Source organism: Dasypus novemcinctus, chromosome 18 (genome assembly GCF_030445035.2).
Source record: "Dasypus novemcinctus isolate mDasNov1 chromosome 18, mDasNov1.1.hap2, whole genome shotgun sequence".
In the NCBI taxonomy this organism is placed as follows: Eukaryota; Metazoa; Chordata; class Mammalia; order Cingulata; family Dasypodidae; genus Dasypus; species Dasypus novemcinctus.
Window position 1 is genome coordinate 40,762,317 of NC_080690.1, and position 121,896 is coordinate 40,884,212.

Consider the following 121,896-nt stretch of genomic DNA (forward strand, 5'->3'; position numbering starts at 1 on the left):
AAACCCCGGGCCTCCTTGACCCGTGTGGAGCTGGCCCATGATCAGTGCTGATGCACGGCAAAGAGTGCCCTGCCATGCAGGGGTGTCCCCCGTGTATGGGAGCCCAACGCGCAAGGAGTGTGCCCCGGAAGGATAGCCGCCAGCACGAAAGAAAGTGCAGCCTGCCCAGGAATGGCGCCGCCCACGCTTCCCATGCCGCTGACGACAACAGAAGCGGACAAAGAAACAAGACGCAGCAAATAGACACAGAGAACAGACAACCGAGGGAGGGAAAGGAATTAAATAAATAAATGAATCTTAAAAAAAAAAAAAAGGGGGATAAACAAAGTATGGCCAATACCTGTTACTTAAAAAAATCTGAAAGCTATTGACCATACATTTGTATTTGATTAAAATTCCTTCTTGTTCATTTCCTTGTGTTGATTCAATTATTCAAGAACTATTTATTGCATGACGTGTTGGCTGTATTTATCAGGGATAGATAAAAAAGACAGTCAAGATTCTTGCCCTTAAAGGCCAAGGGATACAGCGGCAATAATCACGTAAATGTGTAATTACTTTCAGAAAAAGAACATTCTCTGAAGAAAGTAACAAGGTCATGGGATACATTAGGATGACAGAGAACAGGTAACAAGGAGCAAGTGTACCTATTGTGATTCTGTGGGAGGAGAAATTTGATCTGAGAACCCAAAGATGGATAAGAAACCAGGATGCAGGGAAGTGGATTGGGCCCAATGGATAGGGCATCCACCTACCACATGGGAGTTCCAAGGTTCAAACCCAGGGCCTCCTGACCAGTGTGATGAGCTGGCCAACGCACCAGTGCTGTTGCACATAAGGAGTGTCGTGCCATGCAGGGGTGTCCACGCGTAGGGGAGCTCCACGTGTAAGGAGTGCACCCTGCAAGGAGAGCCGCCTAGAGTGGAAAAAGTGCAGCCTGCCCAGGAATGGCGCCGCACACATGGAGAGCTGACGCAGCAAGATGAGGCAACAACAACAATAACAAAAAAATGAGACACAGATTCCGGGTGCCACTGACAAGAATATAAGTGGACACAGAAGAACACACAGCAAATGAAAAGAGAGAGCACACGGGGCGGCAGGGGGTGGGGGGGGCAGGGAAGGGCAATGAAAAATAAACCTTTAAAAAAGGAAAGTATTTGGAGAAAAAAAAGAAACCAGGATGCAAAGACGAGGGCCAAGAAGAGTTCCAGGCAGCACTGGAATTTTGTTCGCTTTCTGTTTTGTGTATTTTATTCATCCTTCAACCTTCTTCCTCCCTGTTGCCAGAAGAATTCATTGATTTCCTTGTAACTCCCACCCCCATAACTTTACTTTGTAGGTTCTTTAGCACTTTTCAGTTTCATGCAGGGAGCCTTCCTCTGGACTAAATCCTTTATATGTATTATCTCATTTAACCCTCAAAGCAACAGTTTTAAAACTGAGTCAAAACACGTGAGAGGGGCATCAAATCCATTTAACAGTCATGACCATTTTTTTTTTTAATGAACTAAAATAGGGAGTTGATGTGGCTCAAGCAGGTGAGTGCCTGCCTCCCACACAAGAGGTGCTGGGGTCCATTCCCAGTGCTTCCTAAAAAAGACAAACACAGAGATGTATTCACCAAGTGCAATGAATGTCTCATGATGATGGAGGAGGTGGTTGTTATGGGGGGTGGAGTGGGGTAAGGGGGGTGGGGGGTATATGGGGACCTCATATTTTTTTAATGTAACATTCAAAATAAATAAATAAAAAGACAAACAATGAGCAGACATCAACTAAACAAACAAACAAACCCCCAAGCAGACAACAAGCAAAAACAACGAGCAGACAGCATGCAAACTATGAGCAGGGAGCAGGTGTGGTTCAAGCAGTGGAGCACCCACCTCCCAGATGGGATGTCCTGGATTTAGTTCCTGAGACCTCCTAAAGAAAAAATCAGACAAGGAGACAAGCAAAAAAACAAAACAAAAAAGCAATGAGCTAAACAACATGCAAATAACAAGTAAAAGCAATGAACAAACAGCCTTGGGGGGTGGAAATGAACTAAAATAGAACAGAGATACTAATATCACTGGAAATAAGGATAAGTATTGTTTCATGAACTTTCAGTTGTATGTGTGTGTATATGTTTTTATAATGTAAAATTATTTACCCAACTGAGGATTCCAGTTTTTAAAAAAAAGTTTGAAAGTTTAAAAGCTACCAAGGTTTGTATTAATAGGCCCATTTTACACATTTTAAAAAAATGAAGTGAGTTTGCCCAGATTTCGCAATTATTGTTATAGCCTTGATTTAAGCCCTAAGCCAACATACCTTTTTTGGCCTTCCCACTCAATGTTTCATTTCCCCATGTCCAAGTCTTATTTGTCACATTTCCCTTCGATACCCAGCAGAGCTTAAAGAACGTCAGCTGAACATCTGTTAAATGATAGGCTTTCCTGGGTTAGATCCCGGGGAGATGAGGAGTAAGACAGACTAATAAATAGGACATTACAAAGTATAGTAAGTGGGAGCTTTGTAAACTTGCCTGCAAAGGGGGGGCAGGTTCTGTTAACTCCAAAGCTTTTGTTTGCCTAAGTGGAGTGTGTTAGTTTCTAGCACGACCTTGGGATGACAGAGGGAAGATTAAGGACTTTCTCCCAGAGTCCTTCCTCTCCAACTTTCAACTTCAACTCAAATAAATATTGAATAAATACTGAACATGCCATTGAAAGGGTCCAAAATTATTAGCTTGTTGTTGGCACCCACATCTATAGATCACTGGGTATTGACAGGATATCAAAAGGAGGAAGGCCGTAGAGAAAAGTAGGACTTCAGAGGCAGATTAAAGTATCTGGAAACTGAAGTGATAGGGACACCAAAAGGGGGTACAGATTGGTAGAAACATTATTTGATTGAATTTGGCAAGAAGAAGATGGTCAACAAGCCATTAAGGATCACATGTTCCAGCATTGAGCTATGAACTGAAGATGCAAAGATCTATAAGACTTATTCCTGCCCTCTGGAAGCTAAGGGCTTAGTGCAAAAACAAGAGGACAAAACATGGAAGACCTTACAATGTCAGTAATAAGATGAAGATCAGCTTCTAGGAGGATACTCAATAAAAAAAGTTTGTTATTTTTTACTAAGGACCTGGCACTGTGCCCTTTACAATTCAAGATCATTCAATCTCCTTTAAACCTCACAGCAACTCTATGAGCCAAGGTGTTATCAGACCCATTGCAGAGATGAGTTTATTGACCATCCTTGAACTTATCCTTGATTCCTCTTTTTTCTCTCTCTCACACATACTCTCTTTTTTCACATAGCAATCAGGTCAGTTAGCAAATCCTGTTGCCTCCACCCTTAACATATATTAACATTTTGATCACTTTCCACAACCTCCACTCCTACCACTCTGGTCCAAACCACCATCTAGCCTGGTAATTAATGGTTAGCAGTAATGGCTGCTAATTGGTCTCCTGCTTCCACTCGTGTCCCCAACAATATATATATATTTTTTAAAGTACTGGCCAGGAATTGAACCCAGGACCTTGTATGTGGGAAGCTGGCACTCAACCACTGAGCCATATCAACTTCCCTAAGTTGATTTATTTGTCTGCTTGCTTATTGTTTTGTTTTTCAGGAGGCACCAGGAACCAAATCTGGGACCTTCCACATGAGAGGCGAGTACCCATTGGCCTGAGCCACATCTTCTCCCTGCAGGCTGTTGTGTCTGCTGGGTTGTGGCATCTGCTCATTGCAGCAGGGGCAGCATCTAGCTCTTTTGCAGCAGGGACGGTGTCCAGATTGTTGCAGGGTGGGTGGTGTCTGGTCATCATTTTTAGGAGGCACCGTGACCTGCCATGTGATAGGCAGGTGCCCAACTGATCGAGCCACATCTGTTTCCTAGTAATTTCTTTAGCTGTTAAAAAGAACTTTATTGTAAAATTGTAAAATAAAATAGAAAACAGATTGAAAGAAATTATAAATTTTAAAAGAGAGTGTAAGGTTAGGTTAAATTTAATAAATCAATTATAAGAAATAATATAGCAACAAACATTTATAAATGTAAATAGTAATTCTAATATAATAGAAATTAATTGTAATTCTAATCTTTATATTACAGCTCTAACTATTGAACATAATAATCTCTAAAAATGGAATAAATTATTGACTTAGTTATTTAATTTCCATTTAGGCCATAATTCTTTCTGGATAATCAAATTCTTATTTGGGAATTCTTCACATCTTATTGGAAATATTACAGCAGACAACAATATGCCAATGCATAATTTTATGAGGCAGAAAAGCTCAAAATGTTTTTCAACAGTAGCCATGCTGAATCATTATCGATTCACATGGATTATTTTAATTAATGAGTATGCATGAGAAAGGGTTAAAGAAAAATGAAGTATCCAAAAATATATCTCTTCTCTAGTCCTCCTCAAATAAAAGCACGTGTTTATTTTGTGTGAAGAAACTTACGGAATACTGATCACAGGACAAATATCAGAAATAAAGAGAAGATTCCAAAAGCAGCAAGACAAAAGCAAAGCATCACATACAAGGGAAACTTGATAAGATTAAGAGCAGATCTCTCATCAGAAACCATGGGGGAGAGGAGGAAGTGGTATGATGAAAGAAAAAAACTGCCAGCCAAGAATTCTATATCCAGCAGAACTGTCCTTCAAAACTGAGGGTGAGTTCAAAGTCTTCACAGACAAACAAAAACTGATACACTATGGTATCAAAAGACCAGATTTACAAGAGATACTAAAATGGATGCTACAGCCTGAAAGGGAAAAACAAGGGTGAGAGATTTGGAGAAGAGTTTAGAAATCAAGAGTATTAGGAAGACAAATAGTAGAACAGTATGACAACAGAGATCTGAGGGATAAAATGGATGCAATAAGTAATGCTTTTACAGTTATAACACTGAATATTCATGGATTGAACTTTCCAATCAAAAGACATAGACTGATAGAATGGTTCAAAAAACATGAGCCGTCTATATCTGTATGTTGTCTACAAGAGAACTACCTCAGACATAAGGACACAACTAGGTTAAAAGTGAGAGTTTGGAAAAAGGTACTCTATGCAAACTGTAACCAAAAAAGAGTTGGAATAGACCCCAATATTATAGTATATGAACAACAATTACTCAGGGCAACTTCCAATAGTTTGTTTGTTTTTAATTTATTTTATTTCTCTCCCCTTCCCCCCATTGTCTATTCTCTGTGTTTATTCACTGTGTGTTCTTCTGTGTCCACTTGCATCATCAGTGGCACTGGGACTCTATGTCTCTTTTTTATTGCATCATCTTGCTAAATCAGCTCTCCGCACATGTGGTGCCACTCCTGGAAAGGCTGTGCTTTTTTCTTGTGGCCATGTGAGGGTGGTGATAAGCAAGGCCCAGAATGGGACATATGGTGTCTGAGCTTGTAGGAACTCAGGGACACATTCTTTTCAGCTATATGAACTCATTGGGCAAGAGGTTATATTCTAACAAAAACATTATAGTAAGTGAAAGAAGCCAGACACAAAGGCCACATATTACATGATTCCATTTGTATGAAATGTCCAGAATAGTCAAATCCATACAGGCAGAAAGTAGATTAGTGGTTACCAAGGTCTGGGGGGAAAGGGAAATGTAAAATAACTGATAATGGGTATGGAGTTTCTTTTTGGGGTGATGAAAATGTTGAATTAGCCAATTATGTCATTGCATAATTTCATGAATATACTAAACAACACTAAATTGTACACTTTATTTTTATTTTTGTTAACTACTATATATATTTTAAGATTTATTTTTATTTTTTTCTCTCCCCTACCCCTCTGCCCCAGTTGTCTGCTCTCTGTGTCCATTAGCTGTGTGTTCTTCTGTGTCCACTTCTATTCTTGTCAGTGGCATGGGAACTCTGTGCCTCTTTTTTGTTGTGTCATCCTCCATGTGTGCAGTGCCACTCCTGGGCTGGCTGAACTTTCTTTCGTTCTGAGTGGCTCTCCTTGCAGGGCGTACTCCTTGTGCGTGGGGCTCCCTTATGTGGGGGACACCCCTGTGTGGCATGGCCCTCCTTAGGTGCATCAGCACTGTGCATGGGCCAGCTCACCACAGGTCAAGGAGGTCCTGGGTTTGAACCGTGGACCTCTCATGTGGTAGGCAGACATTCTGTTGAGCCAAGTCCACTTTCCAAATTGTACACTTTAAAAGAGTAGGATTTAAGGTATGTAAATTATCTCTATACAAAAGTGAGAAAATAAGATATCAATAGACGCAGAAAAAAGCTTTTGACAAAATCTGACAGGACTAGTCCCTGGTTCCACAACCTGAATAAGAGCCACAACTTGCAGAAGTTGCAAGTTTATTATTAACCTGCCCCATTGTGGAAGTGCGACCAGCCGTTTACTCAGAAGGAGCCACATCCCATAACATGGAGCAGCCCCCCCATCCAGAGCCTCGGTGTCCAGATACAGCTCATTTCCTCACAAGAATAGACAAAGCCACGCAACCCCACCAACCCCTCCTGTACCCCTAGAATTCACTACCCCTAGCCCACCACCCCCTAGCCATCCCTGTAGGCCCTCGGCTCTTACCCACTCCCACTGACTAAGCATATTTCCACCTACAGATGTACTGTATAAATTCATGACTGCCTCTGCCAGGGCAGACTGTAGTTTCTATCTTCAGACCCCTTCCTGTTGGATTTTCTTAATAAATCCAGCCTTATTATGGCTGGTCTCTATGTCCCAATTGTCTCACTCTGATATCTAACAAAATCCAACACCCTTTCATAATAAAAACCCTTAACAAAATAGAAATAGAAGGGAACTTCCTCAATCTGATAAAGATCATATATGAAAAACCCACAGATAACATCACACTAATGATGAAAGATAGACTATTTCCTCATATAAGATCAAGAACGAGACAGGATGCCTGCTCTTGCCACTTCATTTCAATGTTGGACTGGAGGTTGTAGCCAGGGCAATAATTCAAGAAAATGAAATGAAAGATATCACAATTGGAAAGGAAGAAGTAAAAGTATTTTTATTTGCAGATGACATGACTTTGTATATAGAAAATCCTAAAGAATCCTCTAATAAACAAAGAAAATTAATAAAAAAGTTCAGCAATGTTGCAGAGTATAAAATCAATAGCCTAAAAGCAATTGAATTTCTATATACTAGCAGTGAACAATCTAAAAATGGAATTAAGAAAACAATTCCACTTTCAGTAGTATCAAAAATAATATTGGGGAAGGGACAAAGGGTTTGATATTGGATATGTGGGAGTAGCATATATTGTATATGTGAATTACTGTGATCTAAAACTTATGTGAAGACAAACCTAATGATTAGAAAGAAAAAAAAAAAAAGGAGGTAGACACTGAGGAAGAAATGGAAGAAATTACCTTGCCACTGTACATACAGGGCAACACCTATATCAGTGATGAAAGGCGAAATGTCAAAAACAAATCTTTTTCATTTTTTCATTTTTTCATTTTTTTGATACCCCAATCTATTTTTCCTCTATTTAATTTTTCTAAATTAGTATGTATTCTATATCTAATCTTTAAACCCATCACTATATTCCATTTTACTGTTAATGGAACCTGGCAATATATTGGGCTTCCTTTTGAAGAAGTTTTGGACTACAGAGAAGTTCAACTAAGGCAGGGGAGGAGCACTTGTGTGGGGTGTCATTGGTGGGGGGCACACAGTTGGGAGGGACTTCTCCAGGGCATGTATACAGGGTACATAGAAAGGTTTGGGTATTTTCATAGTGGTTTCAGCTGGAAACAACAGATGAGAGAGTGCTGAATTCCTGACCAGGGGAGCTCTATCACATTCCCCAATGGAACAGCAACAATTCCCCAAGTGCAATGGCAAAGACCAACAAAGATGGATGGTCCAATGATGAGCCCTTGTTACTAATGGCTTTGATTATGAGCCTGTGTGCCTGAAATATGAACTAGGCCTAGAGCTGCTGGGTACCTAAGAGTTACCTCCAGACACCCTCCATGTTGCTCAAATGTGGCCACTGTCTAAGCCAAACTCAGCATGTAGATGCATTGCCTTCCCCCCAACATGGGACATAACTCCCGGGGATGAGCCTCCCTGGTGCCAAGGAATTACTACCAAGCACCAGCTGATGATGTAACTAGAAAAAGACCTTGAATAAAGAGATCAGTTCAGACCAGCAGAATATCTCAGCTTACATGTAATATCAGGTGTTAAGAACTGCTTTTTGACTTTGGATAAAAGGGGGATATGGAAAGGACAGGTGAGTCTATATGGCTATGAGTCTCCAAAAAAGAGTCAGGAGGTCATCAGAGGGGTGATGCTTATGCACGCCTCAGCAGGGCACCAGAGACAGCCAAGGTAGATGGAAACCCAGGTGCTGGTTCTCCTGAGGGCTGTAGAGACCCACAGGGTCATGACAGATGGCTCTGCAGTTCAGGGCCATGTCAGTTGGCCCTACTTTGGAGTTTGTGTTCCTGAGTGTGATGGAGTTGGATTAAGATATGACCTTTCTACACATGCCTCTTCTGTTACTTTTACCAGACCTGTGGTTGGCGTTTGTGTTGGTGTGTACTCTGGAGACCTGAATCTCTGAACTGTCCATGTGACAGTCAGGTCCTGGATCTCAGCAGACTTGCAGCTCCTATCCTCTGGTTTCTTGGACTTACCCTGGCCAGCTGACAGGGAGGTGAAGAGGGTCAACCACCACACCAGGGAGTCAAGAGTGCCTACAGCTTCGAGCAGGAGAATTGCAACCATCATCCATGTGGAACCTAAGCCCCCTCTTGATGTGGAGGGTGACTGGACATAACCATCCTAGGGTCCACAGGATGGAGGAATAGAGTATGGATTAGAGTGGACTTATTGGTGTTCTGCAGGGGAACTATTGTAAGTAGTAAGGGAAGAAATTGTAGTTGTGATGTGGAGAGAGTGGCCACAGTGGCTGCTGATGGTAGGGAGATGGAAGAAGAGATATGGTGTGGGGGCATTTTCAGGATTTGGAGTTGACCTAGGAGGTGCTGCAGGGATAGATGCTGGATGTTGTGTGTCCTGTCATGGCACACTGGGTGGACTGGGGGAGAGTGTGGACTACAATGCGGACCACTGTCCATGTGGGGCAGCAGTGCTCCAGAATGTATTCGCTGGGTGCAGTGGATGTGCTGCAATGATGGGAGAGGTTGTTGATGTGGGAGGGGTGGGAAAGGTGGGGAGAGGGGTATATGGGGACCTCATATTTATTGAATGTAACATTTAAAAGAAAATAAAGAATTTTTAAAAAAAGAATAAAATACTTGAAAGTAAATTTAAGAAAAGGGCAAAATAAGTATTCTGAAAACTACAAAACATTGTTGAAAGAAAGAAATGAAGACCTAAATAAACATCCCACATTTATGTATTAGAAGAATTAATATTATTAAGATGGCAATGTTCCCCAAACTGAACTATAGAGTCCACACAATCTCTATCAAAATCCCTGCATTTTTTTTTTTTTTTTGTAGAAATTGATAAGCTGATCCTAAAATTCATGTAGAAATGCAGGAGATCATGAATAGGCACCACTGGAGAGAAAGAAATACAAAGTTGGAGGACTCAGGCTTCCTGATTTCACAATTTACAAGAATACTTACAAAGTTGCAATAATCAGGGCAGTGTGGTACTGGCTAAGATAGATGATGGAACAGAATAGAGTCCAGAAATAAACCCTCACATTTAGTCAACTGATTACTGACAAACGTTTCAAATCAATTCAATGGGGAAAGGAGTTTCTTCAACAAATGGTGATAGAAAAACTGGATATACACATGTAAAAGAATGAAGTTGGACCCCTTCCTTACACCATACACAGAAATTAATAAATGGGGAAGCAGATGTTGCTTAAGCAGTTGGGTGCCTGCCTTCCACATGGGAGGTTCCAGGTTAAGTTCCCGGTGTCTCCTAAAGAAGACAAGCAAGATAGTGAGCTGATGTGATGGACTGGTATGGCGAGTTGACGCAATGAGATGATGCAACGAGGAGACACAATGAGGAACACAATGAAAGATATAAGCAGGGAGCAGAGGTGGCTTAGGCTACTGGGTGCCTCTCTTCCACATGGGAAGTCCCAGGTTGGGTTCCCTGTGCCTACTAAAAAAAAGATGACCACACAACGAACAGACACAGAGAGCAGACAGCAAGTGCAAACATAAGGGGGCAGGGTGGGAGAAAAACAATTTTTAAAATTACCTTTAAAAAATTAATAAATGGATCAAAGACCTACATGTAAAAACAAAACTTTAAAGATTTAAAAAATGAACATAGTATTAATTATTTGTGACCATGGGTTAGGGAAAGTCTTCTTGGATACAACATCAAAAGTACAAGCAACAAAAGAAAAACTAGAAAAATTGGATTTCACCAAAATTTATTTTTGTGCTTCAAAGGATATCATCAGTAAAGTGGAGGGAAGTGGACTTTGCCCAGTGGTTAGGGCATCCGTCTACCACATGGGAGGTCCGCGGTTCAAATCCCAGGCCTCCTTGACCCATGTGCAGCTGGCCCATGCTCAGTGCTGATGCATGCAAGGAGTGCCTTACCACGCAGGGGTGTCCCCTGCGTAGGGGAGCCCCACATGCAAGGAGTGCGCCCCTGCAAGGAGAGTTGCCCTGCGCGAGAAAAGCATAGCCTGCCCAGGAGTGGTGCTACACACATGGAGAGCTGTCGCAGCAAGATGACACAACAAAAAGAGACACAGATTTCTGGTGCCGCTGACAAGAATGTAAGTGGACACAGAAGAACACACAGCAAATGGACACAAAGAGCAGAAAATGAGTGGTGGAGGGGAGAGCAATAAATAAAAAATAAATCTAAAAAAAAAAGAACCCTTATACATGGCTGGTAGAAGTGTAAATCAGTGCAGACACTCTAGAAAACAATTTACTAGTTTCTTAAAAAATTTATTTATTTATTTATTTATTTCTCTCCCCTCCCCTCCCACCCCGGTTGTCTGTTCTCTGTGTCCATCCGGTGAGTCCTGTTTCTTTGTCCGCTTCTGTTGTTGTCAGCAGCATGGGAATCTGCGTCTCTTTTTGTTGCGTCATCTTGTTGTGTCAGCTCTCCGTGTGGGTGGTGCCACTCCTGGCCAGGCCGCACTTTCTTTTGCACTGGGTGGCTCTCCTTACGGGGTGCACTCCTTGTGCGTGGAGCTCCCCAATGCAGGGACACCCCTGCATGGCACAGCACTCTCTGTGGGCATCAGCACTGCGCATGGGCCAGCTCCACACGGGTCAAGGAGGCCTGGGGTTTGAACCACGGACCACCATGTGGTAGACAGAAGCCCTAACCACTGGGCCAAGTCCGTTTCCCTAGTTTTTTTTTTTAAGATTTATTTTGTTTATTTCTTCCACCCACTCATTGTTTGCCCCAGCTGTGTCTGTTTGTCTTCCTTGTTTCCTTAGGAGGAAATGGGAATCTAACCCGGGATCTCTGATATGGGAGAGAGGTACTTAATCTCTTGAGCCTCCTCTGCTCAGCTTTTTTGTGTCTCTCATTATGTCTTCCTCGTGTCTCTTGTTGCTTCATCTTCTCGCATCAGCTTGCTGCGCCTGTCTGTCACACACCTCACTGTCTTCTTTAGGAGGCACTGGGAACTTAAAGAGACACCTCCATATGGTAGGTGGGAACTCAATTGTTTGAGCCACATTCGTTTCCCTTAGTAGTTTCTTTAAAAGTTAAATGTAAATTCACCATATGACCCAGCAATTTTACTCCTGACTATTCAAGAAATAAGAAAATATATGTCCATACAAAGACTTGTATGTGAATGTTCATAGCAGCATTATGTATGTAAACCAAAAAGTGGACTTAGCCCAAATGTCTATTGAATGATGAATGGATAAAAAAAAGGTGGTATATTCCTAAATGGAATATTATTCGGCCATTAAAAGGAATGAAATACTGATACATGCTACAACAAACATGTTGTGATTACAACATTATGCCATCCATAAAAGGTCAGATATTGTACAATTCCATTTATATGTAATGTCCAGAATAGGCAAATCCATGGTGACAGAAAATAGATTATTGATTGTCAGGTCCTGAGAGAGGTTGGAGGGAAATAGGAAGTGACTGCTAATGGATAAAGAATTTCTATTTGGTGTGATGAAAAATGTTCTAAAATTTAAAATTTTGATGATGGTTGTACAACTTGGTGAATATATTAAAAATCACTGAACTGTATGCCTTCAATGGATAAATTGTAGGATATGTAAATCATAGCTTGATGTTTTAGTTTCCTAGCTAAAACAAATACCACATAATGGCTTAAGAACACGAATTTATTGGCTCATAGTTTCAGAGGTTAGAAGACTTGCTTACAGACACAAAAGGACAAATACCATATGATTGGGTTGCTATGAACCAAATATATTGTGTAACATATTGTATGATTAAAAAAAATTTGTAGTAAAAAAAAAAAAAAAAAAGAAGGCTTGCTTCCTCCTGGGGTTGGTATCTTCTCACTGGCTATCAATCATTGGGGTTCCTTGGCTTTTTTTTTTTAAGAATTTAATTGTGTGGCACCATTTTTTCTTTTTTTTTTTGGATTTATTTATTTCTTCCCTGACCCCTGCATTGTTTGAGCTTGCCGTCTGCTCTCTGTGTCCATTTGCTGTGTGTTCTTCTATGTCTGCTTGTCTTCTCTTCTTGTCTTTCTCTTTAGGTACCACTGGGAACCAATCCTGGAACCTTCCAGAGCTGGAGAGGGGTACTCAATCTCCTGTGCCACTTCAGCTCCCTAGTCTGCTGTGTCTCTTATTGTCTCTCCTCTGTGTCTCTTTTTGTTGCATCATCTTGCTGCTCCAGTTCTCCACATGGGCCAGCACTCCTGTGCAGGCCAGCAGGACATGTAGGCCAGCTCCCCATGCGGGCCAGCTTGCCTTCACCAGGAGGCCCTGGGAATTGAACCCTGGACCTCCCATATGGTAGATAGGAGCCCAGTTCTTGAGCAACCGTTTCCCATCCTTAGCTTTTTCATCACGTGGCCATGCTGTAGCCATGCCTTCTCCTTTTCTTCCACGTTCCATTGACTTCCTGCATCTGGCTGCTCCCAGTAGCTTCTCTCTCTGTGGCCTTCTCTATAAGGGCTCCAGTAATAGAATTAAGCCCTATCCTGATTCACCTGGGCCACACCTTAACTCAAGTAACCTCATCAAATGGTCCTATTTACAATGGCTTCACCACTGCAGGAATGGATTAAGATTAAGCACCGTTTTTCTGGAATGTATAACTCTAAGCCACCACATTTATTAAAGGTGTTTTTAAAATTTGAGAATAAGTTCTCTCCTTAAAGTCAGAAATGTTACATTGCGCTTCTCCTTTCTGGACTACTATTCTGTGGTGAGCCACCCGCTGTGAGGTCTGTTTACAGCCTCCAACAACATGGTGGATCTCATAACTACTACAGCCCTGCCCCACCACTTCCTCCTTCTTCTTGTTTCTTTGTTCTCCCCTTCCTGCCACAACTCTGGTGACCACAGCAATATGCATGCGCAAGATGCAAAACTGCAGACCCGGCATGAACTTTCAGCCAATCCCCTCCTTGGACGTCTGCCACCCGCAAAACCAGCCTATCGCCCATGGACACGTTCCCTTCCCTCGGTATAAATTCCCGTGTTCTACCACCAATAAACGAGGCTTGATCAGAGTCCTGTCTTGCCTTCATTCTTCTGGTTTCCTGCCTCCATCCCCCCTTCCCCCCGCTTCTTCCCACAGGCCCCTGGAATCCATCCCCGCCAGTTTCGGACAAGTGGCGCCCGACGTAGGTGGGGCCGGGGAGGAAGTTTTCCCAACCAGCCAACACAATGGAAAGCCTGGCCAGGTGATCTACGCGTACACAGGAAGACCTGAGCTATCAGCTTGGGCAAGGGAGACCTTCACAAGACTGCCTATCTTCTGAAGGCTCGGTGGGTGAGTGATAGGATCTATCATGGGGCATGATCTAATGATCTAATGATCGTTCCCTTTTCCTACGCAGCCTGCAGGCCGCCCTCAAGACGAGAGGAGTGAAGGTTACTGTTAAAGAACTCTCTAAATTCTTTGCCTTCCTCCAAGAAATTTGTCCCTGGTTCCCCGAAGAAGGTACTATTGATGGAGGATGGTGGTGCTGTGTAGGGAACGCCTTACAAGACTTTTACAAAACCTTTGGCCCTAAAACAGTCCCCGTTACTGCTTTGAATTATTGGTCTGTAATTAATGAGCTCCTAGCCGCGCGCCATTCCTGTCCCCAAGCGGCTGAAGTAGTAAAACAGGGCGAAAAGGCTCTTAGTCCTCTTAGTCCGCCGCTTTCTCTTTCCCCTCCTATACAAGGCAATGAAGCCCTCTGCCCTCAGCCCTCACCTCCTTTTCCTCAGGCTACAAGACCTTCTACCTGCTCCAGTTCAGTCTCCATCACTATACATAGTGATGGTGGAAGTTCCCCTTCTGACAATGACGAAAATAGCTCAAACTTAGTCCAAAATCTAAGAATACACCCTCAAAAAGTACTCCCCCTGCTTCCCAAGCTCGGGCTCCTTTAGGCAATCAAATAACTCATTATCCCCCGCTAGACACTGGCTACTAACGGAATAACAGTCATTCCCCCAAGCGATTTCAAATGTGAGGAGCAATAAACCCTTCCAAAAGTTCAGGCTAGCTGTCCCCTCCCCCTACTTTGAACAATGTTTAACCATAACTAAACTAATAACAATGTTTCCAAGTACCAGCTTGCATATTACAGGCAACATGGATTCCAGAAGAAATCTTAAGAATATTTAAAATGGCATATAATGGAGAGCTTAAAAGCAACTATACCAAGAAAGTAAGAATTATGAGTTAATTGTAAACTGTATGTTTCTGTTACTGTGTTGTGATTGTTCTGTGTTTGTCTGTTCGTTCAATGTCAGTGTATATTTTGATACCTCCGGATGGTGATATAAATTAATAAAAAATTTTTTAAAAAGAGCTCTATTCAAATGGCCAAAAATTAAATAAGTGCTTATATTAATACTTAAGTTTAAATGTTAATAAGAGCTCTACAATGATAAAAATTGTAAGTCTTGATTAACAAAATTACTATAAGTCTTTTTATAAAAAGTTGTTCTTGCCTAGATTGAAATGAATAGCTTATTTTTCTTCACAGGATAAAATGAAGGATGTAAAACTTAAACGAATATTAAAGATTAAAAGTTTGTGGAAATGCTGACTGAAATTTAATAAGTTTTTACAAAAAGGTGTATTTTGTCCTAAAGTAGGATGGCTAATTTTCATAAACTCTTGAAACTTAATTTGCATGTGGCAAGTTGTAGAAGGTATTGTGATAACTTTAAGTAAGGGAATGTGTTCTGTGAAGATGAAATTTGTCTTAAAATGATATAATTATAGTCTATATGGTTATAAATAATTATAAGAAATTTTATAAAGCATTGTTTAAATTCAAGTGTTTAAACAAACCTGAATTAATAATAATAATAATAATAATAAGTAATTTTATAACAAAAAAGCTTGGCTGGAGCCAGCCTCCCTTCACAACTTGCTTCTAGAAAACTGTTTCTGATATTGCATGCTACTAAGTATTTAAAGAAAAGTTCATTATTTTAATAAGCTTGTTTAGTGTTCATGGTATTATGTTATAAAAAGTTTGCTTGATAACTTCATATGTAGGCTATATGGAATGTGTTTTTATTATTAAGGAAACAGGAGGTGATTTTGACCTAAGATAAAATGATTGGTTATTAAGAAAGAGTAAAATATGGAACAAAACCTGAGTAAATACTGAAAGTGCAGAAGGTTCGTGAAAAAGAAATTTTTATAGTTAAAGTTAAATAAAATTTAATGGGTCTATCTATACAATTTTAAAGGCTTTAGTATCAAGTACTATGCTAATGCAAAGTTAAAAATTTTGTTCTTTCTCAAGGCCTCTCAAATCAATCTGTTTTAGTACAAGTTTTTATCCTCAATAATCAGTATACAAAGAAAGTCTGTCTTATCAAAATAGCTTCTTGTGCTTATCGTTTCCTTGGTGTTCCAAGAAGGAAAGTTTTATCTCTTTTAAAGGAACATAATGTTGAAAACTGCTTTCTCAAAACCAAATCCTGAACAGTGGCCTTTTATTCCAAACTAATTATAAGAGATTTGTTCTTTTACCTTAAAGGAAAAATTAAGTAAAATAATTAAGTTCATTTAATATGTTATAAGTTAAATAAAAGGTGTTTTACAGTGTTATAAAATTAACAAGTTTTTTCTTCCCTTAAACCCTCTATTAATTAAAGTCATATGAATAAAAGGTTTCTATAAATGCTTAAAAGTATATAAAGTTACCAATATTTCAGCATAATATTAAAGAGAAGTACAGTGTGGTTATTCGTGGTTTTAATTATTATAAAAGAGTATGTGTCACAGAAACAACCTCTTATCATAGATTAAAGTAACAACATAGTATGCAGCAATCCCAAACAATGCTAGTTTGTTGCAAAAAGTTAAAGTCCAGCTGTATTGCTATCACTTTGTTTTAAAACTTGCTAAGACTTTCTTTAGTGTCTTCTTACACAAATCAAGCCAGCTGCATTCCTCTATCTATAAAAAACCTAACAATGAACTTTTGCAGTGCTTTTCAGGACTATGTGCATAGCCCAACCAACTTGTACAGTATTTACTGATAGTAATAGTAATAAAAAAGCAGCAAACGTTACTTTTTGAAAAGAATAGGCTTGGCAGACTCCATTCATATCTGCTCAGCGTACTGAACTTGCTGCCATCATTAAGGTGTTAACAATATTTAAGGAATCTTTGAATGTTGTCTCTAATTCTGAATATGTATGCCTTACTGTTAAGCATATTGAAACAGCTCATATCTTTGCTACTAATAAGTTATCTCAACTTTTCACTGACTTGCAACATCTCATCAGGTTAAAACAGCATCCTATTTACATTACTCACATAAGCTCTCATACCTCTTTGCCTAGTCCTGTGACAGCAAATAATGCTCAAGCTGATTTATTAGTAGGGTGTTTACAATGTGCTCGTGATTACCATGCTCTAACTCACATTAATGCTAAAGGCCTGCGAAATAAATATCAAAAGTTAATAAAACTACAGGCACAAAAAATTATTCACGCTTGTCCTACTTATGAACCACTAACAGTGGTGCCTTTTCAGGCTGAAACTAATCCCAGAGGCCTGGCTCCTAATCAGTTATAGCAGATGGATGTTACTCACATACCATCCTTTAGTAAACTACAATATGTTCATGTTTATATTGACACTTATTCTCATTTTATGTACACTGCTGCTCAAAGTAAGGAACAGTTGCACCATGTTTGTTCACATCTTTTGCTGTAATGGGATGCCCTCTAAAAATTAGTAATACACCTTCTTACATTAGTAAATCCTTTGAATCTTTCGTTTTAAAATATGGTATTCAATATGTTGCTAATATTCCTTATAATCCTATAGGTCAAGCCATAGTTGAATGCAGCCATCATACCCTAAAAACTATGCTTTTAAAACAAAAAGGGGGAGATAATGGTATTATGACACCAAAAGATTAATTAGCAAAAGCTTTATTTACTTTACATTTTCTTAATGTTTATAATTCATTAACACCTGTGGAAAGTCACTTTGAAAAATGTCAAACATCTACAGTGAACGCAGAAAATGAAGATCAACCAATATTGTAGAAGGATATTTTAAGCAATGAATGGGGAAAAAGGCAGAATTAAAGTAAGGGGGTGAGGCTATGCTCTTATCATTTCAGAAAATGGAGAACAAATTTAGTTATCTGCGAAAAGGGTTAAACCCAGAATGAAGAGATGGAGTCTTCTACAACTTCTGATGATGGTGATCGTAAGTAATAAAGAAGCTGCCAGTAATTACACTTATTAGGCCTATATACCTAACCCCCCATTACTTAGAGTGTTAACCTGGAAAAATCCATTCTTTCATATATATTTGAATAAAACCCATATATTCCCTAAACCAAGTGATAATCAATTGCCAATTAAACCCTATAAAGAAAGACAAAGAATCGATAATCTCATATTACCATTCAATTATCAACCCTTATGCATTAGGAACCATCCTTCCTGTATGTGGGTTAAAAATCAGGCCATAATTATCTCCAAAGATAGTAATACTCAGTTTATTGTGACTTTGTTTCCCTCTTACAATTTAATCATAACCAAGAATCGTACTTATGATTGTTGGAAAATTAACTATAAACCAAAAATGCTCTATTCTATAAAAATGAGGCATTGCATCCTAGTAGCCATTACCCCGCAACTAACATACTATGGAGAAGGCAAACTAAAAATTTTACTATCCCCATCCATGTCAAAGAGAGCCGCCTTCCTCCCTATATTGGTAAAAAATTAGCCTCACAAGTTCAGTCGCTGCAGCTGCCACAGCAGGTGGTGCTCTTGGTCATGGCCTCATCAGCCTGCAATACTTTGAACAACGACAAATTAGCCTAGAATCCACTGCGCAGTCTCTTGACTCTCTGCAGGGGCAACTAACATCCCTCGCCCAAGTAGCCTTACAAAACCGTAGGGCCTTGGGAAACGGACTTGGCCCAGTGGTTAGGGCGTCCGTCTATCACATGGGAGGTCCGCGGTTCAAGCCCTCGGGCCTCCTTGACCCGTGTGGAGCTGGCCCATGCGCAGTGCTGATGCGCCTGTGCTACACAGGGGTGTCCCCCGCGTAGGGGAGCCCCAAGGAGTGCAACCCGTAAGCAGAGCCGCCCAGCCCGAAGGAGGGAGCAGCCTGCCCAGGAATGGCGCCGCCCACACTTCCCGAGCTGCTGACGAACAAAGAAACAAGATGCAGCAAAAAGACACAGAAAACAGACAACTGGGGGAGGGGAGGGGAGGGGAGGGGAGGGGAGGGGAGGGGAGGGGAGGGGAGGGGAGGGGAGGGGAATTAAATAAATAAATCTTTAAAAAAAAAAACCGTAGGGCCTTAAATATACTCACAGCTAAAAAGGGGGAACCTGCCTTTTTCTCCAGGAAGAATGCTGCTACTATATAAATGAATCTGGTATTATTGAGCAAAATGTTAAAAAATTGTGAGAATTGCAGGAAGGAATATTGCCCTCCCAATCAAACTCCTCCTCATCTGCCCGGCTCACCTGCCCCCTCGTAACGTGGCTAGGTCCCCTCCTCAGCCCTCTAATAGCTCTTCTTTTAATCTGTGCATTTGCACCTTGCCTCCTTAAATTCCTCCAAGAAAGGATGAAGCAAATTTCTGCCCACGTGATGTTTCTTGCCGCTGTTCGTCAATACCAGCCTGTCCTGACCGAAGAACAACCAACCAACATTTGAAAATGCAAATCTCTTATGTTGCCTTTGCCAACTTGTACTCTAATAGCGTTTCCTTCCCTGTTTTCCCTGCCCATGGTCACAACTGCCCCTATCGCAGCTAACCCTTCTCTGTTTAATTAATATCGCTGAACAGCTTCAGCAAGGAAAACAGCTTCTGTGAGGAGTTTAGTGGCTCATACGAGCAGCGGGTGCCCTGGCCAAACAAGACCAGGGTGGGTGTGACCTCACCCACTAATGTCAGTACATCATGCATGTCATACGCGGCGTAGAGCTCCCCGCTATGGCTTACTTGTCGCTGAGGCGCTGGTCTGGTTAGCCAATGACGGGCAACTGGGTTGACTCATCAGTCAACTTAAGACAGGGACGTGGCCTTTCGCTGCCACGATTCCCAATGACGGGTAAGACAGGCACAGCCCCCCTCAGTACGGGAGCACCTTGCAGCCGCACGTCACCACTGAGCATAAGCCCTGCCCTAACGTGAGCCATCGCCAGCTGTTCTTTTCTTCAGTTCATAACATATTAAACAGAGAAGGGGGACCTGTGGGGAGCCACCCGCTGTGAGGTCTATTTACAGCCTCCAACAACATGGCGGATCTCATAACTACTACAGCCCTGCCCCGCCTCTTCCTCCTCCTCCTTCTTCTTTGTTCTCCCCTTCCCACTACAACTCTGGTGACCACAGCGATACATATGCGCAAGATGCGAAACTCTGCAGACCCGGCACGAACTTTCAGCCAATCCCCTCCTTGGACATCTGCCACCCACAAAACCAGCCTATCACCCATGGACACATTCCCTTCCCTCAGAATAAATTCCCATGTTCTCCCCCCAATAAACGAGGCTTGATCAGAGTCCTGTCTTGCCTCCATTCTTCTCGCCTCCTGCCTCCATTCCCCCTTCCCCCCGCTTCTTCCCACAGGCTCCTGGAATCCGCCCCGGCTGGTTTCGGACACTATTCTTTTTCTCCTTTCCCCTAGAATAACATTTTAATGCAACAGATTTTTTTTTTCTTTTTCATTGCAATAGATTTTTAAGCTTGAAAAATTTTTAAATTGATTTCCCTATATTTCTCTGCAATAAAACTATGTATTTAAATTGACATTCAAAACTTTAAAAATTTCTTTTGTGGCCAAGGGGCTGTGTGAAACAAATGTACTCTGTTACATTATTAAGTATTATTTTTGAACAACTGAGCAAGACAATGTAAACATTTACAGCTACTGGTAAATAATAACAAAATAGAGTAAAATTTACTGGAAATATATCTCTTATTGAGATAGGTACAGATTTTAAAAAATTAGTTCATGAACATTACTCAGTACTAGAATGATAGTGTCCTGCAGCAATTCTATTCTTATGTTTATTATTTAACATCCAAGCTCTGAAAACCTTGTTCACATAAAGAAGTAGGTGGGAATTGAAGCAAATTGTGTGAAAGCAATGATACTTAGTTTGTTTTTCTTAAAGACTGATTGATTGATTGATTTTTCTTCCCTCGCCCCACCCCGCCCCGGTTATCTGTTCTCTGTGTAGACATCCGCTTCTGTTGTTGTCAGTGGCACAGGAATCTGTTTTTCTTTTTGTTGTGTCAGCTCTCCGTGTGGGCAGCGCCATTTTAGGCAGGCTGCACTTTCTTTGGCGCTGGGCGGCTCTCCTTATGGGGCGCACTCCTTGAGCTTGGGGCTCCCCTACGTGGAGGGACACCCCTGCGTGGCAGGGCACTCCTTGTGTGCATCAGCACTGCGCATGGGCCAGCTCCACATGGGTTAAGGAGGCCCGGGGTTTGAACCGCGGACCTCCCATGTGGTAGATGGACGCCCTAACCACTGGGCCAAGTCCACTTCCTGATACTTAGTTTTTAAAGGTCCTTTTGAGTCATCTGTCAATAGTCACATAACATATCATCAAAAAATATTTGCATCATTCTCTCAACCAACAGGCAACTTGATTGCACCTCTTTTGGTATTTTGGAAACCTAATGTCTTTCAAAGGGATTTCTTAGTTGGTTATTGGACCCTCTCACCTACTCTGTTTCTGGAAAATATACCAAAAAGACTTTACCAAGACTTATCAAATCAGAATTAATTTTACCTTCTTTTCCTTCATTTAGAGGCAACTTGCTTTACCCAATACCCTAAGAAACATTTTAATATAAGGAAAATTTTAATATTATTAACCTAAGTTTATCTTTGAAGGTATGTTTGAAAAATAAATAATGTTTTAATCTTATCACACGACTTAAATATATTTTCATCCAAAGCTTCCTTGAAGGAGCTGATTTAGCTCATTTAATTTATGGACGTTCTTCGTCATTTACTGTCTGGGGCAAAACCATTCCTTATTGCCAAATCGATTAGTGAAATCAGACTTAATTCCTGTTGGAAACTTTAATTCATTTTTCAATGCAAATTTTTGTGAAAATGAACCTGGGCCAAAATACCTTGTATCCAAAGCAGTGTCTTACTCTTAGAAATCTGTACAAGGCAAGAAAGTTAAGAGCATAGGATAGGATGGATTTGATGAACTTAGTTAAGGAGGCTCCTTGCTCTTATTTCAAACAAGGCCCCAATGCAGCCTGGCAGTGCTTCACTGTCATTCAGGATGGTGAGAGGTAGGCCTTTCTTTTGTAAAGGGGGGTTAAGGGTGATTGTGACAGTGAGGAGGGGAAGGAGAACTGAGTCCCAGAGCTAGGGAATTGGGAGTCCTTGTCTCAGGAGCCTCCCATTCCTTGCTTATTCAGATGGGGGGAGGGACAGGTGGTGGTGGTCAGGAGAGACATCTCAGAGGCCTGGGGCTTAAAGTTGGTTCCCCCAAATCTACTTTTTACTCATTTTCACCATTTTCATAAATGGCCCTAATATCTGCCCACTGATTCCTCTACCACTCCCACACATCCCTCATCCAATCCATGAAGTCCCCGCTGTTAGAGGGTCTCTCTTACGAGGTGGGCAATATACGATTAACAGTCTGTGACACAAAGACAGACAACCCCAACAGGAACTGACAGACTAGGCCCCATCCCTATCCCCCAGCCTGAAAAAGAGCCACGACTTGCAGAAGATGCAAGTTTATTATTAACTTGCCCCATTGTGGAAGTGCGACCAGCCATTTACTCAGGAGCCACATCTCATAACATGGAGCAGCCCCCCATCCAGAGCCTCGGTGTCCAGATACAGCTCATTTCCTCACAAGAATAGACAAAGAAGCCACACGACCCCACTAACCCCTCCCGCACCCCTAGAGTTCACTGCCCCTAGCCCACCGCTCCCTAGCCATCCCTGTGGGCCCTTGGACTACAGATGTACTGTACAGATTCACGACTGCCTCTGCCGGGGGTGGGCTCAAGTTTCTCTCTTCCGACCCCTTCCTGTTGCAGCTTCTCAACAAACCCTTGCCTGCCATCGCTGGTCTCTGCGTCCCAATGGTCTCACTCTGACATCTAACGTAAACTGTGTGATTGATTGAGAAGACTATAGCCTCTTGGGATAAATGCAACCAACCACTTCCTCACGAGAACAAAGGAACCACATGGTCATAGAGCAAGGTGAGATGAGGATCTCCACTCCCCTCCTGGCCAAGACTCTGCCAGCCCCTCTTACATTCCAAGAATATACTACTCCCTAGCCCACTACCCCTAACCATACTTGGGAAAGGATTCGCTTCTACGTTCCCCCATTGGTCCCTGGGTCTTATCTGAATCCTGATCCCCCTCTTGCTGATTAACATTTCCCCGCCTTTTGAAGCACGGTGTCAATTCATAACTACCCCTTCTGGGGGCGGGCTGACGTCTATTCTTCAGACCCCCTCCGCTGGGAGAACTCCTTAATAAGCGTCCCACTTGCAATCATCAGTCTCTGTATCCTGGTGAGTGCCATTTTTACTAACCCGCCTCACTCCCCAAATGCATCCAGATCTGCTTCCTTCTCACCTCCACCACTGCCACCCAGGTCCTGGCCTGGATGATTACGGGAGCTTCTTAACTCATCTTCCTGCTTTGCCTCCTGTCCCCATACAATTGCTCCTCCATCTGGTATAGTCAGAAGGATTCTACCCTCCCCCCCCCCGTTTCTGTAAAAACTCATTGTGTTCTTTTTTAACTATATTAAATCTGAATACTGTCTGAACTGGGTCAGACAACTTGTCCTGACAACCCCTCTCAGCCCCTGGCAAGCAGGAAGGGCTGGCGACCCTTCCCCAGCCTAGGTAGTCTGTGACCCTGTTACAGTTAGATCCTGGTTCAATGGGGCTTGGCGCACAGCTGTCTGACCGATTTGGGCTGGCCCTTAAATAGCCTGGGGGCCGGGTACTAGCGAGGTTAGTGGATAAGTGCTGTCTTTTCCCCTGCTGGGAGGAGGTCGTGCCGGAATGTTTGACAGGATGCTTGACAATTTGGTGGTCGGCTTTGAGGGCAGTAAACCTGGTTCTTTCAGGGATGGAGGATGGGGGTTTTGGGCCATTTGTTATCAGGGCAGAGGAGACTTGTCGGGTACCGGCTGCGGGTCGCAGATGAGTTATTTGGCCAAATGGGGCTAACGGTTAACTCTGCAAGGACTCCTGTTCCCATCCGCTCCCTGGGCTCCAGGCCATGGGCCCTTTGCTGTTCCTTGAATGAGTCCTGCCTGTCTAGGGACCTTAGAAATTGCTGCTCCCTCTACTTGAAGTCTCTTGCCTATTTCCTCAGCTCCACTTCTCCTCCTCAAATACACCTTCCTGGCTCCCTCCAGCTAAGGTAGTCCTTTCACCACCACCCACACCTTCCATTTCCTCACTGTGGGATTTGAATCTCTCTGCGTCTCACTTTTCTTTCCCATAAAACGGGCACAGGTGCTATCCTGAAAGAGTGGTAGTAGGGACACAAGGGTGGTAGTGGATAGTGGTGACTCCTGGCCGAGCCCTGGGCTCGCTGCTGGGCACGTCATCACTGTTTCATATGAGCGGTGATCATTATGTTGTAGAATTTGAGAGAGGTTCTATTATTTGCGTATAGAGAGGCCAGGACTCAGGAATGATTTTGAGAAGGAAAAATGGTGTTTTGACGGCTGGCCGGACCCGGGAGCTTTCTGTTTCAATCCCAAGCCCCGAACAAGATTTTTGAATCCCTTTTCTACAGAGAGGAAACGTTAAATGGTCCCTTTGTTTCAGTTCTCAGTAGGCTTGAATTAGCATATATCTTTCACATCTTAGGTAAGCTTTTAGCATAGACTTCATACATTCTAGATAAGCTTTTAGCATATTTTGTTTGCATTTCCCCTAAATACTTAACGTTTATAGGCCTTGCATTGTTGAAGTATTTCCTGGGACTGGAGTCGTTGCCATTGTCACCAAGGGCAGGACTGCAGCCTCTTACCGTCTCACACCCACTAGTCAGACAGCTTAGGTTATCTCTGAAGAGACAAAGGGCCTCCCACCCATAGCCCACATCATTTCCCCCCTTTGCCAAAGTTTAACTTGCTAAGCTTTGGCATTAATTATAGTTGGAGCTATGAGGTGGATGGCTGTTTGTTGTTTTGATTGATTATTTATCAATCTTCAGTGTAGCATCCAGGACTGTTTTTAGAAGTTTAGAAGTTTTCATTCTGGACAGCAGAATCCTGGGTAGGGGCCCCCTGTAGTCATTCTGGGTACATGGATTTCCAGTCAGGTTCCAGATCCATCTATTAATTTTGTTTTACCCTTAAAGAGTTTACACCTTTAATCTAAAAGGGGTGCTGAAGGGAGTGGGAATTCCGCCCCCCCCCCCCCAGAGCTATCAAAATGGCGCCGAGGGCAACCAAATGGAGCAAAACAAAAGAGTGCCTAGGGCAATGACTCAGCGCCTAGGGCAATGACTCAGCATATACTAAAAACCAGCCCGTTTCCAGGAAAAGGCAACTGAAACCAAGTAAGCACAGACCTGCACAAACCTGATAAGGGCTTGGCAACCAACACTAGAGCTCTAACTTATGTTTCACTCCGCCCAATATCATCTAATCAACCTCTTACAGGGTCCTTCCCCTTAAACGCCCCTAAAAGCTGTCGCATTTCCTCAATTAACCAGACCTGTGCAACCAAGCCTGCGTCTCTGAAGTAGACTCTGTGAGAACTGTTGCTCTGTTCGCCGCACACCTCGTTGCCAGGGACCCATGAACAGCATCTCTCTCTCTCTCTCTCTCTCTCAATCTCTCTCTTTCTCTCAATCTCTCTTTCTCCTTGTCTGTCTACCCTCGGGCCCTGCTCTGCCACAGGCAGCCTTTCCTCCGGTCCAGTCCCAGCTGGCCCTCCTCACGTGTCATCTGTCTCCCCCAATCGATAAGCGGGGTCGAGCAGACGGCATAAGCAAAGCAGCAAAAGGCTGAGGACAACAGTCTGTTGAGGAAGGCTGTGTAAGCAATCAAGAAACCTAAAAGAGGAACAGCAACAGAAGGGAGATGATCTCTTTTCTGTAACTGCTTCCTGCTGGCCATGGGCTGTAGTCATTGCCTAGCAAGGTGTAAAACTCTTACTTTATTTTAACTGGAGGAAGATGGATCTGGCATTCTGTACGAAGTTGGATGAAGTTTTCATATGGTTAATAAGATGTTCATTCTGAAAGAAACAAACAATTAAAAATTTGGAATACCCGTTTTTAAAAAGGACATTGTATTACAGAGGTAGACAAGGTTAGGTGCTTATAAAGATGGCACTTCTTTTTAAAAAACTGGTGGGAACAGTATATATATATACTTTTTAAAGTTATTTATCTTTAGAGAGAAATTGCAACAGACACTTAGCTTTGTCTGAAGACACATTCTAAGCTGTTAAATGATTGGCACTCATTCGCTCCGTCAGATGCTCCTGGTGAACTGGCACTCCCTGGGCAACTGGCTTCATTCAGAATTAGAACACCAAGTTGGAAATTCACTTAGGTTTCAGCTGTGGGAGTGATCAGAACTAGAGAATAAAGGTTTTCTACACCTTGGTTTTAATTGTACTATTTCTAGTAATTTTGACTTCAATAGGTGACTCACCATCAGCAAGCAAGCCTCACCCTTGCTACACAGTAGAGTACAGTTTAGAATACAGTAAGTTGACAGCCTGGCTGAGACTGCCACCCTATTTTACAGACATGTTTATTAACTGTTTAGAAAATGAATTCACTAGGAATTTAACATGTCCAATATACTCTCGTACTTGATCCAAAATAGAAAAGACAACGTTATAATTATTAGGCATATATTTAGTACAGGATAAGAGTACAGCACTTAATATTAATTAATGTATTATTACTTAATGCAAAGGATTTAGAGTTGCAATTAGTAGTTTTAAGTTTCAGGTTTGTAATACTTTACATGTTATCTCTCCATGAGAGCAGGCCATAATGCCAATTGTGTTTAAGTTTCACTTACAGTATCCTGGTATCATGGCTCCACTTAGCATGTTCTTCAACGCAGTGAGCAAGTTGCAGCATCCTTCATCTTAGAGAGATTTTCCAGTATTCCACTAGCCTGGTGCATAGTGCTCTCTGGCACTATGGAACAGTGCCAGTCTGGAGGCGATATCCATTGTACACTTGGCTGTACTGAGTCATTATTGGCTGCTGCAGGAGCTTGAAACTGCAATGTAGTTTCCATAGACTTCAGGAGCAGAACCAGAGGCTAATACAGCAAATATTTTTAATTGAGGGGTCAGTGACCAACCCAGCCAATAACTCACATGGAGAGGCCACCTGTAATGTATTCAAGGCCTGGTTTGAATGCACAAAAGAGTTTGACAATGTTAAAGCTTATTCCTTGTTTTTATATATCTTATAAACAATTTAATGCAACATATCATATATCAAATGACTGTTTACTTACACAATTTTACCATGAAGATAACAGTAGGTACTTTATTTTAGTAATAGAGGAAAAAAAATTATTTTTCATTGTTAGAATGAAAACAGAAGATTTTCAATAGAATCAAGATAACTTTTTAGGGAAACGGACTTTGGCCCAGTGGTTAGGGCTTCGGTCTACCACATGGGAGGTCCGCGGTTCAAGCCCCGGGCCTCCTTGACCCGTGTGGAGCTGGCCCATGCGCAGTGCTGATGCGCCTGTGCTACACAGGGGTGTCCCCCGCGTAGGGGAGCCCCACGCGCAAGGAGTGCACCCATAAGAAGAGCCGCCCAGTGCGAAGGAGGGAGCAGCCTGCAGAGGAATGGCGCCGCCCACACTTCCCGTGCCACTGACGACAACAGAAGCGGACAGAGAATCAAGATGCAGCAAAAAGACACAGAAAACAGACAACCGGGGGAGGGCAGGGGAATTAAATTAAAAAAAAAAAAAAAAGATAACTTTTTATTATCATTTACTTAAATATGTACCTTGCGGTGGCCTTCAGACAGGTTTTATTATCATGAAGTTATTTTTTGCAACCAATACTGTTGTGGAATTTTAAGAGAAGTTTAATTATTTGAGTATAGAGAGGTCAGGACTCAGGAATGATTTTGAGAAGGAAAAATGGTTTATTGACGGCCGGCCGTACTCGGGAGCTTTTTGTTTGAATCCTGAGCCCGGAACAAGATTTTCAAACGTTTTTTATACAGAGAGGAAAGGCCAAATGGTCTTTTTGTTTTAGTTCTCAATAGGCTTCAATTAGCATATATCTCTTTTACATCTTAGGTAAGCTTTTAGCAAGGACTCTAGACATTTTAGATAAGCTTTGGTTTTTGCACTTTTCTTAAATACTTAAAGTTTATAGCCCTTGCTTTGTTAAACATTTTTTGGGACTGGAGCCTGCTGGTCTTTAAGAGCAGGACTGCAGCCTCTTACTGTTTTACACTTACAAGTCAAACAACTTAGTTATCTTTGAAGAGACAAAGAGCCTTCTACCTATAGCTCACATCATTCCCCCCCTTTGTCAAAGTTTACTTGCTAAGCTTTGGCATAATTATTGTTGTAGCTATGAGGTGGATGACTGTTTGTTGTCTTGACTGATTATTTATCAGTCTTTAGTACAGCATCAAGGACCATTTTTAGAAGTTTAGAACTTTTCATTTTGGACAGCAGAATCTTGGGCAGGGGCCTCTTGCAGTTATTCTGCTGCCACTGGCACTCACGTGGATTTCTAGTCAGGTTTTAGATCTATTTATTACTTTTATTTTACTCTTAAAGAGTTTACACCTTTAATTTAAAAGGGGTGCTGAAGGGAGACGATCTTTTTTTTGTAACTGCTTCTTGCTGGCTATGGGCTGTAGTCATTGCTTAATAAGGTGTAAAACTCTTTAATTTATTCTAACTGGAGGAAGATGGATCTGGCATTCTGTACGAAGTTGGATGAAGTTTTCATCTGGTTAATAAGATGTTTACTCTGAAAGAAACAAACTTAATTAAAATTTTGGAATACTTGTTTTTAAAAGAGGACACATTGGATTACAGAGGTAGACAAGGTTAGGTGCTTATAAAGATGGCATTCTTTAAAAGCTGGTGGGAACAGCATATATGTTCTTTTTTAAGTTATTTATCTTTAGAGAGAAATTGTAACAGACACTTAGCTTTGTCTGAAGACACATTTTAAGCTGTTCAATGATTGACACTTATTTGCTCTGTCAGATGCTCCTGGTGAACTGGCACTCTTTGGGCAACTGGCTTTACTCAGGATTAGAACACTAATTTGGAAATACTCTTAGTTCTCACTTGTGGGAGTGATCAGAACTACAGAATAAAGATTTTTACACTTTGGTTTTCATTGTACAATTTTTAGCAATTTTGACTTGTTCAATAGGTGACTCACTATCAGCAAGCAAGCTTCACTTTTGCTAACTTGAGACTGGCTGAGACTGCCACTTTATTTTATAGACATGTTATTAACTGTTTAGAAAATGATTTTACCAGGAATTTAACATGTCTAATATACTTCTGCACTTGATCTAAAATAGAAAAGATAACATTACAATTATTAGGCATATATTTAGTACAGGATAAAAGTACAGCACTTAATATTAACTAATGTATTACTTAATGCATAAGGATTCAGAGTTGCTATTATTAGTTTTGAGTTTCAGGTTTGTAATACTTTACATGTTATCTCTCTATGAGAGCAGGCCATAATGCCAATTGTGTTTAAGTTTTACTTACAGTCTTTTGGTATCATGGCTCTACTTAGCATGTTTTTTAATGCAGTGAGCAAGTTGCAGCATCTTTTTAGTATTCTAGAGATTTTTCAGTATTTTACTAGCCTGGTGCATAGCGCTCTCTGGCACCATGGAACAGTGCCAGTCTGGAAGCGATATTTATTGTACACTTGGCTGTACTGAGTTATTATTGCTTGCAGGAGCTTGAAACTGCAATATAGTTTCTATCGACTTTAGGAGCAGAATTAGAGACTGATATAGCACATATTTTTAATTGAGGGGTCAGTGACTAGCTTAGCTAATAACTCACATGGAGAGGCTACCTGTAATGTATACAAGGCCTGGTTTGAATGCACAAGAGTTTGACAATGTTAAAGTTTATTTTTTGTTTTATATATATTTTAAACAACTTAACGCAATACATATATTAAATGACTATTTACTTACACAATTTTACTATGAAGATAACAGTAGGTGCTTTACTTTAGTAATAGAGGAAAAATATTATTTTTCATTGTTAGAATGAAAACAATTTTTCTAATAGAATCAAGACAACTTTTTATTACTATTTACTTAAATGTGTATTTTGCAGTGGCCTTTAGACAGGTTTATTATCATGAAGTTATTTTTGCTACTAATACTAATCTAAGTTTCTTTAGTTAACAATGACTTTTACAACTAGAACTATTTAAACATTTTCAGTTTGGAAGATGTTTTACAAACTCTTTATAATTGACTATAACTACATTGACTAGCTACTTCATGTTTAAATAAACTTACTAAATTACAATTACTAATGAAAGAAATTTACTCTTTATTTAAGAGAGCATATTTACAATTTTTTTTTTTAGCCTAATTTTACTAATGTGAACTTAACAATTTTCATTACTGTAAAGATTTTGTACATATGTTAATTTAGTTTATAAATTAACTATGGGAGATTACACTCAAGTTAAATAAAATTGAAACCATAATAGTTTATGCAAGGAATGTTTTCTTTTTCTCTTACAGGAAGCTAAAAACTTTTTTTTTTTAAGTTATGAAAATTATTAATTTAAAAGCATAACTGACTACTAGGTTTTAAAACACATGCATACTGACTTTCAGGTTTCAAAACACATTACACAATTACTTAATTTTTTAAAATCATAACCCAGGAAAGATCTCTCTATAATTTTTATGGACTTTTTTTTACTTACTGAAATTTGTTAATAGAGCTACTAATTACTTTATTTTGTTGGAAAGAAATCTTCTGGAAGAAAATAAGGCTCACCAGATTGTGGAGAAGAAAATAATTTATTTTCAATCTTGCAAGAAGGGGCGCAGAGCCAGATATGGCTGGTGCCCTGAACAAAGAAAAATGACACAATTTATACTCTTAAGCCTAGCATGCAAGCTCTTTTTCTGTTTTTTTTTATAGATTGGATACGTCAGAAGTTACAGCTTATCTGAGATTTAACTTTCTCACGCAAAAGTTTGATTTAACTGCTTCTTCTATCACATTCTAACTATTTTAGTTTTTACCTGCTCCCCCCTTTTTTCAAATAAGGAATAGAATTTAGTGCTGAAATGGCACCGACTTAGTTAGCTCTTTCTTGGGCATCTTTCTACTGCCTATAGGACTGGCTTAAACTGGTCTCTTCCACTGCGGTCCAACCCAGGAGTGGGAGACTGAGGCAGCAGGCCGCCGGGTTACATCAACATTTTCTTTATGTGAAAATTAACGTAATTTTTGGGTTTTTTTTTTTTTTTTTTTTTAATTTATGGCTGACAAAGGTTTAAACTGGGAAATTACTAGGCAAACTGATTCTTAATTCTCTAGCCTAGTAGATAGGTTTAATCTGCCACACTTAGTTTTGCTTTAAAAGCTCTTGCAAAGAGGAGGCCTTTTCTTAATTGTTTTTATAATCAGATTTCTATGACTTTTTTATCTTGCTTAGTTCAATTTGGGCTTTAAGAATATTTATAAATATAACTGCATATTTAATCTCAACAATTTGAGCAAATAGGCAGACATGAATAGTTTGGCACAACAACATGACTTTAGTTACTTTAAACTTTTCAAAGACTTTTGAAACTTTTCTTAATTTGCACTATGACTATGCAGTTTACCACAAGAATTTTTTTTTTTACTTAATGGATTGTAATAACTAAAATGTTCTCAATGCCTTAGCACTATTTTGTTTTAGAACTTTATATTTTACTTTGAAATTAGCAGAATTTTGGATAAGCAACAAGATTAGTTTTATATATATTTACTGAGGCTATTTGAAGCCTCAGGGAGACAGACTGCTTTCTCTCATGAATTGCCACTCTTAGGAACACTGACCGTCAAGGCAGGAGACTTCTCTCCTTCTACCTCCTTTTTGGTTTTGGAGATAATAAAACTCTAGTGGTCATTTAACTTTATTTTATCAGGCAGCAATTTATTTAGTTTACACTTGAATTCATGAGAGAAAGGGTTACTAATACTAGAAGAGGAGACAGTGATGTCCCAGCTCTTCTCAATTATGAAATAACCACAGGCAAAGGCAAAGGGCGAGGTTAGGCCTGAAGCAACTATAAACAAAGGAAAGGTTAGTGTAGAATTTACACTTAAATAATAGTTTCAGGTTAAATTTACTTAGCTATAATCTCAGTTATTGTCTTTCTACTGTTTTACAATATAAATGCATTTATAAATGATTTTAACTCTTAGTTACAGTTTTTATTAATTTTTTAAAACTTATTAATTTTATAACACTTTTAAATACCTTTCATTTAACTTATAACATATTAAATGAACTTAACCATTACTTTAATTTTTCTTTTAAAGTGAAAGAATAAATCTTTTGCAGTTAGTTTGAAATAAAAGGCTACTTTTCAGGATTTGATTTCTAGAACATAAAATGTTCTTTTAAAAGAACTCTTCTTCAAACATTGAGGATATGATGAGGTTAAAGCACAAGAAGCTATTGATAAAATATTTTCTTTGTATATTGATTTTACTTAATTTAATCATAAAAATTTCTTTTTTACAAACTTTTTACACTTTTAGTATTCATTCAGGTTTTGTCTCACACTTTACTCTTTCTAATAATCAATTATTTTATCTTAGGACAAAATTATCTTCTGTTGCTTTAACAATAAAAACACACTCTATATATCTTACATACTAAGTTACCAGGCAAACGTCTTGCAACATATAATTGCCATTAATACTAACTAAGTTTGTTAAAATAATGAACTTTTCTTCACTTTAAATACTTAGTAGCATGTAATACTAGAAACAGTTTTTTTTTTTTGGAAGCAAGTTGGCAGGGGAGATTGGCTGCCGAATAAGTTTGTTATAAAATTGCTTTTTATTATTATTATTATCAATTCAGTTTTGTTAAATAATGACTTTTTGCAATTAGCCACTTAAATACTTTAAACAATGCTTTGTAAAACTTTTATATTTATACTCTTAACACAAATTTTACTTTTACAGAACATTTTTTTACTTAAGGTTACTACAATACTTTTTAAGAACTTGAGCAGAATGCAAACGTATTTTGGCTTTGACACCCTAAGGAGGGAACTTTACTGCATTTATTCTGATTCTGCTTTTTACTTCTTTTACTTCCCCCCCTTCCAGGCAGTCGGGTGCACAACAAACAGGAATGCGGCTTATGAATAGAAGGGTGGACTCACTGGAAAGGGGCAAGCTGCTCTCTCTTTTCTAGCTTTCAGCTAAAATGGGCAGACAGAACTTACTCAAATTTGGCAACTCTCTCAGGAACCCAGCCGCCCATACTGGGACATTTTTAACAGACTTGGGTGCTTGGCGCGGACACAGATGGCCTCTAAGCTCCAGCAAAGGGCCAGACCAGAGACAAGACACTAGAACATGCACAAACATTTAGACTCTTCAGCTTTTGCCCCAGAATCATTTCACCCCCTTGCCAATGGCAAGGGAGGGCTCCAGCTCAGCTGTAATTCTACTTTACATAAGGACACAACTCTAACACTAGCCTTGAGCTGACACAGACAGAAGCACAAAGGTTACTAATTTGACCCACAAGTTTATATATTTATTTTCACTACGGCTGCCCCCACAGCCATCACAAACTTCAGAACACTTAACATTTGGTATAAAGCAAATTCATTCACAAATTAGCACTATAACAAAAGATTTCAGCTAGACTTTTTTACTGTTTAAACTTTACACCCAGACTAAGCTCCACTAAAAAGCCGATCTATTTTTTTGTAACCAAGTTTTGTTTTCTTTAATCTAGACTAATTTCTAGGATATTAGGACTCGAACTTATAAATACTTTTTTTTATTAAAATCGAGACTCTACTCTTTTAGTGGATATAAGACCAGTACCAGATTCTAACATGCAGTTAGACAAACTCAAAACACTAGGGCTTTTCTCCGGTTTTTTTCTTTTTCTTAAGCCTAGAGAGAACGGCTTCTCCCCAGACTTCTGGGGCTACTAGGGTTTTCTCGGGAGGTGATCAGCCTCCCCTTTTTAGCAATTAAAGCTAGGGCCTTCTAGACTCTGCTCACCCGGGGAGTCTTACCTTCTTCCATGTTCGGAGTTTTTTTTCGTTCTCAGAATCTTTCTCTTCAGACCTTCTATTGCCCTCGATTTTGTCGGGAAGATTCTGGTGGAGCCCACATCTTTTCTGGATTAAATTTAATCTAGGGGCGCCCAGATTTGGGGTTCACCCGAGTCCTCTCGGCTTCCTCGGGGATTTGGAAGGGGCAGCAAAATGCTACTGTTTCTGGCCTTCATTTATTGTCCCTTCGTGGTCGCCATTAATGTTGTGGAATTTTAAGAGAAGTTTAATTATTTGAGTATAGAGAGGTCAGGACTCAGGAATGATTTTGAGAAGGAAAAATGGTTTATTGACGGCCGGCCGGACTCGGGAGCTTTTTGTTTGAATCCCGAGCCCGGAACAAGATTTTCAAACGTTTTTTATACAGAGAGGAAAGGCCAAATGGTCTTTTTGTTTTAGTTCTCAATAGGCTTCAATTAGCATATATCTCTTTTACATCTTAGGTAAGCTTTTAGCAAGGACTCTAGACATTTTAGATAAGCTTTGGTTTTTGCATTTTTCTTAAATACTTAAAGTTTATAGCCCTTTCTTTGTTAAACATTTCTTGGGACTGGAGCCTGCTGGTCTTTAAGAGCAGGACTGCAGCCTCTTACCGTTTCACACTTACAAGTCAAACAACTTAGTTATCTCTGAAGAGACAAAGAGCCTTCCACCCATAGCCCACATCAATACCAATCTAAGTTTTTAGTTAACACTGACTTTTAGAACTAGAACTATTTAAAAGTTTTCAGTTTGGAAGATGTTTTACAAACTCTTTATAATTGACTATAACCACATTGACTAGCCACCTCATGTTTAAATAAACTTATTAAATTATAATTACCAACTAAAGAAATTTAGTCTATTTATTTAAGAGAGCTTATCTACAATCTTTTTCCTTTAGCCTAATTTCACCAATGTGAACTTACAATTTTCATTACTCTAAAGATTTCGTACATATAATGTTAATTTAGTTTATAAATTAACTATGGGAGATTACACTCAAGTTAAATAAAATTGAAACCATTATAGTTTATGCAAGGAATTTTCTCTTTTTCCCTTACAGGAAGCTAAAAACTTCTTTTCTTTGTTTAAGTTATTAAAATGAATAATTTAAAAGCATACTAACTACCAGGTTTTAAAACACATTACACAATTACTTAATTTGTTTAATAATAATCTAGGAAAGATCTTTCCATAGTCTTTATGGACTTTTCTTTACTTACTGAAACTTGTTAATAGAGCCACTAATTACCTTTATTTTGTTGGAAAGAAATCTTCTGGAAGAAAATAAGGCTCACCAGATTGTGGAGAAGAAAAGAATTTATTCTCAATTTTGCAAGAAGGGGCGCAGAACCAAATATGGCCAGCGCCATGAACAAAGAAAAATGACACAATTTATACCCTTAGGCCTAGCAGGCAAGCTCTTCCTCTGTTTCTCTATAGTTTGGATACTTCAGAAGTTACAGTTTACTGGAGAATATCTAACCTTCCCACGCAAAAGTTTGTGATTTAACTGCTTCCTCTATCACATTCTAACCATTTTAGTTTTTACCTGCTCCCCTTTGTCAAATAAGGAATAGAATTTAGTGCTGAAATGGCACCGACTTAGCTCCTTCTTGGGCATCCTTCCACTGCCCATAGGACTGGCCTAAACTGGTCTCCTCCGCTGCTGTCCAACCCGGGAGTGGAGTGGGAGACTGAGGCAGCAGGCCGCCAGCTTACACCAATCAACATTTTTTTCCCTTATGTGAAAACTAACCTAATCTTTGTTTTTTTTTTTTTTACATTTTATGGCTGACAAAAGGTTTAAACTGGGAAATTACAGGGCAAACTGATTCTTAATTCCTTAGCCTAGTAGATAGGTTTAATCTGCCACACCTAGTCTTGCCTTTAAAGCTCTTGCAAAGATGAGGCCCTTCCCCAATTTTTTCTATAATCAGATTTCTATATGACTTTTTCATCCTGTTTAGTTTAATTTGGGCTTTAAGAATATTTATTTACATATATAACTGCATATTTAATTTTAACAATTTGAATAGAGCACTTTTAAGAATTTTCATTTGTTAATTTGATATTATTATCCTCATGTATGAAGACATACACCGAGCAAATGGGCAGACAGAGGTAGACACAGAAACACATCTCATTGATGTTACTTATAATTTGCATTATTTTATATACTGTTTAGCTTAATTTGGGGTCCAGAAATATATATTACTTATGTAACTGCATATTTAACCTCAACAATTTGTGCAAATAGGCAGACATGAATAGTTTGACACAAAAACATAACTTTAGTTACTTTAAACCTCTAATCTTTACAAAACAAGTGTGACTGCAAAACATTTCAAAGACTCCTGAAACTTTTCTTAATTTGCACTATGACTGTGCAGTTTTACACAAGAATTTTCTTTCTTATTTAATGGATTGTAACCAAAATGTTCTCAATGCTTTAGCACCATTTTTTGTTTCAGAACTTTATATTTTACTTTGAATTTAGCAGAATTTTGGATAAGCAACAAGATTAATTTTATATATATTTACCGAGGTTATTTGAAGCCTCAGGGAGACAGACTGGTTTCTCTCATGAATTGCCACTCTTAGGAACACTGACCGTCAGGGCAGGAGACTTCTCCCCCTCACCCCCCTTTTTTTAAAATTATTTTTTAAAAACCTGTTAATTTTATAACACCTTTAAACACCTTTTATTCGACTTATAACATATTAAATGAACTTAATTTTTCTTTTAAGGTAAAAGAATAAATCTCTTGCAGTTAGTTTGAAATAAAAAGCTACTTTTCAGGATTTGATTTCTAGAACATAATGTTCTTATAAAAGAGATAAGACCCTTTATTCTTCAAACAATGAGGAAATGATGAGGTTAAAGCACAAGAAACTATTTTGATAACAGACTTTCTTTGTATATTATTCTTACTCAATTTTAATTATCAAAATTTTCTTTCCACAAACCTACACTTTCAGTATTCATTCAGGTTTTGTCCCACACTCTACTCTTTCCAATAATCAATCACTTTATCTTAGGAAAAATAATCTTCTGTTTCCTTAACAATAAAAACACATTCTATATATCCCTCATACTAAGTTACCAGGCAAACTTCTTACAATATATAATTGCCATTAATACTAAACAAGCTTGTTAAAATAATGAACTTTTCTTCACTTTAAATACTTAGTAGCATGTACTACCAGAAACAGTTTTTTGGAAGCAAGTTGGCAGGGGAGGCTGGCTGCTGAAGAAAAGTTTTCTTGTTATAAAATTACCTTTTATTACTATTATCATCAACTTAATTTTTGTTTAATAATGACTTTCTGCAATTAGCCATTTAATTACTTTAATTTAAACAATGCTTTTGTTAAACTTTTATAATTATTTATACTTTTAAGACAAATTTTACCTTCACAGAACACATTCTCTTACTTAAAGTTACTATAATACCTTCTAAGAACCTGGGCAGAATGCAAATGTATTTTGGCTTTGACACCCTAGGGAGGGAACTTTACTGCATTTATTCTGATTCTGCTTTTCACCCCCTTCACTTCCCCCCCTTCCAGGCAGTAGGGTGCACAACAATCAAATAGGAATGCCGCTTATGAATAGAAGGGTGGACTCACTGGAAAGGGGCAAGCCGGTCCCCCCTTTCCAGCTGTTGGCCAAAATGGGCAGACAGAACCTACTCAAATTCAGCAACTCCCCCAGGGACCCAGCCACCCTGACTGGGGCAGCCCCAACAAACTTGGGTGCGTGGCGCGGGCACAGATGGCCTCCAAGCCCCGGCAAAGGGGCAGGCCAGAGACAAGACAGCAGAGCATGCCCAAATGTCTAGACTCCACAAACATTCAGACTCCTCAGTTTTGCCCCATAATCATTTCACCCTCTTGCCAATGGCAAGGGAGGGCTCCACCTCAACTGAATTCTACTTTACATAATCACATAACACTAACACTAGCATTGAGCTGACATAGACAGAAGCACAAAGGTCACTAATCTGACCCACAAGTTCTATATATACATTTTCAGCATGGCTGCCCCCATAGCCATCACAAACCTTAGAACACTTAACATTTGGTATAAAGCGAATTCATTAACAATTTAGCACCATAACAAAAGATTTCAGCTAGATTTTTTCCACTGTTTAACTTTACACCCAGACCAAGCTCCACTAGAAAAGAAGATCCATTTTCCTGTAACCAAGTTGTTTTTTTTTTTTTTAATCTAGACCAATTTCCAGGACGTTAGGACTCGAACCTATAAACAACCCTTCCTATTAAAATCAAGCCTCTACTCCTTTAGTGGATATAAGACCAGTACCAGATTCTAACATGCAGTTAGACAAACCCAAAACACCAGGGTTTTTCCCCGGTTTTTCTCCTTTTCCCATTCCTAGAGAGAACGGCTCACCCCAATTTTCTGGGGCTACTAGGGTTCTCTCAGGAGGTGATCAGCCTTCCCTTCCTAGCAATTAAAGCTAGGGCTTTCCAGACTGTGCTCACCCGGGGAGTCTTACCTTCTCCATGTTCAGAGTTCTTTTTCATTCCCAGAATCTTTTTCTTCAGACCTTCCATTGCCCTTGATTTTTGTCGGGAAGATTCTGGTGGAGCCCACATCTTTTCTGGATTAAATTTAATCCAGGGGCGCCCAGATTTGGGGTTCACCCGAGTCCTCCCGGCTTCCTCGGGGATTTGGAAGGGGCAGCAAAATGCTACCGTCTCTGACCTTCGTTTGCAGTCCCAGGGGAGTCACCCAAAATGTTGTAGAATTTGAGAGAGGTTTAATTATTTGTGTATAGAGAGGCCAGGACTCAGGAATGATTTTAAGAAGGAAAAATGGTTTATTGACGGCCGGCCAGACTTGGGAGCTCTTTGTTTCAATCCCAAGCCCCGAACAAGATTTTTGAATCCCTTTTCTACAGAGAGGAAACGTTAAATGGTCCCTTTGTTTCAGTTCTCAGTAGGCTTGAATTAGCATATATCTTCCACATCTTAGGTAAGCTTTTAGCATGGACTTCATACATACTAGATAAGCTTTTAGCATATTTGGTTTGCATTTCCCCTGAATACTTAAAAGTTTTGTAGACCTACCGTTGTTAAACTGTTTCCTGGGACTGGAGTCATTGCCATTGTCACCAAGGGCAGGACTGCAGCCTCATACCGTTTCACACCCACAAGTCCCATAGCTTAGGTTATTTCTGAAGAGACAAAGAGCCTCCCACCCAGAGCCCGCATCAATTAAACTGTCCTGTTTTCTTCCTAGTCCCTGCCAATATCTGTCATAATAGAAGGAATGCTCTTTCCTTGAACTGCAGGCAGAAGGGCTGGGAGAGGGAGGGCCATATCCCCCGATGGCCCATTCCCCCTCAGCAGGGGAGAGACTGGCACCCGGAGCACAATCAGTCCACCACAAAAGAATGTTGATTACTTGAATCCTTGATTTACTGTTCTGCGAACCCACAGGATCCGTCCCCGCCCCCATAAGGTAAGCATTCACTGTTAATTATTCAATAGGCTACGGGCATCCGGGCATCCTCGAGCTGCTTGTCTAGCCCTATATAAGCTTTGTTTCCCCTTGTACGGGCCCTGTTGCTGCCCCACGGATGTCGTCGGGGCATGTGAGTAAATAAATGGCATGGTTGCTGCCAGCCCTATGGCTTTCCCTGTGGATTCTTTGGAATACCAAAAGTATTCGACCGGCCTTGACCCTCTTGCATTACAAATGGTATTTATTTGTTCGTTTCCCTTTCTCCGCAACTAGAATATGGGCTGTACCAAGGCAGAGACCTGCTTTATTTTTCTCAGTTCCTAGAACACTGCCCAGCACCGACCAAGGGTGCAAGACCCGGGTTAAGTGCGACACGTCGCCGGTGCTGATTTCCAGGTCCTTGGTCACGTCATAAAACAAGGAATTCAGAGACACTGCAATGATAAGAATGTTGGGAAAGAGTTCAATAAAGGGAAAGTGCACATTCAGATCTAGAGGCGTGTGTCTCCCCGGGGGTTTCTGGTTTTATTGGCTCTCATAGAGGGTTAGGGTCTGCCCTGACTGCCGTGTTTGAGACAATGCAGGGGAAATCCACTGGGTGGTCTGGTTTCCAGGGTTTGCTCTCTGGCGGTAACTGTCCGGTGGCTCCTGGCTGCTGGGGTGCACTGACCTGCAGTGATTGGCCTCTGGCCACGGTCCAGGAGTCCTGCTGGAGTTTGGGGTGTTTATGAAAGTAGGCGGGTGGGCTTTCCTGCCCTCCCCTCTCTCTGCTGTGTGGTAATGTTGCAAGTTGCAGTTTGATAACTTGTTCGTGCCAGTCAAGCCGGTCGTTGTTGCCTTAGTATCTCCTGTAAGGTGGTGTTTGTGTAACTCATTGGGTTTTCTGCCCTCCTCCTGTTCTATCCTGCCTCAGATTGAAGCAGAGCCGGAGCTGAGGAGAGAGCCTAGCCCGAGCAAGGAGTGTTCTGGAACTTTTTTACATAACACTACTTTTTCTTTACTTGTCATTGGCATGCACGCCCTCCTGGGGAATTAAGTGGAGGTGGGGACAGGAAATCCCTGGAGACCTGCCCCCAGGCTCCGGGATCCTGAGAAGAATCCTGCCTCCTACACTTCGTCCTTCGGTGGACTTTGCCAACTGCCGCAGGCGGAGTTTTGTCTTTCCTCAGTTGATAGTGGCCCTGGGCCACTCACAGCCGCGTGACCTCAGGTAAGTTCCCCGACCAGCCAGTGTTTCAGGTCCCTACCTATAGAACGGGAAGAATGTGAGAAGCTCTGGGGCATTGGCAGGAGGATTGAATTTGCCCAGGGTCCATAGCAGTGCCGGCTCATGCCTGTGAGTGCTGCACAAGTATTTGCTATTATTACGAATATTTTTATTGCCGTGCACCCAAGTTGTTTAAGACACAAATCTAGGATTTACATTCGTGTCCTTTCATTCCTCATTTCCTCACATCCCTTCCATCAGCAAATCCATTGCTTGGCAAGTGCAGCCTCCTGCTCAAACAGCTTGAACCTCCCCACCCCCACCGCCGCCACCGATTCCCAACTTCTCAATGGCAATGGCACTGCCCCACCCCCCCAGCTTCCTCTCCCTCCCTCAGCCCTGGAATAGCCCAACCCAGGCCGTTCTCCAAATTGCAACCCGAGAGGGCACTTCCCCCTTTAAAAATGACAAAATATTTCATACACATACAGACACACAAAATCTAAGTCCTGCATGTAGAAGTTAGCAAGCCTGGCAGTAAAACGTCCTTGTGAGCCCACCTCCCAACCTGGGAAATGCAACCTTGGAGCAGATCCTTTAATGACCTCATGACACCCAGCCCCCAGGCAAATGCTACCGGGGATTCATTTTTTTCTTAAATAATTTCCTCGCTTGCCTTCATGCTTTTGCCACACCTGTGTATCTCCCTAAACAACTTATTATTTGGTTTGTCATGTTAGTAAATTTTACAAAAATAGTATATTACGAATATTGCTCTGAGAATTGCTTTCTCTAATTCACCATTCCTAATTCAAAGAGGCATCCCTGTAGATGTGTGTCACCGTTGGAAGTCATTTTCACCACTATTTAATAGTTCATTGTATAAAATTCCATTATTTATTTATACATTCTGTTGACATTTGGATTGTTGCTTTTTCTTTTCACCCCTGATTTCTATTATGAACACTGCTTATACCTGTCTCCTGTATTTGTATGGGGGTTTTGCCAGGGCAGCGGCTTTCAAACTTCCCCCTCTACTCTCAGTAAGAAATTGTTTTTTGTCGTGACCCAGACACATATCTTTATCTTGGCTGTTGGGAATGTACCTTGGCATTTTCTCTTCTATTTCATTTTTAAAAAAAGAGGCTAGAAAATAAAAATTAAGAAGAGGCTGATGGAGATCCTCAGAATGATTTCATGATTCACCTATGGCTCACGCTCTACAGTGTGAAAAACCCTGTAGTATAGTCTGTGTGTGCGCGCAGGAATGGGATAATTGAATCATGGAGTAGGAACATATTCAATCTTATCAAATATGCCCTTACTCAGCCTGTTATAAGAATTCATATTTGTGCTAATTCTTACATGATGGTGTGAGACTTATTAATTTTTGCAAATCTAGCAGGCATAAAATGGTATCTCATTGGTGGATATGCCTGTCCATGTCTTGCCTATTTTATATTTATTGTAATATCTTCCAGCTTATGTCTAGTCTTTTTATTTCCTTCATCAGCAAAAGATAAGGAATGAGAAGCTTTGAATTTATTTTATCAAATTGATCAATGACTTGTTTTATGGTCAGTATTTTTTGGCTCCTGTTTAAAAATTTCTTCCCTACACTCTGATCATTAGAGATAGTCTCCAAAGTTTTCTTCTAAAGTTTAGTCTTTCATATTTAAATTCCACTAGGAGTTTATGCAATCTCACTTTATTTCCATATGGATTACCAGTTTTCCCAGTGCCAATTACTAAATATAACCCATCCACTCCTCACTGATATGCTGGGCCAGGGCCGTCCTATATCAAATCTCTGTCCCTTTATTGAGAATTTTTTTTTAGGAGGTACTGGGAATTGAACCCAGACCCCTCGTACTTGGGGAGCAGGCTCTCAACCACTGAGCTATGCACACTTCCCTATTGATATACTTAATGTCCTTCAATAATGGTTCTCTCCTTACTGTAGATTTAAGAGTGGGCTTTTGAAAATGTAAATTGGGCCTCATCCTTTCCTTGACTATTATTAAAATGTAACCTCTTGCCTCCTGAGTTCCCTTCCCCATGGTTAGACAGCTCTCTGAAAGTCGCAACCCACCCTGAGATAGCTAACTTGGTATTTTCCCATCCCATATCTTTGCACGCATCCAGGAGCCCTTTATGTAAACCCACCCAGTTCCCCCAGCTCAGAAGGAGTACTTCCAACCTGGGCAGGCGGTCTCTCTCAGACGCCTGCCATGCTGGCAACCTAATAAGAACCAGCCTGAATTCTGATCTGTCTCTGAACCTCTTTGACCTGGGATCTAACAGTTTTGGTGCCGAAACCTAGGAAACTTCATTGAGACAGATCAAATCCACAGTGATCCTCCACCTTGCCGTTGGGGCTCTTTCATCCAACACTGGACACAGATTTGTCTTGGGGTGAGTCTCGGAACCTCTCTGGAGGATCCTGTCCATCTTTCTGGAAACCCTAGTGCTAGGTCAGAGATCCTCTCCAGTATTGGGAAACTGTCCCCCTTATTACCTGACTTCCTAATAAACTCCAACCTAAACCCTGATCTGTCTCCGGGCCTTTTTGACCTGGGATCTGACTATTATAATTTGATAACGGCTTTCCATTGCCCTTCAAATGCCCAAATGCATTAACTGGATGTACACAATCTGGCCCCTGACTGCTTTTTCAATTTCATCTCATAAAACTAGCCCCCACATCCAAGATTGACCAGCCTCAGTTCTTTCACCCCAAGGAAATTGCAATAGCTACTTAGTGTTTCCCCTCTAGCGGGAAGGCTTTCCAATGTTCTCAACTGCCATTCTCTGCCTGGCTCAAATGCCTCTACCTTTAAGATAACTTTTCTGAACACCTTGTTCAAAATTGCCTAGTTATACACTTTTATAGCCAGGGAGAGCACCTATTATTTTCTTGTCCACTCTTTATCACCATTGGTAATATTTTGGCTTATCTATGTGTATGTTTGTTTAATGTCTTGCTCCCCCAGTAGACTGTAAGCTCCTGAAGGACCTGTTTAGTTCACCGAGGCACCTGATACATTGCTTAGCACATGAGAGATTCTCAATAAAATTTTTTTAAATTTTCTTTTTCTTTTTTTTATTTCTCCTCACCCCCTCATTGTTCGCCCTTGCTGTGTCTGTTCTTCTTTTTTGTTTCTTTAGGAGCACCAGAAACTGAACCCGGGAGCTCTGATGTGGGAGGGAGGCACCTAATCACTTGAACCACCTCTTTCCCTGCTTTGTTGTGCCTCTCATTATGTTTTTCTTCTTGTGTCTCTTGTTGTGTCATCTTGCTCACCTGCCCATTGCATCAACTCTCTGTCTTTAGGAGGCACTGGGAACTGAACCACGGACTTCCCATGTAGTAGGCGGGAGTTCAATCACTTGAGCCACATCTGTTTCCACAAATGTTTGTTAGAGGGAGGATGGAAGGAAGAGAGGGAGAGAGGAATGAAGGGAGGGACAGAAAAAGGGAGAGAGGGAAAGAGGAAGGGAGCAAAAAAAAGAAGAAACAAAAGTGAAATAAGGGACATTAGGGATAAAAATGGGCTGGGTCTTCAAAAAATAAAATAGAGCATAGGTCTTTAGTGGTTGTTACAGTTTTTGTTTTTGTTTTTTAAAATATTTATTTATTTATTTATTTCTTCTCCCGCCCACCATTGTCTGCTCTCTGTGTCCATTCGCTGTGTGTTCTTCTGTGCCTGCTTGTATTCTCATTAGATGGCTCCAGGAACCGATCCTGGGACCTTCTGGAGTGGGAGAGAGGTGGTCATTCTCTTGCACCACCTCAGCTCCCTGGTCTGCTGCGTCTCATGTTCTCTCTCCTCTGTGTCTCTTTTTGTTGCACCATCTTGCTGCGCCAGCTCTCCACGTGGGCCAGCACTCCTGTGCAGGGAAGCATGCCTGCTCAGGCCAGTTCACCACAGGTCAGCGTGCCTTTTCCAGGAGGCCCTGGGCATTGACCCCTGGACCTCCTATATGGTAGATGGGAGCCCAGTTGCTTGAGCTACATCTGCTTCCCTGTTATAGTTTTTTAATATGAAATTAATGTAATGTAGAATACATTCTAGTTGTTGGATGAATGTGATTGCTAGTTCAAGGAGGATGAACCCAAGAGGTTGTACAAATGCAGACTCCAAGAGTATATGAGAGAGAGTTTGGGCCTATTTAATCCTGACCCAGGAAAATCTCTTGGGGTATGTGCTCCTCCAGATCCTGATTTTTTTCAGATTCAGAACTTTTGTGCATGTTCCTCAGTAGCCTGGAATTTTGTTCTCCCTTACAACATCCACTGCTTAATTACTCTCATATAGCGTTATATGCCCCTCCCCTGATTAGGTATAATTCTCCTGCTCATTCATAGCATCTGCTCTTCTATCATGGCAACAGTTATTTCCATATGAAATTTTGGGCTCATCTCTGTTCTTCAGGTGCACTGTTAGTTCCTGGCACATATCAAACCTGCCCAGCCTCAGAGCCTTTGCATTTGCTGTCCTCTCTGTCTGCATCTCCTTTCCCCAGTTCTCACTAGGCTGGCAGCTTCTCGTCTAAAACCTAGCTCAGCTGTTACCTCCTCAGAAAGGTCTTCCTGACCACCCATGTAAAATAGCTCCACCTCCCCGTTTCAATCCATATTCATTTCCAAGGCCTGCCATAACAGATCACCACAAATCGAGTGGCTTAAGACAGCAGAAATTTATTCTCTCACAGTTCCAGAAGCCAGAAGTCTGACACGGTGTCAGTAGGATTAGTTTTTTCTGCAGGCTCTGAAGGAGAATCCGTTCCCTGCCTCTCTCCTAGCCTCTGCCTGTAGACAGGTGTTCCTTGGCGTGTGGACACATGACTTCGCTTGCTCTCTGTCTTCACATCACTTTCTTTGAGCATCTTCTCTTCTCCCCCTCTCTTTTAAGAACACTTACCATTAGCTTTAAGGCCCACCTAGATAATCCTGGAGGATTCCATGTCCATCCTTAAGTTAATAACAGCAAAGACCCTTTTTCCACATAAGGTCATATTCAGAGGTTCAGGATGAATAGATCCTTTTTTTGGAGGGTGGGGGCACCATTAACTCACAACACAATCTTCCACATTTTCCTCTTCCATTTTTTTCTTTCCAGAATGATCACACATCTGAAATGATTTAGTTTATTTTGGTCTAACTGCTGGTTATGACCCCTTCATGGGTTATGAAATGTAGTGGGTTTGGACTAGTATTAAAAATTTTTTTGAATAGAAATTTAGAAGCAAAAATAATTAAATATAAAACACTGGAGAAAATCCTATATAGTAAGGTTAAGAACTGAGACTGCTTGCAAATATCAGGACTGAGAACTGAGGTCACTTATGTCACCATCACCATAGCTTAATTATTTGTTCCAGGGAAGTCCTGTCTCAGTCTAATCTCCTGCTGCTTACATGCATTTATAATATAACTACTTTTTAAAAAAAGATTTATTCCATCCCTCCATCCATCATCTATCTATCTATCTATCTATCTATCTATCTATCTATCTATCTATCTATCTATCTATCTATCTATCTATCTATCTATCTATCTTTCTATCTATCTATCTATCTATCTATCTATCTATCTATCTATCTATCTATCTATCTATACCCCCCCCTTCATTGTTTGTATTTGCTGTCTGCTCGTCTTCTTTTTGGAAGGACTGGGAACTAATCCTGGGGCCTCCCATATGGGAGGGAGGTGCTTAATCATGTGAGCCACCTCTGCTCCTTGTTTGTTATGCCTCTCATTTTGTTTTCTTGCTGTGTCTCAATTTTTTTTTTAAGGTTTATTTTTAAAATAAATCTGCTCTCTGCGCTCTGTGTCCATTTGCTGTGTATTCTTCTGTGTCCACTTCTATTCTTGTCAGTGGCACTAGGAATCTTTGTCTCTTTGTTGCGTCATTTTTGCTGCATCAGCTCTCCATGTGTGTGGTGCCACTCCTGGACTTTCTTTCACGCTGTGCAGGTTGGACTTTCTTTCACGCTGGGCGGCTTTCCTTACAGGGCGCACTCCTTGTGTGTGGGGCTCCTCTACGAGGGGGACACCCCTGCGTGGCATGGCACTCCTTGTGCATATCAGCACTGTGCGTGGGTCAGCCCCACATGGGTCAAGGAGGTCCTGGGTTTGAACTGTGGTTGGTGTGAACTGTGGACCTCCCATGTGGTAGGCAGATGCTTTATCTGTTGAGCCAAGTCTGCTTCCCTTACTGTGTCTCTTGGTTGCATCATCTCACTGCATCCTCTTGTTGTATAAGCTCGCTGTGCCAGCCGGTTCCGTCAGTTCTTGGTCTTGTTCTTCCCCTTTAGGAGGCACTGGGAACTGAACCCAGGACCTCCCATGTTGTAGGCAGGAGCCCAGCTGCTTGAGCCACATCCACTTCCTGTGGCCATTTAGAATTATTTCAACCACTTTGGGGAACTTAGAACAAAAAGGCAACAATCCCCATAGCCAATGATCTCCTTTTTTTTTTTTTTTTGGAAGATTTCCAAAAGAAATTTACTTATTTTTCCTTTCTTTCTGGAGGAACTGGGGATTGAACACAGGACCTCGTGTGTGCAAAGCAGCTGCTCAACCACTGAGCTACATCATTATGTAACCTATAATGTTCTAGTAATATTCTCCAAGCCTCTAACCATCCAGATTCAGGTCAGTTATATGTCTGAATCAGAACTAGCTGGAACCAGGGGTCTTTCTGGAACACTCTCTCAGGCTTGTATCAGGTCAGTGTTGTTGCAGGTCTCATTCTGATCCTTGCAATCCATCTTCTCAGAGGCTGGGTTTCCAAACTTTGTGCCTTAGTCCATGACCATTTTCTGCAAATGGGCCCCCAATATCACCTAACTGCTTTGCTGTCAGCTTACCTGCTAGGCTGGTTCTCTGCCAAGTACCTGTCAAACCACTATCTGTTAGCCTTACACTGCCTGACTAGCGTACCTAAACCCCAGTTAAGACTTTCCCTTTCATTTGGACCCTAATTTTTCACCTGGCCTCTGCTTTGTTTGACTCACAAAATCTGCATTCTATCTGTCCACTCTCCTAAAAATAAACACTCTGCATCAGGCTCCTGTTCCCAGGTCTAAAGTAATGGCCCAGTACATCCTGAACTCATGCTTAAAGACCTGTTCTCTCTTCAGTCCTGTCTGTGATCTATCCAGACTACCTATCCTAGTCTCCGTCAGTATGAACAATCCTTTTGGATTACTATTCTGATTCACATTCTTTTAATTTCTTAACGAAAGTCCATATAAATATGGATATAATGAATATATTTTTAAAACTACCAATAACACAATTCCTAAAGATTTTTGTTACATAAAAATATGATGAATATTATTCATAGGAAAAATTAAATTCACAGTGTATGTTGTAAGAAATTACTCCATAGTGTCAATAATTACATAAATTTTTAGTCAAGCTTCCAACTCTACAGTACCTTGAATAATGAAAAAACAAAAAAGAAAGAAAGAGTCTGAGAATTTAGGTCAAAGAGTAAATCAATGGCAGACTTAATAAAATAATTGTATGTACTTTATTTCTACTCTAGTTTCAACAGTGAAATTGCATTCCCTCCCCAGACTCATAAATTTATGGACATTTACAAAACGTTCTCAAATTATCTGTTACTCTGAGATGTAGCCCATTTGTGGTAAAGTATTGCCTCGGAAATACCGCTATTTCAGACAGTTACTTTTCTGAATCACTTTTTTTTAAAGAAAGGAACTCAGCAGCATTATTGTATTTTTTGTTTTTGTTTTTTTATTGTCTTTTAAAAAAGAGATAGATCACATAAAACATGACATTAAAAAACATGAGGTTCCCATATACCCCACTCTCCATCCCACCCCCACTCCTCCCACATCAACATTCCCTTTTATCAGTAAGGCACATCCATTGCATTTGGCAAATACAGCCTGGAGCACTGCTACACCTCATGGACCATAGTTTACATTGTAGTTACCACTCTCCCCAGTCCATCCAGTGGGTTATGGTAGGATATACAATGTCTTGCTTCTGTCCCTGCAATATTCAGGACAACTCCAAGTCCCGAAAATGCCCCATATCACACCTCTTCCTCCCTCATCCTGCCCTCAGCAACTCCTGTGGCCACCATCTCCATACCAATGGTACAATTTCTTCCATTGCTGGAGTCACAACAGTTCTATAGTAGAATGCCAGCAAGTCCACTCCAATCCATATTATATTACTCCATCCTGTGGACCCTGGGATGGTGATGTCCACTCCACCTCTAAATCAAGAAGGGGCTTAAATCCTACATGGCTGATGGATGCAATTCTCCTGCTTGTAGTTGTAGACACTCTTGGTTCCCTGATGTGGTGGTTGACCATTCTCACTGACTGCCACAGTAAACACAGCCTCAAGAAGGGGTGCTCCTGAGGGCTCTAGAGACATTTGGACACTATAGGCAGGGCAGACAACCCCAGGAAATCAGCACCCTATCGGATATAAGGCCCTAAAAAGAACAACTCAAGGTTACTTCCTCACCCAAAGTCAGTTGCCATGTGTTGAAGCAAGATGGTGGGTGATATCTGTGAGGGTTCAGCTTTCCTCTTTCCTCTTAAGGTTCTGTGGGCCCAGCTTTTTCCCATCTCAGCTGTAGGCTGGCATAGGGATTGGCTGCTCTGTTTTTTTCAGCTGCATACTCTCAGGCGAATGACTCATCTCTCTCTGGGGCGCCAGCATCAAGTTCTCTCCTCTTCCATGTCTGTAGAACTCTGTCTATTTCTCTGTATCTTCTGTGTTCTCTTTGAGAGGCAGTGTCCGTTTTTATAGTCCACCATGGGAGCAGGGACTCAACTCCATGCCACACCCCACTGACATGGTCAAATCAAAGCCCTAATCTTAATTTAATCAAGTAAAAGTAAAAGCCTTGAATTTAATACAGTCAAAGGGTATCATGCCCAGAGGAACAGAGCCATTTACAAACATAATATCTCTTTCTGGAATTCATAAATAATATCAAACTGCCACAGTAGTAATCCATTGGTTCAAGGGAGGCCCATCCCGGGAGTCATGTCCCATGCTGGTGGGAAAGCAGTGAGCTTATATGCTGAGTGTGGCTTAGAGAGAGGCCACATTTGAGTAGTGAGGTTTTCAGGAGATAACTCTTAGGTGATACATATTGCTAGGCTAAGTTTCAATTTCACTAGAATAAGGTTCATAGCATCACTAGCTATTAGAGGAATTCAAATCAAAACTACAGTGAGATATTATCTTACACCTATTGGACTGGAGGCTATAAAAAAACAGAACTACAAGTATTGGAGAGATTGTGGAGAAAGGGAACCCTCATTCACTGCTCATGGGAATGTAGAATGGTGCAGCCATTGTGGAGGACACTTTGGTGACTCCTTAGGAAGCTAATGATAGAATTGCCATATGATCCAGAAATCCCACTGTTGGGTATATACCCAGAGGAATTGAAAGCAGGGATATGAACAGATATACGCACACCAATGTTCATAGTGGCATCACTCACTATTGCCAAAAGTTAGAAGGAACCCAAATGTTCATCAACAGATGAATTGGTAAGCAAAATATGGTATATATGTACAATGGAATATTACTCAGCTATAAGAAGGAGTGAAATATTGACACACGTAACATCAATGATTCTTGAAGACCTTATGTTGAATGAAGTAAGCCAGTCACTAAAGTACAAATATTGCATGACCTCACTGATATGACCTAAGCGTATTGAGCAGAATCACAGAGATAGAGTCTGGAAGATAGGACATCAGGAGACAGAAAGGGAGCAGAATGTGTTGAGCTCATGCTCAACAGGTGCAGAACCTATGATAAGGTGGAAGGGGGTGGTTAGGCAGTGGATGGGGGTGATGGTGGTGCAGGGATCTGAGTGGGGTTGATGGCGCTGGAATGTGAGGGTGAGCAGGGTTGGGGGATTGGGTTGAACTATCCATGGAACTGGGAGGAGACTGGAGGAAGGAACAGGTGAACTCGGGATATGTAGGTCTCTGGTTGAAAGTACAATAGTGGGAGTGTTCTTTGGTAAATATGGCTGGGGAGGGTCACTGGTGAAGGACATTAGTGGTGGTGGGATATGTGGGAAAGGGTGCACCTGGGGCATGCTTCTATGGAATATGAATGTGTTCATCTCGTCATAGGGTGTTATCCCAGTGAGTAAAAATCTACACAATAAACAAGAAAATATTAAATTCCCATTCTGGGGAGTCCTACTGTGTTCTCAAATAGAGGGGCAAGAACCTTGAGTACATAGGCGTTGGCTAATAAAACAGATGAGTATATCAAGCCTTCAATATTAATGCATGTAGTTATGAACCTTATTTTTGAAAAATTGAAACTTAGTGGTTACCATAGGTTCCAAGGAAGGAGAAGAAAGAATAGGTGGAACATAGGGCATTTTTAGGGCATTGAAATTGATGTGCATGATTTTGTAGTGACAGATATATTTTGTCCAAACCTATGAAAGTAGATCGTGCAAAGTGTAAACCATAATGTAAACCATTGACCATAGTTAGTAGTGGTGCTTCAATTTTTGTTCATCAATTTTAACAAATGTACCATACTTGTGTAAGATGTTATTTTTAGAGGAAAATGTGAGGGGGAGGAGGTGGAGTATATGGGAATCCCCTATATTTTCAATGTAACATTTCCATAACCTAAAGCTTCTTTGAAGATAAAGTGAAAAAATAAATAAGACTCTGGGAGAACATACAGAAGAAATTGTCAGTATACGTAAAAGGAATAGATCCTATGGTGATGGAAGGCTCAATTGCCTTTTTATTTTTTAAGATTTATTTACTCACTCCCTCCATCTTGTTGTTTGCACTTGCTGTGTGTTCTCTGTGTTGTTTGTTGTGTGCTCATTGTGTCTGCTCATCTTTTTCTTTTTTTAGGAGGTACAAGGACCCAAACCCAGGACTTCCCATATGGGAGGGAGGTGCCCAATCGCTTGAGCCATGTCTTCTCCCTGCTTGTTGTATCTCTCATTGTGTTTCTTCTTTGTGTCTCCTCGTTGCATCATTTCATTGAATCATCTTGTTGCGTCAGCTTGCCATGCCAGCCTGTTGCATCAACTTGCTGTCTTGCTCATCTTTTTTAGGAGGACCAGGAACCAAACCGAGGACTTCTCATGTGGTAGGTGGGTGCCCAAATGCTTTAGCCACATCTACTTCCCTCAGTTGCCTCTTAAAGTTAAAACTCTCTGGAACAGAGAAATTCTCTTTTAGTTAATTGGTCAGAGCAAAGAACCATTTTTAGGGTTTTTCTGAGGCCTAGTCAAGTTAGATAAAAGATTTCCAATGAATTTGGAATACATATAATTTGGGGCTTTTAGATCTGTATCTGTTGGTTCCTATGTTAGACTCTTTTATTTTTTTTTACTTTTCTTTGTTCTGTTTTTTTTTTTTTAATTTTTTTTTTATTGACTTTGTAATATATGTTAGACTCTTAGTTGCAAAAAATTGGATAGAAAAATTAGAGTGGGAAGTCACTGAGGGTGACCTAAGGCATTCCAGTTTGCATGTAGAATTAGCGGGAGTTAGTAAAGCTGTAGATGTTGTACAAGATGTCCTATAGGCTATTTCCTGTGAAAATAGATACGATTCTTATTCTCCCAAGCAAGCAAAGAAAGGTGAATCTGTTGGAGACCTCAGGGATAGATTCTTTTAACACTTTAAACAGAATTCAGGAGTAGATGCTGAAGGACACATGATCTCAGATTTCTTTTCACTTTTTGTGCATAGCCTAAAACCAGAAATAGGGGATCTAATATGCAAATAAAGACTCGATTGGGAATTAGCCTCATTGCCAGATCTCCAACTCCTTTCTGAATGTGTTATAATAAAAACATACTAAAACCCAGAAGAAATTAATGGCCTAATAGAGGAAACTACTAGATGCCTCCACTTCAGACTTTTAGCACCAGAATGGGGTCCTCTTGATAGAGACATCTGTAGATACTGTTAGCTGAAAGGAGACTGGATAAACAACTCCCCTGCTCTAGTTAGGAAACTACAGGAAAAACTAAAGTGGATGATCAATGAAAGAAATTAAAAAAGGAGGCAATCTCCCTGTTTCCCATTTTGCAATTAGATTCACAATGAGAGATTACTTTACAATTTAAAGGACAACCTTTAAAATTTTTGATTATTAGGTCACTACAATATCAATCTTAAAACCTGTCATTGTTGAACAACCCCTTTTTCAAAGAAAATGAACAACTAAGATGATGGGTGTCTCTATTAACCCTCATATACACTCCATAGCTCAGCCCTTAATCACAACCTCAGACCTTTAATGAGAAATTTTCCTCTGTGATACTATTCCTACAAACATAATAAAGAAGGACTGACTGTGCAAGTGGAATTGCCAGAATAAATGCTCTCTGCTTGGCCTCGTCCCAGAAATGTCTGGAGACTCTTCTATTCATAACTAGGCCACAGCTCATTTTGACATTGACTGACAAGTGTCAGTGTGTCTAAATCAAGCCCAAAATGAAGTTTTTATGAGGTTCCAGACTCTTTGTGGGATGTTGATAAGATTATTTGGTCTGAACTTACAAAGATTCAGACTAATACATCAAAATCTTGGCTCAAACTTAGCACAATACCATGTAAAATTACTAGAAGCTGAAGAACTCTTAAAACCAATTGTTGAAAGTCTAGTGGTGAAATGACTCAGCATATCATTTCCAGTCTTCAGGATCAACTGCAGAGAGGGTGATGTTGAAGCCCCCACTGATACTTGTGGATTTGTCTTTTTCTTTTCAGCTCTATCAGTTTTTGAGTCATTTATTTTGAGATGCTATTGTTTGGTGCATACATATTTTGGATTGTTATGTCTTCCCAGAGGATTGATCCTTTTATAATTATGTAATGTCCCACTTTGTCAGTAGAAATTTTCTTTGCTCTTAAGTCTTTATCAGATATCAATATAGCCACTCCTGCTTTAAAAAATATATATTTGTGTATATCTCTTCTATCCTGTCATTTTTAAATTTTTTTAAATTCTTTCTCCTTCCCCACCGCCTTCCCCAGTTGTCTGCTCTCTGTGTCCATTTGCTGTGTGTTCTTCTGTGTCTGCTTGTCTTCTTGTCAGCGGCACCCTGAATCTGTGTCGCATTTTGTTGCGTCATCTTGCTGTGTCAGCTCTCCATGTGTGTGGTGCTATTCCTGGGTAGGCTGCACTTCTTTTGCATTGGGCAGCTCTCCGTATGGGACATACTCCTTGTGTGTGGGGTTCCCCTACATGGGGTCTCCCCTGTGTGACAGGGCACTCCTTGCATACATCAGCACTGCACATGGGCCAGCTCATCACATGGGTCAGGAGGCCCTGGGTTTGAACCTTGGACCTTCCATGTGGTAGGCGGATGCCCTATCTGTTGGGCCAAGTCTGCTTCTCAATCCTGTCATTTTTTAACATACCTATGTCATTTAATTTGAAGTGAGTTTCTTGATCCACTCTGCCAGTCTATCTTTTCATTGGTATATTTAGACCATTTTCATTTATGGTAATTATTGATATATTTGGCTTAATTCAGTCATTTATTTCTTTTCCTGTTTCCTCTGGTTCTCATTTCTCTTTTTCTTTCCTTGTCTTCTTGTGGATCACTTGGACATTTTTTTAGGATTCCATCTTTTTATTTTTATTTATTTATTTATTTCTCTCCCCCCCATCCCATTGTCTCCTCTCTGTGTCCATTCGCTGTTTGTTCTTGTGTCCACTTGGATTCTTGTCAGTGGCACTGGGAACCTGTGTTTCTTTTTTTGCATCATCTTGCTGTGTCAGCTCTCTGTGTGTGTGGTGCTACACCTGGGCAGGCTGCACTTCCTTCATGCTGGGTGGCTCTCCTTATGGGGCGTGCTCCTTGCACATGGGCAGAAGAGCTGATGCAGCAAGATGATGCAACAAAAAGAGACACAGATTCCCGGTGCCACCTAACAAGAATGCAAGTGGACACAGAAGACTACACAGTGAATGGACACAGAGCAGACAATTGGGGAGGGGTGGGGAAGGGGAGAGGAAAAAAAAAAAAATATATATATATATATGTGTTGGAGCAGGTGTAGCTCAGTAGTTGAGTATCTGTTTTCCATGTACAAAGTCCTGGGTTCAACCCCTGGTACCACCTAAGGAAAATATGACTTATCACAGTCTACTTGTATCAATATTTTGCTACTTCAAAATGTGGAAGGTGAAGTGGTGGAAATCTCACTTTCATTTAGGGTTCTTTACCTCCCTGTTTTTTTAAATATACTTGCTTTGAGTATCAGATGGTGTTATGATATTTGTTTTGATCATCAAATATAATTTCCAAAACTCATGAGGAAAATGATAATCTATTCTGTGCATCCATATCTCTGCTCTTTCCATTGTTCTTTCTTCATTCATGATGCTCCAAGATTTTATCTTTTATCATATATTTTCTGTAGAAGAACTTCCTTAGCCAATTTTAGGTCTGTCAGTGATAAATTCTTTAGTTTTCCTTCATCTGAAATGTCTTTCTCTTTTATTCCTAAGGGATAGTTGTGTTAGATATAAAATTCACATTTGGAAGTCTTTTCAGCATTTTAAAATGTATGAATCCTGGCCTCCATGATTTCAAATGAGAAATTGCTGTCATTTGAATTGGTGTTCCCTTACTTGTAACATGTTTGTCTCTGGATAATTTCAAGATGTTCTCTTTGTCCTGTGTTTTTAGAAGTTTAGTTATGTTGTGTATTGGTGTGGATTTCCTTGGGTTTCTCTTGAATCTGTAGATTTGTGTCTGTTGCAAAATTTGGGAAATTTTCAACCATTATTTCTTTAAATATTCTTTCTTCCTAATCTTTTTCTCCTCTCCTTTTGGGACTCAATGATACAAAGGTTGGATCTTTTGTTATTGTGCCACAGGTCCCTGTAGCTATCTCTCTTTATTATTTTTCTCCAGTCTATTTTCTTTCTGTTATTCAGATTGGGTAAATTATAGTCATCTGTCCTCAGGTTCACTGAGTCTATCTTTTGTCATCTCCATTCAATTATTGAGTCCATCTCCAGTGAATTTTTATAATTTCTGTTATTGTATGTTTCCGTTTTTTGTTTTGTTTTTTTTAGATACAAGGGACCATTGAACCAAGGACTTTGTAAGTGGGAAGCCACTGAGCCATATTGGCTTTTCATTTGTTTACTGTTTTCTTTCTTTCTTTTTTTTTTTTAGGAGATATTGGGAACTGAATCCCAGACCTCCCCTGTAGGAAGCAGGCACAGAACCACTTGAGCCACATCTGCTCCCCAATTTCCATTTTTAATAACTTAAATTTCTTTGCTGAGATTTTCTATTTTTTCATTTGTTTGAAGAGAATTTATAATTGATTGTTGAAGCATGTTTTTGATGGCTGCTTTAAAATCCTTTTCAGAGAATTCCAACATCTGATTCATCTCAGCGATGGTGGCAGTTGGTTGTCTCTCCTCATTTAAATTGTGATTTTCTTGGTTCTTGGTATGATAGGTGATTTTTGATAGTAACTTAGATATTATGTTAGGGTACTCTGAGTTTTATGGAATTATTTTATTTTAGTAGGCAGTCACCCTCTTAAGGTTTAGCACTAAGGTCCTAGTCTAGTTTTATGGACTGTGGTTCCAAAGACAACTAAGCTTTCAGTGCCTTGACAATTTTGGCTCATCTATGCCTCTGGGGCTCCCACTGGTTGCTGCTGGTGCTGCCTGAGGGAATGAGAGAGAGGAGTCTCAGGACCATGGGCATGAAGAGGCACTCTAGTGGGATGGCCCTGCTTGTGGGAAACAGCTTGCTGAGTTTATTATAGTGGGATTCTCCTATCAGCTGCCCTAGTGTCTGGCTGGGGGAGAGGAGTATTAGGCCCATAGCTTCAAAGAGGCTTTCAGAGCCAGGCCACTTGTGGCTGGGACATTCTTGTTAGTTTCCCTCTCCTGCCTCAGTATCTTTGTGTGGGAGACAAGAGTCTTAGGACCATAGGTTTAAAGAGATTTCCTGGACTGAGCCACTTGTTGTGGCTGGGTCCTTCTTGCTTGTTCCATCCACCTGCACAGGTAACTTCTAATAGGGCAGGAAGTCTCAATTCCATGGGGATAAGGAGGCTTCCTGGATCAGGCTGCTTTTTGTAGCTGGATGCCTCTTGCTGGTTCTACCTGCTTGCTTCGGTATCTTTTGGCAGTGGGAGAAGTCTCAGATCTGGTGGGGAAAGAGAATGCTTATCCCAGCTGCATATTGTTGGTGGGAATCATTATGCATTCTTCTTCCTGTTGGTGGTGGGCTCACTTGATATTGTTAGAGCTATTCCCGTTCAGTCTTGGAATTTTTAGCTATGTTGTGCATAAAGAAATGTTAGGTCTGTGTTGTCCTCTTCTGTTGGGTGGGGAGATATAAGACATCCTCTTGTTATTTTGTTCCTCCAGTCCTGGGATCTCCAACCAGTTTGTGTTCTTCTTACCACCTTTCAGAATCTTTGGTTGCTTTTTTGCATTATTTCCAGGGAATATAATTGTGCTTAGTGGAGAAGAGCAGGGAGAAATACAACTGTGCCATCTTATCACATTAGGTAATTCTGACTATTAGTACAGTAGTTAAGCAACAGGGTGTAGATCCTTGGATTCATGTTTCCTGACTGAAAATATGCAGAGTTTCACTTAGTGACAGTTGGATTGCCATTAAGGATTCTCAAATTTCTCAAGAAGCAAATAATATAGGAAGAAAGACAGCTACCCCAACACCATCAGATTTACTAGATGGCAGGCAAAGTTGACAACTTCTACTCAAGAGTCAGCATCAAAACCTCACCTTGCCTCTCTTATTTTGCTTTCTAAATCTTCTTTGGCTTATTGTAGTCATTCTTTTCTTTCATGCATATCTTTTTTCCAGGTTTATGAGTGTATCTCTCCCCCCCCGCCCCGCCCCGGGTCTGTTATTAATAGTGGGATACAAATGGCTAGTTCAATAGTCAATCCCCAGGAAAAAATCCATTGTTATGTATGCTTCTGTTTCCCCTTTTGGTATGTCACCTTCCATTATTCCCCATTCCATAGCCAGGATATTTAGAAAGCATTTTCATAGTCAAGACTGTGGGGGGAAAAAAGACTTAATAGCTTCTTTGAAAGTTAATGTAATTATTGATAAAAACCAGCCTAATATATTTTATGATACTAGAAAAGGAAGAAGTGTTTAGGGAGACTAGCTGCAACCCCGAGGCCTTAGGTTGACCCCAGCATATGCAAGAGAAGTTGCATTTAGGTTTCTGTGCTGGAAGGAAAATTGAACTGGTGATGCCCAGCCTATCCATGCTGCCTGCCTCTCCTCGATCTTTCTTCCTTTAGCTCAGTAGAAGAGCTCCTTGTAGGTCAAAACAGTCAAGCAGTCCTAACTAGGAGCAACCCTGCGCCCCGATCACATGAGGGCAGCCACCCACACCTATTTCCCCCTTTCTCCAAACACCCAACCGCAAGATGGGCAAACATCCTGCCTCTCAGAGAATATTAATATAATAACAACCTGAAACAGGCCCCAGATCCTCCTCCCACATCTGCCCCCACACCCCCTTCTTAGTCATCCCCAAGCTAGGCAGTACTTTTCCATGCCCACGAGTATATAAAGCACCCCTTTGCTGTACAGGGGCAGGCTGATGTCTTTCCTTCATACCCCTACCATACCAATAAACTGCTGCTAGCTGCACCTTCAGTCTGTCTCCGAGCCTCATTGAACCAGTTATCTGACACTCCTCATTTACCACATAACCCTGGTGTGCAGGGTTTGAGATGGCCATAAATTCTTTGACATTCTTCTCATCAAGAGTTGGGGTGTGGGAAGCAGACTTGGCCGAGTGGATAGGGCGTCCGTCTACCACATGGGAGGTCTGCGGTTCAAACCCTGGGCTTCCTTGACACGTGTGGTACTGGCCCACGCGCAGTGCTGATGCGCGCAGGGAGTGCCGTGCCACACAGGCGTGTCCGGGCATAGGGGAGCCCCACGCACAAGGAGTGTGCCCTGTAAGAAGAGCCGCCCAGCGCGAAAGAAAGTGCAGCCTGCCCAGGAACGGCGCCGCACACTCGGAGAGCTGACACAAGATGATGCAACAAAAAGAAACACAGATTCCCGTGCTGCTGACAACAACAGAAGCGGCCAAAGATGATGCGGCGAATGGGCACAGAGAGCAGACAACTGGGGGGGGGGGGGGGGGGAGGGGCGGGTGGGAAGGGGAGAGAAATTAAAAAAAAAAAAAAGAGGGAAAAGGGTGACATATTAACAGATGAATGGAAAAACAAAATGTGGAACATACATATAATGGAATATTACTCAGCTATAAAAAGGAAGCTACAACATGGATGAATCTTGATGGCATCTTGTTTAGTGAAATAAGCCAGACAAAAAGACTCGTATGATTTCATTTATGTGAAGTAACTAGAATATGCAAATTCATAAGAGACAGAAAGTAGATTACGAGTTACCAGGTGGTGTGTGTGTGGGTGTGTGTGAGTGTGTGAAGGAAGGAAAAGGGAAAATCAATACCTAATGGGTACCACAGTTTCTGTTTGGGGTGATGGAAAAGTTTTGGTAATGAATAGTGGTGGTAGCACAACGTCGTGCATGTAATTAATACCACTGAATTGTGTATTTGAAAGTGGTTATCAGGGGAAATACATGTTACCACAATAAAAACGTAAAAAGAAGCGGGTGTGTAATGCTACTCACTATGAAACCACGTAATAAGCCATGTGTTTAGTGCACAACTTTTTCTTTTCCCTATCATTAAACTATTTTTTTTTTTTTTTTTTTTTGCTTAAAGAAGTGATAGAGGGAAAGGAAAAGGAAAAGGTAACCAAAAGGAAAAGAGCCAGAAAAGGTGGTGTGCCTCCAAGGCGGCAGGGGGCGCGAAGGGTCCTCTGCGCAGCCCAGGCAGGAAGCCGGGCTGAGTGGGGCGGGGCTTGCTCGAGGCCTGGCTGCGTGCGCAGGGCAAATTGGGAGTCCTGAGGCAGGAGGCGGGAGCGGTGCTGTCTGCTGCCTCAGCGGGTCGTGGCAGCGCAGCCCTCCGTGTGGTGAGTGTGCCCGCCAATGTCCGGGGGAGCGTCCACCCTCCACCGCAGCCCGCACTCTCCTGAATGACTTAATGAACGGGGAACGGGGGAGGCTGCGGCCTTCGCGGGTAGGGCGCGTGCTCAGAAACTGGGTTTTCCTGCTCCTCGGCGTCCTCAGTTTCCCCAGCTGAGAAGCTGGCACGTGGCGCTGGAGGCGCTGGCTCTGGAACCGGAAACCTCCAGCAGCTGCTTAAGGCCCGTCCTACCTCCTTTTCAGCCTCCTGGTCAACCTGGTCTCCGGCTGCCCCCTTGCCGTCTCACCTTGGCATGTTAGATCTGTCAGGCAGGTCAGTGTCATCTGGATGAGCCCCCCTTGGCTGTAGTCCCTTTACCTTCTTGGGAGAACTTCTCTTGCTAACCTTCCCTGGCTGCCTTCATTCAATCTTTCTTCCAATATTTATTGAGTCAGCAAATTAGGCAGTTGGAACATCTCTGGAGTCAGACCTAGGTGTGAATGTGGGCGCACCACCAACGACGAGCTGTTTGACCCTTAGGCAAGTTACTTTTTCTCGCTCTGCCACGGTTTTCTTATCCCTGAAATAGGGATGATAACAGAACTTAAATTATAGGATCTTTTTATGATCGTTAAATTAATTAACATGGATAAAAGCTAAGAGCAGGCAAGAGAGTCTCCTGTTAAACCATTGTTACCAGATTTCATTTAGGTTCTTTGACTACGCTGGAGAAATGAATTTCAAGAGCATGTCGGGTGAGTTAGGCCAGTAATTTATTCAGGTAGGGAGGGAAGAGAAATGGGAGAAAATAATAGAAAATGACAGAGCAGGGGTCCCAGGTAGTGAGGAACGGGATGAAAAGGGATGAAGAAGGCTAGTTTACAAGCTACAATTCCCTATTATAGATTATAAGTTCCCAGGGTTACTTGTGTGGCCACATGGCAGAGGAAAAATGGTGAAAGAGACACGCAGAGGGCAAGACGGGGCTGTAGGCAAAAAGCAAGGTGAGAGAGCTTGGGCACCGTTTGTGCCTGGCTTTTAAACTGTTAATTATTCTGCCCCTCTGCTAATGGAAGGGGAGGGGGTTTGAGTTGTTTGCTGTTTGGATTGATTACCCCACCCATCAGTTCCTTAGTGAGGACCCAGTGATAACGTTCCTAAAGAACATTTGGGCTTTTCCTTGTTCCCAAGAAGAAGTCTTTATTCTAGGTAACAGAATCCCGGGGGTGGGGTTCCTTTGGCAGCTGTCTTGGGGGTTCCAGATCCGTCTGTTAATTCCCTATCTTACTAGCCTGTTTCACCATTACCCACGTTCTCCCTTTCCTTGCCTCTAACCATGTTTGTAATTTTACTTTTGTGATTATTTAATTACTGTTTTGACTGATTAACGTTTGATGACCTATTTTTCCCTGGGGGGGGGGAGGGCAGCACAGTCTTTGCTAACCCTATGTTTCAGCCCCTCCCATGTTGTCTGAATAGAGGAGTTTGAAACTGGGGGTACAGGGGTGAGCAAGATGGTTCTGCCCTCATTCTGAAAGAGCTATGGGAACAAGTAGAACAGGTTGCTCGTTGCTTATTTGGGAGTTCAGTGTCTGGGGAAAATCATTCAAGGTCAGTATTACCCTTGGAAGACTTGGATTCTTGAAAGCGCCAAACTGAAATTTACTATTATTTGTTTCTTTTTATATTTCATCCTTGACTCAGTCTCAAAGGCAGTGGAGGCCAGTATCTGTTTTGCAAGGTAGATGGCCCCTGACTCTGGCTCTCTCAAAATGGAGGCACGAGAGCAGACAGGAGTCCACTGCAATTCAGGATTGGCTTTCTAATACTGCCTCGGTTAGTGTTAAGAATACCCTGTAATCCTGGGCTAGAACTCGCTTCTAGAATCTTGCTAGCTTCCTCAATGGGCTGACTGGTGGGGTGGACCTGTTCCTAGCTGCAATCCAGGAATTGCAGATTTAGCTCATTCACTTTATGCATATTGTCTGGCAAAGCACCTCCCAGGCAAAGTTGGACTTCACCATTGCACCCAGAAGTCTTACTTCATTTTTTTAAAAAGTTTTATTGAGGTCTACTTTATATACCATAAAATTCATTTGTTTTAAGTGTACAATTTAATGATTTTTGGTAAATTTACAGTTGTGCATACCATCACGAACATTTCCATCACTCTGCAAAGACCTCTTGTGCCTTTTGCAGTCACTACCCACTCCTGTCCCCAGCCCCAGGCAACCACTGACCTTTCTGTCTCTATGAATTTGCCTTTTTTTCTGGATGTTACATATAAATGGAATCATATAAAATGTCATCTTTTTTGACTAACTTCACTTTAGCATAATGGTTTTATTTTTTTTGGAAGATTTATTTATTTCTCCCCACCCCCTCATTGTTTGCACTTGCTGTGTCTGTTTATCTTCTTTGTTTTTTTAGAAGGACCAGGAACTGAACCTGGGACCTCTGATGTTGGAGGGAAGTGCCTTATCTCTTGAGCCACCTCCGTTCCCTGCTTTGTTATGTCTCTCATTATGTCCTTCTTCTTGTGCCTTCTGTTGTGTCATCTTGCTCTGTCAACTTGCTGTGCCTGCCGCGTCAGCTTGCTGTTTTGCTTGTCATCTTCATGAGGGACCAGGAACCTCCGCTCCTTGCTTTGTTGTGTCTCTCATTATGTTTTTCTTCTTGTGTCTCTTGGCTTTTACATTTAGGTCTTTCATCCATTTTAAATTGATTCTTGTATAGAGAGTGAGATAGGGGTCTTCTTTCATTCTTTTCATAATGGATATCCCGTTCTCCCAGTACCAAGAGACTGTTTTGTCCCATTAACATGACTTTGGTAGGTCTCTTGGAAAGCAATTGGCCGTAGAGGTGAGGGTTTATTTCTGGATTCTCAATTCTGTTCCCCTGATTGATGTGTCTATCTTTATGCCAATACCATGCTGTTTTGACCACTGTAGTTTTGTAATATGTTTCAAGGTCAGGTGTGAAATTCCTCCCATATCACTCTTCTTTCTTAGAAGGCTTTTGGCTATTTGCGTGCACTTTCCCTTCGAAATGAATGTGGTAATTGCATTTTCTTTTTCTGCAAAGTAGGCTGCTGGAACTTTTATTGGTATTGCATTGAATCTGTAAATCAGTTTAGGTAGGATTGACATCTTTTTTTTAAGATTTATTTTATTTATGTCTCTCCCTTCTCCCCTGTTGTCTGCTCTCTGTGTCCATTTGTTGTGTGTTCTGTGTCCACTTTCATTATCCGGTGGCACTGGGAAACTGTGTCTCCTTTTTGTTGCGTCATTTTGCTGTGTCAGCTCTCTGTGTGTGCAGTGCCACTCCTGGGCAGCCTGCGCTTTTTTCACACTGGGCAGCTCTCCTTGCGGGGTGCACACCTTGCCCGTGGGGCACCACTATGCAGGGGCACCCCTGCATGGCACAGCACTCTTTGCATGTGGCAGCACTGCGTGTGGGCCAGCTTACCACATGGGTCAGGAGGCCCTGGGGATCGAACTCTGGACCCTCCATATGGTGGACCGACACTCTATCAGTTGAGCCATGTCTGTTTCCCAGAATTGACATCTTCATGATATTTAGTCCTCCAATCCATGAACATGAAATGTCTCACTATTTGCAGATGACGTGATCCTACATTTAGAAAATCCTGAAATGCCTATGACAAAGTACTTGAGATAAAGTTCAGCAAGATGGCAGGATACAAGATCAACATAAAAAATCAGTAATGTTTCTGTACCCTGGTATTGAAAAATCTGAGGAGGAAATCAGGGGAAAAATTCTATTTATAATGACTCAAATACCTAGGAATCAATTTAGCCAAAGAAATACAGGACCTATAAGCAGAAAACTAAAGAAAAAACAGATATATGGGACCTCCTCAAAATTAAGCACTTTTGCTCCTCAAAGGACTTTATCAAAAGCGTGAAAAGGCAGCCAATTCAATGGGGAAGAATATTGGGAACCACATATCTGATAAGAGTTTAATATCTATGATATATATAAAGAGATGCTATAACTCAACAATAAAAAGATGAAAGACCCAGTTAAAAAGTGGGCGAAAGTCTTCAATTCGTATTTGTCCAAAGAAGAAATACAAATGGTGAAAAAACATGAAAAAATATTCACCATCATTAGCTATTAGGGAAATATAAATTAAAACTACAGTGAGATTATTCACACCTATTAGAATGGCTACTATTAAAAAGAAAAAACTATAAGTGTTATAAGTGTTGGAGAGGGTGTGGATAGATAGGAACACTTATTTACTGTTGGTGGGAATGTAGAATGGTACAATCACTTTAGGCCTGTTTGGCAGTTCCTAAAGAAATTGCATATAGATTTGCCATGCAACCTGGCAACACCGCTACTGGGTATTTCTCAGAAGAACTGAGAGCAGTGACATGAACAGATTTCTGCATATCAATATTCATAGTGGTGTTATTCACGATTCCTGAAAGATGGCAACAACTCAGGTCTCCAATCAACTGATGAACAGATAAAAAACTGTGGCGTATATACATGATGGAATATTATGCAGCTGTAAGAAGAAATGAAGTCGTGAGCATATGACAACATGGATGAACCTGGAGGACGTTATGTTGAGTGAAGCAAGCCAGACAGAAAAGGACAAATACTGTGTGATTGCATTATTATGAACTTCATATATTGTGTAAACTGATGGAGTTAATAACTAGAATATGGCTCAAAAGAAAATTAGAATGAGGTTAGAGTACAGAAAACTGAGAGTAAACTTGTGCAGAATTGGTAAAAAGGTTGTGTGTTAATGTTTGCAAATGAGTAGAAAAGGTGAAAGCACAACATAATGTTCGTAATTAGCAGTGCTGGTATATGGGCATAACAGTGGTTGAAAGCAAGTCTAAGATCATGTGTATTACTAAAAGGAAAGCTAAAAAATGTAACATGGGAATGTATAGCATAGTAACACTTCATCTGAAATATGTATATGGGTAATAATGCATATGTAAAACTGTTTTTCTTTGAAACGGAATAAATGGTATGTATGTTAATATCAGGCAAAAAGCCCAACGTTATGCAAAGTGAAAGAAACCAAAGTACAACATATTGTATGATTCCAGTTATATAAAATATAAATATAAATCAATTTATAAAGGTGGAATTAGACTAATGGTTATATAGGGTAGGGGAAGGATAGAAGGATTGAGAGGTGACTGCTAAGGGGTGTGGAGTTTTTATTTTTGAAGTAATGAAATTGTTCTAAAATTTTTCGAGGTGATATATGTACAACACTGATTATACTAAAACCCATTGATTGTACACTTTGGATAGAGTGTATGGTATGTGAATATATTTCAATAAACCTGCTTTTAAAAAAAGTATACAGCAAGGAAGTAGTTGACAAATTATAGTACATGTATCAGTATGTAGTCATTAAAATAACTATTTCATGGAAAGAGAATCACAACATATTTTTTAAGTTGAAAATGCAGATGTACAAAATAATTTCTCATTTTTGTTTTAAAATATATGTACATCAAGAAAGGTATGGAAGGATCTACAACAAAAACGTTATACTGATAAGCACTGGGTTTATAAGTGTTTTTTAACTCTATAAAATTAACATACATTGCTTATAGAACAATATAATCAGTGGCCTTGTAAATATTTTCAATAGTTTCTTTAGTTCACTGGGTAAAATTTAAAAAAACATATGGTCAAAGAAAAATGGGATTTGGTGAAACTACGTCAGGAAATGCTTATTTAAAATGTTAATATTAATATCATTGGCACCAAAGATGCCTGATCTTTTTCTCAAGAATACTGTAATTTTTGTGCCAAGGACAGAAATGAATAAACAAAAATGCCTTTAAAGAAACAATAGTTTTCTATGCAGTTGCATGTGAGCTTATATTTTGTGGTGCACAGTCATCTGATACATTATGTAGACATGCACTGATGTCCATGAGCAAGATGTAAATGAACTCAAGTCCTTTTGATTCTGACTGTTTAGCACAAGCTTATTTGAAGACTCAGTAATCTGTGTTAAGGAATCCTGAGTAGTTTCTCTAATGATATTGTAATGCCATTTCCTGAAGTTTGTGCCTCTGAATATCAAAATTATACTAGTATAATAAAAATAAAGGTGGTGGGAGCTACAAAAAAAAAAAAAGGGAGGGAGGGAAAGAGAAAACATTGTGCTGAGAGAAGGCGGACACAAAAGGCCACATATTGTATGATTCCATTTATATGAAATGTCCTGAATTGACAAATCCGTAGAGACAGAAAGTAGATTAGTGGTTCCTGGCAGCTGCAAGAGGGAGGAATGGAGAGTGAGTACCAATGGGTTTCTTTTTGGGGTGATGAAATATTTTGGAATTAGATAATGGTGATGATTGCACAGCCATGTGAATATACTAAAAGCCACTGAATTGTACACTTAAAGGATGAAATTTATGGTATGTGATTTATATCTTAATAAAAAAGTTTCTTTCATTTAGTGTTTCTTTTTCCTCCTTATTATAATACTGAACTTTATGGCTTCTTTCTTTACATCCAGTATCTTTCAGGAGGTGGGCAATAGATAAATCAGTTCATTAAAAAAAGAAAAAAAGTCCCTCTTGGCCCCAAATCTGGCCTTGGACTAGGGAGCTGACCTGGTCTTGGATCCTTATCAAGCAGCATGTGGTTCTGAAGGAAGGACGAGGAACTAGAGAGAGGGCACTAAAGTGGAAATGAAATCCATGAAATAAAATTCAAGTTCTTTGGAATCTTTGAACTTAAACATTTCTACTGCTTTTTAGATCCTGCTTATTAGCTCTTTTTCCTTTCATCAACTCTTGGGACATTCTGCCAATGCTCCCTTGATCTGCCCTCGATCGTTTTATTGACTTTTTCTTTAGTAGAGAAAATGAGTTGGGAGGGTATCTTTGGGTTGTAATTTGCTGATGCTCATTATGTTTCTTTGAAAATTGACTATATGGGGGTGGAGAGAGTGGTGGGAAGCAAATGTTGCTGCTTGTAAAAGTTTCATTTTGCTATGAATGGTTTCTAATTTATTACGAAAACTGAAATCCCAAACAATTTTTTTTTCCTAGAATTTAAGATGTCTTCGTTGGTCACGCATCACAGAAGACAACGTAAAAGACCCTCGTTAGCTAAAAGGTAATGTAAAATAGCATAATTAGATGAAGGCAGAAGTGTAGGGATACCAAGATTTAATTTTGGCAGTTGTTGCTGATTTTACTTTAATTTTAATTTATATAATTTTTAAAACTACTTCCTTTTATATCTTTTCTGATTTGCATGTGTAATACCGATTTATTTTTATTTTTAACTGTAGATTCAGGGGAAGTTATAATATCTGTTTTTAAATCTTTAAACAACATTTAAATGCATAGTATAGAAACTACAAATCCTCTGTAACTCTTCCCTTGAGACTTTGGCAGTGTCAACAGGTTGGTATATGTATTAGTCAGCTAAAGGGGTGCTGATACAAAGTATCAATATTGGTTGGCTTTTTTTTTTTAAGGATTTATTTTATTTGTTTATCTCTCCCCCCTGCCCTTTGTTTGTGCTTGCTGTCATCTCTCTGTGTCCACTTATTGTGTGCTTTATATGTCTGCTTGTCTTCTCTTTAGGAGGTACCTGGAACCAAACCTGGGACCTCCCATGTGGGAGAGAAGTGCTCAATTGCTTGAGCCACCTCAGCTCCCTGGTTTGTTATGTCTCTCATTGTCTTTGTTCTTTGTGTCTTTTTGTTGCATCACCTTGTTGTGACAGCGCAGCTCACCATGCCTGACCCTCGCACCAACTTGCTGTCTTGTTTGTCTTCTCCAGGAGGCACTGGGAGCTGAATTTGGGACCGCCCGTGTGGCAAGCAGGAGCTCAATCATTTGAGCCACAACTGCAACCCCATTGACTTTTTTTTTTTTAATCCCTCCCCTCCTTGTGGCTTTTTGCTTGCTGTCTGCTCTCTGTGTCCATTTGCTGCATGCTCTTTTGTGTTTTTTGCTTATCTCCCTTTTTTTGTTGTTGTGTCACCTTGCTGAGTTGGCACTCTGCAGCACCCGGGCAGGCAGCGCTCTGCAGCCTGTGGGCGAACCTGCCCTCACCCAGAACGTGAACCCAGGGCCTCCAAAATGGAGCCCCACTGATTGAGCCAAGTCGCTTCCCCCCATTGGCTTTTTTAAGGAACTTCATCTTACTTATTTATTTAAAAGATTTATTTTTTATTTATTTCTCTCCCCTTCCCTGCCACCCCCCAGTTGTCTGCTTTCTGTGTCCATTCACTGTGTGTTCTTCTGTGTCCGTTTGTATTTTTGTCAGCAGCACGCGGAATCTGTGTCTCTTTTTGTTGCATCATCTTGCTGCCTCGGCTCTCCATGTGTGTGACACCACTCCTGGGCAGGCTGCGTGTTTTTTGCGCTGGGCGACTCTCTTTACGGGGCGCACTCCTTGCGTGTGAGCTCCCCTATGCGGGGAACATCCCTGTGTGGCTGGGCACTGCTTGTGCGCATCAGCACTGCAGGTCGGTCAGGAGGCTCTGGGTTCGAACCTTGGTCCTCTCATGTGGTAGGTGGATGCACTGTCCCTTGGGCTAAATCCGCTCCCCCCCATTGGCTTTTTTTTTTTTTTTTTTTTTAAAGATTTATTTATTTAATTTCCCCCCCTCCCCTAGTTGTCTGTTCTTGGTGTCTATTTGCTGCGTCTTGTTTCTTTGTCCGCTTCTGTTGTCATCAGCGGCTCGGGAAGTGTAATTTCCCCCCCTCCCCTAGTTGTCTGTTCTTGGTGTCTATTTGCTGCGTCTTGTTTCTTTGTCCGCTTCTGTTGTCATCAGCGGCTCGGGAAGTGTGGGTGGCGCCATTCCTGGGCAGGCTGCTCTCTCTTTTCACGCTGGGCGGCTTTTCTCACGGGCGCACTCCTTGCGCGTGGGGCTCCCCCATGCGGGGGACACCCTTGCGTGGCACGGCACTCCTTGCGCGCATCAGCGCTGCGCATGGCCAGCTCCCATTGGCTTTTATAAAGGGTATTTACGTGGGGGTAAAAGCTTACAGTTACCAGGCCTTAAAGAGTCCAACTCAAGGCTGCTTTCTCATCAAACTCTGTTGCCATGGGTTGAAGCAAGATGACGGCAGATCTCTGCCTGGTCCCTTCTCAGTGGCTCCGTTCTCTTTGGCTGTACATTATCAGGCAAATGGCTCATCTCTCTTCCTGGGAATTTAGCTGTTTGAGCCTTCCCCTTTTTGTCACATGGCAAGTCCGAAGTGACCAAGTTCTCTCCTCCTCTGTGCTTCTTCTCCTATGTGTCTTCTTGAGGGTGTGTTTATTTAGGCCAAAGGGGGCTGCACCTTACTGACGTAGCCCAATCAGGAGCCCTAAAGTGATTTGATCAAGTAAATTAGAGGTCCCTCATCTGATACAGTCAAAGGGCTTCACACCCAGAGGAATAGATCAGTTTACAAATCTAGTCTCCCTCTCTTTTTTTTTTTTTAGATTCATAAATAATATCAAACTTCCATACTGTGTGTTCTTTAGGCTTTTTGTTATTGCTATAGAAATCTGTTGACAAACTAAACTCCAGACTTTTTGCATATTTGAATGTAATCGGCAAACTTAACTGCTTATGTATACTCATTAGCATTTCAGCCCTGCAAATGCCAGAGAGAGACTATTGAGTCCTTGCACTGCCATTTTTGCACGTTTCTCACCAGCCTCGTGGCCCTTCCTCTGAGCCTAGTTGCTCCCATGTGGCCTGAGTTGGGCCCTCCCTACCCGCTGTGGCCTTGCCTCCCAAACTTCAGGATGCCTAAGAATCACGTGGACACCTTGTTAAAATGCGCTTTGCAGGCCCCATCACTGCTGTGTTTTCAGGTCTGGGGTCCAGGCAGTTGCATTTTTAAGTACACAGCTCAGGTGACTCTTGTGGTTTGGTCTTGGAACCACTTTGGAATCCTGCGGCAGGAGACATTGGTTCCAACCCTCTGTGAAAAGCTTTCGTCCTGCTCAGCCCAGCTAAGTGAGTGACACATGCATGGTTGTTCTGGGGTCCAATCAGTGACCTGTCACTGAAGTTGGTGTGGGTGCTGCTATGGTTCTGGGTGCACATGTTGGGTTCTGAAGATTGCCCCATTATATCCCTGCCATTTAACCTGCTGCCTGTCTGGTACAGAGACACAGCATGTGCTCCCTGGATATCTGTTAGTGTCCAGTGAATGTATGTGTATTTGCTTTCTCCTCCCATAGCACATTTGAAGTAGTAAGTAAGCAGCAGTCAAGTAGACTGTAGTCTTAGACCAAAGGAAAGTAGAAAATCAAAACACAGAAATAGCAGACATAAACATTGAATAGCATAGGCGTTTTGGACCATGTATTAGTTTTCTGTTGCTGCCTTAACAAATTACCACACATTTAGTTGCCTTAACACACAATTTTTATTTTACAGCTAAGTCGGAAGTTTGACATGGGTCTCCCCAGGCTAAAATCAGGGTATCCAAAAGTCTGGCATTCCTTTCTGGAGTGGCTGTAGGAGTGGCTCCGTCTCCTTGCGCATTCATTTTGGTGGCAAAGTTTCCGTTTTTCGTGATTGTAGGACAGATCTGTTTCCTTGCTGGCAGTTAGCCGAGGTTTGTTCCCAGTGTCCAGAGGCTGCGACATTTCTTGGCTTGAGGCCCTTTCTTCTATTTGCAGAGCCAGCAGCCCTGTGTCCTACTCATGCTTGGAATCTTTCCTCCTTCCAGCTCATCTGTCTGACCATAGCTGGGAAAGTTTCCCTGTTTTTAAGGACTTGCCTTAGATGGGCCCCACTTAGGTAATCCAGCATAATCTCCCCATCTCAAGACCCATAACCGTAATCACATCTGCAGAGTCCCTTTTGCCAGGGAAGAGAACATATCCACAGGGATGCAGGTATGGCTGTCTCTGGGGGCCATTCTTCTGCCTTCACAGGCCAGTTAGGACAGATGGTCTCAATGGCCTCGGAGAGTATCACTCCATCACAGTATAGCAGAGTTCTTTTTTTTTTAAGATTTATTTATTTTATTTTATTTCTCTCCCCTTCCCGCCCCCGCCCCGCTCCCCCCACCCCAGTTGTCTGTCTGCTGCGTGTTCTTCTTTGTCCGCTTCTGTTGTCAGTGGCATGGGAATCTGTGTTTCTTTTTGTTGCGTCATCTTGTTGTGTCAGCTCTCTGTGTGTGCAGCGCCATTCCTGGGCAGGCTGCACTTTCTTTGGCACTGGGCGGCTTTCCTTACGGGACGCGCTCCTTGTGCGTGGGGCTCCCCTACACAGGGACACCCCTGAGTGGCACGGTACTCCTTGCGCGCATCAGCACTGTGCATGGGCCAGCTCAATACAGGTCAAGGAGGCCTGGGATTTGAACCGCGGACCTCCCATGTGGTAGATGGACACCCTAACCACTGGGCCAAGTCCGCTTCCCCTAGAAGAGTTCTTTAAGATGCCATTCATGTATTTGAAGTTTGTATTATGGAAAATTTCAAACATATGCAGAAGTAGAGGAACAGGTAAATACACCTCTACATAACCATCACTTTACTCTGGTAAAGATCAATTCTTGGTCAATATTATATCATCCATCCCCCCCTTGAAATTATTTTGAAGGAAATATCAGGGAACATATTATTTTAATATATTTTTATTAGAGAAATTGTGAACTTAACAAAAAACCATCATGTACATGTGTAGAATTCCCATACAGCACCTCTCCATCAACACTGTACATAGTTGTGGAATATTTGTTACAGATTATGAGATAATATCAGCCTATTAACACTACCTATGGTCTATAGCATATATTTTCCATACCCTCTATTATTAACTCAGTACATCTGTGGCATTGATGGAAAAGTATTATGGTATTGCTGTTAACTATAGTCCATAGGTTACATTAACTGTATTTTCCCATGCTTTTCCACATTCTTGCCACCTTGTAATGGTCATGTACATTTGTACTAATTCATAGGACATTCTTGTATTTGTACTGTTAACCACAATTCTCATCCACCTCTGGGTTCACTATTACTTAGTCCCTAGATTATCCCCTAGCTTCCTTTCAATTGACAATAATAATAATAATTAATAATATTGTCAAATGTCCAGGCACTATGTATTTTTTAAATTATCTTATATAATTGTTTTACAGTTCATTTGAATTGAGATCCAGATAAATAGCACATTGGATGGAAGTCTCTTCAGCCTTCCTAAATCTATAGATTCCCATATAAATGTATAAATATTTTAATGTTCTTGAATCAGGTACTTTGTTACTTTGTCCTCTGGAGTTTCTCAGAGTGTAGACTATGCCGATTACATCCATGATATCATTATACGTGTCCCCCTGCCTCCTGTGTTTCCTGTAAGTTGTAGTCAGATCTAGAGCTGTGACATGATTCAAGTTATTTTATTGGCAAGATGCTTGCATAGGCGATGAAAATATTTGTGTGCATGCATGTGTTTATATGTATATGAACCATTTTGTACTCCAGCAATGCTGGATAATAAGGTGTTACCATATGTGAATTTCTTAGGTAGAGCCCTTTGGAATAAGATAAATAAAATTTTCATAAGTGTTTGACATGCTTGAAGTTTATAAATTTCCCCAGAATACACAGGTTTGGCAAAGAATGCTTCCAAGTATTACCAGAGTAATTTCTGGCAGAATGTCAGTTCCTCCATTTCTTTCCTTTGGTTATTTCTATAGAATACATTAATTTCATCACCCTTGGTCAAGTTAAAGGTATTATAAGTATTTCAGCAGAGTAGCAGCTATGTACGGCAGGAGAAGCATGGAGAGATTGAGAGGTGAGTTTTTGTTTTTTGCTTATTATTATTGGAATAATAAAAGTGGGCTAAGAATGATTGAAGTGAAGAATTCACAAATATGGTAACACCGAATGCCACTGATTGTACACTTTGGATGGATTTATGCTTTATTAATATGTATCAATAAAATTGATTTAAGAAAAAGTGTTTCAAAGTGGTTTTGCTTGGCAGCCAGTAAGCCTCAGCATTTCTGTGGCATCACTAAGCAATACTGTCATTTGCTTATGATGTTGTTAGTCGGATTCTCCAGTGATCATGTACTGATACCTGAACAGTAACTGAAGAAATAGGCTTCTGTTGTGTCTTTTATGTGCCATAGGTTGCATATCATTTCATAATCCCTGATGAGGGATGGCTTTTTTTTTTTTAATTATTTATTTATTTTTTTAAAATTACATTATGAAAAATATGAGGTCCCATTCAACCCCACCGCCCCCGCCCCCCACTCCCCCCACAGCAACACTCTCTCCCATCATCATGACACATCCATTGCACCTGGTAAGTTCATCTCTGAGCATCACTGCACCCCATAGTCAATGGTCCACATCATAGCCCAGACTCTCTCACGTTCCATCCAGTGGGCCCTGGGGGGATCTACAGTGTCCCCTAATTGTCCGTGAAGCACTATCCAGGACAACTCGACGTCCCGAAAACGCCTCCACATCTCATCTCTTCCTCCCGTTCCCCACACCCAGCAGCCCCCATGGCTACCGTTCCCACACCCATTCCACATTTTCTCTGTGGACATTGGATTGGTTGTGTCCATTGCACACCTATGTCAAGTGAGGGCTTAGATTCCACATGGGTACTGGATGCACTCTTCCCGCTTCTAGTTGTAGACACTCTAGGCTCCATGTTGTGGTGGTTGACCTTCTTCAACTCCATGTTAGCTGAGTGGAGTAAGTCCAATAAGTCAAAGTGTAGGAGCTGAAGTCTGTTGAGGCTCTGGGCCTGGGTGTCATATTATCAGTCCAGAGATTCAAATCCCCTACATATATCTTAAACCCAGCACCAACTACAATTCCAATAAAGTAGCATGCAAGTCTTGTGAAAAGAGATCCCCTCTGAGTCCATTTCCATCATGCAGAAACACCAGCTCCAAAGAAGGGCCATCTGTCATGGCAGTGAACCCCTTCTGCCATGACCATAGAACCCGTGGGTCTCTTTATCCCTCAAAAGAACCAATACCTGGGGTTGTATCTACCTTATCTGTCTCTTAGACTCTGTTCAGTTGTACATAGGGGCATTCCTTCTGACAACCTCCAGACTCTTTTTTAGAGACTCACAGCCTTATAATCTCATTTCTCCTTTCCATTTCCCCCTTACATTAGGTCAAACCGCTTCCCGAAGTCATGTTATTATATGTAGACAGGTATATTCTGCTGTTCCGCATTGAATCTTTAATTCAAGGTCATTTTCTAGTTGCTTCTTCAGCTGGTATGTGGTAGTGATCCCTCGGTGCCAGGGAGGCTCATCCCCGGGTGTCATGTCCCACGCTGGGGGGAATGCATCACATCTACACGCTGAGTTTGGCTGTGAGAGTGGCCACATTTGAGTAACATGAAGGCTGTCAGGAGGAAACCCCCAGGCACAATGCTACTCTAGGCCTTGTTCTTATTGCAGGTGCATAGGCTCAAAAGTGTAGCCATTAGTATCAAGAGCCCACTGTTGGGCCCTCCTTCCTTCCTGGTTCTTGCCGTTGCACCTGGAGGATTGCCGCTGCTCTCCCAGGGCCCACAACAGTGACCCCCCGGCCAGGAGCCCAGTACCCCCCCAGCTGTTGTTTTTAATTGTTTCCACTATGAGTATATATAGACATTACCATATACCCTGGGCATATGCCCTGTATAACTCCCTGTCAACCATATATATCCTGTCAATAACATCCCATATCAGTATTCCTCCGCTGCCATTGTTGAACCACTCTGTGATCCAAAACTTCCCGTAAAGTGAATCCCAACATAATGTCAGCTTCAGAAGAGTCTTAGATCACCAAAATTCATATATACAATATACAGTATTTCCCCAGATCCACCATAAAACCTTTTCCCTTCCACAGCAATAATCTTTTAACTTATTCATATCATATTTCCTGAAACTGATGTACAGATTCCGAAACTATAGTTTTCAAACAAGGTAACATTTGTGCTTACTATGTGGTCCATACTTTAGGTTGTACAGTTTTCTAAATTTTTTAGTTATCCTATGTTTTGTCTTATGGTTTTCATTATTAGTCTGTCGTCCTCTATATGTTTTTGGTGTAATATTAGCTGTTTTATATTCATCCTCGTGTACTCTCACATAACTCCTCTTTTGCCCCCTTATTTACCTTTGTTCCATCCATTGCACGTCCATTTTCCCCTCCGCTTAGGGCCCACAACGCCTGCCAATCTAATGCCCTGGGAGCCGTCCTTTCTCACGGGAGATACAGTTCTCTCTATTCGACGGCATTAGTCTTCCCCAGGATATGGGTCCACCCCACCCAATGGTAGAACCCACCTTGGCAAAATGAGCCTTCAGCTATTCCCTCCGGAGTCCGTCCCGCATCAGACCATACCCCCTGAGTGTCCTAACCAGGTAACCCTCCTACTTATACTTTGATACGTTTTACTCAACATTTAGTTCTCAATGAACTTCTGGCACTCTCCCATGTTTGTATGTTGCCCCTCCCTCCCACCTATTTCTTGGACCATATTACCCCTCTTCCCATCCCCAGCCCCCCTCAAACCCAGAAAACCCCACCCGAAGGTAACCCCTTGCCCCCATTTTGTCCCTTCTTTGTGCTCATACTTACCCCCAGCTCATCACAGATTCCACCCCTACAGACATTAACTCACAGCCTTCCTCCACCCCCCGATTTCCAGTAAGCCACTTTTCCAGACTCTAGCTCTCTGAGGCAGTTAACTTATTTCATATCATTGAGGTCATATAGTATTTGTCCTTCAATGCCTGGGTTGCTTCACTCAACATAAGATTCTCAAGGTTCATCCATGTTATCACGTGCGATTGTAGTGTATTGGTTCTTACAGCTGAGTAGTATTCCATTGTGTGTATATACCACATTTTATTGATCCACTCATCTGTTGATGGACTTTTGGATTGATTCCAACTTTTGGCGATGGTGAACAATGCTGCTATGAACATTGGTGTACATATATCGGTTTGTGTCCTTGTTTTCAGATCTGATGGGTATATACCCAGCAGTGGTATTGCTGGGTCATATGGCAAATCTATGGATAATTTTTTGAGAAACTGCCAAACTGTCCTCCAGAATGGTTGGATCCTTCTGCATTCCCACCAGCAATGGATGAGTGTTCCCCTTTCTTCACATCCTCTCCAGCATTTGTATTCTACTGTTTTTTTCATGGCTGCCAATCTTATGGGAGTAAGATGGTATCTCATTGTAGTTTTGATTTGCATTTCCCTGATAGCTAGGGATTTGGAGCATTTTTTCATGTGCTTTTTAGCCATTTGTATTTCTTCTTTGGAGAAGTGTCTGTTTAAATCTTTTTCCCATTTTTTAAATGGGTTGTTTATCTTTTTGTTTTCAAGATCTATGAGTTCTTTATATATGCAAGTTATAAGTCTCTTATCAGATATGTGGTTGCCAAATATTTTCTCCCATTGTGTGGGTTCCCTTTTTACTTTCTTGACAAACTCCTTTGAGGTGCAGAAGGCTTTAATTTTGAGGTAGTCCCATTTATCTATTTGTTCTTTTGCTGCTCGTGCTTTTGGTGTGATATTCATGAAGCCATTTCCTATTACAAGGTCCTGTAGATGTTTCCCTACACTGCTTTCTAAGGTCTTTATGGTCTTGGCTCTTATATTTAGGTCTTTGATCCATCTTGAGTTGATCTTTGTATAAGGTGTGAGATGGTAATCCTCTTTCATTCTTCTACATATAGCTATCCAGTTCTCCAGGCACCATTTGTTGAATAGGCCATTCTCTCCCAGTTGTGAGGGTTTGGTGGCTTTATCGAATATTATATGGCTGTATACATGAGGTTCTATATCTGAACTTTCAATTCGATTCCATTGGTCTGTGTGTCTCTCCTTATGCCAGTACCATGCTGTTTTCACTACTGTAGCTTTGTAGTATGTTTTGAAGTCAGGAAGTGTGATTCCTCCTATTTCGTTTTTCTTTTTCAATATGTCTTTGGCTATTCGGGGCCTCTTTTTATTCCAAATAAATTTCATAGTTAGTTTTTCTAGTTCCTTAAAGAAGGCTGTGTTGATTTTTATTGGGATTGCATTGAATGTGTAGATCAGTTTTGGTAGGATAGACATCTTAATAATATTCAGTCTTCCTATCCATGAACAGGGAATATTCTTCCATTTATTTAGGTCTTCTTTGATTTCCTTGAACAATCTTGTATAGTTCTCGATGTTTAAGTTTTTTACCTCTTTAGTTAAATTTATTCCTAAGTATTTGATTTTTTTATTTACTATTGTGAATGGTATTTGTTTCTTGATTTCCTCCTGATCTTGCTCATTATTGGTGTATAGAAATGCTACTGATTTTTGCGCATTGATCTTATAACCTGCGACTTTGCTAAACTCATTTATGAGTTCTAGGAGCTTTGTTGTAGATCTCTCAGGGTTTTCTATATATAGGATCATGTCATCTGCAAATAATGAAATTTTGACTTCTTCCCATCCAATTTGAATGCCTTTTATATCTGGTTCTTGTCTCAGTGCTCGAGCCAGTACTTCCAAGACAATGTTAAATAGGAGCGGAGACAATGGGCATCCTTGTCTTGTTCCTGATTTTAGAGGGAAGGATTTCAGGATTTCGCCATTGTAAACAATGTTGGCTTTAGGTTTTTCATATATACTCTTCATCATGTTCAAAAAGTTTCCTTGTATTCCGATCTTTTGGAGTGTTTTTATCAGGAAGGGGTGCTGTATTTTGTCAAATGCCTTTTCTGCATCTATAGATATAATCATGTGGTTTTTTTCTCTCAATCTGTTTATATGGTATATTACATTGATTGATTTTCTTATGTTGAACCATCCTTGCATACCTGGAATAAATCCCACTTGGTCATGGTGTATAATACGTTTAATGTGTTGTTGAATACGATTAGCAAGTATTTTGTTAAGTATTTTTGCGTCTAGGTTCATTAGAGAAATTGGTCTGTAATTTTCCTTTCTTGTGGTGTCTTTGTTTGGCTTTGGTACTAGGGTAATGTTGGCATCATAGAAGGAATTAGGCAGTGTTCCTTCTGTTTCGATTTTTTGGAATAGTTTCAACAGGATTGGTGTTAGTTCTTTCTGAAATGTTTTGTAGAATTCACCTGTGAAGCCGTCTGGCCCTGGGCTCTTCTTAGTTGGGAGATTTTTAATAACTGATTCTATCTCTTTGCTTGTGATTGGTTTGTTAAGATCATCAATTTCTTCTTTCGTCAGTATAGGCTGCTTATGTATTTCTAGGAATTTGTCCATTTCCTCTAAATTGTCATTTTTGTTGGAATATAGTTTTTCAAAGTATCCTCTTATGATAGTCTTTATTTCTGTGGGGTCAGTGGTGATATCACCTTTCTCATTTCTTATTTTGTGTATTTGCATCTTTTCTCTTTTTTTCTTTGTTAGTCTCGCTAAAGGTTTGTCAATTTTGTTGATCTTCTCAAAAAACCAGCTCTTGGTCTTGTTTATTTTTTCAAGTGCTTTCTTATTTTCTATTTCATTTAGTTCTGCTCTTATCTTTGTTATTTCCTTCCTTCTTCTTCCTGTTGGGTTACTTTGTTGTTGGTTTTCTAATTCCTTCAAATGTGCAGTTAATTCTTCAATTTCTGCTCTTTCTTCTTTTTTGATATATGAATTTATGGCTATAAATTTCCCTCTCAGTACCGCTTTTGCTGCATCCCATAAATTTTGGTATGTTGTGTTATCATTATCATTTGTTTCAAGGTAGTAATTGATTTCTTTTGAGATTTCCTCTTTGACCCACTGTTTTTCTAAGAGTGTGCTGTTTAATTTCCAAATTGTCGTGTGAAGTCTGGGTCTCTGTCCCTTGCAAATTTCCAGCTTGACTCCACTGTGGTCAGAGATATTGTTTTGTATGATTTCGATCTTTCTGAATTCATTAAGCCTTTCTTTGTGGCCTAGCATATGGTCAATCTTGGAGAATGTTCCATGTGCGTTTGAGAAAAATGTATATCCTGCTGTGTTTGGGTGTAATGATCTATATATGTCCATTAGATCCAGCTCTTCTAATATACTGTTGAAATGTTTTGTTTCTTTAGTGATTCTCTTTTGAGATGTTCTGTCCAGAGTTGATAGTGGTGTATTAAAATCCCCCACTATAATTGTAGATTCATCTATTCTTTCACTTAGTTTTTCCAGCGTTTGCCTCACATATTTAGAGGCGCCCTTGTTAGGAGCATAAATATTTATGATTGTTCGATCTTCTTGACAAATTGTCCCTTTCACTAAAATATAGTATCCTTCTTTGTCTCTCACAATTGTTTCGCATTTAAAGTCTATTTTGTCTGATATTAATATAGCTACTCCTGCCTTTTTTTGGTTGTTGTTTGCTTGTATGATTGTTTTCCAGCCATTCACTTTCAACCTCCATGAGTCTCTGGGTCTAAGATGTGTCTCTTGTAGGCAGCATATAGATGGGTCGTATTTCCTTATCCAGTGTCCCAGTCTGAATCTTTTGATAGGTGAGTTTAATCCATTGACATTCAGTGTTATTACGTTTAGAGAGTTATTTATGGTAGCCATATTTTGGTTGGATTTGTGTTTGTTATATTTTGTTTGTATTATTTTATTTTCCCCTTCTATTTTTGTCTTTCTTGTTGCTTTTACACTCTCCTCCATCTCTGACTGTCCTGTTTTTTCCTTTCTTCCTGCAGAATTCCCTTAAGAATTTCTTGAAGGGGAGGTTTCTTGTTGATATACTCTTTCAGTTTCTGTTTATCTGTGAATATTTTGAACTCTCCATCATTTTTGAATGCTAGTTTAGCTGGATAGAGTATTCTTGGTTGGAAATTTTTTTCCTTTAGTACCTTGACTATATCATACCACTGCCTTCTTGCCTCCATCGTTTCAGATGAGAAATCAGCACTTAATCTTATGGAGTTTCCCTTGTATGTGATGGTTTTCTTTTCTCTTGCTGCTTTTAGAATTTTTTCTTTGTCTTGAGCATTGGATAATTTGACAAGTATATGTCTTGGGGTGGGCCTGTTGGGGTTTATGACCAGTGGAGTGCGCTGTGCTTCTTGGATATGTACATCTGTCTCTTTCAGTAGATTTGGGAAGTTTTCATTCATTATTTCCTGCAACACTCCTTCTGACCCCTTTCCCTTCTCTTCTCCTTCTGGAATGCCTATAATACGTATGTTTGAGCGTTTTGCGTTATCATTCAGGTCCCTAAGTCCTATCTGGATTTTTTCTACCTTTTTATTGACCGCTTCTACTATCTGTTTGATTTCCAATGCACTGTCTTCCACATCACTAATTCTCTGCTCTGCCTCTTCTAGTCTGCTGATATTTGCTGTAAGTGTATTTTTGATTTCTTGAATTGTGGTGTTCATTTCCATCATATCTGTTATTTTTTTGCGCATGTCTGCAATTTCCCCTCCAAGTGTTGTCTTCACGCTGTTAACCTCTTTCATTACTTCATCAAATTTGTCAGTGATAAATGTTCTGAGATCTTTCATTGCTTGTGCGAAGTCCTGCCCCCCTTCCTGATTTTCAGTTTGTTGATTGGATTCAGCCATGTTTTCCTGATTACTGGTTTGGTTTGTAGATTTTTGTTGCTGTCTTGTCAACATTTTTTCTTGACGGGTTTAATCAGTTCCTTAGCTTCTTTGTCTAGTCTTGGAGATTAATTAGCTGTTGTTTTTGCGTAAGTGTTATATCTTCTCTTTGTCACTTTGTTCGTCTTATTCCAATTTCTTATTGCTAGTTAAGCTCACTTTAAAGGAAATTATTAGTGCTGGGGAAAGGCAATTGTGTAAGCGAGGAAAAAGTGTGAAGTAGTATTGGTGATATATGTTTACAAAGCAACAATATGAGTTCTGGGAGGATGGAGGTTAGATCATGTGAATTGTGTAGAGTTATAGTAGTAGGAAAGTACCTATAATGAGGTAGACGACTGAATATGGGAGGAATGTGGTACGTACTAAGAGGCTATTGTTTTCGTGAGAGAGGGAAAGAGAAAAGAAAGGTAATAGTTTCAGGGACGAATACCAGATGGAAAACTAAACAAAGGTATTAGAAATTAAGAGTTAGACATTTTGTGGATCAAAGAAAGGGAGATGGAATATAGGAGAGATAGCAGATGGTGGAGGATATCAAGTTGTAGGGGAAAGGGGATAGCGTAGATAGGCTAAATCTATTCACAGAGAAATGAGGCAGTGGAGGGTGAGGAAACCCAGCAAATGTGAGGTATTTCCTGTAGGACCTATTGTATTGTTAAGGTAAAATAGTATAAGAAGAATATTGGGGACAAGAAAGAGAGGATTGAAAAAAAAAAAAAAGAACAACAAGAACAACAACAACAAAAAAAAATAAAAAAAAAAACAAAAAAAAAACCAAAGAACAGAAACCCCGCCGCCAGGCTCGGCTGGGCTCAGCTGGGCTCCGGTCCCCCGCTCGCCGCCCGCCGCGGCTCGGCTGGGCTCGGCTGGGCTCGGCTTTCCCGCCCGCCGCCCGGCGCGGCGCAGCGCGGCTCGGCCCTCCCGCTCGCCGCCCAACGCGGCGCGGCTGGGCTCGGCCGAGCTCAGCTGGGCTCCGCCCCTCCGCCCACCGCTGCTCAGCCAGGCTCGGCCGGACTCGGCTTCCCTGGCCGCCGCCCGCCGGGGCTCCGCGCGGTGCTAGCTGCCTCGGCTCCACCTACCCAAGGAGGGAATCCTCCACACGTAGCTGGGATCTCCGTGTATATTTCACAGATGGATCCTCTCTGTTACCTTCCCTCCAAATCGATGTCCAGACACCTCCGGACCAGGAAAAATCCCGAAACAGCCGGTCCCAAAGAGTCTCCGACGCCTCCCAGCCAATTCCCCCCAGGAGCTAGTAACCGGGAAGTTCACTCAGCCGCCATCTTGCCTCCCCCTCCTGAAAAGTCCCAATTTATATCTTATAGACCAGTCCTTTCCGTTACCTTCCCACCAAATCGATGTCCAGACACTTCCTGCCCTGAAAAAATCCTGAAAAAGCCTGGTCCCGGAGAACCTCCAGCGGTGCCCAGCTGCCTCTTCCCAGGAGAGACGGCAAGGCAAGCTCACTCAGCCACCATCTTGCCGGAAGTCCTCGCGTCTTGTTTCTTTGTCCGCTTCTGTTGTCGTCAGCGGCACGGGAAGTGTGGGTGGCGCCATTCCTGGGCAGGCTGCACTTTTCCCTTCACGCTGGGCGGCTCTCCTTACGGGGCGCACTCCTTGCGCGTGGGGCTCCCCCACGCGGGAGACACCCCTGCGTGGCACGGCTCTCCTTGCGCGCATCAGCACTGCGCATGGGCCAGCTCCACACGGGTCAAGGAGGCCCGGGGTTTGAACCGCGGACCTCCCATATGGTAGACGGACACCCTAACCACTGGGCCAAAGTCCGTTTCCCAAAAGCTTTGTTTTTGATACTTTGCCTTCCATCACTGCAATAAGTGTGGCCCTGTATGCAAATTGGCAAGGCAACTACTTCCGTCTTTTCCTCAGTGTCTACGTCCTATCTTTTTCTTTTCTTTTTCTAATTATTAAGCTTATCTTCACAAGAGTTTTAGGTCACAGTAATTCATATATACAATATACAGTACTTGCACATATCCAACATAAACCCTTTTCCCTTCCACAGCAATAATCTTTTTACATATTCATACTGTATTTACTGAAACTGATGTACAGATATTGAGACAATAGCTTTCAAACAAGGTAACATTTGGGTTTACATTGTGGTTTATATTTTAGACTATAAAATTTTCTAAATTTTTAGTTATCTTATGTTTTACAGTATGATTTACATTTTAGCCTATCAGCCCCTATATATTTTTAGTGTAATTTTATATGTCTTATGTCCATTCTTGCGTACTCTTGTGGAACACTTCTCTTGCCCACACAGTTACATTGGTTCCATCTATTCAATACCTCTTTCCCCCTCCCCTTAGGACCCACAGTGACAGTCAATCTTCATTGCTTGGAGGGCCATGTTCAGAGATCCTTGCAACAGTGTTGAGGGCTTGACATGCTCAACTGCCCTAATGCACTGGGAACCACCATATCTCTTGATAGATACAATTCCCTCTATTTGAGGGCATCAGTCCTCCCCAGGATGTGGGTATACCTTCACTCTCATTATATGGGTCTCTATCCAATGATATAACCCACTATGGCAAACCGAGCATTCACATATTCCCTAGGAGCCTGTCCTGTGTCAGATTATCCCCTTTAAGCATCTTAAACAGGTAACCTTCCTTATTATATTTTTGAAAAAGTTTTCTCAGCATTATATTCTCAACCAAATACCTGACAATCTCCTATGTTCATATGTTGCCCCATCCCTAGCCCCCCTAAAGCCCGCAAAGCCCCACCCAAAGGTAACCCTATGCCCCCATTTTATCCCTTGTACAAATACTTACCTCCAGCTTATCATAGATTTTACCCATGTAGGTGTCAGCTTACATCCTTCCTCTACCCCCCAAATTCCTGTAAGCCTATCATCCAGTCACTAGTTCTCTGAGGCAGCTTGGTTTACTTATTTCATACCATTGAGGTCATGTAGTATTTGTCCTTCAGTGTCTTTTGGCAATCATTTATAGTTTTCTGCATACAGTTCTTTATATTGTTGGTAAAATTTATCCCTAGATATTTGATTCTTTTAGTCGCTGTTGTAAATGGAATTTATTTTCTTGATTTCTTATTCAGTTTGCTTGTTACTAGCATATAGAACACTACCGATTTTTGTGTGTTGATCTTGAACTTGGACATTTTGCTGAATTAATTTATTAGTGCTAGCACTTTTGTTGTACATTTTTCGGGATTTTCTATATATAGGATAATGTCATCTGCAAATAGTGAAAGTTCTACTTCTTCCTTTCTGATTTGGATGCTTTTATTTCCTTTTCTTGCCTAACAGCTCTGGCTAAAGCTTCCAGTACAGTATTGAAGAACAGTGGTGACAGTGGGCATCCTTGTTTTCTTCCAGATCTTAGAGGGAAATAGTTTTTAAGCCAAAAGCTGTTATGAGAGACAAGGAAGGTCACTGTTTATTAATAAAAGGGACAATCTACCAAGAAGAAAGAGCAATAAAAATTTTATGCACCTGAGAAATTGCTGTGGCTCAATCAGTTGGGCTCCCTTCTACCATATGGGAGGCCCTGAGTTCGCATCCCAGGGTCTCTTTGTGAAGGCAGGCTCGCCCACATGCCATGGAGTGCTGCCGGCCTGCAAGCACTGCGGTGTGCCACCAGCCCGTAAGTCCCACAGAGATCCGACTCAGCAAGGTGATGCAACAAAAAGGGAGACAAGCAAAAACACAGAAGAGCATGTAGCAAATGGACACAGAGAGCAGACAGCAAGCAAAAAGCCGCAAGGAGGGGGGATAATAAAAAAAAAAAATTATGCACCTAGTGATATTGCCCCAAAATACATGAAGTAAACACTGGCAAAACTGAGGGGAGAAATAGACCTCTCTACAATAATAGTGGGGGACTTCAATATACCACTACCATTAGTAGATAGACCATCAAGACAGAGAATCAGTTAGGAAACAGAGAACTTGAATAATTTTATGGTAAAAGAACTAGACCTAAAAGATACATACAGAACACTGCACTCCAGGACAGCAGGATGTACATTGATGCTTCTCAAGTGCTCATGGATCATTCTCCAGGATTAATCACGTTAGGTCATAGAAGAAGTCTCCATTAAAATGACTGAAATTATACAAAGCACTTTCTCTGACCACAACAGAATGAAACTAGAAATGAAATGATAGACGGAGAACTGGAAAATTCACAAATATATCTAAGTTTAGCAGCACACTCTTAATCAATGGGTCAACAGATATGCAAGAGCAATCAGTAAATATCTCAAGACAAATGAAAAAGAGAACATAACATATCAAAACTTAAGAAATGCAAGAAGGCAATGTTGAGAGTGAAATTTATATCCTTTCTAAATGCCTACATTAAAAAAGAAGAAAGGGCTAAAAGCAAAGACTTTACTGCACACCTGGAGGAACTAGAAAAAGAATAGGAAATTCATCCCAAAGCAAATTGAAGGAAAGAATTAACAAAGATTAGAGCAGAAATAAATGAAATTTAGGTTTCTACATATTCCTGGACTCCTTTAACTGTTTTCCGGAACCCTGAGAAAAGTGTTTCTGCCAATTTTTGCTGGTTGTCCAGTGCTTCTGTGGGGGAATGGAACCCTAAAACATTTCATCCCATCATCATCGGGGCTTTATTTTGGAAATTGGGCTTTGTGGGTTGGATTTCTGTGAATTAATTTCCTGTACCTGATCACTCCTGCCTGATTTGGGAAAGTATCAGGCTTCAGAACTTGCCAAGCTGAGGACCTGTGCTGCCCTTCATCAAAGTCAGGATTACTTCATGTGGCCTGCTCAGCTGGCCAGCTCACAGTAACACCAACTATCTGAAAACTACAGTGATTGGAACTTTCCTGGAGATAGCTTTAGACATCAAAAATTGCAGAATCAGGAATTGTTTATGAACATAAATTCCCTGTTGTGTATTCCTTAGTTTTTGATGTCCTGGAATGAAATTTTCTTCATATAATCTAAATAAAGTAGATTAATATAATCTGAACAAAGTAGATGACTCTTTGTAGGTATAATCAGGTTGCACATACATTTATGGTGTATATATAACATTTCTAGTTGTGTTGATTCATAAGAGTAAGTTCCATAAACTAAGCATGACCAAGCACCTGTTAAATTAACTTTAACTGGTTTGAAGAATGTGGTTCTCAGGCCCATTATTTCTTCCAGTCTCATTTTGTTAGTTTCTTTTTGCAAATGCCCACAGGGCCCTGAAAGAATTAGAGTAAACTGAATGTTGAAAAGTGACACTTGGAAATTGTTTTACCTTAGAGGAGGTTGAGGCTCTTACTAAAGATTCAGATCACATATCCTGTTGTCACATTGTGTTTGTGAGGGAATGGTGCAATAGATAGCTCTCTAGAAGTTGAGGATCACTGCCTATTTTGCTACACAGGAGACATCTGACAACAGAGTGCTTTCCATGTTCTTCACTTCTGGTAAAGGTTTTAATCAATTCACTTTTTTTCCTTAAAATAATGCTTTCTTAAGAATTCTTACAGCAGTTTTTACTGTTTTTGTTAGTTTCTTGGGAATGGCATTGGTTCGCACTGGGAACATGCCTTGAATATGGTATGTATGTAATTGAGGTCAAATCTTGGGCCGACTTTGTAGATTTGATTGCTTTCTCAGTTGTGTGCCTTTTGAAGGCTAGAGTTTTAGAGGGATATATAGGCTTGTCTATAGGCCTGTAGGGAAATACTGATGGGCATTTTTCTCTCATTGAGGAATTGAAACCTTTTTCATGTGTTCTGTAAATATTTATTTAGGGTGCTCTGTGCACTGGCTACTGGGTTTAGTAGAAAGGACACTTTTTTTTTTAATACATACTATTTTGGAATATTTTTAATCTTTCCAAGAAGTTGCAAAAATAATACAAAAATAATAGAGAACTCCAGCACACAAAGTTTACCAGTATTTAACATTTTACCATATTTGTTTTCTCATAAGGCTTCCTGTGGAATAGTTTGCTTGTTGGACCGTTGGGGGTAGAGCGATCCTGATATACAGTGAAGTAGGATTTTCTAGACATGGCTAGTCATGGAAGACATGGAGATTTTGGTTCTGGTTCTAACTGGCAAGTGACTTAACCACTTGAGACTAAATTTTTTATTTTTTTATTTTTTTAAATACTGGGGATTGAACCCAGGGCCTGTGTTTGGGAAGCAGGTGCTCAAACACTGACTACATCTGTTCCTCCACTCAAGACTTACTGATTTTGTGTGCAAAATGAGAGGGCTTGGTCTCTGTGATAGAGGTCTTTAAAGTAAAAACTATCATTCACTCAACACTTTATTCAAAATCATTCCACAATTATCCATTGAATGACTGTGAACAGTGAACAGACAGACAAAAACCACTGCCTCCCAGGTACTTACCTTCCTGCTAGGGATTGGTCAATAAACAAATAAATAAAAAATGGATAGTGTGTGACTGTGACCAGTGCTCTTCAATGCTGTCAAGGTCATCAGAACAAGGCCAGTCTGAGAGGCTGCCATCCAAGAGCACCCTCAGGAAACACTGTAATTTAATATAATGTGGTATCTGGGGTGGGATCCTGGAACAGAAGAAGGACCTTAGGTTAAAACCATATATGGACTTTAGTTAATAATAATGTGTGGGAAACAAAGGCATGTTGTTTCCATGGAAGCAAGTTACTTCTTTGACCACTGAGTCAAGCTGTCCCTTATGATTATCGGTGCGGAGCACAATCTTGGCTGGGTAAGCACACCTGCAGGCAGAACAATACCTATAGAACAGAACAACCTGAGTAACAGGATTTATGAGTATAGTTACTGATTCTTATAATTATAGTTCCAGTAAAGTTTGTTGGGTTTTCATCAATCACTAGTTAATATAGTATGAGGTAAGGGTAATAGGTAACTTGATTTTGTGCCGAATGTCACGTAGGTTAGGGGTATATATACTAGCCCCTCGACTCAATAAACTTGTCTGATGAGCTTGAGAAATCAGTGCTCTCAGATCCCTTGAACCCAATCTCTCTTTGTCTTTCATTCCCGATACCTTGGGTCACCGAACAAGACTCCGACAATAATGTGTCAATATTTTGCATTAATTATGACAAATGGACCATACTAATATAAGATGTTAATAATAGAGAAACTGAGTGTGGGGATTTTGGAACTATCTTAATATGGGTATTATCTGTACAAGTTTTCTCTACAACTAAAGCTGTTCTCTGATGTTGATGAGTGTCATGGGTCAGAGGGATAGGGAGGAGAGGCAAAGGGGAGGGAGGGTCTTACTGTGAAGACGACTTTGGGCAAAGACCTGGATGGTGGGAAAGTGAGCATGCACCCTGTGGGTATCTGAGGACAGTGGAGTTCAAGGCCGTGGGAGAGTGACAGCCAAGGTCCTATGTGGAGAGAACGAGTAGGAGGCATGCTGGCTGCTGTGGAGGTAGGGGGTGAGGTCAGACAAGTGAGAGGCGTGGGTGGTGGGATGGAGGGGCGGTAGAGGAAGTCCTTTGACCTTGACTCTGGGTTACCTGTGGGCAAAGCTGGTTTTGGCCTTCTTCCCTGTGGCAGAGGACACTTCACCATGGCCTGTCTTTCACAGTTAACCTCTTTTTTATTTTTTAAAGATTTATTCTCCCCTCCCCATCGTTGTTCTTCTGTGTCTGCTTGTCTTCTCATTAGGTGGCTCCAGGAACCGATTCTGGAGTGGGAGAGAGGTGCTCAGTCTCTCGCACCACCTCAGCTCCCTGGTCTGCTGCATCTCGTATTGTCTCTCCTCTTTGTCTTTTTATTGAGTCATCTTGCTGTGCCAGCTCTCCAGGCGGGCCAGCACTCCTGTGCGGGCCAGCACTCTTCATGGGCCAGCTTTCTGTTTGGGCCAGCTCACCGCACAGGCCAGCTTGCCTTCACCAGAAGGCCCCGAGAGTTGAACCCTGGACCTCCTATATGGTAGATGGGAGCCCAATCATTTGAGCCACATCTGCTTCACAGTTACCTCTTTTTTTTTTTTTCCTTAAAGATTTATTATTTTTTATTTTTCTCCCCTTCCCTGCCGCTGTCTGCTCTTATGTCCATTCACTGCGGACACTATCCGTTGAGCCAAACCCGCTTCCCCACAGTTACCTCTTGAGGGTATTAGGCATTAGAGCAGTGGTTTGCAAACTACAACCCTGGGGCCAAGTCCTATCACCAGCCTGTCTTTGTACAAACTGTAGAAAGGTGAGCCAGCACCTTCTCCCACCCCCTTTAATGAGGTTATTTCATACATTTGTAATATACTGATACAGTTAGTTTTTGTCTCTATCTGCATTCCATCCTGTTATCCTTTCAACTTCGTAAATGAGTTTTTCTAAGGAGACAGCAGAGATTGAACATGTTGTATCTATTTATTTTTAATCTCATTGTGGTATAGTATACATAACAAAAATCATTTTAACCATTTTAACTGGACCATTCTTTGACATTAAATACATTGACAGTGGAAAGTGGACTTGGCCTGGCCGTTAGGGCATCCGCCTACCACATGGGAGGTCCAGGGTTCAAACCCCGGGCCTCCTTGACCCGTGTGCAGCTGGCCCATGCGCAGTGCTGATGCACGCAAGGAGTGCCGTGCCACGCAGGGGTGTCCCCGCACAGAGGAGCCCCATGTGCAAGGAGTGCACCCCGTAAGGAGAGCCGCCCGGCGCGAAAGAAATTTCAGCCTGCCCAGGAATGGTGCCGCGCACACGGAGAGCTGACTCAACAAGATGATGCAACAAGAAGAAACACAGATTCCCGTGCTGCTGACAACAACAGAAGTGGACAAAGAAGAACATGCAGCAAATAGACACAGAGAACAGACAACCGGGGCGGGGCGCAGAGAGAAATAAAATAAATAAATCTTAAAAATAAATAAATAAATACATTGACAGTAATTGTGTAACTTTCACTATTATTCTTTTTCTGACTATTTTCATTGTCCAAAATGAAGACTCATACTCCTTTAGCAATAACTCCCCATTTCCCCCTTCCCCAACCCCTGGTAACCACTCTTCTGTTTTCTGTCTCTATGACTTTGCTTGTTCTAAGTATGTCTTATAAGAGAAATCATACAATATTTTTCCTTTTGTATTCTGGCTTATTTCACTCAACATGATGTCTTCAAGATTCATCCATAATGTAGCATGCACCTGCACTTTATCATATTGAGCAAATTCCCTTCTGTTCCTACTTTTCTGAGCGTTTTTATTGTGAAAAGGTGTTGGATTTGTCATATGCCTTTTCTACATCAATTGAGATGCTGGTGTCTTTTTTTCTCCTTCATTCTATTAATGAATGTAATACCTTGATTGGTTTTCTAACCTTTTTTTAGAACACTTTTTAAAATTAATAGATCATATAGAATGTTACATTAAAAAAACATGAGAGGTTCCCATATAACCCCCACCCTCTACCCCCATCATTTTTGTAAATTGTATTTTTTTGAAGATACATACATCACAAAAAAGGTCACATTATAAAAAACATAAGAGGTTCCCGTATATACCCCATCCCCCCACCCCTCTCCTCCCACCCCAGCAACCTCCCCAGTCATTGTGGCACTCTCATAGCACTTGGTGAACACGTTTTGAAGCACTGCTGCAACATGTGCATATAATAGTTTACCCTATAGTTCACACGCTCCCCCAGTATATTACGTGGGTTATGGCAGGATATATAAAGTCCATGACCCTGCAATATCATTTAGGACAATTCAAAGTTCCAAAAATACCCCCACATCACATCTCTTCCCTCTCCCTGCCCTCAGCAACTACTGTGGCCACTTTCTCCACCTCAATGCTACAATTTCTTCTGTTACTAGTCACAATAGTTTTGTAGTAGAATATCAGTAAGTCCACTCTAATCCTTATTTTATTCCTCCATTCTGTAGACCCTGGGATGGTGATGTCCATTCCACCTCTAGATCAAGAGGGGGCTTAGATTCCACATGGATGATGGTGGTTTTCTAATGTTGAAACATCCTTGCATCTCCACTTGATGCATGGTTTATAATCCTTTTAATAAACTGTTGTGTTTGGTTTGCCAGTATTTTGTTGAGGAATTTTGCATCTATATTCATAAGGGATATTGGTGCGTAGTATTCATGTGTTGTTTTTATATGGCTTTGATATCAGGGTAATGCTGGCCTTACTCTAAATGAATTTTTAAAAATTTGCATACATTAAGGTTCAATCTGTAAGCTGCAAAGCTCAATGGGTTTTTACAAATGTGTAGTGTTGTGTATCAACCACTACAGTATCATTGAGGATAGTTTCACTCCCCTAAAAAAAACCAAAGTCCTTCTCCTGAAATCCCTGGCAATCACTGATCTTCTCACCATCTCTATAGTTTTGTCTTTTACAGAATGTCATATAGTTGGAATCAGAGAGTATGTAGCCTTTTTAGACTGGATTCTCTAACCAATCAATATGCATCTAAGATTTATCCATGTCTTTTCATGTCTTTTTTTTTTTATTTAAATTTAAATTTAAATTTAAATTTTATTTCTTTCTTTCCTCATCCCGCCCCCACCACCCCGGTTGTCTGATCTCTGTGTCCATTTGCTGTGTGTTCTTCTGTGACTGCTTCTATCCTTATCAGCAGCACCGGGAATCTGTGTTTCTTTTTGTTGTGTCATCTTGCTTCGTCAGCTCTCTGTGTGTGCGCTGCCATTCCTGGGCAGGCTGCACTTTCTTTCACGCTGGGTGGCTTTCTTTACAGGGCCCAATCCTTGTGCGTGGGGCTCCCCCACGCAGGGAACACCCTTGCGTAGCACAGCACTCCTTGTGTGCATGGGCCAACTCCACATGGGTCAAGGAGGGCTGGGGTTTGAACCACTGACCTCCCATGTGGTAGGCGGACGCCCTATCCGTTGGGTCAAGTCCGCTTCCCTCTTTTCATGTCTTGATGGCTTCTTTTTATCACTGAATAATATTCTTTTATGGATATACCACTGTTTGTTAATTTACTTATTGAAGGATATCTTTGTTCCTTCCAATGTTTGATGATTATGGGTAAAGCTGCTATAATCATTCATGTGCAGGTTGTTATGTAAATGTAAGTTTTCATATCAGTTGGGTAAATGCCTAGAAGGGTAATTGCTAGATCACATGGTAAGATTATGCTTAGCTTAGTAGTGACCCGTTTTTTTATTAACATTTTATTTTGAAATAATTTCAAACCTGCAAAAATAATGCAAAACTCATACAGAGAACTCCAGCTAGATACCCAGGACCACCAACGTTTAACATTTTGCCACATTTGCCATATCATTCTATCTATCCATCTATCTATCTCTCTATCTCCTCCCTTTCCCTCCATCTATTTTTCTATTTTCTGAACATTTGAATGGCAGATTGTATATGTCATGCTCCTCGATCACTTAATACTTCCATGTACATATCCTAAGAGCAAGGATATTTACTTTACCTATAGTTATCAAGTTCAAAAATTTAACATTGATATAAAGCTTAGTCTTTAATCCCATATTTTCATATGTCCCAGGAATATCTTTGGGCCTTTTCTCCTCCCTTGTTAGATCCCGTTTAGGACTACATATTGAATGTGTCATTGTCTGCTTAGTTGCTCTTTTTTTTTTTTTAATTGGGGAAACATATACAACTTAAACTATCCCATCTTAGTCACTCCCAAGTATATCATTCAGTTGGGTTAATCATATTCACATTGTTGTGCTACCCTTACCACCATCCATTAGCAGAATGTTACCATCACCCCACAATTAATCCCTATACTCATTATGCATTAACTCCCCCTTTCCTCTCCCTCCTTCCTTATAACTGGTAATAGCCTTTCCATTCTATGAATTTCCATATTCTAGCTATTTCATATAAGTGGAATTATACAATATCTGTGCCTTTGTGTCTGACTTGCTTTACTCAACATGATGTCTTCAAGTTTCATCCAGGTAGCAGAATGTATGAGAGCTTCATTTCTTTTTAAGGCTGAGTAATATTCTGTTGCATATATATTGCATTTTGTTCATCCATTTGTCTGTTGAAGTTTACTTGGATTGCTTCTATCTTCTGGCTATTGTGAATAATTCTGCTATGAACATTGATGTACAAATAACCTTTTAGAATCCTTGCTTTCAATTCTTTGGGTATAAATCTATAACTGGGTTTCCAAGGTCACATATTCGTGTTATGTTTAATTTTTTGAGGAACTGACAAACTGTTTTCCACAGCAGCTGCACCATTTTACATCCTCACCAACAATATGTTAAAGTTCCTATTTCTCTGCATCCTCTCTAACACTTACTTTCCGTTTTTTAAATAATAGCCATTCTAATGGGCGTGAGGTGGTATCTCATTGTGATTTTGCTTTACAGTTCCCTAATAGCTAGTGATGTTATCTTTTCATATGTTCATTGGCCATTTGTGTATCATTTTGGAGAAATGTCCATTCCAGTCCTTTGTCCATTTTTAAATTAGGTTGTCGTTTTTTGTTGAGTTGTCAACCACTGCGTTTTAGACAATTATGGAAGAAACCTGTGACATCTCTGTTGGTTTGAGTCCCTTTCTATTTCTGGAGCCTTAGTTGAAATTTCTCCAGAGGAGTGTTAAAATTCAAATTGTTTGCAGTGAAATTTGAAATTATGATAGAACTTCTAAGAGTAGATTTTTAAAAGTCTTTTTAATTTTAAAATTTATCCCCAGTGGGTTCTACCCTGAGAACTTAATAGATTGACTGTCTAATAAGTTGAGGTAATTGAGATACAATAGTAAAAAGTTTAAAATAATCGAATTAGCATTCCTGTAGTCTTTGGCTGGCATATACATTTAGAAAGCTCTAAATTTGAAATTATGATTTAAGCGTTTTGGTGGACTTTCTGTCAATACATAAGGTTCTCTCCATGTAAAGACAAAAGAATGTAAATTATTTTTTACCAGCTCAACAATTTGAACCACACTGAAATCCATTGATATTAATTGAAGGAAAAACCAGAAACAGCGAAGAACCTTGGCTTTCTTCAATATTTGTTGTATAAATATTGTAATGTTGATATTTATGTATAATAATGCGCTGCGGATACTTAAAATGTAGTTTGACTCTTGACATACTGATGTTGGACCATGACTGGAATTAAGATAAGGAAGACATGTATCACACCCCTTAATCCGTCCCCCATCCCCAGGCAGTAGCTGATCTGTCTCTGTATATTAGTTTGTATTTTCTAGAATTCTGTATAAGTGGAACCCTATGGTATGTACTCTATTTTAGAGATAGGTTCTGGCTTCTTTCACTGTAATCATTTTGATATTTATCCATGTTGCTGGGTAGAACGGCACTTCATTTCTTTATTGCTAAGTAGTATTCCATTGTATACCTTAATTTGTTTTTCTGTTCACCTGTTGGTGGACATTTGGTTTGTTTCCAGGTTTTGGCTATTGCAAATGGAGCTTCTGTGAATATTTGGGATTTTGTGTGTACATCAGCTTTCATTTTTAAAAACAGTGAATAGGAGTGGAATGGTTGGGTGTATGTTAGGTATATGTTTTACTTTTGAAGAAACTGCTAAACTCTTTTGCAATGTGATTAAGCAACTTTCTGGGAACTCTCTTGGGTATGAGAGTTCCAGGTCCTCCACATCAGCTTAAGGCTTGAATTTTAATTGTTCTTGCTTAGGTAGTCCATCAGATGTGTGTTGGAAGGCTCACTACCTGATTTAACATGGGTAGGAGAGGTGTAGCAGGCATTTCATTCTGTAGCCTCCCTCATATTCTTTATATATTCTTCAATGAAAAGATTTTATGCCTTTGTTAATTTTCTTCCCATAAAAACTTGAGTGGTTTATTATTTTTATTGTTCTTACTCATTTGTCTCTCTTTCTTTCTTCTCCTAATTCCTGTACCTGTGGATCTCCTAGGTTTCTGGGATATGAGGTAGTAGAAAGAGCCTGGGTTTTAGAGTCACATGCGTCTGGGTTTGAAGTCGGGCTTCACAGCTTAGCTGTGCGGCAAGTCATGTGACCTGAGTGTGTGTGTGTGCGTGTGCGTGTGCATGCATGTGCATGGGCAGGTCTGGGAGGATGGGATGGAGTTATTACCCACCTTATATCATTCTTATAAGGCTTAAATATAATGTATTGAAAACATCTGGCATTATTCTGGGATAATATAATCAATCCCCAAAATAGATTTGTAATTATGAGTTTCATTTTCTGTTTGACACTGGTTTCTATTTTCTGTTTTCTATTTGACATCCTACTACCCACTGTAACTAGGAGAACAGATTTTAATGGGTGCTTCTAGTTAGAGGAAGCCACAGAGAATATGGCACAATACAGTGGCGTTGCCAGGGCTCAGGTGACCTTGCAATGTTCAGGAATGCACAGGCCTTGACTCAGCCAACGGCACTCTACTGGGGATGTATCTTGGGCATGTCTTTATGGACTAACATAAAGGCAATTCCTGCCCAAATTATAATTCCTCTAGGCAGCCCATTAAGGAATCCCCAGCTGCCAGTTTCCTTAGGAGGAGAGCAGCAGTGCATCGTGGCTTCCAGGGCTGTTTCTCAGCTTCAGGGATCCTAGTTGGTGTGTGCTGCCTTCCTTTCTCAGAATGGACAGCAAGAATGCTGCTTTTGGCCTGCGGAATCGTTCGTCCAGCTGACTGAGGTGCATCAAGAGTTCACAAGCCCGCCCTTCTCATGGAGAAGTGGGAAGTTAATCACTGATGGCTGGGCCAGACAGCGCCTTTGATGTCTCAGGGATTTGAAAGGTTGTCCTTAAGTGAGTTATGCGTGGTCAGGTGACTGATGTTAGTGTGGTCAGGCATGCTGGGAGGGAAACGGAAGAGTGAGGTGGCCTGTGTGCATGTTGGGAGGCGTGGGGTTCGTTTTTGCCAGGTAGGGGTGTTGTGAGGCCTGCTCTCCTCTGCCCAACCGCTGGGTTCCAGGGACCCTGCAGCGTCTCTCCTTCAAGCCGGCCGGCTTTCTTGGCATCATTCGGGTTAGTTGCTAGGAAGCCGAATAAGGCAAATGCAACTTCCTTTTGACTTCCTCACATTGAACCATCTGCTTATTCCTTCTCACGGCCTTCAAACTTGGCTAGGATTATCAAGGAAAGGGCCGAGGGGAGCATCTGCTCCTTATTCTTCTTGGAAATGGAATGCTTTCTAATAACTTTAACCCTCTCAGGCCAAACTCATAGTAGTTCCTCTTCTTTAGCTCTTTGTTTCTGTCAGCTAACAATTTGGAGAAAGCATTTTCTTCTCAGGTTTTGCTCCTTTTTTTTTTTTTTTTTTTTTAGATTAGGTTTACTTTAGTCACATAACTCTTAGAGGAGGATATCCATGTGTGTCAAAAATGTATTATGCATGTAAATATTTATAACAATGATCCTAATGAAGGATGTTTCTTATTCGGAACAGACACACAAATCTTAGGAATTTCCTTTCCTAGACTCCATTGTGGAGTCAAGGTCAAGTAGGTTTAAAGTGGCAAATAATCCACGAAAATTTACAGTGATGTTCATGGAGCATTTATCAAATAGAAGCTTTAAAAATACAACCAGTGTTTGCTTTTTATAACCACCAATCATCCCCCGCATTACATGCATACTTTTAGGTTTAGTTCAATTCAGTAGCACACTGCAGGTTCATTATATTAAAGCCTTTTTTTTTTTCTGTATGTGAGCCTCTAATGTTGTGTTCCTGTGTCAGAGCTGTGACTTCAGTTCTCAACTAAGCAGAAGCACTTGAACCAACTAGACTGCTTCTGAAAAAAATCTTCAGAAAGGCTATTGTTCAAGTTTTAAAAATCCAATTTAACTGAAGATTTAATCACCTTTGAGTATACCAGAACTGTGGAGACTAATGTATGGACTATGGGAAATAATTTCTTCTTAAGTGTAATTTTGTCTTTGTTGTTGTTGTTTTTTTAAAGCAGTAAGCCATATAAGCCTTCTTTGCCGACTTCTTATTCTCCCCAAGGGGGCTACTTAAAGGAGGGTGAAGACATGCGAAGGTAAAATTTTATTGTTGTGGCTCAATTTGCTAAAAGCTTTAGAAGTAATTTGGATGTGTTCTTACTGTGCAGGCTTATGTGTTTGTTAAAATAGATGTTATTAATATTTGCCTTTCTGGAAGTCCCTCAGGTCAACTTGGTCATATTAAACCGTTCTGCCTTATTTTTACCCTACTTTTGTCATTAGGATGATGGTAACTAAACACACCTGTGGCCTGAATGGACTTGACACCCAGGCCTTCTCTTTTGGGTGTTCTTCAGTCACCTCTGGGTGGCTTATCCGTTTTGTGGGTGACTATATAGCAGGCCCTTGACTCCCTTTGTCCACACCTCCATAGCACATTTGTGCTGCTACCATCAACCTTGGGTATATGCTGAAAAACTGCAGATTTATTAGGAGACAACTATAAATATGTCAGTGGAAAAAATGCTTATTTTTACCCAAGTAATGGATGAATAGATATAAGAGCATCTGATAATAAAAAGTGAAGATCCCTTTTCACAGCTCTGCCTTTTTTTCCCCTTGTTTTTAGCTTAAATGGTGCACACTTGGTGTGTTGTCCCAGAACTTGAGTCTTTCACCTAATGATATTTCTTGGAGGATTATTAATCCTCATTGTTTTTAACAGCTGTGTGCTTTTCCAAAGTATGTAAATCACTTCTGAAGGCTACTTTATTTAGCTTATGCTGTCTTTCACATTCAGTAGTGGAGGTCTTCTAAGTAGCCAAATAGGCAAATGAACGTGGCAGTTCAGGATTCTTGCCTTAGATTTGTCTCTGTAGTTTTGGTAAAAACAGATTTCCTTGAACTCTATTTGAATTGATTTATATATATATGAACATTGACAGGGCCTTTCTCTTGCCTGCATTAAAGATGAGATTTGTGTCAGATTAGATTAATAATTCAAAATTGAAAAATGCTTTCATCAACTGCAGAAGCATTTGGAAGTATAAACTTCAGGAGTGAGTGCTAATGGAGGCTAGTGTCTCTCAGGTAACATTTCCTGCAAATGAACCCTAGAGTGCCCACAGTGATCTTCTGGAGGAGAGATTTTCCTAGCCCTGGTGTAAAAGAAACCTGAAGGCCAAGATGGCTCATCATGGCTAGCATTCATTGAGGGCCTGCTCTGTGTCAGGCACCATTCTAAAGGCTTCATCTCTGTATTAGCCAAAGGAGTGTTGATGCAAAGTAGCAGAAATCTGCTGGCTTTCATAAAGGGTATTTATTAATTTTGGGGGTAGAAGCTTACAGTCACAAGGCCATAAAGCATAAATTACTTACCTCACCAAAGTCTGTTGCCACATGTTGGAGCAAGATGGCTGCCAGTCTCTGTAAGGAAGGGTTCAGCCTTCCTCTTAAAGCTCTGTGGTCCCAGCTTCTTCCAATATCAGCTGTAGCCTGGGATAATTCTCATCCCTCCCTGGGGCTTGTTTCTCTCCAGCTTCACTGTGCTGCTCTTTCCACAAGGCCAGCTGTAGACTGTCAGGCTAACGGCTTGTCTGTCTTCCCAGGGCCGCTACTGCTTCTGCTTCTCTGGGTTTACTTACCCAGGCTCCAGCTTGAAACTCCAACCTCCGCTCTCTGTGGTGCGGTTTCTCTGTGAAACGTCCTATTGACGTGGCCCAATCAAAGCTGTAATCATTATTTAATCAAGTAAAGTGAAACTTCTGAATCCAGCAAATCTAATATGCCCAGAGGAACAAACCAGTTTACAAACATAATCCAGTATCTATTTTTGGAAATCATAAATAATGCCAAACTGCTACAACCTCTGTTAACTCACTTAATGCTCATAAAGGTGCTAAGATATCCTCATTTTATAGGTGAGCAAACAGGCATAGAGACATTAAGGAACCCATTGAAAGTTACCCAGGGAAGCAGATGTGGCTCAAGTGATTGAGCTCCTGCCTACCACATGGGAGATCCTGGGTTTGGTTTCTGGTGCCTCATGGAGAAGATGAGCAAAACAGTGAGCTGGTGCAATGGGCCGGTGCGGCAAGCTGATGCAACAAGATGTCGCAGCAAGGAGACACAACAAAGCAGGGAGTGGAGTTGGCTCAAACTATTGAGCGCCTCCCTCTGACATGGGAGGTTCCAGGTTTGGTTCCCAGTGCCTTATAAAGAGAAGATGAGCAGACATAGAGAACAGACAGTTAGCACAAGTAGCAGCGGTTGGGGGGGGGGGGCGGGAATAAATAAAAATAAATCTTAACAAAAAAACCCCAAAAGCACACACACACAAAAGAAAAAAAGGAAAAAGAAAAAAAATCTTTATAAAAAAAGAAAAGAAAGTAAATTACCCAGCTCATAAGTGACAGAACTGGGATTCAAACCCAGGCAGTTGCCATTTCAACATTATACTGCTTATCCCCTGACGACTGGTACATTTGGGGCAGGACAGAATGTTTAGACTGTCTTTCTTTGGTTAACATGCTGACAATTACTGTTCTTCTGTAAGACAGCAGGTTTGTGTTAGATTTGTGTTAGGATTTGTAGGGAATTTAAAATCTAGAGGGACTGCACAACTGCTGGGTATGATGTTGGGATATTAAAGATGTAAATTTGGCTTGGGATCCATCATTGAACAACCAGGTACTCGCGTCCAAGGTGCCTTCCAATTCCCTCTAATTACACAGGGGTGGGGGAAGCTATGTACTGGTTATTTATGTACCACTGAATTGGGAAAGGAAGTGCATAAAGTTGGAGGGAAAGGCATCTAGAACAAAATGTTGAGGAAAGCAGGTAGCTTAAAGGATGACCTCTAGAATCAATGGCCAGTGTTTGTCAAAGGCAGCAAAGATAAAGCCTCCTTGGATGAGGGAGACATTCTTGCATAGCTCAGGATTCTTACGGCAGTAGGGGGAGGTATGGACTCAGGCAAAAGCTTTGCAAATACAAGTCTGGAGCTGCAGCTCTGCTGTCAGGAAGTTGGATGTGGACAAGAACCTGAATAAAAATTGTAAAGGGGGAAAGAACAGGGATTGACGCTTTGTTGGCAGCTTGCTGAATAGTCATAGTTTGAGTCTATTCCATGGCCATTTTGCCCCGCAGCGTAATGTCTCTTGTGAGAAAACAGCTAATTGTTGCCTGCCTCGTTGGTTCCCTCCCTAGCAGGACATTCCTTATGGACAGAAACATTGGTGTTTGGATGCTGAGGAGCTGCAGTAAAAATGCCTGATTTAGGACACATCATGCATCTAATTCCCCCTTTCCTCTGTTAAATCACAGCAAAGGGGACTACTTAGATGGCTAATAGATTACCCAGCATCTGTGCACTATTTTGCATGCTTTTAGAAAGAGAAAATTGCTCACAGGAGCTTTAGGGTGTTTAGGAGTAAAGTGAGCAGATCTCACAGATTAATTTTTTACCTATATCCAACGAAGACCTTCAGAGTTAAGGCCCTCTCCCCCAGATAAACACTTTTAATAAAATGATCTCATATACGTGAGAATAAACATCCTAAAATATGAACATATATCCGAGTCTTGCTTGACAAATATCAGTAACATCATGTATGTGCACTATGACAAACAAGAGACAATGAATGGGAAAGGGCAGAGAGTCCCAGAAATTCATAATATATTGTCATGGACTGAGTCACATCCCCCACAAACCCTAACCTCCAGTCTTGTGGATGCAAACTCATTTGTAAATAGCATCTTTGAAGACTTTAATAGTTAAAATGAGGCCAGACTGAATCAGGGTGGGCTTTACTCCAGTATGACTGGAGTCCTTAGAAACAGAGGAAATTTGGACACAGAGTCTGTAGGAGTGATTAGGGAACAGGAGACAGATGGCCACGTGACAGAGGTAGAGATGAGTTATGGGTTGCCAGCAAGCAATCACCAGAAAGCTGTAAGCTTTGGAGAAAGCATGACCTTGCTGACACCTTGATTTTGAATTTCTAGCCTCCAAAACTGTGAAAATAAATTCCTGTTGTTTAAGCCAACCAGCCCGTGGTATCCGTTAGAGCAGCCCTGGCGAACTAAGACCTCTACTACATGAGAACAGATGATAAGTGACATTATACCTCTTTCAGTCATCTGTTCTCATGTAGTATATGTCTTAAAGTTTCAGCCTTTATGTAAGTGCCTATGTATTATGTTAGGTGAGTTGGGATTTGTTTTTCAGCTTTTTGGGACCTGTTGAGAAGGAAAACATATTTGCGCAAACTATTATATTTTCATACATCCAACAGCATTGAAGAATCATGGGGGAATGTGGCTGATGATTCAAAAGGAAATGAAGATAACCGTGAGCGATGCCAGAATTCTCAGTTAGGTAAGAATCTTGTTGAGATTCTAGTTACATTTTTCTGGTCTGTTCTTTATAGCATGTTGTCTTTCATTTACACTTTCGTAAAGAACCCCTGAAAAACTTCAGTGTATACTTTCGGCCTTTCAAAAGCATAAATGAATAAATATTTTTCAGATGATGCCAGCGGCAGGGACACTCAGAAAGAGGAGCTTTTCCAGCACTTCTATCAAGAGATTCAGAAAGAGCATGATCGTGAGAGGCCTTCAGATTGTGTCATTGTTTCTACCAATGAAGAACAGAGGTAGATTTATTTCTTTTTAGCACAGTCAAATGAGATGGTATACCAACTGAGTAATACTGAGTAATTAGCTATTCAGCCTTGAGAACATAAATCACCGAGAGTTGGGACTGTGGAAATGTTCCTTTAGGAATTACAAGAATGACACTGCTGTGTTTACCAAACTGCTGTTAATGGCAACTGTGGGTGGGAGATTTCTAAAGATTACTTTCTTATTTGCCTTTTCTGTATTGCTTAAGTTCTCCAGACTGAGCATCTACCAATTTTCTAATCAGCAAAGAAGAGAAAGTGGGTTCTGTGTGCCAGGCACTGTGTTTGGCTCTGGGGACACATCTGTGAACAAAATAGGCAAAACCCCTGCCCTTGTGGAGCTGACATGCTAGTGTAGTGTGGCCTCACTTTTCCAAGAAGCATTCCTCTCATTTCTTACCTGTTTGTCGAGTTCCTCTCAGCCTTTGCCTGTGCCGTCCCGTCAGTCTGGGGCGCCTCTGCTCCACCTGTCTAATGCGCGCTGGTCACTGAAGCCGACAGCAGCCCTGGCACTCTGGGAGGCCCTCCCCACTGCACCTGCCCTCGAGGCTGTGCACAGCTGCTCCGCTGGGCTCCTGGAGTGCCCTGAGCTCACACGCTGTCGGCCAGCACTTGCTGTGCTGTGTTGGAACTCCTGTCTCCTATCTTGGGGCAGACAGGGACTTAATATGTGATGGTAACTGTGTCTCTGGGTTATCTGCTTTGCTAGTGCATGGCAGAGGACCTGGCATGCAGACAAATGGCCGGTGGTGATGGTGGTAGTGCACGCTTCCTCCAGTTTAGCTGCTTGGCTGAGTGATGCCGAAGGTCCAGATGTGATAAGAACTATTATTTCCAGTTCAGGAGATAAGGATACATAAAAAGAAACTAAGTGTTTAAGGTAGCATTGGGTTTTCCCATGTTTCTATATGATTATCTGCCATCTTCTGATGATACAGAATTTTTATCCTGTGTTATTCCCTTTATGGAAATCTAGTTTACTTATAAAAAGCATCTTTTCTGTAAGAGTTTCTGAAAGCAGTATTACAGCAGCTCCATTTCATTTGGAGGGTATTGGGTTGGACCTTGGGAGACCGCATACTGGAAGAAATGAGGTCAGTTGCAGCATGGGGAGGGTAGGAGAGACCATTTCCTTTTACATTAGAAAATTATAGAATTTCCCTTGAATAATTGAAAGATAACCAGACATGCTCTGGATTAATTTGATTATGTAGTCATTTAAATAGAGCTTTCTGAACCCAGAGGCAGTACACTTGGCGCACATAGTAGCTTTTGTTTCCTTGGCATTTAGCAACTTTTTCATAAAACTCTGTGTCAAGCAGGGTTGGTACATTAACTGACTAGAAGAGCTTTCTCAAAACTTGTAGCAAGGGTGGCACCTGACTTGTAGCATCACGGCTGACTGCTGCTGCCGTTCAACTTACACAGCTCTGATATTCTTGCCACTTCCCCAGCTACAGAGCTGCCTGACTGGTGTTAATTTGAGCGCAGTGTTTGTGGTAGAGAGGGGTGCTGGAGACTGCTTTCCCTTTCCCCCTCCATCTGGAGTGGCGTTCAGAAATGACTCCTCAGACGTTGCCCCGCTTTTGCCTTGTGTTGGCGGTTCTGGCAGTTAGCCATGGATTAGGATACTTGGGTGGATGAGCCCTCTCGATGCAGTTTAGGAGCTGCTCTGCCATTGTGGAGCCAGCATCTGCCAGGGAATCTGTGAGCTAGGCCTGCTGTTTGCACAGTTGTAACTTTGATGTCAGAAAGATTTGTAGTGATAAATTAGATGGCTAATTTATTCCTTTATTCTCTAACACAGTAATTAATTTTCAAATTGTGTCATCCAGCATGAATTATTTTAATGATAATTTTGAATCATGCACTGTCACTCTGCAAATACGAACTTTGTCCTGTTTTTCTTGTTTTCTTCTTGAACTTATTTTCTGAAATCATGCCTACTCTCCTAAATTGCCAGAAAAGCAGGTTTCCTACCATGGTATTAAATTTTAATTCTCAAAACATATATTTAATATGTACCTGTTATATGTAAAGCTCTATGCCTGGCACAGCAAGGAACATAAAGATAATTAAGTAACAATTTCTATTAGTATAGCATGCAGTATACATAAACTTGTTTATGTACAGGTCCCATTTGTACACTTGTTATTTATATACAGGTTCCACCTTCCAAAAGTGGAAATGGCATAGTAAGAGCTGTACTCCCTATTAATATATGGCATACATATGAGGAAGAGTGGGTTACTGGTTGGGGTCCAAGGAGATGAGTCAAGGAGATTTGTCATTTGAGCTAGGCCTTTGAGGTGAGTTCAAGAAGCAAATGACAGAAAAGGCACAGCTGGAAGAAAAGTTTGGGGAGAATTGCAGAGATTGATTGCCTAGGGACCACAAGAAATTAAATTTAGGAAGAGAATAGAATGTTTGAAGATCAGTAGGTTACAACACCAGTTATACTAGGTTGGCGTCATGTCATGGCAGGACTTGGATGTTAGGATAATTTAGTTACTGTGACAATTTTAAAAGTAGCTCTTTTACCAGGATTACTCGGAGACTGAAGTATAGGATGGATTGTAGTGGAAAGAGAAATCAAGGATAGAAGATAGTGAATCTTTGATTTCCAGGCAGGGTGCTGTATAGGTCTGTCTGGGCAGGAATGGGAGCATGAACCCACACGAGAGGGAGAGGACAGATTCCTTGGGGCTTGAAGATTAAGGTTGAGGAAATCAGAGATGAGGTGACTCTGGGCTTTGGGTTCAAGGTTAGTTACGGAATAGTTGATGCTGGCTGAGCTTGCTGACTCCAGAGCAGTGGCTCAGGGCCTTAGCAAGAGAATGTCTCGGTGCCCATGCCCGCTGCCAGCACGAGTCTCTGTCAGAAACTATTGGCCTATGAGCATGCTCTCCTTTTTCTGAACATAATGGTCTCATCTGATCTGTAAAACGATCTTAAATTTTCCTTTGTGGTCTTTGAATTGAGATGACTTTGTCAAATTGCATTTGCATGCTTCTGTTTTGAAAAGGAACGTGGTGCTGGCCACCTTCATGGTGCTTGCCCTTGTGTCATGCCATACAAAAAGAGGGCTTTGGCAGACTCTGCTTCCTTTATTAAGTTATATTCATTGTCAACTATATGAAGACATTTTCAAAAAAATAAATTTCCTTTGTGATGGAGTTATGGCCAGTGCTCTTAACTATCTGATTCCATCAGACAGCTCACCTGTACTTGAATATTTTCCATGTTTCTGAAAGTGAAAACAAGTCATAGAACATGCATCATTTTTGGAAAAATAGAGTATCTTACACCCCACTTACCTAAGTACAGTAAAAATATAATATCCTATCCCTCCCTTACTTCAACTCACTGTACGTCAAAGTACCTACATAACAACTGCTTGGTTACTTAGTTTTATTTATTTTTTTATTTGATTGAAAGTAACCTAACCTTTTCTTGTGTGTGTGTTTTTTTAAGGGAATATGCAACAGCCATAGGTCATCGGTTGCAGGATCTTGGCCTTGTGGTGGAAATGATTCCCCTTGCCTCTGAATCGAGTCTCACTCGTGCACTCCAGGAAGTTAAACATGATGGCTCCCCATTTTGTGTTATTATTCAGCAGCCTAATGTGAAATTTTCTTCTTGCACCATAGTTTTGCTTCATGAATCTCTCAGAAGTAAGTTTAGTTTAATATAGAACTATCATTTTACATAGATGCCAGTTTAAAAATATCTGTCTTTTCTTTGTATGCTGGTAAATTTGAAGGTTCTTATTTGTTGTAACCAAACCAGATCTGGTTGAGGAACAAATAGCTTAAATAGATATCACAAATGACTCTTCCCATGTATTAAGACAATTGAAACATAATTCTTCTTCATTGCTTATTAAGAATCCAAAATATCTTATCCAAAATATTACGTTACTGATTCAGTTCTGTTATATGGAACTTTTGACCAAATCGTACCACCGGCTCTTCTGCCCTTGCTGAGTCTAAAAGACTGTATGCATCCTCCCCTGTATTCTCTTAGATGACCTTTCTTACCAACTTGACCTTTTCTAAAAATACATTCTTACGCTCATGAGAATGCACAAAAATGAACTTCCCTTTCTTCCCTGAAATAAACAAAGACAGATGCACACCTCATATATCACCCTCCATCTTCTCCATCCCAGTCAGGGCTGCTGCTTCTATCTTGTCTTGGCTCCATTCCCTGCCCCAAACAAAAGGCAGGCACTGGGAGTGCTGTTTTGTCCATCTACCGGCATTTAAACTGGGGTCCCCCTCTCCTTTAGGGGGGAGAGGGTGGGCTTCCTTGTGGGGGACCATCTTTGTAGCTCATGCACAGTCACGTCCAGGAGAACATGGGTTTCCTCTCTGCAGAGGCTTTTGGTCCCGTTCTGTTCTGTCCTTGTCAGTCAGGTCTGACTGCCTTCTGTGTGCAAGGTGTCAGGCCTGCTCTGCTTTCTTTCTGTGCCCAGGTAAGCAACAGGCAGGCATCTACAAACAGGCCCTGGAGAGTCCATCCCAGCATGTGTCTCCTTGGTGGTGAGGGATTTTCTTTGCTACGTCAGGAGACCATTCCCCTGGTGCTGAGATCTTGGGGAGCACAGTAGCTGGATTTAAATTATGCCTCTACCTTCTGAGAGAATTATGATGGAGCCTGTAGAGAAATGAATTTAGGATTGATGCACTATAATCCAGCCAAAGTACTGGGTCTGAACAGGAAGTCGTGAAGAGCACTTGTTTCCTGACATTTTGGGAATGCTGGATGTCTGTTATTCGGATTTTTCCACTTACTTACTTTGCCTCTCTACTGCTACCCATGCTCACCTGGCTGGCTCTTGCTCAAGACTGTCCTTAGGAGTCTGAAATGGCAGTTTTTCCAAGCATAGAAAATGTCTAATTTATTTTAAATAAATAAGACTAAGCCAAGTTTGTTATATGTAAGTTGGAGAATGTAAAAATATGTACTTTAAAAAATTACCCCCCATCTCCTGAAAGGGAAAAAAAAACCCAGTTTTTTTGTGGACAAGTTATGAAAAGGACTCATCTCATCTACATTCATGTCAGGTCATTGAGGAAATGTCACTAAGGTAAGTAGGTTGAATAATAAATACTTTAAAAAATAGTGCTACTTCAAGAAAACATGTAATCTCTTTTTCACATATTTCAAGCTCAGAAAATAAAAATTCTTTTTCACATCTAGGCTAATATTAATAGACACACATTTAACTTGTCATCCATGAATTTAATTATTGTACTCAGATCATAAATAAAAAAGAATGCTTTGGGTTTCTTTCTGTAAGCTTCATCCACTTTAGTAAAGTTAATCTTAACTGGACTCTATCTTTCAGTACTTTATATCCAATAGTTTGCTTGCTACCTAGCACATGTAGCCACTGTTCAGAAGTGTATGGAGCTTCTGAATTTAAAATAGTGAAACAATGAAACCTCAGAACCTAGAGGCAAACATATATCCCATATTGATTCCTAAATGTAATCTTAATACATTTTAGATTTAGCCAAATACTGTAATCCCCATTGCAGCTCTGCCAGAGCCCCTTGGATACTAAATTTGTTCAGAACCTGGTGACATATGGCAAGACAGACTAAGGGGTGCCTACATAAGCTTGAGCTTTTAGTCTTATTCTCAGCAGATAAACCTAAGTGAGATTGGAAGACACCTTTGCGTTGAATACAGCCACTACATAATGTAAAAGCCATTCTTCATGTTTAGCGTTGATTTTATATTTTCAGTTTAGAGCCTGGAGCACTCCCTGGCCTGGCCTTCCAAGGCTTTTTTATACGGTTCAGATCCCAGGGGCCTGAGGAAAACCTGCGGATCCCCTAGAGACTGGGCTACTCAGGCTGTGGTGATGGAGCGTGGAAGCCCAAGGCCAGCATGGCCGTCTGTCTGTCTTTTATCAAAGTATTGTATATACAGAGTTAGATAAATGAACACCGAAAAGACTTAATGAAAAACAATGGCCCTCCCTTCCCCCTTTTCTAGCCCCAGCTTCAAGTCCACAAAGGCTGCCATCTCAGCGGCTGGTCCCAGTTCTGAGAATCACCACTCATTGCAGCTTTACATCCTCATTGCTGGACCAAAGTAAAACACCTTCACCTTTGGGAGTTTTTGTTTGTTTGTTTACTCACTCTTCAGGTAGCCAGCAGTCGATGAAGTTGCATCCTGTCCTTTTTCAGGCAGGTTTCTTCAGACTTGAGAATTCCCATTGACACACATTCCCTATTACCTCTCTCTTCCGAGCTCTCTCTTTTGGTCAACTTAGCATGAAGCTATTCAATTGTGAGATGAGGGTTTGTATGGAAACAGTAAACCAAGCTGCCACGTGTTACAATTTTGAAACAGAACGTACTGTTTGATTTTGAAATCCGACAGGCACCTGCTGTTGAGGGTCCCAGCCACTTGAATCAATACATCTGTGCTGAAAGCTGAGACAGTTGAAACCACATGTAGTCAGATTAGCTTTTTTTTCAAAAATTTTTTTTATCATGATTGGTTTTTCTCTTGTCCCTTTTATAAATGGTGTTTTGAAAATACCAGAGCACCAGTTTGATAAAGCAGGCTCTTTCTTGTTCCTAGTCCATCGTGATATGCCCCTCGAGGATGCACTGGTGCTGCTAGCTGAAGAATTTAGGAGGGTTTTCACTAAACGAGAGCAGCGGGAATGTGCTGAAATAGCTCAGAGGGCCAGCGATCTGGTGGATGACTTCCTGGCACGGGAAAGCCTTCCTAGCTACTCTGTGCCTTTGGGTGTTCGGCACCTCTTCTTCCTATTAAATGAGGGAAAGCATTTGCACAAGGATGAGTTGAACCTGATCACTGACTACCTGAAGACCAGGAAACTACAATTGAAAGGTATTGGACACTGCCCCCTTTCCCTCTCCATATTAAACCCCAGAAAATCTTCTTCCTATAAATCCTTATATGAAAAAAAGTTAAGTATTTTTCATTTACTTGAGAGAATATGTCTCTGTAATATATGTATAATAAAAATGGTATCTGATTTGAACATGTTCCAGATAGGAATTTCCTATTTTAATATTTAACCTTTATAGACTGAAATGCTTCTTCTGAAACCAAATTTTCTTTTGAACCAGATTTTTAATATATAAATAGAATGACCTCTTATTTAGAAGATGGACATGTAGGAAGTAGTTCTAGTTCTCTATCAGTTTATTATTTTCCTGATTCTGAAGTTTCAGTTTTATTGAGACATTCATAGGGTTACCTGTAAGTGTATGAGTAAATGTGAAGAAGCAGCAGTTCCTAATTGTAAAGATTTTAAACGAGCATTCCTGTTCCAAATCAGACGCCCTAAAGTAGTGACTTTTTCACTTTGCTTATATTGAGTTAAGTAGGTAAGAAAAAAAATTACTTTTCCCTTGTAGGAAAAAGTAGCTGATGTCACAGGACTGTGTTAAAGCTTTAAAGGAAATTGTTTATCTTACAAAATGTAGAATATATGTTTTATTTTTTTACAATTTTATTTTACATGCTTTCTGGTTTGGCGGGGGACCCATAAACTTAAAATACAACAGTCTGGTTTCTTTTTGTTCATAGAAACATCTTTGTCTGTAAAAGTGAAGGTCCTCCTTGAATTGCCTGAGTTGTTTGTGCACGGGAGGCTTCTTTTGCTGTTTGTTTTCTTCATTTTCCAGACTTTGAGACGCCAGGCCCTTTAGCTAGAAGTGAGCATTCCTCATTTCAAGGCAAGAATAACCCCGCCGTAGGCAAGCCACCTCTACTTCCAACTGCTGGAAAGAATTCGGACCCAGGCCCTGCTCCCCCATCTCCTGTCAAGTCCTCTTTGTTAGGGGACAGACCCAGAGGGGGTCTCCTTCCTCTACCAGGTCAGTACTTCCCTCTAGGAGCAAGATGTATTTGCAGCTCCTCTACTTTATGAGTCCCCTGAGAAAGCACGACAGTTTAGAGCAACTGCAATGCAAAATGTCACATTTTTAATGAATGTTTAGATTTCAGAAGACCAGGAGAGGAACATTTGGGGTTTCAGTGGATGCCAAAGCCACCCAAGACAGCTGAGGCCTGCGAGGAATATCTGTCCCGTCTAGCAGAAGACAGTGGGTTTTGTTCCTCTTGACTGGGACTGAGTTGCCTAAGTTTTAATCCAGAGAGAAGCTCAGAGGACCCACTTAAACTGTCAGAACAGTTTAAACTGAGTTCTGCTATTGAGTACTCTGAATTCACTGATGTTTTTGAGACTTCTCTTCCTGAGTAGTTGGTGCTAAGTAGTATTTGACATCTGCCTAAAATGAGGTTGTATTACTCTGAACTTCTTGCATCATAAGTGACAGAAATCTAACCCGAGTCTACTTAATATAAAAGAAAGACCTGATTGACCCACGACACTGGGAATTCCAGGGATGACTAGCTTCAGGCCTAACTGGATTCACTTGCTCAAATGGATTCATCAGACAGTCATCTCTCCCACCTCTGCTTTTCTCTCCCCAAGTGTTCCAGACCTGTTCATCTTGAGTATAAAGAACACAGTTTTCCCCAAAGTTGTAGCAGAAGGCCCTGCACTGAAAGTGATGCTTGTCATCCGTTAGGTGCCCGTCCTCAACCATTACAATGGCAGGGGAGGGTGTATAGGGACTGGCTGCCAGGTGGAACACCCAGTCAGTCCAAACGGCAGAAAAGGGGGGGGGGCAGTTCCCCAAAGGAGAGGGGTGCTGGGCAAGCACTGACAACAGATGCAATAGGTGTTCATTTTGGATTTTTGTTTTTTTGTATTCAAGTTAACTTTTCTTTTTAAAATGTCTTTTTTTGTTTTTATGAAAATGATACTCTATATAAATAAAAATATAAAATATAAATGCTGCATATTAAAGAAGCGAATAAGTAAACATAAAAAGAAATAAAAGTCACCTGAGGTTTTGTCACTTAGAGACAATACAATTTGTTTTTTTCAATAAGTTGTGGGTATACAGAAAAATCACAAATAAGATACAGAGTTGTTATGTACCATCCTGTTTTTAACAACTTCTGCTAGTGTGGAACATTCATTATAGTTGATGAAAACACATTTTTATAATGGGACTATTTTTTCATTTTTCATTTTTAAATTTTATTTTAGGCAGTACTGGGGCTTGAACCCAGGACCTTGTACATGGTGAAGCAGGTGCTCAAATCACTGAGCTGCACCCGCTCTGCTATAACTGGACTATTAACTATCATCCATGGTTTACCTTATGGTTCACTATGTTATACAGACCCCTGGATTTTTTTTTTTTTAATTTTATTCTAGTAATGTATATGCAACTTAAAACTTCCTCTTTTAGCCACATTCAAATATGTAATTCTTGCTATTAATTATGTCCACAATGTTGTGCTACCATCACCACCATCCTATTATCAAAATTTTCCCATCATCCCAAATAGAAACTGTACAATTTAAACATTGACTTCCTGTTTCCTACTCTAGCCCCATCCCCGGTTAACCTGTATTCTAGATCTTGACTCTGAGTTTGCTTATTCTCATTATTTCAAATTTGTCCTTTTGTGTGTGGCTTATTTCACTCAACATGATCTCCTCAAGGCTCATGTTGTTATATGTAGCAGAACTTCATTCCATTTTACAACTGAGTAATATTCCATTGTGTGTGTATACCACACTTTGCTTTTCCATCCATTGGTTCATGGACATTTCAGTTGCTTTCATCTTTTGGTGATTGTGAATAATGCCACTCTGAACACCACTGTGCAATTATCTGTTTAAGTCCCTGCTTTCAATTCTTTGGAGTATGTACTTGGAAGGAGATGGCAGTCTTTTCATCTGTCCTCCACAGCTCTGAGGAAGTGCAGTCTTTAAGTCTCCTCGCCCTCTTTGTCCAGGGTGGGTTGGGACAACAGCTGCCCTCAGAGCGGGGCCCCTCTGATCTGAAGTAGCCAGTCAAAGGTGATCAGCTATCGGACTGCCCACTCCTGGATCTTGGGAGCCTAGGTCTTTTGTGCCACCCTGGTATCTGCATGCTGTACTTGGAGCTGGGTTTGAGTTCCTCACTGCAGCCAGCAGCCAGGCTGGGGGAGAGGTGAGGGTAGCAGCTACGTGGAGAATGCAGTTCCCTGGTATTTACCACAATTTATCAGCCACTTCCTGGTCTTCCACAGTGTTCTACTGAGCTCTGGAGTTTGGAAAGAGTTGATTCAGACAGTTTCTGCATGTTTAATAATTGTTGTGGTGGAGGGGTGGATTCCAGGAGTTTCCTGCTCCCCCATTCCATATTAATTGATTGGATCATAGCTGTGTTTTATCAGTGGGCCTGATGTATTTAAAAAGTCATTAGAAGGAAGCGGATGTGACTCAACGGACAGAGCTTCTGCCTACCATGTAGGAGGTCCAGGGTTTGATAACTCAGGGCATCCTTGCCTGTGTGGCGAGCTGGCCCATGTGGAGTGCTGCCACATGCAAGGAGTTGTTGCCCTGCACAGGGGTGCCCCCCGCTCAAGGAGTGCAGCCCCCTGCAGGAGTACAGACTGCCTAGGAGTGGTCCTGCCACACGGAGAACTGATGCAGCAAGATGACGCAACAAAAAAGAGATATAGAGAAGAGACAATATGAGACGCAGCAAACTAGGGTGCTGAGGTGGAGCAAGAGAATGATCACCTCTCTCCCACTCCGGAAGGTCCCAGGATGGGTTCCTGGAGCCGCCTAATGAGAATACAACAGACATAGAAGAACACACAGCAAATGGACACAGAGAGCAGACAAGGGAGGGGGGAGAAATAACAATAAGTAAATAAATAAATGTAAAAGCAGCCAAGCCTGGCTCAGACTTTAAAAGAAAAAAAAATCATTGGAAACGTCAGAAGTCATCAGTAAGACTTAAACTGCACATTCAGTGTCTGTTTTGTGTGCCCTTTATGTGGTGGGTATTGCTGTGTGCTGAAGGGATGGTGATAAACACTAGACATGATCCTGGTTAATCTGGTAGGGAACATAAACAGCAAATGGTCAGCAAATAAAAAATTTGAATGGGATGCATCATTGAGGAAAGGAATGGGGTGTAGTTCGAGAGAGGGAGCCAACAGACATGTGAAATAAGAGCAGTTGATGGGAAGTGGATGTGGCTCAACTGACAGAGCATCTATCTGCCTACCATATGGGAGGTCCAGGGTTCGATATCCAGGGCCTCTAGTTTTGTGTGGTGAGCTGGCCCACGTGCAGTGGTGCCACACGCAAGGAGTGCTGTGCCATGCAGGGGTGTCCCCCACGTAGGGGAGCCCCATGTGCCAGGAGTGCGCCCCACAAGGAGAGCCTCCCCGCCCCCAAAAAGTGCAGCCTGCCCAGGAGTGGCGCTGCACACACAGCTGATGCAACAAGATGACAACAAAAAGAGACACAGATTCCCGGTACTGCTGAAAATGCAAGCAGACACAGATGAACACACAGCGAATGGACACAGAGAGCAGACAATGGGGGCAGGGAGGGGAGAGAAATAGAGGGAAAAAAAAAGCAGTTGGTAAAAGCCTTTCCAAAGAGTTAATGTTTAAGCCCAAATCTGAAAGCCGAGGAGCCAGGTAGAGACTTAGCATAGCTAAAAACAACTCTCTTCAGCTTCACCCTTGGTGATGGTTTGACTGGAATCTTGGTTTCCTGGGGCTGCCTTAACAAAGTTCCACTGACTAGGTGGCTTAAAGCAAAAGTTTAGTGTCTCAGTTTTCTGGAGGTCAGAAGTTTGAAATCAAGGTATTGGCAAGGCTGTGCTTCCTCTGAAGTCTGTGGGGTTTGGGCAGTGGCTTGCTGGCAGTCCATGGTGTTCTCTGACTGTGGCATCACCCACTTCTGCCTCCATAACAACTTCCCCCTCTGTCCATCTGTGTCCAGATAGCCTCGTATTGGACCAGGGCCCACCCTAATCCATTTAGGCCTCGTCTTAACTAATAACCTCTTCAGTGATCCTGTTTCCAAATAGGGCCACATTTATGGGACTGGGAGTAGGGTTGGACATATCTTTTGGAGGACGCAAGTCAACCATCATAGCCGCGTGTGTAGAATTTCAGGTTGAAAACACTTTTTCTTTATTGACGATGTGGCTTCATTGTTTTTTATTACTGGGGCTGGTTTTGAGAAACTATTCTGACTCTTGGTCATTTTTTTTTTTTTTTTAAGATTTATTTTTATTTATTTAATTCCCCTCCCCTCCCCCAGTTGTCTGTTTTCTGTCTTTTTGCTACGTCTTGTTTCTTTGTCCGCTTCTGTTGTCGTCAGCGGCACGGGAAGTGTGGGCGGCGCCATTCCTCGGCAGGCTGCTCCCTCCTTTGCGCTGGGCGGCTCTCCTTATGGGCTCACTCCTTGCGCGTGGGGCTCCCCTATGCGGGGGACACCCCTGTGTGGCACGGCACTCCTTGTGTGCATCAGCACTGCGCATGGGCCAGCTCCACGCGGGTCAAGGAAGCCCGGGGCTTGAACCGCGGGCCTCCCATGTGGTAGACGGACGCCCTAACCACTGGGCCAAAGTCCGTTTCCCTTGGTCATTTTTAAGATAAATGGTTTTCTCTGGGAATTTTTAAGATCTTCTCTTGACCTCTGTATTAGTCAGCCAGAAGGTACCAGAAATCTGTTGTCCTCTATAAAGAGTGTTTATTTGGGGTAGAAGCTTACAGTTACAAGGCCCTAAAGAGTCCAACTCAAGGTACCATAATAGGTACTTTCTTACCAAAGTCTAATGGCACGTGTTGAAGCGAGATGGAGGGCAGTCTCTGCCTTGGTCTCTCCTTCCATTTTATTCTCAAGGCTCCATGGGTCCAGCTTCTTCCGATCTCAGCTGTAGGCCGGCATAGGGCTTGTCTCCTCCTGGGGCCAAAGGATCAAAGTTCTCTCCTCTTCTGTGTCATGACAAAGTTCTCTCCCCTGACATCTGTGGCGCTATTTTGCATTTCTCGTGTATCATATTCTGTGTGTGTTTTTTTTTTAGATTTATTTTATTTATTTTTTTCTCCCTACCCACTTGTTGTTTACACTTGCCATGTCATTTCATCTTCCTTGTTTCCTTAGGAGGCACCGGGAACTGAACCTGGGACCTCTGCTGTGGGAGAGAGGTGCTTAATTGCTTGAGCCATTTCCACTCCTTGCTTTGTTGTGTCTCATTATGTTTTCCTTGTGTCTCTTGTTGCATCAGTTTGCTGCTCCTGCCTGTTGCTCCAGCTCACTGTCTTCTTTAGGAGGCACCAGGAACTGAACCAGGGACCTCCTGTGTGGTAGGTAGGAACCCAGTTGCTTGAGCCACATCTGCTTCCCTGTTGTGTGTCTTCTTGCATGAGTATCTGTTTATATAGCCTACCAAGGGGGCAGGGACTTAAGCTGGGTTACATACAACTGGCAACGTCAAATCAAAGACACCCCAGCTGAATCTAATACAGTCAAAGGGGCTCATGCCCAGAGGAACAGACCAGTTTATAATCAATCTGTGTCTTCTGGATTTCAAAAATAATATCAAACTGCTACAACTTCCTACAGTGTTCTGAAATATCACAATACTGTGTCTTACTGAGGGTTGTTCCTTATGTTGAACACTTGTTTGGTAGGCCCTTCAGGGGAGACATGTGTCCTTCAGCTCTGGGAAATTTTTAAAAATTTTAAAATTTTAAAAAAATTTCTTTGAGAATTGCCTTCCTATTGTTGGACCTCCTGGACTACTCTTTTAATTATCTTTCCACTCTGGTTCTCCATTTTGTTTTCTTTTTGTTCTGCATTTCGGGAGATTTGACTTTCTTTTTATATTTATTTTTATTTATATCAATTTCCAAATGCTTTGTTTCTCTGATCATTTTTATAGGATCCTTTTCTTGTTTCATTGAATTGTCTTTTCTCTCTGATGCCATCACTTATATTTTTTTGGAAGGTTTCTGTTTCCTCTGAGTTCCATTTTTCTATCTCTTTGGGTGTTTTCTTATTAAAGGCTTTTCCTGAGGATTGTGGAATCACTCACATTTACGAGTGAGGGGGACGTGAACTTGGCCCAATGGATAGGGTGTCCACCTACCACTGGGAGGTCCGTGGTTCAAGCCCCGGGCCTCCTTGACCCATGTGAAGCTGGCCCATGTGCAGTGCTGATGCGCACAGGCGCGTAGGGGAGCCCCATGCGCAAGGAGTGCACCCCATAAGGAGAGCCGCCCAGCGCGAAAGAAAGTGCAGCCTGCCCAGGAATGGCGCCGCACACATGGAGAGCTTACACAACAAGATGACACAACAAAAAGAAACACAGATTCCCATGCCGCTGATAAGGATAGAAGTGGTCACAGAAGAACACAGCAAATGGACACAGCAGACAACTGGGGGGGGGGGAATAAAAAAAGAATGAGGCATTAGAATAATGATTGGCATTTGGGTATATAAGCATAATTTGTGGCTAATGGTCTTCACAGTGGGGTGATAGAATGGTAAGCCATCTTTTTGTTCGGGAGCCCCAAAATATCAGTATCTGGATGACTTTTTAGTAGGGCTTATTTTTTCCCAGAAGAATCCTCTGTTTTCCTGGGGATGGGGAGGGTGCCTGTAAGACTGGTTGTTGGCCCTGTGAGATGGGGGTAAATGGGGTCCTTCTTCCAGAATGCATGCTTTAACATTGTTCTGCTTTCAGCCGTGTGCTTCTTGCCTGTTCGGCTGTGTGCTTGATGTACTTGAGCCCAGTGCCCTTCTGGTTAAGTTTCTTGCGAGTGTAGACCTCCCAGGTCCTGTAGGGATGGCAGGGGAGAGTAGACATCTGGCTGCACGGGGTGGTGGAGTCTAGCAGCTTGGCCTACAGACTTCAGTCAGGCCCATGGTTTTCAACCCCATGTCTTATATCTCTCTGGTACCTGGGGCCCCAGTGTTTCTCCTTTCCTGGCTCTTTGGAGTATAGAGATTTAATCCCCTGTGTCGGTACCTGCTGTTTCATGTATTGCATACCTTTGTCTCTCCTTCCCAGTTTGTTTTGTGTGTTGTGTGCGTTGGGGGTGGGAGTAGGGAAGAGCAAATGTTTTCATTTGGCCACGTTGAAAGGAACTTGTCCTGAGGTCTTTGGAAAGTTGGCTTTTCACCTGGGCCTTCAATAGAATTTGGACCTGGAGATACACCTGTGCATAAGAGTCAACTATTGCTTTGACCTTGTCTGTGAGATCATTTTAGCCAGATACCTTTCCTGTGAGCAGTGTTTTTCCCTTTACTGTTCCTGTGGATGAAAGTAGAAGGAATGTACTCTCGCTTCAGCAGCTGTCCCTGTGCGCGTCTCTTCTCGTCAGGTTTCGTCAGCGTTGAGACTGTGGCCCTGGGTGGCGTGCCGTCCTGTGCGCCTCCCTTCCCCTTTTGAGCTGTTCACTGTTGGGATGAGTGTGCCGGCGGTCTGCACCCTTCCGTCACTGCTGGAGCTCTTTTGCTGCCATGGCCCTTCCCTCTGCTGTCAGCACCCCGCTGGGGGCCCCAGCCAGAGAAGCTGAGTGTGCTCTTGGCATAACCTTTCCCAATACGCTCCAGAGGCTTCTCCACGGGGTGTCGCTGTTACTTCCGGCAGACCCATTCTTACCACCTGGTGTTTTCCTGTGAGAAGGGAGTGAATAGAGGGAGAAGGGCTCAGGAAGAAATCTATTTCTTCTACGGTGCTCCCCATCCTTGCCATTAGTTTGAAAACAGACCTCTTTCAGGCTCTCCACCAGGGCTAGGTGCTTGCCTCAGGCCCTGGATGAGAACTTTGAGAAAATATGCTTTCCCTGGGAGGGTAAGGGCTGTGCAGGGCAGGCTGTCTGTGGAGGAGGGAAGCAGCAGTGGTGCTGGGGGGTGTACCAGACCACAGTGGGCCACGTAAAGCAAATGTTCTGGATGGATGGGTAGATGGACAGACAGACGGATGGATGGATGGATAGATGGACAGGTGGATGTTAGATATTTTAGGCTTTGTGGCCCAAGAAGGAAAATCAAGGAGGTTAGGTAAGTATTTAGGTAACCATTTCAAATAAAACCCTTTTTAAAATGTAAAAACCGTTCTTAACTCACAGGCCTTGAGGACGCAGGCAGCAGGCTGGATTTGGCCCGCAGGCTGTAGTGTGCTGACCCTGGACTAGCACATTGAGGAACCATTTGGGCCCAAATAGGACTTGGCAGATCTCTTAGGAGCTGAGGTTGAGCCTTGTAGGAGTGGCAGGTTACTGCTTGCTTAGCCCTTTTCTAGACGTTAAGAAAGACCCCTTTGGAGCGAACAGGGGGATCCTGGTCGTTGTGTGTCCTCCTGTTTTATGTTTTGGGTTTTGCTCTCTGCAGGATTCCTCAACCCTAACGGTCTGCTTTCCCCTCCCCTGCTTCTTTGGAACACTTCCCTCCCAAGGCCGCCAAATGCCAACTACATGGAGAGTAGCTGGGCCTCTGGGCCCCACCACCAGGTGAGGTGCCAGGTGAAGTGTGGGTGACGCTTGGGGGTGGTGCTGGCCATCCAGGAGGACTTTCCATGATGTTGGAAGTGTTGGACATCTATATCAGGCTCCTGTGGCTAGTGAGCTCTTAAAATGTGACTAATTCGACAGAATTTTAAGTTTTATCACTTTTTTCTTTTTTTTTTAAGGCGGTACCAGGGATTGAACCTGGGCCCTCATATATACAAAGCAGGCGCTCAGCCACCACTGAGCTACATCTGCTCTGCTTATTTCGTTTTAACTCATTTAATTTTACATAGCCACATGTGGCTAGTGTCTGCCTAATGGACGGCACAGTTCTGGGCCTGTAGAGGCGCCGCAGAACTGCAGCAATAGATAGGAAATATGTTTTGTTTTTAACCTGTAGAATGTATTATTTCTTAGTGTTTTCCCTCCTCCCTGCTCTTCTTAAATACTGTAAACAAAGGTGCCAAAAAAGGAAAATATTACATCTCTACCATAAGTGTATGTCATAGTCAATGGCTGTTGAATAGAAGGTAGCAATAAAAAAACCCCACACCAATAGCATTACGAAGTTCTTGCTGGATGCTGCTGGATGGCTCAGCCTCTGAGCTTACCACTTGCTGTCCTCCTGGTGAGAAAGATGATCGAGGGTCACAGAGGTGCTGGCAGTACATGAACACTACTAGAGAGCACCCCTTGATTTACTCAGAGGGATTGCAAGAGCTGGGCAAGGGGAGTATCATCTGATGGTGTTACTGTCATTTAGTTGTGTGCCCATGCATCCCTGATATTGTCCTGAGCTGTGGGTGCCCTGTTTCTGCTTGACTCAGGAAGGCACATGCCTCCTCTCACGTCTGGGAGGAGGATGGGCATCTCATCTGCCATATTTAAGGTATGACGGATGGATCCCCAGGCCTGGCGTGGGTCCTGCACACCTTGGAAGCTACCCCCATCTTCCACCCCCGTGCAGACCTGGCCAGCCCTTACCTCAGACGCTGCCTTCTCTCCATGCTGCCCTAGACCCACCAAAGCACGAGGGCAGACCTTTGCCTGGTGTCCCAGGGCGTGGGTGAGAAGACCCGGGGTGGAAGAAGACCGAGAAGGTATTTTGTGGATTCATTTCAGTCGTATTCAGGCCTACTAAACTTAGGTAAAGGGCTCACCCTCACTTCTCCTTAAGTTCACTTGAGTTCTGTCTTCTAAAATTTGGGGTTAAAGGTGTTAGGAAATTGGCCTTTGTCTCTCTTTGTTCTTCATGTAAACAACCTTTGATACTTAATGCCATTGAAAAGTTTCAGCCCCTTATTTTTCAGTCTGACATGCTTCCACGACACCGTCCGTGTATTGCTGTGCTTTAGTATAAGGGATGTGCATTTACAAAATGGTGGCAAGACATGGAATAAACGTAGGTCAGTGACTCCCGCCCTCCTGGGAACCTGGATAATTTAATCTAAACACCTTCATTTGACAGACTGGAGTTGTAGAACCATGTGTTGGGGGAAATTTGGGGAACTTTCTCTACCCCTAAGATGACCTCAAAATTTCTAAGGCCCTCTCAGCCCCCAAATTTTAGGACTACTAATTGGGGGATACATTTTTAAAACACAAAAAATGGAAACAAAAAGCATGCGCTGATAAGTGGCTAACTGTAGTTAGCATGTGCGGACTTCTTATGTGCCAGGCCTTGTGCTAATGATGGCTTTGAGGTTATTTCATTTTGTCCTCATCACAGGCCTATGAGCCACCTCCTGTGATCATTTGCACTTTACAGAGGAGTCACCTAAGGCACGGAGGGTGATTAGCACGCCCAGCAGGACCTGGTGGAGCCAAGACCTGCTCACAGCCATGTTACTCCACGCCTGCGCTCCTTCCCACCACGCAATCCCAGCAGCAGATACATGCTGTCCAAAAATATCTTAGATTTCCACCACATCCTTTCATCCATAGCCCCCCTTCTGTAGGCCAAAAGTATTTTCACACCGCTTAGGTCTTATGATTCATCTCCGGAGAAGGGCTGTAGAAATTCAGAGGGAAGGAGCGGCGCGGTTAGTGTGGGTCTGGGTGAAGCCTCAGAAGCCTAATGGAAGACTTGGCCTTGGAGGAAAACAAGTCTTTGGGTACCTGAAGACAGCGTGATCTCCTGCTGTTAGAGGCACAGGCAGGTGAAAGGTGCTTATGGCTAGTGAAGGGGGGGACTAGGATTAGGTGTCCCATTTTCCTCCTCTGCAGTGTAAGGCTGTCTCGGGAGTTAAATGATATTATATAATGAAAATCTTTTTGGCCCTCCAAGAATTGCACATATGTCTGCTGGTGCCACAACTTGATTCATCTGGTTCTGTCCGTGGGGCCTGGTGTGGCTGAGGGACTTTGATCAAGCCGGGTGCTTGGCAGACCCGGGCAGGGATGTGAGCTGACGCTGGTGTGTGTTCCTCCTCTTCACAGTTCACAAGCAGGCCATCCAACCCACATCTTTGCTGAACCAAGGAAAGTTCCGCCACTCCAGGGGAATAGCGTGGCTGCTGCCCAAGGGGTGCCTTCACCCTCCTCCAAGGACCAAGCCCCGTCTGGCCTGGTGCATTGATGTCCAAGGCAGTGAGCACAGGTGGCATGTCCTTTCTATCTGATGCATATCCCCATGGAAACTTTTTTCCTGTTTGGAGTTTCTTTGTGCCAAACATAGATATTTGTGGCTAGACATTGTTGTAAACATTGGATCCTTAAATTGCTCAGTTGTATGCATTTTTTCTCTCTTTTTTAATGTATGCATTTAAGAATACAATAAAAACTTCTTTTGCATACTGGTTGTCCCCTTTTTGAAAACTTTATTTTGGAATAACTTTAGATTTACAGAAAATTTGCAAATTCGGTACAGGGAGATCCTTTTCACCAGTCGCTCCTGATGTTAACATCTTCTATAACCACATCCTCACGTGCATTAGGTGTGTTCAGTCTTTGAGTTTAGCTTTCTAGTAGGCATGAAACATTAGCCAGTGTTTTAATTTGTATTTCCCCGATAACTAATAATAATGCTGTACCTTCCTGTTTTTCCTTCTTTATCTTTTTAGGGAGGGTTAAGGAGGACTCCCATGGATGACTTTTTGTCAGTCATAAGGAAATAGATTGACTCCTCTTTTAATTTGGAGATGACAGAGAGCTAATAAGAATGTATTATAGAATTTTAAAAATGAGGATGAAAAGGTTGGACTGGAAGCCTTGCAAAAATTTTTCTTTTAAAAACCATTTTTTCTTTTGACTCAGGCACCTCCCTTAGAGCATATGAACACAGAAGTCTTTCCCTTCATGGTGTGGAACGTTCCATCTGGCCTGGGAGCTCTTCAGCTTGCTCTGTGGCCTGTCGGTTAGTGACCTGCTGACCTAGGAAATGGGCCCTATGGGTTCTGGAAGGAAGCCCCCGTCTGTTGGAGAGGGACGGGAGGTCGAGAAGCTCCTCCCTGGGGAGTCCTGGCATCTGTCCTGCAGGTCTGGCCTCAGGGGCTGGGGTCAGCTGGGCGTGAACCCTCCTCCTGAGGGGCACTTGGGCCCTCGCTGGCACTTAAACGTACATAAGCTTTCTAGGGACACTCTGCGTGGCTGGGTGAATTAACTACAGGGGAAAACTTTATTTTCTGATAGTCATCTAAATAAATTTAATGGAACAAGATAGAACAGTAACTTGTATTAGAGTTTTGAAGACAGTTTATATATTTATTAAAAGCATAGATTTTCTTGATGTGTTTTCTTTTTAAAAATTTAGTGTCAGCGAATGGATATAGCTCAAGTGGTTGAGCTTCTGCTTCCAATGTATGGGGTTCTGTGTTTAATCCCCAGTTACTCCTAAAAACAAACAAATGTAAAAGCCAGCTCTCAGTGGATGAGTGCTTGCTTCCCATGTATGAGGTCCTAGGTTCAGTCCCTGATGCCTTCTAAAACACACACACACAAACTTAGTATCTTAGTTTGCCAGGCTGCTATGACAAAAATCACTTAATAAGTTACCTTAAGCAAAGGAATTTATTGCCTCATGGTTTTGGAGGTTAGAAGGGTTGCTTCTTCCCAGGGCAGGTAGCATTCTGGTGGTGGTTTGCTGCAATAATTGGGGTTCCTTGGCTTGCCCCTCTGTCTTCCACAACATGACAGTGTGGCATCACATTGCAATGACGATGTCCTTTTTCTGCTTCTGTGACTCTGTACGGCCCCTGGTTGTCTGAATTAAGACCCAACCTCGGGAAGTGGACTTGGCCCAGTGGTTAGGGCATCCGTCTACCACATGGGAGGTCCGTGGTTCAAACCCCAGGCCTCCTTGACCCGTGTGGAGCTGGCCCATGCACAGTGCTGATCCGCGCAAGGAGTGCCGTGCCACGCAGGGGTGTCCCCGCGTAGGGGAGCCCCATGCACAAGGAGTGCGCCCCATAAGGAGAGCCACGCAGCACAAAAGAAAGTCCAGCCTGCCCAGGAATGGCACCGCACACATGGAGGGCTGACACAAGATGATGCAACAAAAAGAAATACAGATTCCTGAGCCGCTGACAACAACAGAAGTGGACAAAGAAGAACACGCAGCAAATAGACACAGAGAACAGACAACAGGGGTGGGGGGGAGAAGGGGAGAGAAATG

At 41.5% G+C, this 121,896-nt stretch overlaps 1 protein-coding gene across 10 annotated transcripts; it reads left to right on the forward strand.

Annotated features, from left to right (window-relative positions):
• The first annotated feature begins 39,398 nt into the window (after positions 1–39,398).
• Positions 39,399–120,079, forward strand: LOC101424228 (nuclear receptor coactivator 5-like). 10 transcript variants are annotated; one of them, XM_023584632.3, is made up of 12 exons: positions 39,399–39,469; positions 40,386–40,682; positions 66,809–66,875; positions 96,225–96,305; positions 100,506–100,588; positions 100,739–100,865; positions 104,367–104,566; positions 107,496–107,771; positions 108,575–108,766; positions 117,169–117,287; positions 118,302–118,384; positions 119,724–120,079. In XM_023584632.3, exons 3-12 carry the CDS (start codon positions 66,817–66,819, stop codon positions 119,860–119,862), a joined length of 1,359 nt encoding a protein of 452 aa, XP_023440400.1. In that variant the 5' UTR covers positions 39,399–39,469; positions 40,386–40,682; positions 66,809–66,816; the 3' UTR covers positions 119,863–120,079. The 10 variants fall into 10 exon arrangements, 9 of the variants coding, with proteins under 9 accessions (XP_023440400.1, XP_023440397.1, XP_023440403.1 ...); XR_009181567.1 differs by lacking the exons at positions 39,399–39,469; positions 118,302–118,384 and adding exons at positions 39,593–39,709; positions 114,056–114,134; XM_023584629.2 differs by lacking the exon at positions 39,399–39,469 and adding an exon at positions 39,595–39,709.
• Positions 120,080–121,896: the final 1,817 nt, after the last annotated feature.

What these genes read in the sequence shown, in the direction of transcription:
- LOC101424228 (XM_023584632.3), top strand. Translation starts at nt 66,817, where the DNA reads ATGTCTTCGTTGGTCACGCATCACAGAAGACAACGTAAAAGACCCTCG. An exon ending in AGACCCTCGTTAGCTAAAAG is followed by an intron (nt 66,876 to 96,224) that starts GTAATGTAAAAT and finishes GTTTTTTTAAAG; the next exon opens with CAGTAAGCCATATAAGCCTT. An exon ending in GGGTCTCCTTCCTCTACCAG is followed by an intron (nt 108,767 to 117,168) that starts GTCAGTACTTCC and finishes TGCTCTCTGCAG; the next exon opens with GATTCCTCAACCCTAACGGT.